The 125754-nt window shown below is 33.6% G+C and overlaps 4 protein-coding genes across 10 annotated transcripts; 2 read left to right on the forward strand and 2 right to left on the reverse strand.

The window, feature by feature from the left end:
• Positions 1 to 4523: 4523 nt before the first annotated feature.
• On the forward strand, positions 4524 to 42413 carry LOC143253380 (carcinine transporter-like). 4 transcript variants are annotated; one of them, XM_076507154.1, is made up of 12 exons: positions 4524 to 4817; positions 17946 to 18138; positions 18564 to 18990; positions 22653 to 22756; positions 24570 to 24724; positions 26219 to 26387; positions 28350 to 28476; positions 30821 to 30927; positions 32842 to 33060; positions 35928 to 36108; positions 37389 to 37564; positions 38487 to 42413. In XM_076507154.1, exons 2-12 carry the CDS (start codon positions 18134 to 18136, stop codon positions 38533 to 38535), a joined length of 1719 nt encoding a protein of 572 aa, XP_076363269.1. In that variant the 5' UTR covers positions 4524 to 4817; positions 17946 to 18133; the 3' UTR covers positions 38536 to 42413. The 4 variants fall into 4 exon arrangements, with proteins under 4 accessions (XP_076363269.1, XP_076363267.1, XP_076363266.1 ...); XM_076507152.1 differs by lacking the exons at positions 37389 to 37564; positions 38487 to 42413 and adding an exon at positions 7240 to 7481 and having other exon boundaries at positions 4536 to 4817; positions 32842 to 33056; positions 35281 to 36025; XM_076507151.1 differs by lacking the exons at positions 37389 to 37564; positions 38487 to 42413 and having other exon boundaries at positions 4536 to 4817; positions 32842 to 33056; positions 35281 to 36025.
• A 4313-nt stretch (positions 42414 to 46726) lies between these two features.
• On the reverse strand, positions 46727 to 47929 carry LOC143251694 (beta-1,4-galactosyltransferase galt-1-like). The gene has a single exon (XM_076502942.1). It carries the CDS (start codon positions 47927 to 47929, stop codon positions 46727 to 46729), a length of 1203 nt encoding a protein of 400 aa, XP_076359057.1.
• LOC143251695 (protocadherin-15-like) lies at positions 47913 to 86453 on the reverse strand. Its single transcript, XM_076502944.1, has 16 exons — positions 86324 to 86453; positions 84646 to 84714; positions 81289 to 81497; positions 80681 to 80773; positions 78019 to 78126; positions 73906 to 74007; positions 71255 to 71380; positions 69663 to 69753; positions 68531 to 68811; positions 67599 to 67654; positions 67278 to 67362; positions 65527 to 65658; positions 65017 to 65075; positions 62937 to 63206; positions 61608 to 62005; positions 47913 to 48095 (listed from the first exon to the last, which is right to left on the reverse strand). Exons 1-15 carry the CDS (start codon positions 86451 to 86453, stop codon positions 61651 to 61653), a joined length of 2166 nt encoding a protein of 721 aa, XP_076359059.1. The 3' UTR covers positions 47913 to 48095; positions 61608 to 61650.
• A 6277-nt stretch (positions 86454 to 92730) lies between these two features.
• Positions 92731 to 112771, forward strand: LOC143253382 (LIM and senescent cell antigen-like-containing domain protein 1). 4 transcript variants are annotated; one of them, XM_076507160.1, is made up of 11 exons: positions 92915 to 92929; positions 93509 to 93569; positions 94470 to 94589; positions 95171 to 95216; positions 95538 to 95725; positions 96870 to 96941; positions 98893 to 98970; positions 100262 to 100412; positions 104114 to 104255; positions 106025 to 106100; positions 106899 to 112771. In XM_076507160.1, the coding sequence occupies exons 3-11, from the start codon at positions 94486 to 94488 to the stop codon at positions 107020 to 107022; spliced, it is 981 nt and encodes a 326-aa protein (XP_076363275.1). In that variant the 5' UTR covers positions 92915 to 92929; positions 93509 to 93569; positions 94470 to 94485; the 3' UTR covers positions 107023 to 112771. The 4 variants fall into 4 exon arrangements, with proteins under 4 accessions (XP_076363274.1, XP_076363273.1, XP_076363275.1 ...); XM_076507159.1 differs by lacking the exons at positions 92915 to 92929; positions 93509 to 93569 and adding an exon at positions 92731 to 92814; XM_076507158.1 differs by lacking the exon at positions 93509 to 93569 and having other exon boundaries at positions 92800 to 92929.
• Positions 112772 to 125754: the final 12983 nt, after the last annotated feature.

Consider the following 125754-nt stretch of genomic DNA (forward strand, 5'->3'; position numbering starts at 1 on the left):
TTAGAGAGGATAATTAGTAATCGTCTGTCAGTATACTTAGAAGAAAATTCAAAATTACCAGAAATTCAAAACGTATTTCGAAAAAACCGCCAAACTACAGACCACCTGATTCGACTTACAGAATCAATTACCGACAGCTTCAACAAAAACGAATGCACTGTAGCTTGCTTTCTCGACATTGAGAAAGCTTTTGACACAGTGTGACATAATGGTTTACGTCATAGATTACTTGAAATGGCATTACCCCAGGAAACTATTCGCTGGCTATCCAACTTCCTGGAAAACAGAATGTGTAAAGTAAATGTGAATGGGGCCCACTCAGGGTCCTTTCCACCCGAAGCAGGAGTCCCGCAGGGAGGGGTTGTTAGCCTATATTATTTATCATGTAAGTGAGTAATATGCCTCTGTCGGACCTAAATTTAGGTTGTGCATCACAGTTCGCTGACGATGTAGCCGTCTGGAAAAGTGCCCCCACTCCGTCAATAGCAGTAACGAACCTACAACCAGTTCTAAATAACATCGAATAATACTGCCAGAAATACAGAATCAAAATCAATATTCCGAAAACACAAGTCATATTATACAGCAGACTGAATAAGCTGAAAAAAGATCCACCAAAGCTCTATCTGAATGGATCACTTTTACTGACTGCTACTTCTGCTAAATTTCTAGAGCAAACTATGCAAGAAGTCTTTCAGGTAAAATCCAAGGAACATCACCAGACAACATACTTAAAATCTACAAAACGTACATTAGACCAACAATAGGATATGCATCACCTGCCTGGATTAACATAGCACCCACACATTTACAGAAACTTCAACGTATACAAAATTCAGTTCTAACTTCGGCATATAAAGTACCACGTAGCACCTCAACCACATTCATGCACAAGTATGCAAACATAGATACAATATCTGAAAGACTCTTGCATAATTCTCTAAAATATTTCAATAAGAATTGGCATAAAAATGACTTAATGTGTGATCTCGACAGATATCACGTACATTATGTAAATAGTCCTAAATACCTCTCCCCTTTTAACATGTATTTAATAAATGTAACACAAGCTGGCCACTATGCACTAGACACTTAATCCTTGTTTCTTTTATTATTATTATTTTTTTTTTGTTCATTTATTGAATTATTATTATTGAATAATAATATTTTTTCTCTCTCTCTCTTTTTTTAATACAAGTAGTAGTAGCATTCTCTCTATGAAGAAAAAGGAGAAAAATACAAAAAAAATATTTATATGAAAATACAAAAAATAAAAAATACAAGAGAAATAATAAAAGGAAAAGAAAAACTTCTTGTTTGTCCATGCATGGACTGAGCCCTCAAATGGGCCTGAGTACGATGTTATACTTTTACTCTGGCCCAAAGTTATAAAAAAAAAATCCCTAAAGACAGACGCTATAATCGTTCGGGAGGGAGGAAGAGGTCTAATGTACCTGACCCTCCTGGGTATTTAACATCAATACCCAGATACCGACACAGTGAAACATCTATTTATGAAAACTGAAGAAAAATAATTTAAACTTGTATTTTGTATAAGATTACAACTTTCGCTTAACTTGCAATGAGCATCTGTACATAAAAATATAATATATTCTGTTCAACTATTTTAAACGATTGTTCATTTGATAAATACAATTTTCTAAAGTTTCATATATTTGATTTTAACATAAATTATTAAATTTACCGCAGACTGGGCGGGAGAGAAACAAAGTTATATATGAATATAGTATACATATATATATGTGTGTGTGTGTGTGTGTGTGTACATATTTGCTAAATATCTAAAATAATTAATAATGTTGCCACCTTTTGCACAGTTACTTAATGTTTGTTTGTTATATTTCGCGCAAAGCTACCCAGTAGATTTCTGCTTTATCCGTAACTAGTTTTGAGTAAGAGACTAGAGGGAATGTCACCCACTGCCACCTCTTGGACTTCTTTTTCTCAAGAGGCCCGGCATGGTCAGGTGGTTAAGGCGCTCGACTCGTAATCTGAGGATCGCGGATTTGAATCTCCAAACATGCTCACTCTTCCAGTCGTAAGTGCGTTATAATGTGAAGGTCAATCCCACTGTTCGTTGGTGATAGAGTAGCTCAAGATTTGTCAATGGGTGGTGATGACTAAGATGCCTTCCCTCCAGTACTACACTGCAAAATTTGGGACGGGCAGCGCAGATAGCCCACGTGTAGCTATGCGCGAAATTGAAATCAGATAAACTTGATCAAGATGCAATGTTGATTACTTGAACATTATAACGCCCTCACAGCTTAAAAGGCAATTTTTTTCGTTGACGGGATTCGAACCCAGCCCATAACCAATAGAATGTGAAGTGGATCACCTGACCACCAGTACATGGTGAGTTGAAGTATTTGTTTTTCTCATGCACGAGATGTTATATTCATCAAAATTAAGCTTTATTGTATTTCATATCACTGTAATTATTATTGTTATTTTAATTGTTAATACTGTATGTGTATACGTGTAAGAGCAATTTGCATTATGTTGATAATGATTTAAAAGTTCAGTTAACTAATTGGGTTGTAATAATGTCCGTGAACTCAAAAATTAATTGGTGTGTTTTTGTGCTCTAATTTTTTATGCAACAGCCAAAAGTTATCATGAAATAGAAATGTAGTGCTGGTAGATGTAACTTAGACTATTCATAAAATAATATAATCATATTAATTTAATTCATCTATTAAATTTAAAGGCAACATGCAAACAAAAATTTCCATGGCTTAGAGGCAAATAGACGTAAAAGCAAATAACAGTCACAATTGACTGGAAAACAAATATAGTGCCCGCTTACATTAAAAGTAGCGCCCAGCATGGCCAAGCGTGTTAAGGCGTTCGACTCGTAATCCGAGGGTTGCTGGTTCGAAACCCGATTGCATCAAACATGCTCGCCTTTTCAGCCGTGGGGGCGTTATAATGTGACGGTCAGTCCCACTATTCGTTGGTAAAAGAGTAGTCCAAGAGTTGGCGGTTGGTAGTGATGGCGAGCTGCATTCCCTCTAGTCTTACACTGATAAATTAGGGACGGCTAGCGCAGAAAGCCCTCGTATAGCTTTGTGCAAAATTAAAAAACAAACAGATTAATCTATAAAATTCTTGCGGTTTGGAGAAAAATAATGTATAGAGGGTAGTTTTGACATCTTCATGTGTTCCAAGCTATTTTCCATCAAGATAGTTCTGCAAACTTCGGAATAGATGATAATCTGATGAAGCAAAATCTGGAGAATAAGGAGAATGTGGAAGTTTCTCCCAGTCTAGCACTTCAATCTTTGCAGATGTGATCCTTACTGTATGAGGCCATGCATTATACTGGTATAACACAACATCTTTACGACTGATCAAAGCACTTCTCTTTTCTTTCAGTGTAACGTTCAAGCGCTCTAACTGTTGACAATAGAAGTCTGACATAATCGTTACATTGAGTGGCAGTAACGCAAAGTGGATCGCACCAACAGTATCCCACCAACGCTTAACAAGACTTTCCTAGGGTGGAGGTCCATTCTGGGCTGTGTCGTAGTCAGTTTACTTGCACTGAGCCACTGTCTGCGGCGCTTAACATTTTTATAAAATATCTGTTTTCATCTCTAGCCACTAACCTGTCCAAAGAAGGTGAGTTACGATCGCAAGAGTGCAGATAAGTTCAAATATACACTCCTCCTCTAAGATTGGCTTCTGTCAAATCATGGGGGACCCTTTTCCCAAGGTCTGACACCTTTCCAAGCTGTTGCAGATGACGGCGAACTGTTGAATGAGTTGAATTACGCTTCTGTGCTTTTTCTTCAACTGTTACAGCACAATCTTTACCAAGTGCAGCCAGTAGCAAGTTATCATTAAACTCCACAAGACGACCTGAACGTGGTGCATCACTTAAGCTGTAATCACCTGATCTAGACCTCTAAAACCGCCTTCAACATTTTATTTCAAATAGAGACTCCGCATTATAAACACCCTGAATGTTGCGTATAGTTTCTGCTGCACTATTACCTTTTTTAAACTCATAAAGCATTTTATGCCTAATGTGCTCCTCAGACACATCCATCTTCATAAGGGTTTCTTTTATTAATGATCTGAAAAAGTGGAGTTAGGTTAGATTCTTTTATTTGTCTGAACATTTTTATATACGTCCTACTACATATTTTAGTCATTAAGCCCTTTTACAACAACAGAAATGATGATCAACTTTCTGTATTAAATTTTCGGATATTATTATGGGATGGCCTAATATTTTTTACTTTTCCACTGCAGCATTCTAGAAAATAATCTCATTCTAATTATTTCGTAAGATATAACGAAGATGGCGTTGTCGGGAAAAATCGAAAGCATTATCTCAGACATATAATGTCTGTATCAGTACTTATGATATCATATCGTAATATATGATATTTGGATAAAAATTAAACCAACGTGTTAATTGGTTTACACGTCTTTTACGACCAATTTTAATATATTTATTTTCTGTTAGCGATGTGGATACTTTTAACAGTACAATGTATTTTATTTCTATACATATTCTTGATAACATAACAAAAAAGACACCTTTTTTTTTTTTAACTGCATGGAAGTTGCGTCATAATCATATGTTTCTAATTGCAGCGGTATTCGGTATTATATGTGTGTATGATGAGACTGAAGCTTGGTAACTAATTAGTATTTATTCCGTTTACTAAACTATTTTTCACTTAAATGCAACAACTTTTTTATAAAATTTATGTTAATATAACATAAAAAATTCTTTATCGTATCCAGAATTTTTGCGAGAGCATCTTTACGATTACTTCATCGTAAGTAAAGAAACGTTAAATTACATTTTATATTTAAGTAACGTGTGAAAGTGCAAAGCTTATATGATGTTTTCTATAAATACTGAGTAGAGATGACCATGAAGGTCAGTGTTAGTGTTATTTATGTTTGGGTGAATATAAGAATTGATGGAAATAAATTGTTATTTTTGGAATATTTATTATTTGTTCTATTAAATCTAAAATGGGTGTCGAGAAGGCTCCTAATAGGTATTTTTGAATTTTTAAAACATTTTGTTGGAATTTCATTACAACTAATTCTTCTTATACATAAATATCAAAGTTTAATTATAATGCTGATGGTGTTTGGACCATACATGATGAATGCATGTAATAGCGATAGTGCGGCAATGTCTACGATGACATCAACTTTTTTAAAACTATTTTAAATAGTATCAAAGAAAATACATTGTGTAAAACAAGTGAAACAAAATTTCTGATTACTGAAATAATCTTATACAATTCTCCATTTATTCTAATCAAAACTGGTTACACAAGAATGCTATATTGATATAACTTGCTGATTAACATATCCTTAGACATATGGACTTTATTAACAAATAGAATATATTGTGAAATATACATGTATTAACTTGGAAACTACTCCATGTTCAATCTGTCAGGGTGTACTGTAAGGGTCATTAAAGTTTATTTACCATACTAATGACAGTAATGTGTATGCATCTTAATTTAAGGGCAATTTTGCATATCATGTTTGATAACATACATTATGCCTTCCCCCTTTTCTTTTGAAAATTTTCACATTGAAACTGTGATTATGTTTTTCAAATAAAAATATTAATATATCTGAGTTTTAAAAATACTTTTGAATGAGATTTGTTTAAATGTCTGTTCAAAATTTGTTATCTAATGGAATGTGTCAAACAACCACAGTTTGCATGTTCTCTTAGCTGTTTTGATTGTTTATTTCCCTTTTAAAATAATAATTTAACAGTTGCATAGAACTAAATCTGTGGTAATGGAGCATCTAGGGACTGTACATGTGAAAAGGCATAAGCATCAAATAACATGTGAGTGGAGGTAGAATTATCATATAGTAATCAGTTAACTGAGTTATGGTGTATTTCATACATCTTGTTAGGAATGGCATCTTTGTGATGGTTAGGCATATGATGTGTGTGATTTTGTAGTTGGTCAGAACTATCTAGTGAAAAATAATGTAATACACGTTTTTATCTCAAGACGGTTGGTATGGGTATTGACACTTTAATTAAAATAAAGTACTGAACAATGTTTCAACCTTCTTAGGTGAACTTCAGGATAACAAAGAGAGTTTGCAGTTAGATGACCTAAGAAGGTCAAAATGTTGTTCTGTACTTTACCTTAATTAAAGTTTCTGTACCCATACCAGCTGTCTTGAAAATAAATTTTTACTTCATATGGGTTTCCCATTATCACAAAATTCATTTTTTATATGTGCTTTATCACACAAGTACTGATACACTAGTTAACAAATTAGTGAGCAGAATGAAACAAAATAATTTGGCCCTACCCCTAGAGGTTATGAAATGCTTTATCAAATTTACCCAGAGAAACCAATCTGAAAGTTGTAAATGGTCATTAAGTATGTTTACTCTATATATTATATGTTCTAGTGTTTTCATGTTAATATTGTTCTCATAATTATTATTCAGTGGGGTTAGTATAACATTTGCTTAATAGAAAATCGATTAATCTTTATGTTTGTACAAAATGGTACAGTGTAGCTTATAAATATTAGTAGGTGTCTTCCTTGTCCCATTTTCTAACTGTGTTTATTAAACTGTCAAAAATATCATTAACTCAATAGGGTCTAGACAGTTTTGACCATTTAGAAATAAGTTTAATTTTTAGAAGAGTAATTTGTGTTTTTGCAATTAAAAAAAACAACAGGATTATAGTATGTAGTGCAAGTGTGAGAACAAATTAATTATTGAATCACCTCCAGAGATGTGAGTTTTGTTGAATAGCAAAAAGGTGAAACTGCTGAACAGATGTTAGAATTGTAAGATTGTAGAAGTTAGTACTGTATTTATATTTAAGAATGCACTATTATGAAGTTAGTTTATCAGGAGAATAAAATTCTATTCCTAAAAATAATTCAGAGATGGCTATTTACTAGAGCAATTCCTGAGTTGAAACAGTTCAGCTAATATGTGAATTGACAGTTAAGAATATATAAAAATTGTCTATTCAGAATGAGGAAAAATTAAAAGTGATGTTTCTTAATTGTTGAAAAGGTAGGAAGAAAAAATTATTTGACCAAAAAGTTTCATAATGGAATCAAGACTATCATAAACATCAGGGTTTTATTAAGATATATTATTAATTCAAATCTTGGGTAAAAAAAATCTAATTTCATTTTCAAATCTTACACTTGGTTTGGTTTGAATTTTGTGCAAAGCTACAAGAGGGCTATCTTTGCTAGCCATCCCTAAGTTAGCAATATAAGACTAGAGGGAATGCAGCTAGTCATCACCATCTTCCACCAGTTCTTGGGCTACTCTCTTTCCAATGAATAGTGGGATTGACCATCACATTATGATGCTCCCATGGCTGAAAGGGTGAACGTTTGGTGTGGCAAGGATTCGAACCCGCAACACTCGGATTAAGAGTTGAGTGCCTCTCGGAGATATGTTGTTATAAGTTAGTATTATCTTTTTTTCTTTTTCTTTTTGTACTGTTAGTTTGAATTAGAGTTGAACAGTTTCTGTTGAGTTTCATGCTCTTGTTTTAATGGAAATTTGGGTACAATATGCTTGGAAAACTCAAGCAACATGCAGTATCTGTGAGAACTAAGTGCACATGACTTTGAAAGCTCATATGCACCACTGGTAAATAACAGAATAATTGTAATTGTTGTAAGAAATTTTGAAGGTTTTAATATCATTAAAAGTATTTTCAAATATAAATGTTAACATTAATAATATGTGTGTATATGTTTGTAAACATTTCAAATTTTATGTTGTTTTATCGGTTACAAGCAATGTTATGTTTGCCATGTATGTAATGGAAATTTGTGTATTTTCCCAGCAGTTGCCCCTAGATGTGAATTTCTGTACGTGGTGAGGGGACCTCCCAGGGAAGGTTCTGTTCTGTCTGGTTACCTTCTCTGGGATTTAAACATCCACCCATGTGTTTGCCGTGTGTGGCGACTCGTGAAGGGGAGGAGAGGATCCTGGTGATTGAGGGGTCCAACCTTAACACACCACTTTGGCCTTGAATTCCTGTAGACGGGTGGCCTTTGGGTGGCCCCCCTTGGGTCAATTGGCTCGTCCACTTGGGCTAGAGTCAACCAATAACCAGTGTTGGAAGTTCTCAGTGGGTGTTGTGGACATTGTGCCTGATGCTGGTGTTTGGGTATAGTGCTCACGAAACCCTGGCATTGCTGCATTGTCCTTGCATGACATTGTAGTGCGTCCCCTCGTAGGGCTCCATGGTGGGAGTGGGTACCAAAATTTTTCTTTTTTCCTATGGATCCTCATTCAAAAAATTTAAATAAAATAGTGAAAAAACAGTCAATAGGTAAATGACCACATCTTGAAGACTTTGAGCAGCAATCTTCAACATGTGTAACACACGTACCTCATTTTTTTATATTACATTCTCTTTCAGAAAAACCTTTAGGGAAATGTCCCTCATTTTTATTCAGAAGGGACTAGAGGGTCTTGCTGGCTCTCCAAAGTCAGTAAAGAAGCTTCGATCTGGAGACATATTAGTTGAAACATCCACAACCCAACATAGTGAACTCCTCTTGAATTCAACGGCAATTGGAGATATACCTATTGAGGTTACCCCTCATGCTACCTTGAATTCATCACGAGGAGTTATTGTTGAGAGGGATTTGAAGAATGTCCCTGAGTCAGAGATTCTCGCTGGTCTCTTCACTCAAGGAGTTTCTGCAGTGAGGTGCATCTCCACTGCAAAGATGGAGTTACACTGCCAACAGATACCCTCGTTTTGACATTTACATCATCACGTGCACCTGCCACCATCAAGGCAGGTTATCTAATTTGCAGGGTACGGCCATACATTCCAAACCCTCTCCAATGTTTCCAGTGTCAGAGGTTCGCCACTCAAAGACATCATGTTGTGGTTCCCTGACATGTGCTCGTTGTGGTGGCAAGGATCACGATGCCAATGAATGTGACATGGACCCACATTACCTCAACTGCAATGGTTCTCACCCTTCCTACTTTCGTTCTTGCCCAAAATGGTTGGAGGAAAAAGAGGTGCAGTGTTTGAAAACAATTCATAACATAAGTTATCCTGAGGCTTGGAAATTGCTGCTCGCCACTCCATCTCGGACATATGCTGCTGCACTTCTTTTCACAACTACAGTGGGAGTGCAGACAGATCTCTCTGTGCCTTCAAGAGAATCATTTTCAAAACAAATGAAAAGCCTTTTGACCTCCATGGTTAAAAAGGTTGATGAATCGACTTTCACACCCATCTCTGTTCCTCCCATACATTCCAACAAACCTCAAGATCCACATCCTTCATTTTCAAATACAGGCATTTCTTCTGATACATTTTTTTCTCCCACCCCAAGAGGCAAAACAATCATTCGTTCGCGTCCTCAGTCACTGGAATCCCCTTCCAATAACAAAGACCTGCCAAATCGACCCAGGGCAGGATCCATGGAGGTTGATAGACCTCCTCCGACTAAGGACAGTAAGGAAAAAAGACATGGTCATAAACAGAAGGGTTCTCCAGCCACTTCACCTACCCGTCATTAAAAATGGCCATCTTGATACAATGGAACTGTCGAGGTTTACGTTCTAATCTTAATGATATCAAAACACTGATTGCTTCCTACCATCCTGTATGTCTTTCCTTACAAGAAACATTTCCAAAACCTGCTGATACAGTCACCATTCAGCAGTTTTCTCTGTACAGAAATGACAGGCTGTGTGATGGATGAGTACATGGAGGGGGTGGCACTATTGGTTGATCAGCACGTGTCCACCCTGTCTTTGTCACTCAACACACCCTTGGAGGCTGTAGCCATCCGTGTTTCCTTGGGTCATGCCATCACTGTTTGTTCTCTCTACCTGTCCCCTGGAGAGACATATGATCAATCAGACCTTGATGCTCTCGTTAAACAGTTGCTGTCTCCCTTTCTACTCTTGGGGGACTTTAATGGACGTCATCCCCTCTGGGGAAGTGCTGTTATTGATGGGAGGGGTCGCTCTGTAGAGCGTATGCTCTCTGATCACAACCTTTCTCTTTTCAGTACTGGTTCTTCCACTTATTTTCATGTACCTAGTCAGTCCTTTACCACTATTGATCTCTCAGTTTGCTCTCCTTCATTATTCTCCCATTTTTCATGGAGGGTTGACAATAATCCACTAGGCAGTGATCATTTTCCTATACTTTTGAGAGAGACTGGCCATGGTCAATGCCACCCTACCTGTGTGCCCCGGTGGAAGCTGGATCAGGCAGACTGGTCCACTTTCACTGCTCTCGCAAAACTTGATCCTGCCATCATGAATCAGCTATCAATAGACGACTGTGTGGCAACGTTAACTGGCTGTATTATACAAGCAGCTGCTCAGTGTATTCCTAAAACCTCTACATGTTTTCCACGATATCCTCATCCGTGGTGGAATCCTACTTGCTACTTAGCATGGAAGGCTCAAAAACGGGCCTGGGATACATTCCATAGATATTCCACACTTTTGAACAGCGTCGCTTTCCAACGGGCCTGTGCACATGCTAGGTGGGTAAGACGTCAAAGCCAGAGGGAATCTTGGATTAAGTTCACAACTAGCATATCTTCTGCCACCAGTTCCAAGGTTATATGGGACAGGATTCGAAAGGTCAGTGGGCACTACAATTCTGTCCCCCTCTCAATCTTACTGTCTGATGGTCAGGAGGTAGCTGATGTCCGGAGCATCGCTGATACTCTAGATGAAAGCTTTTGCTGGGTAGGTAGCACTTCTGCTTGTTCCTCCACCTTCTTGGCTATCAAGACTCAGGCAGAGCGTTCACCTCTTTCCTTTCGAACTGACTGTCTCTTTGACTATAATTGTCCCTTTACACTGGTGGAACTGAAAATGGCCCTTCATCGGCAGTACATCTGTTGGACATGATGATGTACACTATGACATGCTGCATCATCTATCTCCTGCTTCTCTTGATGTCCTTCTAATTGTCTTTAACCAGATCTGGCAGGAGAAAGTTTTTCCTGATGCCTGGCACCAGGCTATTATTTTACCTTTCTATAAGCCAGGGAAAGATCCCAAGATTCCTTCAAACTACCATCCAATTGCTTTGACGAGCTCTCTCTGTAAGACATTAGAAAGGATGGTTAATGCTCGTCTTGTTTGGTTTCTCGAATCAAACAACTTCCTCTCGCCCATTCAGTGTGGGTTCCGACAACAGCATTCCACCATGGACCACCTAATTCAACTTGAAACATCAATCAGAGAAGCCTTTCTCAAATGCCAACATCTTGTATCAATATTCTTTGACATTGAGAATGCTTATGACACAATATGGAAGTATGGCATTTTGCGAGACCTCCATACTTATGGGTTAAGTGGCCATTTACCCATGTTTATTAAAAATTTTTTAATGGACAGGAGATTCCAAGTTCGTGTGGGTTCAACACTTTCCCGTTCTTTTGTACAGGAACTTGGAGTCCCTCAGGGCTGTGTTTTGAGTGTCACACTTTTCAGTATAAAGATAAATGCCATCACTGAACAACTCCCTCTCACTGTTGCGAATGGGCTGTATGTCGACGACTTTCACATCTCATGTCAGTCGTCAAACATGAGACATATTGAGTGGCAACTACAAACTGCCCTCAATCGTGTACTGAAGTGAACTATGGCAAACGGCTTTAATTTTTCTCTCTCTAAAACCATTTGCATGCACTTTTGCCGCCAATGGGGTATTCACCCTGATCCTGAACTTCATATTGGTGAAGTTTCGCTGCCAGTGGTCTCTGAGACCAAGTTCTTGGGGCTTATCTTTGACCGTAAGCTGACCTTTATACCACACTTAAAGCAGCTACAGGTCAAATGCACAAGAGCACTAAACATCCTCCGTGTCTTTTCTACTGCCAGTTGAGGAGCATATCGATGTTCTATGTTAAAGGTATATTGTGCTCTTATTCGCTCAAAACTCGACTATGGATCAATGGTCTATGGCTCTGCCAGACCCTCGGCCTTAAAGATGGTGGACCCCATTCATCACCAAGGACTTTGACTCTGCACTGGGGCTTTTTGCCAAAGTTCAAAGCTTATACGTTGAATCTCATGAACCTTCTCTGCACCTTCGCAGTTTGCAACTATCTTTACTATATTCTTTGAAACTATGTTCCTTTCCAAAGCATCCCACCTGGGGTTCTGTTTTCCTTCCTCAGTGGGCCGTACTTTTTCAGAACAGACGATCTGCCATTGCTCCTTTTGGCCTTCACATCCAGGCACAATTGGATGAATTGGGTCTGTCCTTGGATAACATTGCAGAATCCACAGGTGCCATTGTGTATGTGTTGCATGGTAGCATGGTTGCAGGTGAAATGTGACCTTTCTTTCAGTCAGCTGATAAAGGCAGATACTCCAGATTGGAAGTACTGTCTTTTATTTAATGAACATCTTTAAACAATCATTCTGTTCCAAGTTATACAGATGGTTCCAAATCAGGTAATTCAGTGGACTCTGCCATGGTTTGCTGCAGTTCAGTGGTTGCACACAGAATCCCCTCTACAGCTTCTGTGTTCACTGCTGAATTGTATGCTATATCTCTTGCCCTGGATCATGTTGAAGCTGAGCAGTACTTCAACTGCACTATTTATACTGACTTGCTTACTTTTCTACTGGCCCTGGAACTCGCTGATATTCAAAACCGACTGGCCCATTTCTCATTAACATCTACTTCTATCCAGTTTTTCTGGATACCAGGCCATGTTGGTATTCGCGGGAACGAGCTTGCAAACACGGCAGCTAAATCTATCTGCTCTGGCACTATCAGCACTGTGCCTGTTCCGTACATGGACTATGGACCTGTATTTGAGGCTCAGCTCCGTGCCAGCTGGCAGTCCACTTGGAGTGAGCAATGCGACAACAGGCTTTTTCAAATAAAACCCTATATTGGGCTTTGGCCATCTAGCTTCCGTAAGGTTCGGAAGGAGGAAGCTGTTTTAACTAGACCACACGTTGGTCACAGTTTTTTAACTCATCGTCTTCTTTTATTTGGAACTGTTGCACCAGTGTGCAGTTTGTGTAACACTCAAATCACTGTAAGCCACATTTTACTTTCTTGCCATCATTACGACTCTCAACGACGGCACTATTTTAAACATGTTTTTTCCCAGGGTTTATCTGTAACATTGGATAGTGATATTGGTGATGATGACACTGTCCACCTTGATAAAGTTTTTAGTTTTTTAATGGCCATTAATCTTTTTAATCTCATTTAAGTGTTGGATATTTATTCATTACACCTTTTAATTGTGGTTCCCGTTTCAAAGTTTCAATCTCTCTAGTTCAATTTGAAATTGGAAAATGGCCAGAACATTAAATAACTCGACACCAGGACTGGAAAGGCCAACTTCAGGTGACTAACGCTGCTGTTTGAACTACTCGTTAGTCGTCCTGGCGAGTCGTTATTCCAATTTTGCTGCATGTCTTTTAAACTTTTATTACTTTACCCTTTTGTACTGGCCATAATGACACATAACCCAGAACCAGGACTGGAAAGACCAACTTCAGGTGACTGACGGTGGTTCTGGTACTTGCCTGTTAGTCTTCCTGGCAGGTTATGATCATTACCATTTTGTTAGAGAAAGTACTTTACAACTTCTTTTACTCTGCTTTCTCTCTTAACATTGCAGACTAGGTGTCAACATTGGTTTTATGCTTTTTCTGTTTTTCAATGATGTCTTGTTTTACCTTCATTTCCTTTTCTGTATTTTACTGCATTTAATTTGATTTTACCTTTTTACCGGATGTTTGGCACAGATAGCCTAGCTGCTTTGTGCTATAAAACACTAAATCAATCAATCAATCCCAGCAGTTGTGTGTTATCTTCACTCTTTTTTGCTTTTAACAGTGAGAGCAGACTATTTTAAAGAACATCCATGCTAATATGGTATCAGTATTTTTAGCCAGTTTTTTTTCATGAAAATGTTTTATTTTGAAATGTGACTATTAAGATCTTTGAAACTATTTTCTCTTGAAAATCAAAAGGGTTAGAGGGGATCTGATTAAGGTGTATAAGATTGTTACAGACACTGGTAGCATTACTATTTCAACTTTTTTTTTCTCACTTACAGGTGAGTATTGGTAGGACTGGTTTGACACAAATAACTTGTGGCAGGATAGAAGCCATCTCCAGTTAGAAAAGTTTTATTTTATAACAATGTATTTGAACTTTGGAATGTATTGCCTCCATAAATGGTGGTAGCAGCATATTTTAGGGTGTATAAAAGAAGGCATGATAAATTTGGGAATGACAAGAGCTGGCAGTTTGCATATATCCATAGTTTAGCTTAGTGGATAGGGTAGCCTAGATGTACCAACAGGTCCATTGTTATCCATAAATGTTGTGCTATTTAAACTTGTGACCTATTTAAACTTTGTTTTGCTTTAAACATTTTTTTGTTAAATATTTTTTCTTTCCATGGAGAACTTTGAACATTCTTCTCTTAGAAATGTCCTGTGGCCTTTTATTGCTTAACAGTCTGCTTCATAACAATTTCTGTTAGACTGTCTAGACAGATATGTCTGTTATGTGAACAGTTTGGTAACTATCTCAACATCCACAAAGACACAATAGCTAACTTACAGTACACTCTCTGACAACCTGTAAATAACCTTCTCTATTTACTATTCTTGATATGCACCTGCTTCATAAATTGAGTTTAATATATAATTTCTCTTCTTTTGATGATTTTAAGAAAGACAGCATTTTTTAAAATAATTGGAAGAAGATTTGTCTACTTGTAAGCTGTTAGGTTATTTGGAAGATCATTGATGCCAGCTAGACCTCTAAACTTGTAAGTTTGAAATTTTTAAGTTCAAGCACTGGTTATGACAAATATCTGAATGTTTTGTTCATCCAGGGATACAAAAACAACAGTATTTGTTCACTTTGGATGGCTGGCTTGAGATGATTGAAGAGTAAATCAGACCTTCTGTGTTGCATGGTAGCCTGTTTGGTATTGTGTATGTGTTGCATGGTAGCCTGTTTGGTATTGTGTATTAAATAATCATTAGTCAACAGATGGCCAGAGTTCATTGTGGACCTGAACCTGATGGATTATATTTTGCATTATTGGTTTCATGTTTTGGCCCATGTGCTGTAGATTCTAGAACGAGTGTGGTACAGGGTAAGGAACACACAGAGATATTCAGAATAAGATTCAAACTCTGTTAGAGAAGACTGATTTGTGAGACACCATTCTCTAAACATGGGTGTTGCAAAGTGTCTTAGTTCAAAACTTGGCCAGGGCAGATATCTCAATATTATTAAGAAAATGAGAATATCCAATATGAGAATATCCAGGGAACAGAAAGCCAACCATTTGGCTTGTCAAATGCTACTTCTCTACCAACCATTGCATCAAAACTAAAACTTAATGTAATTTTTCATATCAGTCCATCAAACACTTAACACTATACTTCACATATTCAGATAAACTTTTCCATTAGTTTATAACACAAAAAGGGGAATAATTTTTTCAAATAAAAAGTTTTTTGTGTAGACATTTAAAATCATTACCCCTAATTAATATTTAAATTTGTGTTTCCAACCATTTTAGTCCACATGAAATAGAACATCCATAGGAAGTTATCCTAAAAAGAAAACTATCAATTCCATACAGCTACATCCATAAATTCCTGGTTTTTATGTGCTCTAAATACAGTATACCCAAAATTTTAAATATCTACTCATAGGTCTAACATTTAAACCAGTTATTCTGGTATTCTGTCTCTGGAGACTTTCCAGCACTTTGATATTGTCCATGTTTAAAGGATACACATTTCGTGTAGTGCCTTAAAGAATGCCTCACCAAAGTGTTGTACAAGATTAAAATAACTCTTCTATTCTTATGCTGAAAGTTTCTATAAATATCTCTCAGAACCATATAAAGTTTTATTTACCCTAGCTTACAGGCTCAAGCATGTTTTACTACCTCATGTATATTGTGCTTTAGTTTAAATAACATTAGTCCCCCTTTGCTCTGAAATGACAATTATGCTTTAATTGCATTACTGTACATTTGCAAACATTAAAACTCATTTTTCCATAGTCTGGAACAATCATTTACTCTTCATGTCTTCTGAATGATGGAAACACTCAATGCTCATAATAGCTATGAGTTTTTACTGTTATGATGCTTGTTCATACTGCTTGTACATTTTTGCTGTTACCATGGTGGTTCATACTGGTTGTGAGTTTTTACTACTACTGTACCAGTTCATAATAGCTTCAACTTTTTACTGCTACCATGCTGGTTCATACTGGTTCTAGGTTTTTTCCATAACCATGTTGGTTTATACTGACCACTGATCAGTCACTGCTGCTTATAAAATCATCTGCCTGTATTGTTTAGTTATAGTTTGAAGGTGTGTATTATATCAAAGTTATATAATCACAAATGTATATTAATTGTAACTTTTAAGAATGTGTTCTGTAAATGTAAATACATCTCGCTGAGAGAGGTTGAAAATAAGATAAATCTCTTTAAAATGTAAACCAAAACACAAGTTTTCATTTTGACATGAGAATAAGTATTTGTACTCTAAGTGGAGTTGAGAGGTGTACTCAAGGATATGGTTTAAAAATAACCCTGAGCTGGGTGTATATATATTCTTTGAATGCATACAAAATAAAATTAATTTATACATGATTAAACATACATTGCATACTGTACACATTTGTAACACAAATTAGAAACATAAACTTGTGCTAATTTTCTAAAGCCAGAAATAATATAAACACTTCATGAGAAGGGGCAACACTACATATTTATAAAATGTTAAAACAAAGGGTCTGCAGAGTATAGCATTTAATGAAATGGAAAGATTTTGTATTGATAAACCATAAATAAAGAAACCCTAACATTATAATATTTCTGTGACATCCAAGTATTTTGTTCTTGAACATTTCTCAATAATCTTAGTGGGAGTAAAGAAAATTTAACATTTTGTCTTTCTAGAATTTCTGCTATAAATAACTGCCTACTTTTATTATATCTGGTAAATGTGTCACTAATGAATATAGTTTGCAATTCCTTACTTTTGTAATAATCTTTCACTTTTTAACCCCTTTTTTACTGTAAAATGTACCTGCTATGCTCATGATATCTATTCCAATTAACCATCTGGAGACATATTTTCATAAAAGTCTTATGCTTACAATCCAGTGATATACACCGTGTTTCTCCGATAATAAGACCTACCCATAAAATAAGACCTAGTGTGATTTTTGGGGATAGTTTTAATATAAGCCCTACCCTTAAAATAAGCCCTAGTTAAGAGTGGCAGGAAGAGGAAAGAAATAAAAAAAAAAAAAATTAATTTATTAATTAGTAGTTAAGTTTGTTTAGTATTTAGTTTATAGTTAGTTAATTAGTTTGTTTAAGTATTAATCAGTTAGTTTAATAGTTAGTTAATTAGTTTGTTTAAGTATTAATCAGTTAGTTTAATAGTTTAATAATAGTTTATTTTAAATGGTTAGTTTAATAGTTTTACTTTGTAACTTCATTTTTTTAATATATCAAAATAAGATATCCCCCAAAAGTAAGCCCTAGTGTCATATTTTGGAGTGAAAATTAATATAAGCCCTGTCTTATTTTCGGAGAAACATGGTAATATGTAGGGATTTTCCTTAAGATAATCAATCAAGTAAAATAATTCATCAAATTTTCCCTGGTTCCTGGAATTACAAAATGTCTGTTCATGTAATAAGGGTTATTATTTTTCTAAGAATTGTATATAACCTTAAAATAAATTTCCACTTCATTTTCTATTTTATATTTTTAACAGATACATTTTTACCATTTATTTTTAAGATAATGCTACAATATGTTTAATATTATAGTAATGTTATATTTGGTTGTTTTTACTTTATTCTTTTATGTATTTTCAAACATAGGTGTTCCCCAGTGGCACAGTGGTATATCTGCAGACTCACAGCACTAGAAATCAGGTTTTGATAGCCCATTGTATAGCTTAGTGCTTAACTAACTACGAACAAACAAAAAGTATGCTTCCTCTCCAATGTGTGTTTTTTTCACATAACTGATTCATCTTACTGATCATGTTTCGAACATATCTAATTTCATGACGTAAGTCTTCCTACTTGAGTCAGATGCTTTAATAGATTCTTAATATTGTTTCTAATAAGTTTATCTTTTGTGAATTAGTAGAAGAGAAATTTCTAAAGAGAATCCATTGGTCATTAACTATAATCAGTTGTAGAAAACCCATGTAAACTGAACATTTGAAATTCTAGATTTGTAAGTGTTCATGCAACTATCTAAGTTGTTGAAAGATAGGTAACTCAAGTTCCTCTGAGTACAGATATATTTCTGTTGATCCTGTCATCAAACTCAGTGAAGCTTATCACAAGGTCCTACATGTACTCCAGTTGGAGGCTGTGTTATAATGTGAAAATAACAAGAATACTGAATGAATTAAAACCAGATTTTAATATTCAACAAAGAACTTTGTAAAGATTCTCAAGTTTTTTTGTTTTTTATCCTGTGTTAAGATACAGAAGTAAGAACATTCAACTACCAGTCATGAATTTTAATGAAGCACTAAAACAGGTTGGAGATTTTGGAATATACCAGAAGCTTCTCTGCATTCTCATGATTTTCCCATCAGCAGCATTATGTGCACTGGTATACTTTACCCAGTTTTTTATTATAATGGTGCCAAACCATTGGTGTTATGTTGAACAACCTGGTAGTTCCAGTTTCACTCTAGAAGAGTGGAAGAACATTACTTTACCAAAAGAAACAGCTGATGCACAACATACTTACCAGCAATGTAAGCAGTATGATATAAACATAACAGATATTCAACATAATCAGTCAGTTGGATATCCATTGTTATTAGAAGATGTGGACATAGTTCCATGTAAGAATGGATGGGAGTATGATTTTTCATCCTTGTATCCAACATTTGCCACAGAGGTATGTTTCTATCACATAAAAAATATCCATAGTTTAATCTGAAAATAATTTAATTTATTATTTTTAAGGATAAATTACTTGTAGATTCAAATGTCCTGTTATCATCTGTATTTTCTTTGACTTTACTGTAGCACCGTAGTAAATAGAAATATGGGTGTAGTAATGAAACAGTAATACCATAAAATTGATCTTTCAATTAAAGAGTCGTTACAGTGACAGAAAATTTTGAAGTTGTTGAATTTCATTCTGAACTGTTTTAAAATATAAATCTGTATTTATCAAAGGTGAAAATGTTTAATACCTTTTTTATCTTCTGAATTTTGTTGAACATTCTTTCTTTTTCATTTGGAAATATTTTTAATGGTACAAAATTATGCACATGTAGTTTAATCTGTTACAGTAAGGGTAAAAAGTTTGCCAGAAATGTTATTTTGAATATTACACTATGGCAGAAGATATTGAAATATGTTATGGTAGAGGATGCCCTTTAATGTGTGTGTGTGAACAAAGTTTAAACATAAGTACTGTGACTTACCACACAACTTGATAAAAGTTAACAAGGTGGAATAAGATACATGTATCTAGGTGCAACACTGAAGTGAAACCTATTACACTGTAACAAAAAGTGAATAATTTTAAAGTGCCTTATCAGGTTTTCAGTTAGAGTTCTCAGGGCTCAAGAATGTTTTGTTTTGATAAAATATTTTAAAAATAGAAACTTCTCTGTTGTTAGAATATTATATTAGTGCTGAATGAAGATTGTGTATGTATCACTTCTGAAGGTTTAAGGTTTTCTCTGTAGGTAAAAGAACGTGGGGGGGGGTAATCTTATTTTTCAGGTATGACTAAACCCAGGTGTGATATCATGGAACTTGGTTGTCTGTTTATGGTTCATTAAAGAAATAATTCATTTTGTGATTTCAGTTATCTGTTTTTTACTCCATTTACAAAATATGTAGACTCAAGTTAGTTGCACTACAAATTAAAAATAGTAGTATGATTATTATTAACAGGAGACTTCACCTTCCATGTGTAACACTACATTGTTTCAAGGTACAATTGGAGAAGTTTGTCATTCAGCACAGAGAGCAGATCCTAGTATTATTATAACTGAGAACGATATGGTTAAGAATTACACGAGTGCATTATCTTTGATGTTTATAGTTAGTTCTAGAGGATGTAGCTTGCATACCTATTAAACAACAGCAAATTATTATTATTATTATATCATAATAATTAAGTACTTTAGATAAAAGTAAAGTGTGGGACTTACTTTATAGATTTAAAGAAACAGGGACAAAATACTTCGGAGAAATATTGTTCAAATTTTTGTTTTGTTGACTTTTTTTAGCACAAGTTCGTGACATATTCTCAAGATCTTTCTTAGATCTATGAGATTTTCAGTAGAAGATTCCACACATTTCAGCAGGTACCCATGCTGAGAATAATGTATACTTAAATGCCCCTCTACAGTATTCCATTCTTACATTGTGTCACCCATTCTGTTGTTATAATCGATTGTTCTTTTGCACTGTTTTATTTGTTAGGTAGATTGCTTAAGTTTTAATTCTTGAAGTTGTAGTTGTATGTACACCCATTCTTATTGTTGTACCTTATTTAACTTTTATTCACTTATAAGGAATTTTCTGATTGTAACTTTTTAATCTGTAATATCACATTCTGTGTATACATATGTGAACTTTCAGTTGAAATTTCTGTGTGTGCTTATTGTAATATTTCAAATACTGTGATAAAAGTTAATGCCAGGATGAAACTTTCTGTTCTAAGAGCTTCTTTATATCTGAAGTTGTTTTATGAGATATTTGTTTCTCTTTCTGTTAGAGTTCAATTTTTTCACCTTTGCTTTCATGGTAGGGTTTGTCTCTTGCCTTCTTCTATATCTTTCTTCCTGGTTAGCTTATAAATTTAAACTTGCTGACTATTCAAAATTTTAGTTACCTATTTCAGATTTATGCTTTCAGAGTTAAAAGAGCACCTACCTCTGAATGGGCATGTTTTATACTATCTCTCCAAATCTAAGTCAGATTGATGTCTCATTCAGATTAGGAAATGGCTATCTAAATGTGTATAAATTATCCTTGATGGAGGGAAAATCTTTTAGTTTTTATAAGTGTTAACTCATGGCTATTTCAGCTATACCCATTGCTAACAGATGCATAAAATCAAGCATGCAGCCATGCATCCTCCATAGACAAGCATTGGCAGTAGAATGGGTCGTACTGAAGAGCTCAGCGACTTTCGATGTGACATTCTCATAGGATGCTACCTTTCCAACTAGTCAATTTATCAAATTTCTGCCCTGCTAGAGCTACCTCGGTCAACTGTATGTGCTGTTATTGTGAAGTGGAAATGTCTAGGAATACCACCAACTCAGTCATGAAGCAGTAAGCCACCCAAGCTCACAGAACAGGACTGCTGAGTGCTGAAACACATAGCACATAAAAAGCATCTGTTCACAGTTGCAGCACTCACTACCAAGTTCCAAACTACATCTAGAAGCAATGTCAGCTCAAGAACTGTTCATCCGGAGCTTCGTGAAATGGGTTTCAATGGCTGAGCAGTCATGCACAAGCTTAAGATCACCATGTGCTATGCAAAGCATTGGTTGGAGTGGTGTAAAGCACACTACCATTGACTATGGAGGAGTGAAAATGCTTTCTCTAGAGTGATGAATCACGGTTCACTATCTGGTAGTGTGACGGATGAATCTGGGTTTGGCAGATGCCAGGAGAATGCTACCTGCCTGAATGCATAGTGCCAATTATAAGGTTTTGTGGAGGAGGAATAGTGGTCTGGGGCTATTTTTCATGGTTTGGGCTAGGCTCTTTAGTTCCAGTGAAGGAAAATATTAATGCTACAGCATACAATGACATTCAAGAGAATTGTTTGCTTCCAACTTTGTGGTAACAGTTTAGGGAAGGGCCTATTTTGTTTCAGCATGACAATGCCCCCATGCACAAAGCAAGGTCCATAAAGACATGGTTTGCTGAGGTTGGTGTGGAAAAACGTGACTGGCCTGCACAGAGCCCTGACCTCAACCCCATCCAACACTTTTAAGATGAATTGAAACACTGACTGCGAGCCAAGCCTTCTCACTTGATCTTACTGATGCTATTGTGGCTGAATAGAAGCAAATCTCCACAGCCACATTCCAAAATGTAATGAAAAGCTTTCCCAGAAGAGTGGAGGCTCTTATAACAGCAAAGGAAGAACCAACTCCATATTAATGCCCATGGTTTTGGAATGAAATGTTCAACAAGCACATATGGATGTGTTGGTTAGGTGTCCACATACTTTTGACCATGCAGTGTAGATCTTATTTTCATTAGAGAAATTGAAGTTTTTTTAGCTTGGTTAACACAAAACTTAAATCAGTGATTATGTAATGATAGTGCTCACGTGCAACTGTAGTCTTCACATTAATAAACATGTCTAATCTGAAATGGTTATATTTAAACCATTTTTAACAAGTTTTGCAACTTAAAAATGTTGTTTTTTGTGAATATTTTTTGAAAATGTGTAAAGATAATATACTTCATACTATTACAGCATGGACTACATTAAAATATAGACTGTTAAACTGCAATATCTTTTGCCATTGCTCTGCTGCTTATAGTTTCTTTGTTCTTTTATTTTTGCAGTTAAACTGGGTATGTGTAAACGATCGGCTTCCTTACTGGACTCAGACGGTGTTCTATGTGGGAACAAGTATTGGAAGTATCGTGTTTGGATTTATTTCTGACAGGCATGTATTATACTCAAAACATTATCTCTTTATTAAATTAGAAACATGATAATAAGTTGTTTTTTGTGTATGAATTATTAATACACTTATCTTCCTTTTTTTTTATTATCTTTTTCATAAACATACTGAAACATGTTCCTGGAAGTGTTGTGTGATCCTTTTTTCCCTTATTAAAGGTAATGTGGGACAGTTATACTAGACATTTCTTTTGTCTAATGGTGAAACTGAATAAATCAATGAAACAAGTCAAGACATGTCTGTATTACTTGTTTTTGATATAATTTGACAGACTTTTGAACAAGTAGCCATACCTTTATCAATAACTTATTTAATTTGATCTGGATTGTTTAGCATGTTGTTATTTCTTAAAAGTTGATTTAGAAGTGTTTATAAGAAGACATGTTGTAAATATTAAGTTACATGTGCGAGTAGCATCTTTTAACATTATGCCCAACAAGACTGTAAGGGAAACAACTATTAGAATTAGTCCTTTCACTAATGGAAAGATTGGGCTTCAAAAAGACCTTAACAGACTGTGTGTCTTTTGTTATTTTTTACAGTAGTAAGACAAATATGTACTTATTTCTTAAAGGAAACTGTTTAAAGATTAGAAATAGTTCAAAGGTTTTTGTATAAATGCATATCAATAGCTTTATTATTTTCAACAATGTATTAAAAGCATTTACTTATGTTGTATAGTAAATTTCAGTTAGTTTGAGGAGACTTAACTTTTATCATAAAGTGTAATGTATACCATGTAAGGGTACATGATTGGAAGAGCACAGATAGGTCACTGTTACTGGAAATTTATATTTACTAATGTTACTAGAATTCTACAAGAGGACCTATCAAATATCCAGCTTATTTGTTTGATTTAACCCCTTTAGTTTTTCACCTCTGGAGCTTTTTGAAAACAAAACTCTACTATAATGAACCAAAATATCTTGAAGAACTGAAGTATTAGAGTCACAATGTTATCTTATCCATCCCTACTGCTGTGTTGGAAAATTTTTTTCTAGCATGCATGCACATGCATAGCAGGCTGCTTACCAAAGACAAAAGCAGGTCTGATATGTGTTTGAGAAACATGTGCTATATCAAAAGCAAATGAATTGAAGAGCAACTGGAAAACAGTATGCAAAAACCAAAGCATTGCTACTCTAACTGAAGCTACAGACAAACATTCACCACTGAAGCAATCTGGGCTTTTGAGTGATTATAAAGTTATTGAGAAGCTGAAATAGTGTGACTTGCAGAGTTTCTTGAACACTTAAGCCACAACCAGCCCAGATTGTTTTCATAAGGAACTGGAAACTTGTGCTTTATCATAAATATGTTGTTGTACTGTTTGGTTGTGAAAAAAATTATGTAGCTGCCACAAGTTGTCTTGTCGAAAAACTGAAATGTCTACATCTGAATCATACTGTCATGTTACATGACAAGAAAGCATACTGTGGCAATAAGACATTATCATGCTAATCAACTGGAAAACATGCTGTGGCAGAATTGGGTTAATTAAATACCAATAAAAATAAGCAATATGCAGTTGTTGAATTAGACGTACTTATTTTATGGTTGGATATTTTTTGCATAGATTTACTGTTTATTTTACAGTAAACACTTGTAACAATAAATACTTGCAATTTGGTCATTAAATGTCATGTTAATTCTATTATGTAAAAATTTTTTTTAGAAATAACGTGATTTTACGTATATGATGTACCTGTAGCAAAACATATTTTAAATGAAAACTTTAGTCTTAAAAAAAAATCCATGTGTATTTTCTAACAACGTATACATCATTATTTTTCAGATATGGTCGAAGAGCATCCATTATTAGTAGTTATGCAGTAGCTTTAGTTGCTGGGTTTGGTTCATCATTTGCAAATTCATTTGGCATTTTTGCAGCCTTGAGGTTTCTTGTAGGTGCATGTATTATCCCACTCTCAGAAGATCCATATATTTTAGGTTTGTTGTTTACCATATATTTCTTTATTACTTATGTTAATGAGACTTACAAATATATATTTAACAGCCTCCCTGCCTCCCTCTCAGTTTTGATACCCGTGATTGGCAGAGCACACGTCACTGTATAGCTTTGTGCTTAATTAAAAATATTCAAGAAATATTTAGTTTTATTTTTTTAAATAATGACAGTAGCAGTTAGTACATGAACCACATGCTAAAACATGTAAATTGTTTTTGTTTTGTAATTCATTACATGATGTAGAAGTGCTTATAGTGTAAAACTTGATGTAGTTTATATACCTTTTATTATTCATGAAACCAGTCACCATTAGGACAATTCAGAGTATAACTTCCCAAAATCATATTGATTTCCAATTTCACAACTAAAATTTAACTTACTAGCAATGGGTTCAGTTTTTAACTCAGTTGATAAAACTCTTGCATGAAGTTCTGCATTGTAAAAATATAAATTATTGTATTAATGCTCTTGGTAAGGCTGTACCATGATATTAAAATTAGGCATGAAGGTAAGTCTTGTGTGTGAGAAGGGGAGAATGTAGTGGTTTGAGCTGGTAAAAAAGTGACTTTTTATGAAATGCTAGATGGTCAACTATTTAAATCAGCTGGCAGATCACTTGCCTAGCATGAGACAAGTCTTGGGTTCAAATATATGGCAAGAAAATATTGTGAAGTAAAGTTACTACAATGTACTTAACGTACACATTTGTAGAAATTTTATAAACAGATTTATTATAGTATTTAGTTATCTTAGACACTTGTCACTGGAACATATATGCACATTTTTCATTCAAACCATATAAATTTACAAAAGCATCACAACATTAGGAATTAGAACATTGGCATAATTTCATATTTGTTTTTCCGTTTTATCATAAATCATGACTATAACTGGTTGTCAACATCCTAACTGAAATTTAATGAAATCCGATAATGTGTGATACCTAGTACAAAGTTTATGTACACTTTCACTTTACTTTATAATTTACACTATCTACGTTAATCGACTTCATGCTTGTATTTTATCAATACTGTTTTTCACACTAATATTCCAGTAACTTGCAGAATAAACACAAATATATATCTTAAACCACAGGAAACTCAAATTAGTTGTTCAAGCATAAAATTAGATTTCCTACTAATGATATTAATGGTAAGAATAAACATCTTTTTCCTAACAAAATACAAGTAAATGTTTAACAGATAAATGCTAATTGTAATGGACTAGGTTATTGAACTAGGAAACATTATTGTTATTATTAGTATTTTATTTGTGAAGAAATTATTGTACAATTATTGTATGTGTGTGTGTGTGTTTATTATTATATCAAATTAGAGTAAATGAAAGCATATTTGCTATATTTTGTTATAATTACAGATTTAGCATTGAATATTAAAAACAAAAAGTAACTCCTATCATTAGTTATCTAGTTCTTTATACTGTCTCATCAACTGTAACTATTATTCCTCTGATAGGCCTAGAGTATATTGGAGTTGAGAAAAGAACACTTGGGATTATCTGTTGGACAACGGGTTATATTATATTCTCGGTCATCTGTCCATGGATAGCTTACGGCTTAAGAGATTGGCAACTACTAAGCATCATCACTATAGCACCACTCTCTTTATTTGTTTTATTTGGAAAGTAAGTATTGTAGTTGTATTACTGTTCATTTGATAGTCACTCTTGTTACTTCAGAACACTGCTTGTTGCTCTATATAAACTTTAGGTTTTAACTGAAAAACATTGTAAATTAGATGTGCAAAAAGAGAATTTGGAATGGAATTTGGGAATTACGGCTAAGCATGTCCTCTACATTCCTACACTCAATTATACAATCAAACATGTGGTTAACTATCGATCAGTTACCTTTTTTTTTTTTCTTTGTGGACCTGACGATGTCCGAAGAAGGTCAAAACGTTGTTCACTCCTCTACATAAAAAATTTTCTTAACCCATACCAGCCATTTTTACATATATATTTTTCTCTACAAGTGGGTTTTCTCATCATCACGGATTAACATTAAATTAGTTTCACATTTTAAATATGAAGTTTTGGTGAATGATATGTAAATGCTTATCTCATAATACAGCTTGTATTAATACTGTGTAGACTGCATTAACATATTTTTTTATTGAGAAATGCAGAATTCTTAACTGTATAAGACAGTATTCTAACAGGTATTTTCATCTTTGTCAAACATTTGGACTGCTAACTGTGAACCTACCTGATAATATACAAATTTTGTTCATGGTGGTTATATAACATTAAGTTTGAGAATGGCCATTAGACATCTTCACCTAACCTTTTTAGGCAAATTATATTGATAATTCCAGTTCATCAGAACTAAAAAGCATATAAGTTTCATCTCTTTTGTATTATTTTTCTATGTACACACAGAAAACATTCAAACCTACAATTATTTCTCTGCATGTATGCTGAAAACACAATCCAAACTAAAACATTAATATAATTTTCTGGGGCATAACCTGTTTATATGGCCTTTTTTTTCATTTTGTTGAACAGAAATTAAAGTGAACAGGAAAAAAAATAATATTTAAACTGATTCTTTAACATTAGAATAACTTATTCTTCTAAAAATAGAATATAGAAATTATAATAATTCATAAGTGGGACATAATGGTTTGCAATTTGTACAGCATAGTTAATTAAACGTAATTGTAACTACAAGTTTTTATGTTTGATATCTGAATGGTTTCTGGTCCTACTTTATAGAAACTTAGTTCAGTAGTAGTATATATGTATAAGATACAGTTAAAGAATGTTATAAGAGCAAATATTAAAATTCAGTATAAGTTATAGGTGATTGTTAAAATCAAATTAACAGCAATATTTGTGGTTACAAGAAACCTGCTTGAAGTAAAAATGTATCTCATCATGGCTGGTATGGGTATTAACACTTTTACTAATAAAGCAGAGAACAACAGTGTGTGTCACCCCTGCACAGGGGCCAAGCAATATCGTGAAGCATTTCACATTTTTGTTCTCTGCTTTATTAGTAAAAGTGTTAATACCCATACCAGCTGTTCCGAGATACATTTTTAACAGCAGTATATAGTTCTGTGTTTATCAAAGATAGTGTTGTTAATGAAGAGAATGAATCATGCTATAAGAAGTAATTTTATTAAATATTGAAAATATTAATGCAGTTAAAAACTGTGATATTTACAATTCTTCAATATTAGAAATAAATTTTTGTATATGTGTTTGTGTGTTCAAGGATTGTGGAATACATGGATTTTTAAGTTCCTTTACCCTTATTAGGGTGCATTCCAAAATTTATTTTTATCATTTTCTAAAAGAAGGACAATAACCCTCATTCAATGTGAGCCAAAATTTGATTAATTGTTAAGCAACCCACATATTTAAGGGTCACAAGTTCTAGCATATGCAGTTTTTATTGAGGTAATGCTGTATTTACCTGTCATTCACAAATAATATCACTAGTTTTTTTTCTGTTTTTTTAATATAAACAAACATTACTGACACAGTTGTCAGTCAGGTGGAACTGTCAGTGCATGTATTTAATGATCAAGGGTCTTTGAACTGAAAATAATTAAAACAATTATTAATGCTAATTCTCAGATGGATCCCCGAATCAGCAAGTTGGTTATTGACTCGTGGCAGGAAAGAAGATGCTGTTCATATGTTAAAAACTGTTGCAAAAGTGAACGGAAATCACTTCACAGATAACATTTCCCAAGATTTACACGTAAGTTATTGAAACTAATTGGCAATCAATACAGTAAGAAGCTTATTTATCAGGATGTTCCAGGTAATTGAATAATCGATTGCTATACAAAATTATGTACAATATATACTCTCATCTCTAACTTTCACATATCATTAAACTTTCATATACTGTACATGAAACTGTGACATGGATTAAGATTTATAGATAAATTCTTCTAAGGATTGAATTCAGTTTTTTTGTAATTTTAGATTTCAAACATAATTATTATTTTGTATTTTTGTTGGAAATGAAAAAGTGAAATGTGCGAGCAAGTACAAATAATCAACTGAATATGGAAAGTAAAATTATTTATTTATTTCTGTAATGCATTTTATCAAATACGTTTTAGTTGTGTTGATAAAAGTATAATGTATTTCAAGCTTCCTCCTGTGGAGTGGTTGAAGTTTAATGTTTTTTGAAAAATGTATGTGGTGTTATTAAGAAAAGCTTGGTTTAGCTTGGATTTAATTTTGTGAAATGTTACACAAAGTATATCTGCCCTAGCTAGCCCTAAGTTAGCAGGAATAAACTGGAAGGAAGGCAGCTAGTCATAAAAACCTACCATCAATATTTGGGTTACTCTTTTACCAATGAATACTGTGATTGGTTATCACATTAAAATGCTCCCATGGATGAAAGGGCCACCATGATAGGTGGTGGGGATTTGAACGGTGATAAAACAGTATTGTATGTAGCAGTTACTGAAAAATCCCAATAAATAGAACAAACCATCAGAAGTCTTGATGTCGAAGAAATTAGTTCCAGCACATTTGTAACTTCTTTTCACACTCAATCTACACAAAGGTGAAGTCAAAGTGCATATGCTACAACCTTTTACTGAGTTCATTCAACATGGTATTATATATTTAATGCCAAAATTTGATAATTTTTTTACCTCACCATGGTGACGTAATGACAAATGTAGCAGAAAGAGAATACCAGGTATAAAAAAAATGGTAGACATACATTTTAAGAGGTTCTTGAGGTTATAAAAATGCAATATTCAAACTGTACAATAAACAAAAGTGTTTTTCTTCACATGAGTTTCACCTTGCACTCCAAATTCTCAGAGTCTTGAGTCAGACTGATATCATCAATTTACAGATATATCTTGAGCAGAGATATTTTCGTAACTAATCTACTTTACGTGTACGACTGACTTGTATGTTTTATTAAAGGCTTGCCACATTTTGTGCAGATAAATGTAGTAAATTTAGGATTATAGTTAAAGTATGTGAATGGTCCAATAGACTGATACTATGGATATTCATTTAACTGGCTTTTAGATATTACTATGTACTCATATAATCACCTCTTTTGAAATTTAAAGCTATACAGTATGTATACTTTGAATTTGAAACAGTAAAAGTTCAGTTGTGTGGAAACATATTTCCAATGGAAATTCTGTATCATTTCATCTGACCTAAATATTTTAGTTCTTAACTTGTTAATACTTATTGGGAAAAATTTATGAACTACAATGTATTAGGCATTGTTTTGAATAATGGGAAACAGTAGGAAAACAATGTTCAATGTAGTTAATGAGCACTCATTATAACTAGATCACCTGGGGTATAAACCTGTACTGTTAAAACAGAATGATACAGAAGGTGTAATTTCAAGATGCTCATCTGAAAGAAACTTTTAGAGATTTAATTTATTGTGGTTCAAGAACATTTCAAAATCCATATGTTTTTCATAATTCTGCAAATATTCTTAACAGTTACAGTACTCAATAGATGAAAAGTGCATTCCAACTTCATAAGTAAAAATGTAACAACTTAAATTAGTATATTATTTATTTCTAAGTTGTTTTAGTTTTTCTATAAATATGTAGCTTGCTCTGTTCAAAAGTTAATTTTAATTAAATCAGTTACAAAAAATTTTTGGTATTATTAATAATTCTTGCATATGATTGTCTGAAATTAACAAACTGGATATTTTTTGAAACCCAGAAATGACAGAGAAACTAAACAAAAAGACCAAAGTTTTTATTTTAAAGTTGTAAATTTTCTAGCACTTTTGATGTCAGAATTTTACCAGTTTAGACTTGCTGTTAGTATTAGGTTGTTATAGAATAAACATATGAATAATTATTGTGGTTAAGATTATGTGTTAAGAAGTATACATGGTCTGCTGACTTCCTTTTGTCACTTATCTTTTGAATTTTCTCAGAGAATTTTGAATTTTGAAAAACACACAAAATTAATGAATATGTTTATACACTGTGGTTTTTTTTGTTATACTTATAACAGTGTTTTAAGAGAGACTGCACATTGTACTTATTTAGAAAACTTGATTATTGTTCATTAATTTTGTGCAGGAAGATAAGGATGGTGACATTGATATGGATGAAAGACATCTCACGATATTAGACCTATTTCGTACTCCACGTCTTCGAAAACACTCATTCATTATGGCAGTAGCATGGTAAATATTGGTAATAATTTGTGACAGCTAAAAATAAATGAAGTGCATATGCATTTTTAAGGACTTAAAGAAATCTACTATTTTAATGTATTTGATACATGTGTACAGTACTGTGCAAAAGTGTTAGGACAAGAGAATATTTTGTCATTCTTTCCATTTTCTGTTGTTAATTCTTCTATACCATTACAGAATGTAAATTTCAACACTATTGTAATGCTTCACTGATTGAATGAGTCAGGGTGAGAATAGCTATCATTATTTAGAATTCCCATATACTTGTATCAAGGACATGTCATAAGGGTTCTGCTTGAATGAACACACTGATCAAATTTATGGTCTGAAATAAATGTCATGGTACCCAGTACAGTGTCTTAACAATATAGAATGAAGCTAGCAAGGAGCTACTAACACAGTACCAGTGTATGCTAGAAGAAATCAATTTAATTGCACTCCACAAATCAACTCTAACAAAAAGTTTTTAACACCATATAATATGTTTTGTTGTTATTCAACGGCCCTAAAAGTGTAGAGAATTGCCAGTAAAGCAGAGAGTTTGCATAAAAGCTTTATTTGATGCTGATTGGACTCTGACAAATTGTTACAGATTTGAAATGCTCCCCAAACACTGTCAACTATACCCTGGGTCATGAGACTGAGACAGATAAATTTGAAATTAGAAAAGGAAGAGGCAGAACACCTAAACTCAGTGATACTAATGTTAAGTATCTTTATTTATGCAGCCTTGAAAACAGAAGTGAGATTGTAACTGATCTCAAACATGAGATAACTGACTATGTACCAAATGACAGAAAAGTGTTCAGATCTCCAGTATCAAAAAAACTGAATGAGAATGGAACATTCGGTTATGTATCAGTTAAGAAACCTTTACTTTGATTTCAAAATATTGTTAAGAGACTGAAATTTTTAAATACAAAAACTGAACTGTTGATGATTGTAAAAGGCTGTCATTGGATGGATGAGTTCAAGTTTCAAATACTTTGTTGAAAGTGTAAATTGTACCTATCTTGGGAAACATAAAAGGTGAAAGACACCTCAGTGCATAAACCTACCAGAAAGCATGAGGGAGGCAGTGTGATGATTTGGGAGTGTTTTTCTGTTTGGAAACAGAAATGTTTCCAAAATAATTGGAATAATGGACCAGCAGAAGTACCATTAGATACTGATCCATCATGGCATACTCAGTGGTTTGTGTGTTATTGGTAACAAGTTCTACTTCCAAGAACATAATGATCTCAAACACTCACCCAAACTACTCAGAAATTACTTAATTAGAAAAGAAGCTGTTGGAGTTATTCAAGTGATCCAATGGCCCTCACAGAGCCCTGATTTTTACCAAACTGAGAAGATTTGGGATTAAACAGATGAAAAACTTAGCAAGTTGAACGTTACTTCCTAAGAAACTTTATGGGGGTGTACTAGAAACATATGGAGTAAAATTCCAAATTAAATATGTTGCAACAACACCTGAAAGACTGTCTGCATTTATTAAAGCAAAAGGTGGACTTATAAAATGCTAACTGTTTGCTGAGCCTGAGCACTTACACTGAGTTTTTTTGTACTAAATACAAAGATAAAACACTTTGATATTTCTCCTGTGAATTACCTTTCATTGTCCTTTTGAAAGTAGCATGAAATCTAATTTTTGCCTTTGTCCAAAAACTTTTACACACTACTGTATGTCACACAGAACTTTGTAGACATGAACATTCTACATGTAAATTTGTATGCTTTACAAAAATGGTTGACAATCTGATGTTACAAATTTATTTAAATGTTTTATTATGAATTGATATGATTCAAGGTAAATTGCTCTTTGCTTCATTGTTTAATAAAGGTTTTCTTTGTTCTTTAAGAAGATATGTATGAAGTTTAAGCTTTTTCTTTTTTGCTCAGGTTTGTCACCTACTGCTGCTATCACACAAATACTCAAAACACTTCCAATTTAGGAACTGATATTTATGATTCTTTTACATATGGTGCTCTTGTTGAAGTACCTGCAATGTTGTTGATATTGTTTGGTCTTGACTTTTTGGGACGTCGTTGGCCTATGATTCTAGCAACGGCTTTAGCTGGACTATTTGGACTACTCATCATGGGTATGCCTGAAAGTAAGTAAATGTAATTAATGGTAGTTAAATGTTAATTATAGGCAAGTCAATTAGCCATTTACCTCTAACTATTTTAAAATAATTATGTAGACAAAATTTTCACAACAAACACTTGTCCACAAAAACAATAAACATGTAAAGTTTTCTTTTTTTGTAAGTGCTTTTACAGGCATAAATTGAGAAAATGAATCTCATAGTTTTATCTGTGCTTGTATGGTTGTTGTTACTGAAACCACATTTTCTTATTATAAGTTCTCAGCCTTTCTGCTGAGCCACTTGGGAACTATACCATTGACTATGTACTCAAAACACTTTTCAGAATGTAAAGATGCCCTTCTAGGGCCTGGCCTGTTTATTTAATGTTATTTTATTTATCTAAAGAGAGCATGAAGAATTATTGAAATGATTATTTTGTAACAGGAAAATAAATTATTATTTTGAAAATAAAATCTGGAAGTTAGGGTAACACATGCATAGAACATAATTTGAGGTTTCTGCAGCTAGGTGGATAAGTATAATGTCAAAATTAAATATAATTTCAACCACGTGTTTCCATGTTTTGATGTCTGAAGGGTTCTACTCCTACTATGTATAAACTTAGTTCAACAATATACTTACATGGGATACAATTAAAAGTGTAATAAGAGTAAACATTAAAATTCACTTTAGTTATTCATAGTACTTAATATCGGTTAATATTGTGATACAAATTCTGTGTTGGTTGGAGATATTATTTCTGATTGAAGAGAATTGAACTTACGATAAGCTTTGGCCTTAATTTCTAGAAATTAAGTTAAAGCTTTCATAAACGTTTTACTACATATTTAATTCTAGTGGACCAGCAGTAAGTCTGAAAGCTCATAACGTTAAACTCTGATGAGGCACAGTACACATAAGTCATTCTGTAGTCTTGTGCTTAAGTATAAACAAATTAGGTATTTTATAACGTTTTGTACTTAAGTTTCAGTGACCTTCAAAATTAATAGAATGCAAAGCCTGAAACTGACATACATTTGTTTATGTATATAATAAATGTACACACATATTTACCCTATCTCTGAGTTGCATTATGTAGAACCCATGGACATTTAATAAATATGTCATTTTGTTGTTGTTGTCAGAAGCACATATCTTCACATCGTAGGATTGTTATGTTATCTGCATCATTTATTCAAAATTTGACACAAATATACACTGCAAAATTAAGATATATTTGATAAAATTATTAATAATCATAGAATATTGTCTCTTAAGTCTTTGTAAAAAAACAACAAAAGTTTGAAGCAACACATCCAAGTTTAAATATCCATTCTTTATTTACCTTTCTTAAGTTTGTGAATTACTTTAACTTTGAAACTTCATATATCTCCTTAATTTTCACCTATGAAATAGACAGACAGTATGTTTTGGTATACACACCTTGTGTCAAACACTCAAAGAATACATCATATATAATAAAATTATTTTTATTGTCTTTAGGCTCTTTCTTTTCAAATTTCTTGTCATTGTTTTATGTTTATCTAGGGTTCCTTAGTTTTTGTTCAAGTCTTATATTCATAATATTTTCCTTTTCAGGATGTTCTGTTGAACTGTACTTAATAACTTCAGACTTTTTTATTTGTATCAAAAGATCCTTTGTGTACATTTTTGTTATACATAACTTCAAATCAAAATCTATTCCCACAGGAACAATTTTTACCAGAGTCAGTAATGGTCTGTCAGTATAATATTAGAAATTTTAGTTGATTTAATATATATTTGTTTAATTACTCTTCTAATTGTGCATTCAGCTCACTCAACAATTTTAAACTATGACTGATCATAATTTGTGGAAAATTTTGAGTTTTCCAACTTAACTTAATAAGATGGTACAGTTATTCCATTGGTCAAAATTGCATTGTATCTCTTATTAGGTAAGTTAAACATTTGCAAAGATTAGAAAATACTGTTTTCACACAAAAAGAAATGGAGAAAGTGTTTATATTTTAAGAACCTCTTTATCGGGTTTATTTTCAACTCCCATGTACAGTTATCTATATGCAAACAGAAGCACTGTAGGAAACATAATAATACATTTTAACCCCAAAAGTTTCATACATGGTAAAGAAATACACAGTTTAATTGTATTTCAGTGAGGTATTGTAGATTTTTTTTTGTGTGTGTTATCCATAATGCTTGAAACACTAATCAAAACTTCAGTAAAAATTTGCTTTTCTCATTTCAGCTAGCACATACTCACAACAGACTTCCACCAATACCACCATGAGCCATCATGTTAACCCACATTTATCTCTCATTATGGTTGTGAAGCATATGTAACCCACAAGCTTCCACCATAACTGTTGTGAAGTGTAATGTCAACCACCAAACTTTCACCATTGCTGTTGTGAAGTGTAAACTTAACCCACAAATCTCCACCATTACTATTGTGAAGCATAATCTTAACCCACAAATCTCCACAATTACAATTGTGAAGTTTCTTTCTCAAAGACATATTGTCTGCAGCTCCTGGTAACGTCTCCTATTATGTTGAATTAAAAGCTTATCCATCCTATAACTTAGATTATGTGATAATGCACATTTATAATGCATATAGAAATTACTAACAATCCTGAGTAATAAAATTCAAAATCATTTTTAGCTGTTTATAACAAATGATATTAAAGATGCTCACATAAGAAAGCATATCTTTTTAATATTTCTAGTATTTGAGTGCCTAAACAGTATTGTGTATTTGTCACAACTCTAAAAATTTCCTGCATTAAGAATTAGCTCCTGAATTAGTGTATGTATTCAGAATATGGATGTAAATCATGTAAAACCAATAGCAAATGGATAATTAATAAGGGGATTTTATTGCTCTTCTAAAAGGTTCCCAGGATCATTCCTTGCCCTAGCCCTCATTATGCGTGTAACTATAACTACAGAATACAACATCATAATGCAGTATTCAGCAGAAATCTACCCCACTTCTCTCCGAGGACGAGGCCTGGCTGTTCTTCGAGTTATGGGAACTTTGGGTCTTTATCTAAGTCCTACAATTGTTTACTTGGTAAATTATCTTTTGCATTATATGACATTTTTTTCAAGACTTCTTTCTGATAATACAATTTCATTACAAATATAATTTGAATAAAAAATATACTCTCATTGCAAATAGAAAGATAATTTCTCAGATCCGTTTGTTTTTCTAGTTGTCGATAATTTGATTATTAATGGTAAAATATTATAACAAAAAGTTTTTTATTAGAATGTTGATATTTAATTCATTCTTTATTACAGTTTAATATACTTTTTATTCAATTCAAGATTAGTTGTATAGGGTGGGGCAAAGGTGACTGTGCAGTTGTTTAATTTATAATTATTACTCTAAAACAAACAATAATTACATTAGTTTCATTTGTTCTTTTTTATACTTTCATTGATATCAACCATATAATATTAACTGTACCAACTGTGTAGTGACTTTAGCCCTAGCTAAATGAATGTCACATATAGTAGTTATAACTGAATAAAAGTTTCTTTCTTAAAGGTATCTTGGCTGCAGTCCCTGACAACATATCCTGTTATGTTGAATTAAAACCTTATCTGTCCTTTAACTTTCTTCTTTCAGTCTGTGTGAATAGAAGTAATAATTGGTTTGAATATCACGCAAAGCTATATGAGGGATATCTGCACTTAGCTGTCCCTAATTTAGCAGTGAAAGAATAGAGGGAAGGCAGCTTGTTAATGTCACCTGCTATTAACTATTGGGCTACCCTTGTACCAAGGAGTAATGGAATTGACCATCACATTATAACACTCTTATGGCTGAAAAGGCAAGTGTGTCCAGTGTGATTTGAACCTGTCACCCACAGATTGTAAGTTGAGCACTCTAACCAACCAGTAGTCTGCTTAGTTCTGTGAGAGAGAGTTGACATTTCAATGCTGCTTGATCTGACGTCATAACTTCTGGATAATTTTTTCAGTTATCAGAAACTTTAATTGATTCAAATTCTGTTTATAACTATCTATATTCATTTAAAGATGTACCCCTAATTTACTTTAGTCCAGTGGCATTTCAAACTGACTAAAGATTCCATAATGGTTTGCCAGGTTTGTATAGGAATGCTTATTTATTTGTGTTATTACTGATACTTCATTTATAATGAAGGAGAAATGGTAAAACATTTTTAAGGTTTTAAATAAATCTGCTTGTAGTTATGAAACGTCCCACAAGTGTGGATGCATAACAAAAAAAAAAGCAACTTTGGAAAAATTAATTGAATCAGTTAATTAAATTAGATGACATATTAAATAATACTATATGTATCCTCCATACTTCTCTTTTAGGCCTTACAAAATCCAGCTCTTCCTCTCCTTGTATCAGGCATTATGATGCTGATTGTCACAGTGTTGTCTTTGTTCTTACCCGAAACTTTACATAAGGACTTGCCCCACACATTGGAGGAAGGTGAAAAGTTTGGTAGAGACCAGAAGATTTGGAAGTGTCCTTGTTTGGATCATAAGTAAATTAATTTTTAGTTATTTACAATAAAGTACAGCTATGTAATAAACATGACTTCTAACTCTTTAACCACCAGTTTTCTGTTCTGGCAACATTGTTTATTTTTTGAAACAAATTGCTTGACTTTTGCATTTATTCAGCATTCAAAATATTATACATATATCTGTGTGTTTTGTATGATGTTCTGTGATTTTGACTGTATGATGTAGTTTCCATAAGAACATCATTTACATGTTCTTCTCCCTCAGTTTACCAACAGTTAAAGCCATTTTTGGGTATTTTAAATTTCAAAGCAATGTTTGTCAAGCAGTGACATATTACCTTTTCATTTTCTTATTTTCAGGACTACTTTTATTTACAGTGTTTCTAAAATTCTTTTTTATGGTTGGAAAAATCTAAATAGAAATATCTCACAAGAGCTGGTACAGCTTCTAGTTGAAATTTTAAGTGTTACTGACACGTGCTGCTGTACATGTGTAGTCATGTAATAGCATATAAATTGGTAAGTTCAATTGGTAATTCAAAACTGCACAATCATAAAAATCTTCTAGGCTTCAAAAGTAAGGGGTTAATTCAGGATGAGATTTAATTGATTACATTAATTTCACAAAGATACATGTGTGTTGAGATATAATTATACTGGTTTTCCTTGTGGCAAATATCATCAGCTTTAACCTAGATACAGTTGATATTTAGTTTTCTTGTAATGTTCTTTATTGCCAAATGTTAATTTTCATTGATTATTAACTTATCAGTGAGGTGGTTAAATTTACAGTGTATTTATAAATATGAGTTAAAATGTAATTTACACTTCTTCCATTGTATTTATATAGTTCTATTTGATAACTAATAATAGTTCGAGCACTTCTGGTTTCTCTCATCCAAACAGTATCACATAATTACAGCTGTTTATCTTTTGTTAGATGGGAAACCAAAGAGAAAAACAAGATTTTTGTTTGTTTCAATTTATAGGAAGAACAAACAAGAAGTTCCTTCAATGGAAGTTTTCTCTTAGTAACATTCGAAAATGTAGTCAAACAGTGAAGGAAGATGAGGAATCTTGACAGAAGAATGACCTCCTATCAGTGTAGTAATGTTGTGGAGTCAAATGTTGAGTGCTTTTTTAAGCATATAAACTGACATAATTTTAATAGGTAAAAACAACAGAAGTGATTTCTACAATATTCATAGTTTAAACTATAGTCTTTTGTGTTTCTTTAAACAAATTTTATCATTTAATTTAAACCATGAAGGATTTTTTATAATCCATGATAAATGTTTTGAGTAAATATTTTTGTTACACAACATTTTTTTTTAGTATAGATGAACCTCATGTATGAACAATAGCATAACTAGGTCTTGGAGGTTCTTGGCTCAGAATTTTATTTTTATGTTTTGGAATATTTTCCCTTCAATATTTCAAATTTAAAATACCAATGATGTGGAGCCCTAAATGACCTTGAGGCAGCTACCCCACCTCTTGTTGTTCCACATTGTATGGTTGAAGTGATTTATTGTAGTTAGTCAGCATTATAAGAATGCTGTTGTAACTGACATGAAATACCTGCAGTTCACTAAAGGGTTCAAGGGATTTTCTTCATGATTCACAGAAGTCCATTGTACTGGTCAGGTCAAGCTCGTCCACTACCTCTAATTACTTTTATAACAGCCTCAAGGGGGGATCTGTACCCGAAAAACAAATTATTTTAGTACATATCCATGTGATATTGAGCATGTATTACATAGGCTCTTGTTACCTTGTGAGTGTAGATACATAAACACATTTTCAGAAATGAAAGATCCCAAGGAGGGCCAAAACACTATATCTCAGGCTACATTCAGGCCACCCAGAGTACTCTTGCTTAGTTTGGTTCTGCTAGCTACAAAACGTTAGAAAGAGCATACAAACAAATTCCAAAACATGCACTTTCTCTAAAAATGGTACTTTTCCTTTAAGTTAGTGTTGGACTCTCTTTAGCTTGAACTGTGTTTTATATGGAAACAAGTAGGGTTACTTCCTCAGTATAGTTTTAAAATAAATAATTTTTTTGGTGTCTTATAATTTTCAATATTTTCATCAATGATGTTCCCTTAAGCAAAAAGTAAGAGTTTCATTCTTACCTGGTGTGGAAAGTTGTATTCTACTGCTGGAAGAGAAATGGTTATTTTAAATACACACCAGATGGCAGTGCTAGGAACAGGAGCCCATTAGCAAAACATTTATAGTTACAGATGTACTGGTATATTGACGTACATTGATGACAACCTCTGTAGCTGATTTTAAATTATTCCTCTCTTCTTAATTTAATAATTATTTAGCCTTGTTTTCTCTATCTGTTTACTATTCATCTTATTTTAAAGGGTACTGTCATTAATGAAACAATATCCTTTCACTTTCACAGTTAAAAAAAAAGTGACAAAAAACACAAATTTTATTGCCACAGTCCAGCTGAAAGCTGTTGATCCCTTGTGTAAAAGATTCGTAGTTATAACAAGAAAGTCGCAGATAGTTACATACAGCATAACATATGCTATGACTTGCTGTTATCATCTCAGCTGTGTTATATTAATAATGATACTGTGGAAATGCTGTAATAGAAGTTAATGATGTACCCCAGAAATAAATTATTCTCAGACTTTGGGCTTATTCTCTTGAAAAGAAAAGTTGAACTTTCCAACTCATGTTTGCTCATACTTACTTACCAGGCTCCAGAATTTAAATGACTAAGACTCTAGTTATACTATGGCTCATATTTTCAGATACATGTTTTCCATTTCAAATATTTGTTTTTTGAATAGCTGATTCCAACATTTTTTCTATGTTTTTGTCATTTTTAAAAAATAAATGACAACTTTAAAAGCATTAATAAAGCTTATAATAAAATTGTATTATTTATAGCAGCACTTACTTTATGTACAGTAGTGTTTCTCATTTTGTAAAATGATGCAAGCAAAAATGGCCTTGTGGCATCAGATATTAAATTACAAAATGTAGTCGAATGAATGGCAACTGCCTGTTGTAGAAACATGAGTGTAGAGCACAACGTTTCAAAAGTCTCCTACCTTTTGTCTTCATCTAAAGCCTGACTCTTGTTGGTGTAATGGTTAATGAATCATCAAAAAAAAAAAGAATTCATTGGTATACAGTAAGTCTAGATATGTTTTGAAACGAACAATACATTTCCCAGTATTACTCTACACCTGCAGTACGTGTAGTTGGTTCCTATTAAGATAAACTAGTTTGACTATTTTTCCACTATATATATATATATATATATCATTGATAATAGTGTTTGAGTTTTATTTTATATTATTTGGTGTTATATTTTAGTTTTTTGTTTTATTGTGTTGTATTAGTTTTAAAATTTCAAAGTACAATTTTTAAATATAATAAAGAATGTCTTAGTTGTTCAAAGGCTACATGAATTCCTAAAGTAATATGGAAGTGGATTTGGGGACCAGTAACTATTTGGCATGTGTCCCACTGCTCCAGGACCTTTCTACGTAAATTACCACATATATTGTGTAAAACATCTCTTTATTTTTATGGAAATAAATTACTTTGAACACCAGGAGACTGATCTACTATCATTTATTGTTCATAGTTTAATCTAACCTCCAATACTGAGGAAATCTCTCTTGTCAATAATGATTTAGTCCTAAGGCCTAATGTACTAAATTAATGCCTTTTAAATAAGTGTGGCATTATTGTTTGGCTTCTGATAGTAATGGCTGCAAGAATTTTACTATCCTGTAAAAGGATTTCTGTAAAATAACTTATGTTATTTTGTATTTAATCAGTGCAGAGCTCCTCATGCACTCTGTTTATTACCTTGAAACTAACCCCAGGTTTCAGTGTTCAAGGTCTGTAAACTCACCACTAGCTCAAGGGGGATACTTTTTCAACATTGCTGTTCTAAAACACCATCTTAGTTTAGTAAGGTTTGGTGTGACATATAATATTAGTTGTATAATGGAGAGACATAATGTGTCATGATTTAAAATTTTTGTTGGTAGGATACAGCATGAAATGATTTAACTTGATGTGAGTGTGTAAAATACAGCATGAAGTGATTTGACTTGGCATGGACATGTAGAATACAGCATGACGCTATTTGACTTGGCGTGGGCATGTAGAATACAGTGTGAGGTGACTTGACTTGGCATGCAGAACATAGTGTGAAAAAAAGTAAAATATTGTGGCATGTATTTTACTGAAATAAATTTATAGTATGGCACAAAATCTTTGATTTCATTTTAAGTAACTTGTATTATAGTATATAGTTAAGTAAAAGGGAGAAAATGTCTATTTCTACGACAGTGAAATATAAAGATTTTACTCTTACTTAAGCCATTAAAGTTTTATATTTCATTGTCTCAAAAATCATCATTTTTCATCATTTTTAATTAGCTACATCTTGTTTTTACTTGGTTTAATTTTAAGGTATTAACTTTACATAATGAAGACATTTCTTTCCTTTAATAGCCTGAGACACTGGTAACATTACTCAGCTTATGTTAAAACTATGCTTAGTAGTTGTTCCCTAAAAAAATAACTTGGTAAATCCACCCCATGTTACAAGAGACTAGCCATTAGTACAAACTTTTTAGTTTGAGTGTGCATAAACACTGATGTATAAATATTGCTCTATCTAGTGGTGTAAATTTTAAAAAATAATAATAGGTAATATAATAGAATTTATGGGACATGTAGCTGATGAGGATATATCTCATTGTGATATACCAAAAGATATTTAAACAAATATTTTGACATTTTATTCTTATAGTTTGTTTTTTGCTTTTAATTATTTTGTAGTGAACCAAATAAATATTCCAATTACCAAATCTTTTTCCTGTTGTCTGTCAGGTTATTGATGAATTGAACAAATTAAATATTTGTGTATCTCAGAATGGCTAGTATTTGTGTTAACACTTTTATTGATAAGGAGAGGACAACATTTTGAACTTCCAAGGCTATCTCTAGGTTAAGGTCGAAATGTTGTTCTCCTCTTATCAATAAAAGTGTTAATACTCGTACCAGCCATACTGAGATAACATTTTTGTTTCAATGAGTTTCTTGTCATCAAAAATTAAATATTTGTTTTAAAGATATACAGAACAAAGATGGCTCTATTTTCATCATTATTTTTTATTTTATAACTTCAAGGTGACTAAATATAAACATTTTACATAAGTTTATGCATTTATGTACAACCTCACCATCATTTCCTCTTTCACTTCTACATGTAATTATATCAATTCTCACGATAAGCATTTGCAAAATCTGATTTTTAGCATTCAAGTAGGTTTATTTAGCTTTAAAACGTTGAATAGATTAATAGAATGTTAGTAAATAATGTAGGCTTGTGTTCTAGTGTGCTATTATGATTTTATCCTAATCTGATTACTTATCTTTAGTTCTGTATTTCAACAGCCCTAGAAATTTTCTGTAAAAAAGTCCTGTCTAGAGAACGTAGGTGAAAAAATTGTAAATCCAAGCCTTATTACACACAAAAAACATTATATGTTCATAGCAAATGTATAATGCTTTATAACAACTTTTAAATTGAATTTTTATTTATTTGACTTTTTTATAGAACTGAAGGCCTAAAGTTCGAGCCTGTATTCTGTTGCTGAACATTCTCCACATTTTCATTTGTATGCAAGTTGCACGAAAAGTTGATTTCACTATTGAATTAATAATGTGTTGGATAACAAAATTCAGTCCTTGGCTTCTGCAGGTGAGAAATTATAGTAAAGAAGGAAAACAAAAGGGTTATAGACATAGGTGATTCCTTGACAAGGCATGCAGACAGGATAGTCTGTGGGGTAAATATGAAAAAAAACACAATAAAATTATGCTACCCAGGGGCATTGGTTAAGGATATGACTGACAGAGGAGGAGATATACTAAAGGGGGTTAGCAGAAATGTAGTTTTTGTAGTATGTGTAGGGGTTAATGATGTAGGGAAAGGTAGGTTAAAGGAGTTAAGTATTGAGGTTTGATAAAGGCATTTAAAGAAAAAATATTTTGAAGTATATGGAGATGAGGAATAATGATATTTTGGTTACAGATTTACAAAAAATCAAATTTTGAAGGGATTTTTATAGGAATAGAACTTTTAAATATTCAGAAACAAAAGAATAGCTGCAAGTGAAAAAAAGAAAAAGTAGGTTGGCTTACAAAGAGTTTAAGAGATAAAATTAAAGACAAACATCAGAAATTTAAGAAATTTAAATTGCTATGATAGGAGACTTAGAAGATTATATAATATCAAGACAGTTAGTGAAACAGGGAATTAGGACATCAAAAAAGATGTATGAGAAAAAGTTGGCTGAAAATGTAAAAATTAACAGAAAGGATTTCTTTAAGTACATTAAAGGTAAACAAAATGTTGGGATGATAAAATAAGGGATGGTAATAATCTGATACTAAAGAGATGGCTGATTTATTAAACCTTGCTTTTCTCCTGTTTTTACTGACAAATAATTAAATGGTATTCCACATCTTAAAGACTTGATAGCTGGAAGCAAGATTAAACAAAATTACTGCATTAATTCTGAGGTGTTTAAGAACAAATTGAGAAGTTTAAAAAATGACAAGGAACCCATATCAGATAATATTATCCCAAGTGTTTTGAATGAGGTAAAGGATTGGGTATGTGAGCTACTTACTAGTGTTTTTTGTCGGTCTTTGAATAGTGGACAGGTACCAGAGGATTAGAAGTTAACTGTTGTAACTCCTGCTTTCAAGGGAGGTGATAAAATTTGTCCCACTAATTATAGTCCTATTAATCTTACATCAGCTGTGGAAAAGGTAGAGAATTGATACCAAACCATTGACTTTACGGTAAGACCCAAAAACCCTTGTTCTTGAGAAAGGTAAGATGTGGCACTATGAGTTGCAAGCAAAAAAAGTAGGTCACTCTTTGATTTATTTGGTTGTGGACTGTCTTGACATGCGAGTTGTTTTGTTTGTTTTGAATTTCACGCAAAGCTACATGAGGGCTATCTACACTAGCCGTCCCTAATTTTGCAGTGTAAGACTAGAGGGAAAGCAGCTAGTCATCACTACCAACTCTTGGAACAGTGTTTTACAAAGAAATAGTGGGATTGACCATCACATTATAACATCACCATGGCTGAAAGGTATAACATGTTCGGTATGACAGGGATTCGAACCCACGACCCTCAGATTATGAGTCAAGTGCCTTAACCACCTGGCCATGCTAGGCCTATGCAAGCTGCCTCAGATTCAAATACTGCATGTGGGAGACAAGAACTGAAATTACAACATTACTTGTAATTGTTAACTGCTACTTCTGCTAACGTATTAGGTATAAAAGCTTTTCCGCTGGGTATTTTTTTACGCTTTTTATGGTCTTCCACTGATTTGCCGTCTTTCTTTTCATCTCATGCCATCAGACTAATGTTTTCAGAGTTTGTAAATAAGTACTAATTCCATAATTATTAATGGATTCCAATAATTAATTATATTAGTATTTATTTTCATTCCTCCTACTCATATATGGTATTTCTTAGTTTAATTTTTTCCCTTTGTTAGTTTTTTTCTGTCTTTCTTTATTTGCCTTTATTATTTTCCGAAACTCTTGCGAGGTTCCTGCTTGTGCTATATTTATAACAGTTTACCCACTACAGAATACCAAACATGCTCGCCGTTTCAGCCATGGGGTCATTATAATGTGATGGTCAATCCCACTATTCGTTGGTAAAAGAGTAGCCCAAAAGTTGGTGGTGGGTAATGATGGCTAGCTGCTTCCCATCTAAATTAGAGATGGCTAGTGCAGATAGCCCTCATGTAACTTCAAGCAAACTTCCACACCAACCATACCGGTACACCTGTAACTGTGTTTGTGAGATCTCTCTCGAACGTGCTACTTAGAGGTGTGAAGTTACACAGGATTCATGGTTTGTTGGATGTTTGTGAAGATCAGTTAAAGTAGATAATTATCGCACATGTCGTATATGAAACATGCAGGTGTAAACTTAGTCTTTCATTATTAATTATTGTTTTGCAAATGGATTGAACTAAATTATTTTTTGTTGCAGTGTACAACTACATTAATAATGATGTATCCATTTTTACATGAAATTGCTATATATTTTAACCGAAAGGAAATAGCTCAAATCTTTTGGCATGGTTAAAGCAGTTTGTAAATATTTATTTCTTCTAAGTAGTAAACAAATTGTGTTATCTTTACAAGTTTTATTCTAGTAGAAATAACTTAAACATATCGTCTTCATCTTGAACATTTACTTAAAACAACTCATGTCTACTGAAAACTTGAACACATCGAATGGAGATAGAAACAATGAGCATAAGTTAAATTATATATTTATTGAATTTAAAATAATGACCGGTACACCTAAAAGTAAAACATTTCTGTAAAAGATTTGATATTTGGTTGAGCTGCATTTCAAAATATGTTTTAAGTTCCTGATTATCAAATCAGTTCATTCTCATCTAACATAAAAATAGAGACAAACTTGTGTTCCACACGCAAGCATATAATATGTTATTGTGTTTTATTTTGCGAGTCAGTAAACTCAGCCACTGGGTTACAGCTGTATCATCAATTATTTGTTTGTTTTGAATTTCGGCAAAGCTACTCTACGGCTATCTGCGCTAGCCGTCCCTAATTTAGCAGTGTAAGACTAGAGGGAAGGCAGCTAGTCATCACCACCCACCGCCAACTCTTGGGCTACTCTTTTACCAACGAATAGTGGGATTGGCCGTAACATTATAACCCCCCCACGGCTGAAAGGGCGAGCATGATTGGTGCGACGGGATTCGAACCCGCGACCCTCGGATTACGAGTCGAACGCCTTAACGCACTTGGCCATGCCGGGCCCTCAATTACTAACTAATGAAATTGGCAATTGAAAGCTGACTTTTAAACGATAGCTATGTCATTGCAATAATTATCTGATGAAATTGTATGGTTAAAGTCATATCGACATCTGTTCTCCTGGTTGTCTATGAGCTTTTACGGAAGACTGTTTATGAGCCTGAAAACAAGTGACTTAACTCATTTTTCAGCTCAATATATGTGTTACGTTGTTAACCTGTATACAATTTCGATTAATAATTAAACAAATGGCAGTGTTGCTGTGAAATAAGACATCTTAACTTCAGCGTTCGTTAGGGAAACATGTTTCTTTTGTTTATAGTCATCCACATCTTTATTGCGTTAGCTTTCAATAATTTATCTTTAAACTTCAAGATTGTTTTATCTTCCACTCCGCTCTTATAAGAAGCTTCAGAACAGATACCAGATCGGTAATGATGCAGCAAACATTCACTAGGTGGCACTACGAATGGTTGCCAATTTGCAAAATGTTGCCAAACAAAATGAATACCACCAGTGACAACTCTAGTTGGTTGAACCATGGGCTTGGATCTAAAGTAAGCCCTCGACACGTGCTTCACACGTGTCAAATATCTCAGTGTTGTGAAAGGCAAATTTTGTTTCGAATATTTAACTTTCACTGGGTGTTTTGTACAAAAAAACGAATTATGAAACACTAAACTACCCCAGGTGGTGTTTTTAAAAGACTTTATCATTTCTAGAATCGTTTGGTGATTCCGTGGAACAATATACTCATCAATGTCAACTAAAGCCACGTATTTACTTAGAAACATGTGTCTATAAATACAGTCTTCAGTGCTAGCCATTTGACCATATGCCCAGGTTTTCTGAGCCACAGTTCTGGGCAAGTTCCAATGAAGAAGTTCAACAGGTAATCCTTGGTTCTGTAGAGAAAATAAAAAATCCTTCACCTGCTTTGTTGTTTTATAATTATAGAACGTAAAGTGGCTGACACCCAAAATTTGGTAAAATGCTACAAATTCGGCCAAAGCAAAGGAATTTTTAAAGGGTCCAAAGAGAGGGCGGACACATACTGCGAGTTTGTCTTGACTTTTGGTGGAATTTTGGCTTTCTCTTCGATGAATCGGAAGTTTCACTAATTCCAGTGGGGTTGAAGCTTGGCGAAGAACCACTTCTCGTGGGGTGGGTTCCCCTGATGAGAAGGGACAGAAAAAATACATAGCGGAATAATTTTTAGAGTGGTTATCCCGAATTATTTCATAAGTAATAGCTAAGTCGATTAACGTTTCGGAGCTTTGGTCGTAAATGCTGCAGATAACGTTTCTCTGCTCATCTTCAAGCCGGGGTCCAACAGCTATAATTCGAATAAAGTTTTTCAAAGAATTATTCCTGTCGTCCCAAAACGCTGAATAAACGTAAATGTTATTGGTCACTTGCTTCCAGGTGTCCTTCCATGCTGAAGAAGTGGAAATAAACTCGTTGTTAAAGTTAACGGTTTTAACCCTTGTTCCCATTGTGACACTTCTTGATTTCCGTAATATCGTTTCATAGGATGAATATAATATGACAACAAAGAGCACTAAAGAGCCCCAATTCAACAGGACAAAGAACCTTTTCTGTTTGTTAATTCCCCAAACCATCTTCTGTTGGAATCTCCAGCGAACGTAATACAGAAAATATCTAGATTAAAAAAAAAAGATCGTTTGGAATAATTTTATGATAAATTTTAAGTCTTAAATGTCAATGAAAAAAATTGTTATAACTTATGACGAACACCAGCAAATATCAAACAAGGCATCACACATTTAAACTCAAAATACATTTTCTGGCACAGTTGTATAATCTACCAATAAAACGTAAATATTATTATTTAAGAAAACAAATTGAAAGCTGTTTGCGAAATTTTTTATTTAAAAATCTTACTTTTTCTTTTATTTTTGAGCTTAAAATATATACACGTTTCAAAACACATCCGTAACACTGTATAATTACATCAATATTCATGTGGGTTAAAATAATATCATATTAGTTAGTTACTCCAAGTGAATACAACTCCTGAAAAATCATTTAATTAACGTAACGATCCTTATTTCTGATGACGTAGAGGAATTCGAATTTTGTAGAATTTTCAATTTACATTTTGATGTTATCTACTACTGATTTAAAAAAAAAAATCATGTAATACATAATATAACAAAAGAAAGAAACCAACATCAAACAGTTCTTTAGTTTACGACTAACATAATGGCTATGAATCAGCTGTTTTTTCTTTATAGACATATAATCTACAACAAAAACAACAGATCTTACATTGAAATAATAATGAACTTATTCACGTTGAACCATTCAGTGGAAACCAAAACTAGAACATTCTACGATTTGTTGAAAACATGTACCACCGTCTTAAACAGTTACGAAATTTGTTGGTGTAACTTATAAACATAATAAAATAAAAAAGATATTAACACTATATTTAACCTGCTTATTATTAAAGCCAACAATATAACACAACACTGTACTTAACCTGCTTATTATTAAAGTCAATAATATAATATAACACTACACTTAAACTGTTTATTATTAAAGCCAATATAACATAACAAAATAATTAAATTGCTTATAAACAATATAACACAACACTGTACTTAAACCTGCTTATTATTAATTCTTCTCATCACTGAATGTGTTCACCTTTCAACCGTGGGAAGTATCTTAATGTGAAGGTCCACCTCATTGTTTATTGATAAAAGAGCAGTCCCCAATTTATGGCTGGTGGTATTGGCTGGTTACTTTCTCTCTATATCTATGACTGCTAAATTAGGAACGTCTAACTACAGGGTGGCCCGTAAGTTCCTACCCATCCATATGTTGTTATGTCATATTCAATTACGCATGTATTATAAATTTGTTTCTTTTCTTTCAGAGAAATATGGCCGATGTAAGCCCATTTACACTTGAAGAACGTGTTGTGCATAATATTGTTATGGGGACAGCACACAGTTACACTGGATACACAGATATATGTATAGGTAGAGACTTACGGGCCACCCTGTATAAGATTGCCCTATAGTAGCTTTGCGGGAAATTCACAATAAATCCAATGAAACAAATTATTTGTAAAATTGGAGATTGCATTGTTTATTTGCCTTCCATCTGTTGTATTAGTTCAAGATTATGTGCTTTTTGTGCGCCTCTATGTGAAAAAAAGGCCCAATGTCGAAATGTCAGACATCATTTCGTGAGCACACAGAGTAATGCGGAAGACTACAATTCAGAATCTTAATGCATCTAAATGTCAGTAGTTTAGAAACTGCAACAAGTTCCATTCCTTGGCAAAAGATCAAATGTTAATGATAATAATGGATACAGAAATAGATCGAGTTTCCGATACTGCATGTCAGTTAAATATACTAGCTTTCTGGCTCTTCAGTAAGTACGTCTGTAGCCTTACAACACTAAAACCCGGATTTTTATTCCAGTAGCGGACATAGCACACATATTCATTTGCGTAGCTTTGCGCTTAACAACGAACGAACAAACAGAAGCATTCCTATTCCCCATTGGCTCAGCGGTAAGTCTGTGGGCGTTTTACGGTAAAAACCAAGTTTCGGTATCCGTAGTTGGTACAACACAGATAGCCTATTGCATAATTTTGCAAACAAACAAGGAGAAGTATTCCAGATTTCACACTCACTTTCAAACTATACTATGTACATGTACGAGATAAGATTATTGTAGTGTTATACCCACAATGCCCCTGAAGCACACGTGAGTTGAGAAAATTATGAATTGACTCGCATTTCTTCAAAGAAAGTTCGTCTTCAAATTATTTTTTTAATGTTCCCCTGGCTGGACATTTTTTGTTGAAGTGACACAGATCTCATATTACGATGACCAAGAAAAAAACAACAAAATAATGACAATATAATAATTATGATGAATATAAACTGATGTCAGTTGTTGTCTACAGATTTCATAATATAGGATTAAGAGCATGAAAAAACCCATAAAAAAAACAGAGGTTCCTCCAATGAGTAATATGTCCTTGGACTTCCACACCAAAATCCAGGGTTCGATTCTCCGCGCTCGACACGTAATATAGCCCAATGTGACTTTAACATAAACAGAAATCAACAAAGTGCTGGTAGCTGAACCTGAATATTAAAAGCAGGAAAAATTGGTATTGTATATGAAATATGGATAAAAAACACTTGGAGGTTTCAGATGACTCACACATTTACCTGTATTCTTTCTTCATGACGTAACAGAAAACGTAAAAGGTAGCCATGGAAACCACGCACAAAATACGTATTGCTTGAACTTTTAATACCAATTATTGTGGATATTTTAAGTAAGTCTAGATACAAATATGACAATCTGATATCAGTTAATCTTCCGGCCCGGCATGGTCAGGTAAGTTAAGGCGTTCGACTCCTAATCCGAGGGTTGCTGGTTCGAATTCCCGTCACATCAAACATGCTCACCCTTTCAGCTGTGGGGCGTTAAAAAGTGACGATCAATCCCACTATTCGCTGATAAAAGAGTAGCCCAAGAGTTGGCGGTGAGTGGTGATAACTAGCTGCCTTCCCTCTAGTCTTACATTGCTAAATTAGGGACGGCTAGCGCAGATAGCCATCGTGTAACTGCGCGAAATTTAAAAACAAACAAACAGTTAATCTTCCTGGTTATTTGTGGAAAATATTTCACAAATTATTGTTATTTTTTAAAGATAGTTAACCCTTCGGCTTAGACGACAAAACGTTTAGACGACAGTATTAGATTTATATGTAGAATACATAAATGGTTGTGGGTTTTTAAATGAAAACTAAACTATTTTCACAACAGGGACTGAATTTCCATGAATTTTAGCAGAACGAGCCTTCTCGATTAGCGCTGAGCAACGATTGGAAAGGAGAGATTTACACTAATCAATGTTCACTGCAGTTAACCTTCTTCAGTACACCTTACAATATCTACCTTTCAGTACACCTGGGGTCCATACGGACCCTGCATATATCTAATGATCATAATGTTGAAAAGTTAGCATACTGGATCTCATTGCATTGTGCAGATAATTGACATTTCACAATTAAAACTAATAAAATATTGAATGAAGAAACAGATTTCTCGAATCTGTAACAAAAAAACACTAAACTGTACGAAAATGTGCTTGGGGTCTGAACGGATTCCAAGGGGGTCGAACTACATCAAACTTTGTTGCAGAGCCAAATTAATGACACATTTTGGACAACATGTAAGCAAAACTTATTCTGAGTGAACATAAAGTGTTTCTCACATCTCTTACCGGTCATTTTACAAACACTCATCACACCATACACTGGGTGTGGAGTGATCAGCGCAGACATGGTTTCCACATGCTGTACAGGTTTGACGAACTTTCCTGTCCGCGATTCTTGGGCAAAGATAACGTCGTTTCTTGTTTTTCTTTTTTGTTTCTGGAACACCTTGCTCAGCATGCTGTCTTGTGTCAAGCAATCCCAGATCTACAAAGGCAAATATGACACCTTTCTGCATTGCACGGGGATTTTGGAGACGTCTTTCAAGTACGTTGTGCGCATTACTTCACTTCAAGAGAGATATAAATACCTAATCACTGTTTATCACAATGGATAACCTCTGTAAGTCCATACACACAATGCCTGATGAAGACACAGAGCTCTAAATCTGTATGTTACTTGGGGTCCACACGGACCTCCTGCAACTTTTATTCACAACAATTATTCGACTGCAAAAATCTAAAGTTTCATTATTTTTTGTATCAGACGAAGATAATATAATAATTACATACAAATATGACTGGTCAATGAAAAAATATAAAAAAAAACAATTATCGTCGGGATCCATATGGACCACGGCTTTGTGCACTATTTGCTTAACTTTCATCAGTACACCTGGGGTCCATATGGATCCCGACGAAAAGTGTATCTCAGAACGGCTGTTATGGGTATTAACACTTTTAGTTCACAAAGCGTTGTGTTCGCCTACATCTGGCAAACTGCTTGTCGATTATCACCAGACTTAGCATATACCATTAAGGTTCTATGAAAAGTGACTATGAGGTGTTGGCATATATACGGAGAGGTGACGGAAACCAGTTTTGTATACGGAGAGGTGACGGAAACCAGTCTTGTATACGGAGAGGTGACGGAAACCAGTCTTGTATACGGAGAGGTGACGGAAACCAGTCTTGTTTCTGTATGTTGCGCTTGTGTGATTAAACATTTGTTTATTTGGCAGAAGGAAAAGTGTGTTATGGGCATTGCATTTGACATGGTTTAACGTGAACAACATTGTTTTCATTTTGATCCATCAGATCAGTTGTGAGGATGTATGATAGAACTTAAGACCACCATTACAAAAGAAACAGGCACGTTTATGAAGGAAAATAATGTTTGTTTGTTTTGAATTTCACGTAAAGTGTTTGTAATTTATATACTGTTTGATAAATGAAATATAAACTTAAAAATACAGGCCTTGGTTTTTGAGAATCCATAGATAATGGCGTACATTATCAAAGCCTTCTCAAGTTCTCAATTTTACATTTGCATATGATAACCATATCAACATGAACAGTTGTTGTAACACTAACAAATACACGAATAACATATGCTGTATTATTAATTAAATTTAACTGAATAAAATTAAATCTGTTGCATGGTGTTTATTTCGAACGTTCTATGTTTGATGATCTTCGTAATGTCAAACATTTTGTTCTGCTAGAGTCGCGGGTTTGAATCTCCGTCACACCAAATATGCTCGCTCTTTCAGCCATTTGGACGTTATAATGTTACGGCCAATCCAACTATTCATTGGTAAAAGAGTAGTCCCAGAGTTGGCGATGGGTGGACATGACTAGTTACCTTCCCTCTAGTCTTACACTGCTAAGTTAGGGATAGCTAGAGCTAAATCACAAAACAAAGAAACCGTTAGAATTTATAATCACCAGGAGATTGTTTTGGTATTAAGCACAAAGACGAAGCTTCACAACGGTCTATCTGCGCTATGTTCCCCGCGGGTATCGAAACGTGGATGCTAGCGGTGTGAATCCACAGACGTACCGCTATGCCACTAGGGGGCATTACCAGAGGAAGGAGGTCCTAGCTTAAAATGTTATGAATAATAAACCATCTATTTAACATTAGCCATTTTTCGTGGTATCCAATGTATTACAGTGGTGGTTTTAGCCTATTTTAGTCTTGTCTATGGCATATTGCTATGAAACCTCTTCTTGTCCAGTCTAAACGATTCTAACAACCTAAAAGTTCCATATTTTTGAGATATCTTGCACATATGTTCTCTCTATTTTATAATAATAGATATTACTAGAGATATAATATTTAAAATAAAAACACCTTTGTTGAAACCCTTACACGATAATTACATTACATGATAATTACGTGAATTAATCCTGTTAAGTAATATACATAAATCCTTTTTATTACTGCTTATTGCATAAACAAGTAATGCTTACATGAATTTTTAAAATACTCCTGATCATATGAAGTATTTATTTGAAAAACAATACATTACTTACATATCTCTTTCAGACTATATTCTGTATAGTTCTTGTAATAGCCAACAAAATGTATCTAAATAGCAATAGTTGGTGCTTAGAATAAGAAAAACCTTATCTCGTATTTACTAAAAAGCAAAGACTGATTTATTCATATGCAATGGTACCTATGCGTGTTTCTGCTTGTGGTTCAAGTGTCTAGTTGAAGTTTAATCATGATACTAAGTGATTAGATAAGGAAGTAGATGTGTACAACAAGAGATGGTTCATCCCCATTGACTAAAGCTGTTTCAACTCGTTCGTGGGCGGTATTAGTACACTTTATTTAAATAAACATTAATTGTTGTCTGGTTCAAAAAGTAAATTCGTTTTGACCAAAATTAAGTTTATAATATTCAAAGTAATAACTTAGAACAAACGCAAAATCAAAGAAGCCTTACTTATACAAGAAATCAAACCAAAATTGAACTAATATAAAGGAACACCTTTATGTCTAGATTAATAAATAACCTAACATCTAACTGTAACGCCACCTACAATCACATATCCGTTTACATCCTCCTCCCTGAGACATATGCCCAGCAATGGTCAACTACAAACTCTTTGTTAACTTGAAGATGACCAAAAAAGGCCAAAACGTTGTTCTGTACTTTATTTTAATTAAAGTTTCAATACCCATACCAGTTGTCTCATGAATGCGATTTAGAACTATGAGTTTGAATAACACAAAAAATAATAATTAGTTTTCAATAAAGAATATTATTTCTATGATATAAATAGTTATTACACAGGGTGTCCATAAATTATGCAACCCATCTTAAAAATTAATAACTTCAAAAGTACTATAGATAGAACATCCCCTGGGTTAATTGAACCTGACGAACGAGTTTGTTTGTAGTTAATCACAAAGTTACATAAAGGGGTATCTGTGATCTGCCCACTAAAGGTATCGAAACTCGGTTTCTAGTAATGTGAGCCTGCAGACCTATCGCTGTGTCTTTGGGAGGCGTGAAATCAACGAACAACTAGTAGCGTTTTTTTTTCACTTATTTCTGTTGTAGATTCATTGCTAGGAAATAGTTCGTGAATAAAATATTCCAGAACAGATGGATTTGTGAAGATAAACCAAAACGATGGACCCCCACTTTCCTCTGATATAACCCCATTGGATTTTGTTATTTTGTAGGGCTTAAAAAGATCATGTATATTCAACACCTTATCTCAACACACATGCTCGTCCTTTCAGTCGTGAGGGCATTACAATGTGACGGTTAATCCCATTATTTGTTGGTAAAAGTGTAGCCCAAGAGTTAGCGGTGGATGGTGACGACTAGCTAGCTCCCCTCTAGTCTTATACTGCTAAATTATGGACGGCTAGTGCAGGTAGTTCTCGTGTAGCTTTGCGTGAAATTCATAAACAGGCAAACAAATAAAAATATGTCTTACACATAGTATTTTTAAAGTTATAAATGTTCAACATTAGTCTATGGGCATCCTGTATATTCATGCGCCTGTGTGATATCCCTTAAACGGAGGTCAACATCAACAGATGATGTTACCTTCAACATTCCCGCTGTTTAAGGGTTAAAGAACGTGATTCTATACATATAACTACAATGTTCTGTGCAACTCGCATTGTTATTCGACACGAACTGTGCAATTTCATCGATTTTCAGCCACCTTACACTTCCTTACTTATTTATCAATAATTAATTTGTAGAATTTTGCAACCATTTATAAGAGTTTATCATGTCGAAATATAAACTTCAGATTTTAACACTATGCAAAACTATTATAATGTTTATTCTCCCTGAAGTGTTCCTGTAATTTAGGGTTTGTCTCACAAACTAAAGTAATAACAACATTTCATTTGGCAGCTTAATTTATTGTTATAATATTAATAAGGAAAGGTTGTGATTTTTCTTATAGCAAAGTCCCATCGGGGCTATCTGCTGAGTCCACCGAAAGTAATCAAACACCCTGGTTTTAACATTGTATATCCGTAGACTTACCATTGTACTAGCAATGGACAACAAGAAAACGCTACTTAAATAAAACTTTAAATGTTACAATGTTAAAATATAAGAATGAAAAACGCAAACACGTTTTTTAATAACCCATTTATGGTGGTTTACAAGTATTATAAAGGAACACGTTTTTACTGAAGCTACTGTAAACCAAATATTTGTAACTAATCATTTACTTTTTTGTCTTTTTTTAAATTGTATACGTGTAACAATGGACTGAACACAAAAGGAGAAATATAGTACTTGGTTAAACACGTTGTACTTTATCCATATCCATGTATTATATCTCAAAAGACATTCTTGGTTGATAGAATCGAAAACCGACAAAAAGAAACAAAAAGGGGAAAAGTTGAGAGGTTGTAGAGAAACTGAAGTTTGAGATCAAATGTACTTTAAGAACTAACATAGTATAAGAGTATAAGTAAAACACAAAGATCAGGTGTACTTTAAGGACTAACATGGCACAACAGTATAGGTAAATGACAGGAATCACGTTTACTTAAAGGACTAACACGGCACAACAGTATAGGTAAATGACAGGAATCACATGTACTTTAAGGACTATCACTGCACAACATCATGAATATTAATACTAGAACCACAAAAACTACAAGAACAGTAATGATATTTTGATACAGACCCAACCAACCCCATCTAAAACAATACTCTATCCCAGTCCACGGTTATTATTATAAATATATATATATATAGGCTAGAATGTGAAATATAGTATTATTACACAAACGCTTGTTATTGTGCGAACTACTGATAATTTAATAACCATGTTAGTCCTATTGTTTTTACCATTTTATTGTCAAACAGGATCAGTAGTTGATTAACATGATAATATAACTTTTGTTGTAAATTGCCACTATTGAGTCATTTCAACACATTGATTACATATATATCATCAACACATTATATTATCTCGGAAATTGTAAATATATTTAGTAGCTTATAGGTAGTGCTTTTTCATTACAAATGTGAATATTTGGATAAAATCATGCATTAAAACTTTACTTGTATATGGTCTATAAAATATAAATGTACATTTAGCGTAACTTTAGAATCCAAGCGTTGTGTCGATAAACAATTAGATTCTAGGCTTAATATTAATACATTTGGTAAACGTTAGTAAACAACCTTACAAACAAGTCGATTTTCGTTACATTTAAAAGAATATAAATCATCAACATACATGAAATACTGCTAAGCATATGAAGATGATTAAATAGAATTCCTCTGGGTCCAGTTTAACAGTTATTTACCTTCAACTAACTAGATCACAAAAACTAGTCACTTTGCACCCATTTGGTTACGAGGCAATTAAACTTTGTATTCCTTCAATATGAGGTATTGAAACGAAACTCGGGTAACTGAAAATATCGAGGTATACCATATGTGTATACTATGTGTCTATAACTATGTCTCTGTCAAAAGACTGACATTTGACCTTGTACCAATGGTTCGTCTAAATTATCGGTCAAAGCGGTAAACACAAAGTTTTCCTGCACACAATAAACGTTACAGAAAATTGTCACGTTTACATCCAAAATGGAAGATAGTAAAATTACTTCTGCTTTCAGTCACTTCACTTCTATAGCTTTCAGTCTGACTACTGCGACATCGATTTGGTGCGAGTTTCGTACAAACGGTATTATTATAGTACTTCATAGTAAACACCCTCTTCAACAAAATTGTATAGAATTAAATGTTGAGTAAATCCCCTAGAGCAGGGGTCACCAAACTACGCTACGGCCCTCGAGGTCAATTTGTCCGGCTCGCCAGCAGCTAGCCGCTTGGAAATAAAAAGTGACATTTCATCAAATGTCCGACTGTCGTAACAAAATAAATCACACTGATGGTCGCTTTAAGCTGGCAAACACAAGACGTTATGATAAAAAGAAACAAGTCTGTCACGCGCATTTTTAACCAATAGGAAAATTATTCTTTCGTCCTTGCTGCCCGTCTATTCATATCGAGGCACGTATCTATGAGAGTATTAGGATTTCGAAAACAAGAACAGACTTAACCCTCGTCCTATCGACTCGTCTTGTAAATTCAGCGGACTAGGGTTATCGCTTCAGCAAGCTCATTTCTCTTAGTAGTCGGGTTATGCGCTTTTCGTAGCTCGTTCTTAGGTAAGTGTCGTGGCAAACGTACATTTCAATATATTTTGTTTGTGCATTCTTGGCCCAGTACAATACGTTTCTCACAGCGTTCTGTGTTTTTCATTTTCAGATCCTGTTTTTGTTTTTTTTTCACCCATTGTTATGGCTGCTTTTAAAAGAAGAAAAGTGGACTCTGAGTGTCGTGCTTTCAATGAAGAATGGGGAGAAAAGCACTTCTTTGTGGAAACAAAAAACCAGAAAGCTACTTATGTGATATGCACCGAAAGTGTCGCCGTTTTGAAAGAGTACAATCTTCGGCGTCACTAGGAAACAAAACATCTATTTGAAATTTTCAGGAAAGTTCCGTTCTGAGAAATTTGAATCCATGAAACGTGTTTTTGAATCTCAAAAGAATCTCTTCACGAGAAAGTTTGCTGAAAATGAATCTGTCACTCGTGCAAGTTACAAAATAGTGCATAGGATGGCAGAGCGAGAAAAACCTTTTACTGACGGCAACTTCATCAAAGAGTGTATGATGGAAGTAGCAAATGAGATGTGTCCTGAAAAAACCAATTTCTTTGAAAGTATCAGCCTTTCAGCAACTTCAGTTGTACGGAGAGCAGAAGAACTTGGAGAGAACATCGCATTACAGATACGCCAAAAAGCTAGAAACTTCCTGTGGTATTCTCTGGCACTGGATGAGTCTACTGATCTCTCGAGTACGTCACAACTTCTCGTGTTCATTCGTGGAGTTAATTTGAAAGAGTTGGCATCAGTTTACAGCATGCACGGAAGAACAACTGGAGAAGACATTTTCATGGAAGTGCATAAAACTTTGCAAGACTATAACCTTCAGTGGAATCAGGTTAGAGGTGTAACAGTTGATGGAGGAAAAAAACATGGCTGGAGTAAAGAAGGGTCTGGTGGGACTGATCAGGAAACAGTTGGAAGATCTTCAGCTCCCAAGCGCTCTGTTCATGCACTGCATCATACATCAGCAAGCACTCTGTGGAAAAGACTTAGATATTTCTTGCGTACTGAAACCAGTCATTTCTGCAGTGAACTTCATTCGGGGTCATGCACTTAATCATCGCCAGTTCAAGGCGTTTGTTGAAGAAATTGATTCGGATTTCTGTGCCTTGCGGTGAGGTGGCTCAGCTGCGGTAAAGTCTTGTCTCGTTTTTATAAGCTGAGAAGAGAAATAGATATATTTATTATTGAGAAATATAAAGCCAATCCACTTCTGTCGGATCCAACCGGGTTGTCAAAGTTGTCATTTTTGGTTGACATCACATCCCACATGAATGAATTGAACTTGAAACTTTAGGGAAAGAATAGCCTTGTCTGTGATCTCTATAGAATCATTAAAGAATTTCGGAGAAAGCTGTCATTGTTTGAAGCACATTTGGAAGGAGGAAACCTCTCTCATTTTCAGTGTTTCAATGAGTTTCATGCTGGAATCACAGAAGATGTCAACCTGGAGTTTCAGAAAAAGATTATTGGTGATTTAAATAAGTATTTTTAGAGAGATTTTCCGATCTCGACAGAATCGAAAATGACATTCTCCTTTTTCAGAATCCTATTGATTGTGTCATTGATGACGTGCCCGTGGAACTTCAACTGGAGATCATCGATTTGCAAGGAAATAACTTGTTGAAAGCAAAACACAGAGAGGAGCAACTTATTGAATTATACAGCTGCATACCTGAAGATGATTTTCCAAAGCTGAAGCAGTTCGCATCTGGTATGACATCAGTGTTCGAAACAACTTACGTCTGTGAACAAGCATTTTCAAAAACGAAGTATGTGAAGTCGGTACATCGATCAAGGTTGACTGATGAACATTTGAAAGCAATTCTAATGATTGGATACAACAATTCAAAACCGAACATTGAATATATTTTGAAAGCCAAACGCAAAGTTTCATAAATTTCACTAACTTGTTTGCGGCTTAGTGAAATTCAGATATGTACTCACTATGTGCGATGTGACCATTGTTTTTGCTAATGTCACCTTCTTTGATAACCTTTCGGTAAATAAAAATGTTGGTTGTATTTCTGTTTGTTTTTTATTATATGTGTGTATTGCATGCTACTCCCACATGGCTAATGTGGCTAATATATTTAATGGCTAATTAACTTAGTGTTAAGTCTTTTACAGAAAGCTTTCGTTCTAGCTTATGAGTATAATGATCATGGGGCCCGCGGTTTCCATTCCCCAAGTAATCTGGCCCCCTGTGAAAAAAGTTTGGTGGCCCCTGCCTTAGAGAATAAGGCGTACCAGCAAAATTGTGTTAAGTGGTTTGGTTTAGATCGAATTTCGCTCAAAGCTACATGATGATTACCTACGCTAGCCGTCTCTAATTTAGCAGTGTAAGACTAGAGGGAAGGCAGCTAGTCATCACCACCCACCGCCAACTCTTGAGCTATTCTTTTACCAACGAAACGTGGGATTGACCGTCACATTATAATGCCCCCACGGCTAAACGAGCGAGCATGTTTGGTGCGACAGGGATTCGAACCTGCGGCCCTCAGATTACGAGTGGAGTGTCTTAACCACCTGGTCATGCCAGGCCAACTGTTTATGTACCAAACTGCTTATGGGTCTACGAAAATAAGTGATTTCACTAAATTATTTCAGCCACTTGTTTATAGTGAGTGTTCTAACAAAAAATTATCCAATACGATGCGGTAATAACAGACCCAACCAATATTGAACATTACACAAACAAGTCAATAATCTGAGGATTATATCATTAATAAAATGTTTTCATAGATTAAAAGAGCCTTAAATATGACCATATTAAAGATGTACACCAAACAACGAACTAAATTAATCTTGTTTGTAATACGGTAGACACAACAGTGATAAAAAAACAAAATATCCGGAATGTTCCAGAAGATTATTTACATAATTGTTCAGAATAGTAGGTTTATATTTTCAGTTATTTAACTTGTAGTATTTCTAATCCTGTCAAGTGTTTCAAGACTTTGTTTCTTTTCTTCTAAGCCACAGTAACAGGCGTTAGGAATATATTTATTGGGACTGTCTGAGTGCAAACTTTGTGAATGTGCTTAATGGGCGATATATGAACACTTTAGGAATATGTTTACAAAAATTGTTTGCACACTATGAATATGTTTACTGGGCTACGTGAACACTTTAGAAATGTGTCTACAGGAATTGTTTGCACACTATGTGTTTGCTGAGGCTACATGAACACTTTAGAAGTGTGTCTATGGGAACTGTACACACTTAATGTGTTTGCTGAGGCTACATGAACACTTTAGAAATGTGTCTACAAGGACTGCCTTTAGAGACTTACTATAAGAAGCTAGTGTATTATATTGCTTCGCCTACTAGTAGGTTTGATACATTTTATTATTCCATTTTACAGACTTAAAAATAATCGAACTTTTTAAAATTCTTATATGTACTATATTGATGAGTATCATACAAAACTTGACCATAATATGAAGGTTACCATCACATGTAGTAAATTCTAACACATATAACTTACCGTCTTTTTTTGGGGTTTTTTTCATCTTCTCAATGTACTTCATCTAATCTGAGAGGACAATGTTGGTTTTGTGCTCTTCACATTCATTAACTGCTTGGTCGTTACAACTTTGTTCAAGCGGACTTTTTTGTGGTTGATCTGCTTGAGCAAGAGAGATTCCTGTTTCCTGGCTATGAAGAGAATGCAACATCACTGAAACTGGTTCGTTAAAAGAAGTCTTGGAGCTTCTAACGTCTGCTTCAGTGCGATCAACCATTTGAAGTATGGACTCTTTCTTTCCAACAGGATCTGTGTGAGACTGATTGTTGGCTGGATAGACATAGTCAGTGTAAGTGGTAATCTTTTGGATTGAAGGATAGTCCTCAGTGGCCGTCGAGTGATGGTCAAGGTACTGCTTTCTATAAAATCAAACATATGTAAATATTTATGAAAATTAAATTATATGTGATGGATAGGATTGGATTACGTAGTATTGGCAAAATGAGCTGTATGAGTAATGTATGAGCAGTAAGAATAAAATGGGCAGGCATTTTGGCAGAATGGAAGACAAGAAATTGCCCAGGACAACAAGGTAGAGAGGACCATTACGAAGAATGAGAAGAGGATAGCGAGATGCTATTACCGAGAACACTTTTGATGTTGTTATAGAAACTGAAATACTGTCAGAGGTTGCACAGGACAGTGAGAGATGGACCGATCTTGAGGTCGAAAGACCTAGGTGCTAGAAGAGTGAAGGGTCTGTGTGAAAGAACCATAGAACGTGTTATTAGTGAAGATTCAAGCAAGAAAAAATACAATGATAAAAACAGTGCTTCCCAAACGTTTTGCAGCACATTAAAATAATTCCGTATGACAGGTCTAGTGTCACCTCCGACTAAGACAAACAGAAGTTACAATCGTACTTTGTATCAAGGAGAAATTAAATCAAATTTGAAATTTTAAAAAATCATTAAATGTATAATAAAGTTACACTGATAAATAAAAATGAATTAATAAATTTCATGTCACACAATTCGGAAGCACTATTTTAGATCGCCCCCCAGTGGCTCAGCGGTGGGTTTGCGGACTTACAACGCTAAAAACCGGGTTTCGATACCTGTGGTGGGCAGAGTACAGATAGCCCATTGTGTAGCTTTGTGCTTAATTAAAAACAAAAAAACAACTGCTTTAGATATTACATAATATATATATATATATCACAGTATTCACCTATATATTCCAACTTCTACTGTCAAAGTGCATGTTTCTTGCGTGTATTATAACCAAATATAGTGCTATAATATAAAACATTGTTGTGGAAAACGAGTACTTGCATTACACTAGACGTACCTTTTTAGTATATAGATGGTTAGAGTGGTAACCACCAGAAGAAATAATCCGAAGAGAACTCCAAAGACAACCATTATCACGAGGAAGCCCTCTTTAGTCTCAGACTGTAGCTTATTCTCCAATATAGGAAAGTGAATGATCAGGGGGACACTGGTTTGTCGGGGAGGATCTCCACTGTCTGTCGCAACCACAAATACGTGACATACACTGGTATTAAGTAACTCCAAGTTATCGATTCTTATTTCACCATCACTCGACACTTCAAACACCCTGGTTAAGAAAAAAATAATGCACTAATGAATTCTAATTATTTTAGTTTGGAAACTAAACATCGTGAGAACTATCAATAACAATTTATATTTCATTAAAAATACTATTGACTATCAAATTGGACTCTTAATCGCATGTTAAAAAGCTCTATCACTTTACCAAATTTGAAAAAACCCCATAAAACTCAAGTACTTTTTTATATTAAATAAAGTTTCCGTACTTTGGATACGAAAGAAAGAAAATAAAGCAAAAAGAAACACAATTAAAAGTGGAGATGTTATATCTCAGGTAATTCTTAATGAAGTCTCTTCAAATTTAGTATGTAAGGTATGAGTCCAATATAGCACATCCATTCAAAATATGTAACAGTTTGAGTTACTAAAGTCCAAACTACGGAAGGTAAAATATCGTAAACCATCTTTCTTGTTAATATCACACTCTATTCTACAGGGTTTCCCCCACCTCCCACAAAACACACATTATGTATCTTCATGAAAATCTACAAATGTTATAATTTCATTGTATAGGTCACTGGTTAGGCCACATTTAGAGTACTAAGGAAGAACATTGAACTTTTGAAAATAGTTCAGATGAGTGTTACTAAAGTGGTACCTGGAATGGGGCGTTGTCATATGAGGAGAGGTTGAAATCTCTCAAATTGTTTTCTCTTGAAAAATGGAAAGTTAAAGGGAATCTACTTTAAGTGTGTAACATTGTAAAGGGAATTGATTATCTTCAGGCATCATCATTTTTGATAATTAATGATGAAAATGGTGGGACTAGGAGACACAAGCGTAACCTTTGGCAGGATAGGAGTCGTCTTCGGTTAAGACATTATTATTCTGACAGGGTGATTGGCTTTTGGAATGATTTGTCTTCAGAAGTTTTGTAGGTATTAAACTTAATTGAGATTAAAATAACGTGATAAATATATGAATATTAAATCATGGATTTCAAGTTTTTTTAAATTTATTTAGTGTTTTTAGTTTGGGATGGGGCAGCAGAGATGGACCAATAGATCCCTTGTTCCTAAACAGTGTGTTATGTTGAACCACCTAAACATACCATAGAGAGCAAAAACATCACTTATGATACCTTTAGATTTCAGGAACAAGATAGTTTGATATATAAAAGAGACCAGACAATAATATTGAACATGAGCCACACAGAAGGAAAATAAAGTTAAAAGCAGCTGTTTTCATCCATCTAACTGATTATACACCCAGTCAACCGAGCAACAAAATCAGTTAAACCTTGATAATCTGTTTTGAAAGTACCCATATAGTTAGTTAGTTCAAGTCCTAAAAACGAGATACCTCTGTTTAGAGGATAACACACTAGCCTGTCTATAAGGAAGATCCAAGATCGAATCTGTCCACCACAAGCACAGTCTATTTTGGAACTTTTCTGATAATGGAAGAAAATTAGTAGTTGTAATATATCTAGTAAGTAATAATAAAATCAGACCAATAACTAATTACTAGTAAGAGTTATGTGATGGTATAGGCCACTTACAACGACAACCTTCACTGTTCTAATCTTTCATGAACGTGGAATTAGTTTTTCAATAAACACAATCTTTTATTGCGTTCAATCAATTTGAGTTTTTCAAAAAATAGAAAACAATAATATTTTGTATTTACGTATACATATTCAAATTTAGATATATTGATAACACAGTGGTTAGGTAAATAGTCTTAGCAAACTTAAGTCAAATGCATCACACTCAACTGGTAATGAAGTTAAAGAATGTTTTTCCAATCATACGTTCCTAAAAGTAGTTAAGTGCTTTATAAGAACAAATGCTTACTTGGAAAACTTCCCTTTGATCTTCAAGTCTACAATGTCATCGACGTCTTCGTCAGTTACCTAACCGCAGACAACGTAATTTTTCAACCTTTCATATGTAAACAAGATACGTAAGAGCTGTTAAAATGCATCGGACTTTAAAAGGTTTAGTAAACATTAGTGCCAACAGATAACAATACATATATGTTTGTTCTTCTCAGTAGCTTCAGTCTAGTTTGTGTTATATTGTTATACTTGGTTTAAGCGTTAAAAATAAACAATTTCTAATATCCAACATTCTTTTATTGATTAATAAAATAAAAGATTTTTGTGTAAGTGTTTTTAGTTTTTAAAATAATATTTTATTATTATTCAAATATTTTTAAATTAATTCTTTTATGACTGACTATGCAAATTTTTTATAGGAGGCTATAACAAGGTTAAAAAATTTAGATTAGGAAGTTGTAATTAATAATGGCAAAACAGATCATAATTTGTAGGTATATACAATGTTCTTGTTAGAACTACTTACTTCAACTTTACCTATTAACATTCCAGTTTGTATCTCCGATTCTTTTACTACGAACGTGTAATGTGTCTCAGTGAATACTGGATCGTTGTCGTTAACATTCGTTACGGTGATGTTTATATGGGCAGTGTCACTCTGAATAAAAGATATATGGCAAAAGTCAAACCAAGTAGCGAGGGTTCATAAAATAATAAAATATTTCTAGTGTGACAAAAAAAAAAAGAGTTGCTGACGACTGAATTTGAATATTTAAACCTAGCACAATACGTGAGATTCAAACACCATAAGCTATAATACACATATTTCTTTGGTTAAATAACAAATAATTTCTTTCTGTGAACACACGACTCCATTACTGGAACCTCTTACAAGCAAAATATTAAATTAAGCCGATAGTTAGTAGAAATAAAATATAAACAGTTTCTATAGGTAGAATACTACTAAACCATGGCCGGATTGTTAGGGCACTCGAATTGCAATCTGAGGGTCGCGAGTTTGTAACCCAGTCACACTGAGCATGCTTGTCCTTTCAGGTGTTATAATGTTACGGTCATTCCTACAATTCGTTGGTAAAAGAGTAGACTAAGAGATAGCGGTGGGTGGTGATGGTTTGGTTTGTTTTGAATTTCGCGCAAAACTACTCGAGGGCTATCTGCGCTAGTCGTCCCTAATTTAGCAGTGTGAGACTAGAGAGAAGACAGCTAGTCATTCCCACCCACCGCCAATTCTTGGAGTACTCTTTTACCAACGAATAGTGGGATTGACTGTCACATTGTAACGCCCCCACGACTGAAAGGGCGAGCATGTTTGGTGTGACGGGGTTTCGAACCCGTGACCGTTGAATTACGAGTCGAGTGCGTTAATCACCTGGCCATGTTGGGCCAGGGTGGTGATGACTGTCTGCCTTCGCTCTAGTCTTTCACTCCTAAATTAGGGACGGCCAGCGCGTATTTCAAAAACAAGCAATTGTTAAACAGCATCTTTACGTCTATTAACTTTAAACACGTTGTATACGTTGAATATGGTCCTAACTTTTTTAAAATAATGTTTAAATAATGTCATTTTAACAGTCTCATATCATATTCGTTGGTAAAAGAGTAGCCAAAGAGTTGGCGGTGGGTGGTGATAACTAGCTGCCTTCCCTCTAGTCTTGCATTGCTACATTAGGGACGGCTAGCGAAGATGGCCCTCGTGTAGCTTTGCGCGAAATTCAAACCAAACCATATCATACACGATGCTTCGTTTGAAAGGTATTCGTTTACTGTTTTAACTCTTCCTTTAAATACCTGCAAATATTTAAATAAACCTGTTATTATAGTAAACACAGAAGAACGTTCTACTAGTCTGGCCGAGAACAATGTTTAGCGTATGCAATTCTGAGCTGTATTAGTGAGTCATCTTGTCTGTTTATTATTTTATGATAGAACAAATCCGGACACTTGTAATGTTGAGATTGTCAAAAGGAGTCACTGATTTATTACTGATAAGTTTTGACATTTGCCCTTAAGATGTTTTAATGAATCATCTGCTTGATTATTAGTTCAAAATGTAGGGAAGTCAGACATCTCGTAAATGTTTAAAAAATTCATAGTGAACCGATATACCTAATCCACCACATATAAATATTTTATTTTTATGAAGTTAAATACAAACTACCACTTACTCTAAAAAGACTAACTTTTACGAATTACAAGCAATAACTTCAAAAATACGAATGATGAGAAAACCTGGAACAAAAATAAAACCAAACTTACCTGGTTACCGTCAGACACAATTACACCAAGGAGAAGTTGCTGTTGACGTTCAAAGTCCAAAGGCTTAGCAACGACGATTTCTCCTCTACAATAAAGGTAAGGGGTATGCTAGTTAAACTTTACACCTCTTAGTGCAATAAAGCAAGAACCTTCGTGTATAATCCCAACTTCACAAAAGTATAGAAACACAAAACTTCGTTGCTCAAAGATTGTAAAAAATAGATGGCGCTCTCAGACTTGGAAAAATAAAATACCAGTACAAAAAAAAGTTTTAGAGATTACATATAATAAATGGCAGCAAAAAATAATAATTTAACTCACGTGTTTCTCACAGAAAAATGGTTAGCTGGATCATCAAAAAGCGTGAACTGAACATCCTAAGCAATAAGAATAATATTTAGTAAGCTTCGTTAGAAAATGTACAGTTTAAGTATAAACGAATAATCCTACTTTCACCTACCTAATGTCCAAGCTTAGAACTGTTTTTACCAATGAATTCAACAACCAAAGGCTGCTTAAAACAGATTTGTAAGTATTTAATATTGACTTCCGAGTATCTAATACTGAATTGTACGTATTTAATATTGACTTCCGAGTACCTAATACTGATTTGTAAGTACTTATTGTATTAATATAGATTTGTGAGTACTTGATCAGATAATTCTGAAATGTATTGTATTATATACTAAAACAAAAGAAATCAAACTGCAATTCCTTTCCTCTGTCAAATTCATATAAATAATTTAACTAAACAAAATAAATAATCAGAGAATGGTTAAATTTAGTCACAAAAGTCGAATTTTGTTATAAATGCGACTTTTAAATTATGTTCATTTACTAAATCACCTATCAATTACAAGTTTATAAATTGTTACGAATATAATTTTCTTACATATGCTTTTCATTTTTGTACAACTGGTTATTAAAGTGTTTTATGTGATTATTTCATTTAAAAGTGAGCAGACGAAGCAAGTGACGTCAGACAGATATATCACGTGATTACTCTTACGTCAAGACTATGTGTAAGCTGTCCAATTTGTGGATAGTTGTAATAAAAATGGTGCTTCTGTGAACGTAGGTTTACTCCAAATCAACTTGAATTTATTCAGATATTCAATAATTTCCGTTTCAAACATATTTTTATATAAAATCTTTAATGATATCCGCCAAGATATGGCCTAGTGTTTAATTAAGACTTACTGTCTTATAACAATCAAATTATATAAGAGAAGAGAAATATATATATATATTACCTTTGAATATTTTGATGTTTGGACACTCATAATTTGGGCACCGATTGGAGTATCTTCCGACACGGTCGTGACATAATGGGTCTGCAAAAACCTGAGGACACTAAGTACTTTCTGGTCAGTGAAAACTGTTAATGTAGTTATAGAATATCGGTCTTTATTGTCCACTTGTGTGGCTTTAATAACCAGGATCAGGGGAAGAGGTAGGTTCTGAGGTATGGCCTTTAAAATGGTGATATTTCCAGAAAGTCCATCAAGCTCAAAGTATGAATATTCTCTGGAATCTGACAGAGGGTAAAACGAATGTGAAAATAAATACAGTTTGGTTTAACTTCCATGGCGTTTAAGAATTTAGAAACTTAAGAATATTATAGGATATGCAGTAGTTGATATAAGATTTATTGATGTAAAGTGTGGTATAAATAATTTAAAATTCTAATGAAAAAAATATTATCACAATTATACGTAAAACTAAATTTTATTTACCGGTAGCTGAAAAGTCCAAAAAACATAACGATTTATAATTCTTATAAAAATATGTTTTTTAAAATTTAAAAACAAATAATCAGTAATATGATAAATCTAAACGGATTAAATATTACATGTTGTAGCCCTGAAACAATTTCATTATTTTATCTGACTGGCGATTTTTGTTTGTTTGTCTGTCTGTTATAGAATTTCGCGCAAAGTTACACAAGGGCTATCTGTGCTAGCCGTCCCTAACTTAGCAGTGTAAGACTAGAGGGAAGGCAGCTGGTCATCACCACCCACCGCCAACTCTTGGGCTACTTTTTTACCAGTGAATAGTGGGATTGACCGTCACATTATAATGTCCTCACGGCTGAAAGCGAAAGCATGTTTGGTGTGACGGGGATACGTAGCTGCAACCCTCGGATTACGAGTCGAGTGCCTTAACCACCTGGCTATGATGAGCCTCAGGAGTGACTGAAGCTTGAACGTTTGAAAAGGAAGAAATGGAAACTTCATACATTAGATTACACAAAGCTTGAACGATAAAAAGGAAGGAAAACTTTTTACACTTAATTGGCTAACAGTTGGAATATTGAAAAAGGAAGAAATGGTGACTGTTTAACTTAATTCGCTAGTAGCTAGAATGTTGGAAAACATAACTTACTTGAGCTAAAAGAATACTTAATAGTAGCTTTAATATCCACATCCGGGTCTTCGGCTTGTATAGGACTTGGTGCTATTTCTAATTGCATTCCCTAAGCGTTACAAATACGATAATTTTAAACAGTATGAAAACTTTATTACAAGAGGAAAGGTTATCAAGGTTGTGTTACCTAAAGATACAACTTCTTGTATACAGCTTATAGTTACTCTATATCTGTTTTCCGCGTGGAATCTAACCTCGGATTTTATTGTTGTAAATCCATAAACTTACTGCTGTCCCATAAGAGAACTTTATTTTTCAATAGAAAAGCTCCATTGGACTGTCTTCTGTGTTCGCCGCAGAGAATCGAACCTCAGTGTTGCAAGTCTGTAGAATAACCGATGTCCCAGCGGGGACAATAAGTGTGTCCATTTTAAGTTTGAGCTCTTTTTTTTACCACAAGAACAAATTCTTACTGATCAGAACTCGATACATGTATAATGTAATCAAATGTTTAGCTGCAGTTGCTATAGTTAAGCAAAATTTTTAGCCACAGAAAAGCGGCTCATAGAACGTTTCTGAGTTTTTTAAGTGTTTGTTTCTTTCAAGCTCCATCATCCATTGACTGATTTGAAAGTCCCCCGCTGGTACAGCGGTGAGTCTACGGATGTGCAATGCTAAAAGCAGGGGCTAGATTACCCTTGGTGGACTCAGCAGATAGTCCAATGTGGCTTTGCTATAATTAAAACACACACACACACATTGATCTGAGATCTAATTACAGTTTTAAAATTAGGAACCCTTTCGATTGGTGTATTTGAGCGTGCCCAGAGCCTCATAGATTAATTTACTCTAATCAAGCCTAGAAGAATTTCCATTTGAGGGTAAGATAGTAGAGATCCTGATGAGTAATAAAATGAAATCAGACGTATGCGCACCCCACTCTTGGCATTTCTGGAGCACAAGTTATAGTGAATGAAAATGAAGGAGAAGATCTCACAGATTAATTTCTTCTAATCCTGCCTTAAAGAATTTCAAGTGCCGAGACTATTGATGATTCCCTTTTGTTTAATTTTTTTACATTATTGCCTATTTGCAATATTATATTGTGCAAGCTGTATTTACTAGACAATGATTTCGATTATACGTTAAATCAAGCACTGTCTTGTATATTCTTTATCTTTTATGAACAACACAAGTTAAGGTTTCAGTGAGAATGGTCATTAAACTTAGCACAATGATACAGAATGGGTTTGTTTAGGTACCATCTCTAAATATCAAACAAACTGGAAGATGCAAGACATTCAGTTTTATAATTGTTCTGCTTTGCTATAAGAAAAACACACACACTTATAATTGTTCTACTATAGTGTGTTTAATGATATATTCATTCAGTTAATTAGTAATTAACGTGAATTACAGAGAACCGTTTATTTAAAACAAAAGCCAACTGATTATGACAAAGAATGATTAAAAATATACCTCAAAACCCTCTTATGGTAGTTGAGTATGTGAAATACAGCAGAACTGACAACATCACCATTAGCTAAACGATCAAATATATCTGTTGAATAACACGAAGCAACTCCAAAGAAATATAAGAAAAAGCTTACAGCACTCGGGTTTTCAGGTATTAAAGCTGTGTATTTATCGGCTTGGAATTTCGGATTTTGGTCGTCAGCATCCACAACGTGAACTGTCAAGGTCGTGAAGGCCCTTTTTGGGGGGTCCCCTTGATCCTAAATAATAATAATTTAGTAAATAAAGAACAGATGTCACATTGTTGTTTAGAATGAAGACATATTTAGGCTTTTTAACCTCCCCCACTGGAAGGTTGTTTGCTGTTATTTTTATTAAATTTGCGAAAGGCTATACAAGGGTTATCTACGCTAGCCTTCCCTAATTTAGCAGTGAAGAACTAGAGGGAAGGTAGCTAGTCGTCACAAGCCAGTGTCAAATCTTAGGCTAATCTGAAAGGACGGTCATATTTGGTGGAAAGAGGATTCCAATCCGCGGATCTTAGTTTGCGAGTCAAGCGCCTTCCCTCACCGAAAGTAAACACAGACTTTGATTTCACCCCATGTATGTGTGTTTGTGTTTGTAAAATTTAAAAAAAACAACAATAAAACTTGAATGGATTTGGAAGAAAGTAGTTATACATTTGTAACATGACCCAACTTAGAAGTGATTAGTTTTTGAAGGTCAAAGTCACAACAAGGTCATGAACATCCAATGTTACGTATTATAATTAATCCCGGACGAATCTCCAATTTATTGTGTTACGTGCGTTACTTAATGCGAGTTGAAATAACCGAGAATTTAAATTTAGAAGTTGTTTAAATGATATTTGCCAATAAGATTTATATTCACAATTTTCTTTCTTAACACAAATATATTTTAATAAGCAAACAACGATACAATTCATATTAACGGTTATTACAAATATTGATTTACATATAAGAGTTTTACAAACTTACAAATTATGCTGATTCTTTTATCTGGTCCAGAACTAAATATTTTATCGATGGTCCAGGTCCACGACGAGCAAATTAACCTTGAGTTGATATTGTTACACCTCGCCTAAGCTAAAGCTGTCTTTTTTTGACTGGTCTCACATCGCTTGCAAGCTGAGTTTATACTGAAGAGGATATATAATGTCCTCATAGAAAAACCAACGTTCAAAGCAATGCACTAAAGTTGAATGGTTTGTAATGTTTGAACTTAATAAATGATCCTGGTCAAATTCTATAGTTTTCCGACTTATAAGCGATAATTGCAATTATAGCTTCCAAGGATTATAGTATAGTGACTGTGGCGATCAACAGTATTCTGTCTCTTGGCGAGTTGGTTTATACAGTTTGAGGCGAGATTCTCGAACGTTCAACAATGTTCGAAAACACGTAAACCCCAAATTGCTTATTCTTGCTCTCGAGAATTTTCTACAAATTCAGAGAACAGACGGGATTTGCAAAATATATAAACAACACTATACGTGACATGCATAAAAACTATACTGAAGGAAATGTAGGTATTAAAAATAAACGTAAAACGATAAATCCGTCACACTAAAAAACTCCAACCTGTCAACATAGGAACCAATTTTTCAAACTGTTTGTGCTTTATAATTCAATTTTGATGAAACTTGGTGGATATATGTAGAATATTATTCCCCATTGTCCTACCTAAAACCTATTTTATTAAGAGTCAAATATGACCCATGCTACCTGGCGGAGGTATCCACTTTACTAAGGGCGCTTTTAGTTACCATACGTGTAAGCTAGCCAATCTCTCTCTTTATGTGTTTTGAATGACTGTTTCAGCAACAACTGAGTACGCGAAGAAAAAACAAACATGAAAGTCCGTTCAAATACAGTAACTTTATTGCAGTTTGAAAATAAATTTTAGATCGAAATACTTCATATTAATTCTCTCCATGACTAAAACACAATAATTTGAACAAAGAGAAAAAAACACTCTCCAGATACAAAAAAGTGAAAGCTTACAAAGAATTTACTAGCGTCTACTGTGTGATAAAATAAGAAAACGTTTCGTACCTAACTATTTATATTTACAATCAATAAAATCAGTGTTATATTCAATGATAAAGGACACATATAACAAAATGTCATCCATCAAGTGTCTGACAATTCTTTCAGACTTAAAAATATTTAAGACAAGCTACATAATGAGCTGTTTGTACTATGCCCACCACTATCATCAAAAACCGGTTTCTGGCGTTGTATTGTTATAATAAGGATGTTTGTTTGTTTTTGAATTTCGCGCAAAGCTACACGAGGGCTATCTACAAGGGCTACACGAGGGCTACTCCTTTGCCAACTAATAGTGGGATTGACCGTAATATCATAACACCCTCACGGCTGAAAGGGCGAGCATGTTTGATATGGCGGAGATTCGAAGCCACGACCCTCACATTACGAGTCGAGCGCCCTATCCACCTGGACATGTAGCATAACGAACATTATACTTTGTTAAACTGTGTTCTACTATACACAGCTATCAGAACATGGAACATTAGAATTTCATATGTTTTGATAGATATGACAAACAAGAAATAAGTTGACAATATTCCTGTACGGTCTGCGTAAGACATTAAAAAAGATCATTATTTAAATTTTTTTAAAAAAACAAGTTCACTAAAAATTCAGTTGCAGCTGTAGGTGTCGCTGTACCCTTACTGCCAAAGACTTAAAACTAGAAAATGCTTACAAAAAATCTGATATTACAAAACATGAGGCCATTTTACCTGGGTTATTATGGTTACTGTAAATCTGCGTAGAGTCTCGAAGTTTAGTGGAGAATTTAAGACGAGAAAGCCTCCAAGTCGACTTTCAAACCTCAAAAGATCCTACGAATGTATTGGTCATTTACAATTAGAAACATTATTAGGTTTCTTACTAAGGATAGAACAATCATCAATCTGATAATAAATGTCCTACATGCTAACATGTAAAAACCGCGATATTTCAATAGAGAAATAATTAACTTAAAACTGCACGAATATTTATATTATTCAAATATGTTTCTTACCCATGAAGTATATAAGAATTATAAGTACCATTTGTTGAAAGTTTTTTGTTTAAAAGAATGGTTGATTAGAGCGAAATAAACGAAAAAAAAAACACAAGAAAAAACAATAATATTGCAAGAATTAGGGTCGACCCTTCTGTTGGAAGATTTAGCTTTAAATTTAATATATTTGGGACAATCACATGACGTCTTCATAACCATTTGTTTTACCGAGAGATAATGATAGGATGTGAAAAAATAGAATTTATAGAAATGTCGATCATTTGACGAAAACATAAATCAGTATTCTAATTTACGAAATGGAAACTGGTTTGTTTGTTTGACTTCCAAGCGCGTAAAGCGTGTGACTCGTAATCCGAGGGTCGCGGGTTCGTGCCCGCGTCGCGCTAAACATGCTCGCCCTCTCAGCCGTGGGGGTGTATAATGTGACGGTCAATCCCACTATTCGTTGGTAAAAGAGTAGCCCAAGAGCAGAAATTTTATGCAAAGTTAAACAAAGTGCTCTCTGCGCATAGCCGTCCCTAATTTTGAACTGATAGACCAATAGTAATTCTGATAACCCTTGATTGAAGGCTGATAGACCAATAGGAATTCTAGTAACCCTCCATTGAATGCTGATAGACTAATAGTAATTGTAATAACCTTTCATTGAAGGCTGATAGAGTAACGGGAATTCTAACAACCCTTTACTAAAGGCTAATAGATCAAAAGTAATTATAATAACCTTTGATTGAAGGCTGTTAGACCAACAGGAATTCTAATAACCTTTCATTGAATGCTGATAGACTAATGGGAATTTTAATAACCCGAGACTGAAGGCAAAACGAAAAACAATTACTGTTATTCATAAAAAGATGAAAATGCGGTAAGCTGTTCTTGTTCCTGGGGCGTTAGCGTAGTGTTTAAGGCAGTTGAGTGGCAATGAGAAGATAGTGGGTTCAAATCTCCGTTGCCGAACATGTCCGTCCTTACAGCTGTGGGAGCGTTATGATGTTCTGGATCAATCTTACTCTTCGCTGATGAAACTGTAACCCAAGAGTTAACGGTGAGTGGTGTTGACTAGCTGCCTTCCCTCTACTATTACACTGCTAAATTAGGGACGGCCAGCGCTCATAGCCCTCGTGGAGCTTTGCACAAAATATAGGTTGTCTTTAGGGGATCATGTCTACTGCGACTGGGATTCGAACCCGCGACCCTCACTGGGGTTCTTGATCCATTACTTGCCCGTATTCCGATTGATTTACACGGAATTTGTTACAAAGATACTTTTTCAAATGGTCACAATTAAAGATATAGACAGTTTTGAATTTTTTGTCTTTTGGTCAATTTTTCAGTGAGGGAAGCACAACTTTTGGTATTCATGAGTCAATCAGATTACAAGGAAGTTTATACAAAAATACCTTCTACTAGTTCCAGATACTAACGTAGTAATTTACGATTTTTTGGCTATGCTAGGAATATCGTAGTAGAGGCAGATTACATTACATTATATTACATTCGCTCACGCATCTTTAATCTTACACTACTTTTGTTTGACCGAGAAATGGAGTTTGCCTGTTACTTTTATATACTCGTTGTCACGTATATAACATCCGATAACCATGTGCTACTGATGCTATATTTAGCAACTTACTTCCTCAGTGCTACTGATGCTGTATTTAGTAACTGAGTTCCTCAAAGCTAGTGATGCTATATTTAGTAACGAACTTCCTCAGTGCTAGTGATACTATATTTAGTTACTTCCTCAGTTCCAGTACAGTAACGTGTCATAGACGTATCGATTCTTTGAAGATCAAATCAATATTTTCCAAGATCTAATAAAGTAATCCGTGATGACGAGAAAACCCACTTGTAGAGAAAATTATATGTTTGAAAACGGCTGATATGGATAGAGAAAGCACTATCTAAAGAAGCGAACAACGTTTCGACTTTCTTCGGCTATCGTCCTAAACTTCTTAATTACAAGATAATTTATCCTTATTCCTTGTCCTTCGGTCACTCTGTGGGATGCTTTAGATATTACAACACTAACATTTGGGGTTAGATCTTCGCGGATTATCTAACAGCAAAAGATCAACCTTTCCCTGTTTAGTGATAAAAGTTATTTCTTATTTAGGATATTTCTTTTAAAAAAAATAACTTTATTGAAACATAATTAGATTCACAAAAATGTTTGAAAATATTAACATGTTAACATTGTTAAACAGTAGTTACTTCTACAACGTGAAAACTAGTTAATTATTATAACTTAAACTATCCAGCTATTTTATATTATGACAAGTTTCAATGGTCAAGCATTATCTACTTATATATCTAAAAACATTATAGAGATGGTCGAAAGCATTATGTCAAAAGTATCTTAGACCTCAACACGTCGTTACAGTCCATGTCGCCATATACCTTTGTGCTCCATCTGACGACCGTACCTCTTAAAAATAACCTTGCAATGTAGTGTTTACTGTAAAAGTTCCATCATGAGGCCGTTATACGGAAAGCACACCAATACGTTCTTTAGGCTTTCCATTATCCATCTAGTTAACTAGGATTATGGTGTCCCAGCGCCCACTTAAACAGTACGATCCCATGGAAATGCATAGATGCTGCATTCGACAACTTTACCAATATATTTTCATATGGAACACGTGCTCGCTTCGATGTCCACCTGCTTTTGGTTTGTTTTTTGTTTTTGAATTGTGTGCAATGCTACATGAGGGTTATCTGCGCTAGCTTTCCCTAATTTAGCAGTGTAAGACTAGAGGAAAGGCAACTAGTCATCACCACCCACCGCCAACTCTTGAACTACTCTTTTACCAACGAATGGTAGGAATTACCGTAACATCTAACGTCCCCACGGCTGAATGGGCGAGCATGTTTAGTGCGACGAGGAACCCGCGACCCTCAGATTATGAGACGGGCGCCATTATTATCTTCTTTTGATACGCGACGGTTAAACAGTAATGTCATGGAAGCGACTTGCATCCCTTTTCCAGGTGAGAGATCTTCTTGGCTATGTTGGTACCTATTACCTGTAATACATGGACGGCTTTTGCCATTGACTTCTGTGTTCATGAATTCCACCTGTTACGATACCTTACACTTTGCTTACCACGAGTGAGAAAAGACTTGTAATTCTTTCTCCGAGTAATCTTGGTGCTCTGTGTTGGACAACAATCATTTATTTTCCAATACCTTTAAGTACAAACGCTTTTCCCGTTTCAGTAATTCTAGATAACCAATCAAAATTCATGATTATAAGTCGAGTATAGTAAATGTTATGTCCAAAAGGGCTGTTGCATGCCATTCCCAAAAGCGATCGATTTCTAGTGACATCCTGATTCTTACGTAACGCCAAGCAATGTCCAAACATAATTCTGACTCACGCCTTTCTACTCCGGCTTAAAAAACGGTTATGGTTGTCACGTGACTTGTCGAATTAAATATTAAAACTCGTATTAATATAATAAACTCATCTCTCTGTATAAGTTATCAGTAAAAGAAGATATACTGCCCACCTCGTTGTACTGAAGTTGTGTTTGATTTAACATTCATAGTTATCAGTGAAGAAAAACGTTATCTAGTTCTTTATTACTGAAGTTGTATTTGTTTTAAAGATATAAGTTATCAGTAAAGAAACAAACATTATCCACTTTTTTATTACTGGAATTGTGTTTAGTCTAACAATATAATTTATTAGTAAAGAAACTGTTTGTTTTACAATATATTTAATCAGTAAAAAAACTGTTGACCACTCAAAGTAAACCTTCTCGATCATCACAAAAACTTCAACACTCTACAACATTTCACTACAAATTAAAGTAGGATTACTCACCGAATGAGGACCATCTTCAATAAAGTATTCCACAGTACTGAAAGGACCTGCTTGGTCATCATCAACAGCTTTAATAGACTGCATTACCACTGTTCCAACAACAGTAGCCTATCAGACACAAGGTCATGAAACAGTATTTAGTAGTTAAACAACTTTAAGACATATAAATTTGAAGTTAAATTTGCCCTCTAACTTTCACCGTCTAGTTTGAAAACTAAAAACACCTGCTTTAAATATCACATATATTTGTGGAAATGGTAGACCAACCTAAGATATCACACATATTTTTTGGAAGTGGTAGACCAAACTTTGATAATTACATACATTTATGGAAGTGGTAGATCAACCTTTGATGACTATGTATATTTTTGGAATTGATAGACCAAGCTCTGATGACTATGTATATTTTTGAAGTGGTAGACTAATCTCTGATGACTATGTATATTTTTGAAGTGGTAGACCAACCTCTAATCACTATGTATATTTTTTGAAGCAGTAGACCAACCTCTGATGACTATGTATATTCTTGGAAGTGGTAGACCAACCTAAGATAATTATATACATTTCAGGAATTTGTAGGTCAGTCTATGATATTACACATATTTACGGAAGTGGGAGGCCAAACTTTCATAATTACATATATTTATGGAAGTGGTAGACCAATCTCTGATGATTATGTATACTTTTGGAATTGGTAGACTAAGCTCTGATAACTATGTATATCGTTGAAAGAGGCAGACCAACCTCTGATGACTATGTATATTTTTGTAATTAGTAGACCAACCTTTGATGACTATGTATATTTCTGAAAGTTGTAGACCAATCTCTGATGATTATGTATATTTTTGTAATTGGTAGACCAACTTCTGACAACTATGTATATTTCTAGAAGTGGTAGACCAACCTATGATGACTATGTATATTTTTAGCAGTGGCAGATTAACCTCTGATGACTGTATAATTTTGGAAGTGGTAGACCAACCTCTGATGACTGTATATTTTTGGAATTGGTAGATCAACGCCTGATGACTATGTATATTTTTGTAATTGATAGACCAACCTTTGATGACTATGTATATTTCTGGAAGTAGTAGACCAATCTTTGATGATTATGTATATTTTTGGAATTGGTAGACCAACCTCTGATGATTATGTATATTTTTAGAAGTGGTAAACCAACTTTTGATGACTATGTATATTTTTAGCAGTGGTAGATTAACCTCTAATGACTATGTATATTTTTGAAGTGGTAAACTAACCTCTAATGACTATATATATTTTTGAAAGTGGTAGACCAACCTCTGATGACTAGGTATATTTTTGGAATTGGTAGACCAACCTATTATGACTATATACATTTTTGGAAGTGGTAGACCAACCTAAGATAATTACATATATTTCTGGAAATGATAGACCAACCTGTGATAATTACATACATTTTTGGAGTTTGTATGTTAATCTATGATATTACACACATTTATGGAAGTTATAGGCCAAACTTTTATAATTACATACATTTATGGAAGTGGTAGACCAATCTCTGATGATTATGTATATTTTTGGAATTGATAGACCAACCTCTGATGACTATGTATATTTTTGTAATTGATAGACCAATCTCTGATGACTATGTATACTTTTGGAAGTGGTAGACCAACCTCTGATGACCATGTATATTGTTGGAAGTGATAATTAGGTACACTTCTGGAGGCGGTAGGCCAATGATTACATATAATTCTCTAATTATTACGGAACCCATTCAGTAGGTAATCCTTCTATTAAGTCGACAAATGTTCTTTAAATCATGAAGTATACTAGAGATCCAAACATACTATGACTTTTGCAGAACACTGACATTGAAAGCTGTTTATTTTCAATGTGAACATATGAAGTTATTACATAGGAACAAAAGTAGGAAACGTCCCAGACATTGTTAAATATATCATACATTAAAGGTCGCTTGTTTTCGAAGTGATGTCATTGCATTATTAAATAGAAAGGATACACAGGAACCTTTCCTAACATTGTGAAACAATATATAAACTGAAAGTTGCTACATCTTAGAATGGTGCAGTGGAACTTAAAAATTAAACACGTAAAATCAGGTGACGTCATTCCTTTCCTAGAAACCATGATGTGCACTGAAAGTGTTAAATTTCAGTAATTCATTAGAAATTTCATTTTTACTCGCAAATGGATTATTTTCTAATCAGATTCAACTAAGTAATTACAAGCCAGACACTAACTGCAACACAATGTCTCATAATTAAGTGATCTAAAATGGTTAAGATGTGGCTAATGGATTATTTACCACTTACTAAAAGAGTAACTGGATCGTTTATGACTTCTTTGGAATACAAAAGAAAACTTAGTATATTTAAGGAAATCTCTTGAGGAAATGATAGTAAAGAGCAACCTTCGTTGAAACACCTATCTTACTTATGTTACGAGTGTAGGGAATTCAACTGTTCTAACGTCCCCTGCTGGTACACAGGTAAGTCTACGGATTTACAACGCTAAAATAAGGGACTCGATTCCCCTAGGTGGACTCAGCAGATAGCCCGATGTGGCTTCGCTATAAGAAAACACACACATACACCTGTTCTAACCATACACCTGTTCTAACATTGACAGTAACTATAAGATATGTTGAAATACCTACCTCACTGATGTCAACAGTGTAGGGAGTTCCTATAAATCTGGGGGCATTATCGTTGGCATCCGTCACTATAATACGAACTGGGATAATAATACTCTGAAAAAAAGATAAAACATGTTCTATACAACACATTTCATGACATTGTAGAATATTAGTAATGAAGTTTTAATTATTGTATTGTTTAAAACATTTATCAAGCACCAAAATTGGCTTTCAAAGCAATCCTACTATATAAGCTATTGTCAATCACTAATAGCAACTATCCTGGCTATCAAAGCAGTATTGTAGTAATGAACGTTTGTTTAATATTTCTGAAGTGTGTCTGTAGGTTCCAAATAGACCTAAATTTTATTTTCAAAACCTGAAACTGTAGGTTTTTGCTTTATTTCACTTTACTCTTATTTTATCCATTTCAAATTAAAATCAGAGATGTGTAAAAGCAGGATTTCGGATCTGTCTTTTATCTTCTACAAATCACTGCCCAAGAGGCCTTTTCTTCACCACTAGAACTCGTTAGTTGGGCTGTACGATGAGAGAATTTTTTTTTCAAGTGACGAATCATGTGAAACAAACATATTTGTGTGAATATAGTTAGTTACCAAGTGTCTTACCGGATCAGACGTCTTCTTTTTGGAGCAGCTTATGTCCACCATAACGCTTTGAATTCCTTCCAATCCTTCTTTGTCCAGTGGTTTTTTGAGAATGAGATTCGTAGAATAAGGTTCTATAGAAATGGGATGATTATCCCCTTTCAGAGACAGCACTATGTCGCCATCTTTATTAGGGTTCCCATCAACTTCTAATCTACCAAGTACGGAGTCTGTAGAATATTACAAAATGATGTGTATTAGTATTGGTTGGTTTATTGCATATTAACTTGGTAGATTAGAAGTTGATGGGAACCCTTATAGTCTTGTGCTATAAAATCAGTATGGATGCATTAAACACTTATAAGACAGAAACAAGAACTTAATAAGAATAGACGAGAAGTGTATTATTTTTGTTAGTGGAAATGGTTCTAGGAGTTCCTTTTGTTAGTGGAAGTACATCTAGCGGTTTATTTTGTTAGCGGAAGCGTGTATAGGATTTTTTTATGTTAGTGGGTCTATGGGTTCCTTTTATTAATATAAATGGGTCTGGAGGTCAACATTAGTGTTACCCCATCGCCTTCAACATCTTAACAATGGTATTAGTACCTCATCACGCAACATCCAGAAATCGTCTGAAACTTTGTGTTGTAATGTTTAACATTATTGTCACGACTCAGCAACCATTCTTCAACTGAAGAATGCCACAGTGACAGAGGTTCGGTTGATTTATGAGGAAATGTTACGTGTTATCATGTTTAATAATATCGTTACCATGAACGCGGTAGCCGAAAGAGTCAAATGAACACGTAATATAATGACACATTCAAATGTCATTTCTGAAAACGAGTGGAATATATTCTTCGTAATTACTTATGTTTGTGTTTTACTTGGTTTAACTCCAGAAACATCCACACTGATATTTTAACCACCCTTTAGCATGGAAATATGTTTTACTTTAGCTTACTCATTCCATTCTCTTTGATCTATCCACATTCATGATAAAACTCGCCATATAAATATTTAGGTCAAAGTCTGTTTGGTTAGTTTGATTTTATTTTCGCACAAAACTACTCAAAGACTATGTGTGCTAAGTCGTCCTAAATGTAATGTAACAGACTAAAAGGAAGGCAGCTAGTTAACGCAACCCACTGTTAACTCTTGTGCTACTCTTTAATAATTTGGCTTAGGATTTCGATCTTCCAACCCACAATTTGCGAATCAAGTTCTCTAACCTTCAGGGTGTGCTAGGCCTAAGTCAAAATGAACATGAATTTACAATTTCTGATGTTTATCGAACGCATAAAGTTAAATCGCTCAATAAAGGGCAACAGTTTAAATATTACAATTGAAAGTAAATTATTGCCAAAAATTATAATAATGTAAATATTTATAATTTTATAAATTCGTAAATATCTGTTGTAAATACATGTGAAATTATTTGTTTTATAACAACAATACAGTACAATTCAATTATGTATACAATATTTACCAATATATTAACTATACACAGGCATACATTAGGGAGCTTAAACCTAACGACATTATAGAAATAGAATTCCTATTTAAAAACTAATTTTATATTAACATAGAATAAATTGCTTTAGCCCTACCCACATGGTGACTCAGAATGCATTATTTGTAAAACAGCCGCTACTTCATATCTCTTCAGAGTAAATGTTTGCTTTCACTGGTTGGTCTTAGGCTTAGTGGCAGCACGCAAAACGTTTCTTATTTACCACTTGTACATTATGTTTACCATTCTTATTTCTACCCTTTAACTGTGTGAAACAGAGCAATTGTCATCAAGTCAGTCAGGAAAAGTTTGTTCGTTTGTTTTTTGAATTTCGCGCAAAGCTACACCAGGGCTATCTGCACTAGCCGTCTCTAATTTAGCAGTGTAAGACTAGAGGGAAGGCAGCTAGTCATCACCACCTACCGCCAACTCTTGGGTTACTCTTTTACCAACGAATAGTGGGATTGACCGTCATAATATAACGCCCCCACAGCTGAAAGGGCGAGCATGTTTGGTGTGAGCGGGTTTCGAACCCGCGACCCTAGGATTACGAGTGGAACGCCTTAACACACTTGGCCATGCTGGGCGCGTTAGGAAGAGAATTTGAGTGAATCTCTATAAATAATAATACCCTTGCATTTGTCTGCCCAATCGTTTTCTCTCAAATTTCTCGATCAAACATTACAAATATCATATTATTATATAGCATTTGGCCGAGGAATTCATATTGTTTTTTCCAATCGTAATCACCGTGCCTCCTTCTTAATTAGTGAAATATTTTTGATGCAACGATTATAATATACGATAATACAATGCCATTGTCATCACGTGACTATTGCCTTCGATTTCATCTTTAGTTTCTTTTATTTGAAAAGTATTTTATACATACAAACACTTAACTCACATGTACGTTTCTTACAGTTGCTTTGGGCTTTTAGACTTATTTAGATCTAAAAGACACGTGCGAAATTCGTTCAAAACCATATATTAATCCGTTTGAGGACAGGCATTCAAACGTTTCTGCATAATCAGCTAAGTTTGCCTTTATTACAACTGTACATTTACTTTGCAATAATTTAGCTTCAGTTCATTTCTTAGACTGCTATAAACACCTTTCAGCTAGGTTTTCCTTTACTACAGGTTTTATTCTTCGTTTCTATAAGTTTGTTAGTTTCAGTTCGTAAAACCGTGTCATACACTGAATGTTCATAACTGTTTCATACTTTGTACATTATAAATATCATTACTTTAACGTTTACTTCAAAGCTAGTTTTCTTACATAAAGTTTCGTACTGTAGTTTTATTAAATAAAGTCATATCTATGAGTTTGTTTGTCTGACCGAATAATGTTTTTCCTCAAGCAGACCAATATTTACTGATCTAACACATCATGTCTGCAAGAAAGCGCAATTTAAATGACACGCGCAAAAATGGTAAAATAAAGAAAATTGAAGTGAAGGAACGTAAAAAATACTCCAAATGTTTTGTGGGTCACGACTAATAAATAAATAAGTGATTACACTTAAAAACGAATTGGGCCCGGCATGGCCAGGTGGTTAAGGCAGTTGATTTGTAACCTGAGGGTCATGGGTTCGAATCCCTGTCACATTAAACATGCTCGCCCTTTCAGCCGTGGGGGCGTTATAATGGTACGGTCAATCCCACTATTCGTTAGTGAAAGAGTAGCCCAAGAGTTGGCGGTGGGTGATGATGACTAGCTCTCTTCCCTTTAGTCTTACACTGCTAAATTAAGGACGGCTAGTGCAGATAGCCCTCGTGTAGCTTTGTGCGAAATTCAAACAAACAAACGAATTATCTGCTAACCCTAAAACAACTGCAGTTTTATATCAAGTTACTGTCCTTACCAACAGGCAGAGCTTCATTTACGATGAATGTTTCAGAGGAACCGCCATTTGTTAGGTAACAACGATTATCTGTAGAAGTTGAAAATATCGTAATCAAAAAACACTTTAAAATTGTACTCCTTATGATTTATCTAATAAAACTAATTTCTTTAACATAAAAAAGGCCTGGTAGGAATAAATGTATACCCCAGTTAAACATATAAACAAAACCTCTGTAAATTGTAATTATGAGATGATTTATGCAATGGCTCAGAAATAAGACCCTTTATTTACAAACACAAACATATCTTGTGTAATTATTTTGTTTAGAACATGCGACACACTGCTGATTTAACATATAATGTTTCGTTTCGTCTTTTCAAAAAGTGCATTTATTGCTTATAGCTTAGCAACATGTAAGATGTTTTAAAGAGATCTATTGAGCTTTTTCTCAGACCGCACAATCTGAGCTAGAATTATCAGAACACACAAGGTGAGCAAAAAGTATAAAAGCACAAAATATGAGCAAAAATTATTAGAGCACATATGTTGAACAACTATTATCAGATCACACAAACTGAACGACAACTATCAGACCACAAAAGCTGAGGTGGAAGAGATATTACTACAGCTATATTCACCGTAGAACGTAAAAAGATTATTAAATACAAGAAAAGTTAGTATAAACAGCTTGAATGGTATTAAGTAGTTTTTGTACCAAAACTAAAACATTCAACTCTACTGTTATTTCTTAACCCATCAAACTTATGTTGATTAAGTGTATAACAGTGCTAAGTTTCAAGTCAATCTGCCAAGAAATAAAAGGATAATGACCGATTGAAAAGTATTTCGAAGAGAAGAAAGAAACAGTGGAGAAGAAACAACAGACAAACAGCACATAAGTATGTGTTATCCTGGTATTGGTTGGATTTGTACTAAGAAGTGTGTTATTTCCTGGTATTGGTTGGTTTTGTACTAAGAAGTGTGTTATTTCCTGGTGTTTATTGGTTTAGTACTAAAACAAATGTTGAGTTTTACTCAATTTGGACATCTGTTTCACACATTTTTCAGATCTTGGCTTTTTACATGAGTTCTGAAAATCCAAATTCCGATATTTATGTTATACGAGTGAGCAACTGGTTAAAAAGATCTTATTAACTGAGAGAAATATAAACACGACGTGAAGAAAATACAAGCAACACTTACAATCAGATCTGGAGGTTTCAATGTGTTTGTGTGCTTTTCTTGTAGTAAAGCCACATCGAGCTATCTGCTGTGTCCACCGAGGAGAATTGAACCCCTGATTTTAGCTTTGTAAATCCGAAGACTTACTACTGACGGATATTTTAATATTTTCGATTTATTGCACATGTAATTAGATGAGGCACGAAAAAAAAAAAATTATTTTTCGAGATATCCTACCAACGACTTAAGAAAACACGACCTGTCTGGAATTGAAGGCATATAACTGAAGTCTCTTAAACGATGGTTCTATTAACTGAAGTTAACCTTAATGAAAGTCAACTAGAGGCCATAAAAGGTATCAAATGAAAGTAATGGAATTACAAAAATCGTTAAGTAGTAATATTAAACTGTAAATTTACTATAAAATATCTGGTTTAACTATCATCATATATTTCAATTACCAAGATAAAATGTTTATATGTAATCTCCAAAGATATGATATTTACACACTAACCTTCTCCTTCGGATACGACTCCAACACTAACTAGTAGAACACTCAGCAGGTGGGCTATGAAAAGGTGTGAAATAACACCTGAACCATTGGATAAGGAATGGTTAATCCTTGATACAACTTTTCCTGGCATTTAGTCCAACTTCAAGGTCACCGGGTGGTGGCGCTGCGCCCAGTTTTTATCTTCTCATTTCAAAAACGAAAGTCAATAATTAATAGAAAGTGATACCCGTAAATGTGACTTACAAATACAACGACTTCTTTTTGTTGTTGTTGTTAAATTGAAGATTAACTTGGAAAGTGAAACGTTGTTCTCTGCTTTATTAGTGAAAGTGTTAATACCAATACCAGCCGTCCTGAAATACATTTTCACTTAAATAGTGTAACACATCAAACCAGACACACGGAGTATAATATATTGTAACACATCAAACCAGAAACATAGAGTATAATATGGTGTAACACATTAAGCCAGACACATGAACATAGTACATACTTTATCTATACAATAATATATTTAAATGTTTAAAATATATATAGTTATGATTATCGAATATATGGCCTTTAAGTTTTATGAATAGTTTAAGCATATTTGTGATAAAAACCTTCATGAACGGTAAATGTTTCCCATCCATCTGAATGTATCCATTTCACATTTCAAAGGAAAGGTGTACATGAAAATAATATTTGATATACATCTTTTGGCTTCCATGAGTTACTGCACAGGAGGCCTTTCATTCATTACCAGAGCTCGTCAGGTGTTCCATGAGTTACTGCACAGGAGGCCTTTCATTCATTACCAGAGCTCGTCAGATGTTCCATGAGTTACTGCACAGGAGGCCTTTCATTCATTACCAGAGCTCGTCAGATGTTCCATGAGTTACTGCACAGGAGGCCTTTCATTCATTACCAGAGCTCGTCAGATGTTCTAAAGGATGTGAGACTCAAGAGCTCGTCAGATGTTCTAAAGGATGTGAGACTCAAATTTATTTTAAAGCATGATTTCTATATACAATATAAGAATTTCATATGCTATTTTTTACAACTTTGATTTAAAATCCAAAATGGAAAAATTAAAATTAATATAAAAAAGCCATTTAGCTCATGTGAGTTTTTCTCCAAATGTTAAGTTTAATAATTCCTAATGGTTTACCATTTTTCGACGCTTGAACTATAACTTAGAATACGAATCTCGACCTTGCAATACGTTTTCAGTAGCACACGTTCAAATTAACCACACAGTCACTACTATGGTGTTAAACCCTATACCCTGTCATATTGTCTGTTCGAAGTCGATGATTTTCACCCTATACACTTTAATATTTTCTATATTAAGTCGAAAAACTTTTTTTTTCAGCGTTTGTACGAAGGTTTGTCGTTAGTAAGGTTACATATCTTCTTTGACTTTGAAAATACACATTTGACCAAAATAGACATTTGAATACAGTTACGAAAATCCAAGATTATTTCTACAAGACAAATATTCGATCCTTGAAAAAAACCCTCTAAAAAACCTGAATCCTAAGAAAACCCTCTGAAATAAATTTAACTGTCAGAATGGACAGGACAAAACTTTTTTTCTTCTGAAACCACTAGTCTAATCTCCACTAAAAAAATCCTGACCTGTGATTATGTTTATCCGTGCTCGAGCTTTCACACGCTAATTCCGTTTTCATTATAAAATCTATACATTCGGACAGCAAACCAGAAACATAGAGTAACTATTCATATTCGGACAGAAAATGTTTACATTAAATGATCACGAGAAGACACGTTTATTTACTACAATCAAAGCACTTGATCTGCTATTTAATCTTCGCGAAAAACTTACAGGTTTAAGCAAAGAACTGCCTTAGCTACAGTTCAACGTCTTACACCCACTCCTAGAGAACAATGCCCTTTCGACTCTCATACAGAACTTTCAACTGGACACCTTCAGGACGTACGAGAGCAGCTAAACACGAGGGCTGGCCACGCCTGTTTTTCCCTGCAATCATAACTAGTTAATATGCAGTGATGTGATTTATTAAAAACACAAAAAACTTTATCATTTCTCAGCTGTGTTTTCTACTTGGAGTGTTCATAGAGAAACTAGGTCACATTTTAAGGAAAGATTAAAGCTGGAGGGTGAAGAAAAAGTTTGTTTTAACAAGACAAAATTAAATACAACAGCTTGTGTCCATGTTAAGCACGAGCAAGATTGTAAAAGTACTGATATACGTGAAACAGACATAAAACGGTTCAGTAATTTTAATACACCAACTTGTACATTCCAAGGTTAATCTCCAAGAGTTATATTTAATAGAGAAAGTAGAAATGAGAAATTCCTTGGTTTGTAAAATTACAAACAAACAGTTACAAATAAACCGTAGATATTATAACAATAACAAGTGAACCGTAATTACTATAACAATTACAAGTACACCGTACATACTAACAAGTAATTTTCCCCCTCTCCATCCCACTGCGACCCTGGCCAACATAAACAAGTGGTAAATCTCCCCTGTATTATATTGTAAACATTATTAATATAGCAGACTAAACTGAAATCTGAATTCGAAATGGACGCATAATGTTGAACGTAAATCTATCCAATTGGCAAATAAAGTTAAAAGTAAATCAGCTAAACCCATACTCGCTTCTGGTCAGTAAAAACAAGATGAGACAAGTAGAACCGGGATGCTGCATTAATCTTAATGAACCGTGATAGATGTTATCTTTCAAATACGTTTAGCTTTACACGAATTAGCCAGTATTAGCTTTAACTGCTGTTCGTCAGCTTTTCTTCTTAATATTACCCGTGATAGAAAAGCTTTAGTTTTGAATATACAATATTATTTAAGGAAAGTAATATCCGGAAATTAAAATAAATACGAAATTAAAGAAACAACTTTTTTGTTGTTCATATCCGAATGTTATTGACAAGAAATTAGCGAGGTCAATGTTCTTCAGTCCTATCAATGGTGTTGGTGTGAACGAAATGGTAATCTTAAATCCTACAGCTAGCAAAAAGTCATTCAACTTCACCTACATTGTTTCTGCAGTGATAGTTAACATATTCATTAAAACACTTGTCGCACTCTTAAATATACATCAGTAAATGCCACCTAACGGAGATCCATAAAAACAGTGGGAGCAAATGCATGTAGGCCTAATAACATTTGTGTGTGTGAGCGAATGACCACATAATATTTACAACATTTCAATACATTTATGGTTTAGTTTGGTTTATACTTCGCGAAAAGCTACACAAGGGCTATCTGCGCTAGCCGTCCCTAATTTAGCAGTGTAATACTAGAGGGTAGACAGCTAGTCATCACACCCACCGCCAACTCTTGGACTACTCTTTTACCAATGAATTATGGAATTGACTGTGACATAATAACACCCCTACGGCTGAAAGGGCGAGTATGTTTGGTGTGACGGGGATTCAAAACCGCGACCCTCGGATTACGAGTCGAGTGTCTTAACTATCTGGCCATGTTGGGCTGTACATTTATGAAACAATAAATAAATAAATGTTTTTTGAATTTCGAGCAGAGCTACACGAGGGATATCTGCGCTAGCCGTCCCTAATTTAGTAGTTCAAGATTAGAGGGAAAGCAGCTAATTATCACCACACACCACCTCTTGGGCTACTTTTTTACCAACGAATAGTGAGATTGACTGTCACAATATAACGCCCCACGGCTAAGAGGGAGAGCATGTTTGGTGTGACGGGGATCCAAACCCATGACCTTCAGGTTACGAATCAAGTATCTTAACTACCTGGCCATGTCGGACCGTATATTTATCCAAAAATAAATAAATAAATGTGTTTTTTGTTTTGTTTGTTTGATTAAGTATGTTGTCAAGTGCTCATATCAGTTTCTAGTTCAGTTTACTTGCAATAAAATAATGTTTTATAAACTATTCTTAAAACGCCCCCACAGCTGAAAGGGCGAGCATGTTTGGTGTGACGGGGATTTGAATCCGCGGTCCTCAGATTACGAGTCGAATGCCTTAACCACCTGGTTATGCCGAGCCTTTTTAGCAGTGTAAAACTAGAAGGAAGGCTATTGGTCATCATCATTAATGGCCAACTCTTGAGCTACTCTTTTTGGAACGAATAGTAGGATTGATCAAAACATTATGACGCCCCCATAGCTTGAAATGACTACCATTTTTGGTAAGACCGGAGTTCTAATCCGTAACCCTCAGATAGTAAATCAAATGTCCTAATCATCTGGTTATGTGATACGTGTGTAGAAAAATAACTATAGCAAATTATACGAGTGCGAGGTGTTAATTTGTTGCCATACGTTTTCTCAAACAGCTTATTCATCTTGTCCAGTGGGAAGAAGACCACCTTAGTTAAAAAAAAATAAGTTTCAACTGGTGGCAAGTGTTGAACAATGCCATTTGAGTTTCGAAAAGGGCCGGACTTAGCCTAATGGTTAACGAACCCATCCTCTGAAGACGAGAGTTCATGGTTTTCACTGACTGCCACATAAACGTAATGCAAAATTTGGACCTGTGGTTGTATTATAAGGGCCCGGCATGGCCAAGCGTGTTAAGGCGTGCGACCTCGTAATCTGAGGGTCCCCCTCAGATCCCCGTCGCGCCAAACATGCTCGCCCTTTCAGCCGTGGGGGCGTTATAATGTGACGGTCAATCCCACTATTCGTTGGTAAAAGAGTAGCCCAAGAGTTGGCGGTGGGTGGTGATGACTAGCTGCCTTCCCTCTAGTTTTACACTGTTAAATTAGGGACGGCTAGCACAGATAGCCCTCGAGTAGCTTTGTGCGAAATTCAAAAACAAACAAACAAACGTTGTATTATAAGAGTGACGTCAATTCTCACGGCCAGAAAAACATCAGTTCTGGAGTTCGTGGTGAGCGCTGCTTATTAACAGCGTTTTTTCTAGTCTTAGTGGTTCAAAATAAATGAAGGCTGTGCACAGGAAGTTGCTGTATTGCATTGCTCAAATTCTCAAAAATAAATAAACAGCATAGAAATAACATACACTGCTGGCCAAAATCTTAAGGCCAATAAACATAAAGAAAAAATATGCATTTTGCGTTGTTAGACTCAACCACTTATTTGAGTAGAGCTTTGCTAAAAAAGTTTTTATTTTTATTTTCCCTTTTCCTGTTTTCATCTTTCGAAGCTCTACTCAAATAAGTGGGTGAATCTAACAACGCAAAATGCATATTTTTTCTTTATGTTCATTGGCCTTAAGAGTTTGGTCAGCAGTGTACAAGTGTGACTATCAACATCAGAACGTGTATAATACGCATGTTTAGAAAATAAACAGTGAAATGTGTAAATCAGAATCGAAAGATTTCAAGTATTCTGTATATATATCTTCATAAACATAAACACAAAATTCAGTCACTAAACCTTATATAAAAGATACAATTCTAAGTTTACGTTAGTTGATGTCTTATCACAACAAAGTGATAACCGAAGAGCAACTTTTAATGAATCTACATACTTTTATATTTGCATATACAGTTTATTAAGTATTGTACTGATAGATATATTATCATGCTCAAAAATGTCTTTACACATAAAATTGCTTTCGAGAGCATTCAAGGTTCTGGGAAATTAATTTAACAAGGCTCTGAAGATATGACTGAAGTTAAGTCATTTACAATTGTCCCACCTTTTTGGCCAAAACCAGATTTTAATATTTTCGTCAAACTAATTTCTGTTAACATAAGCTCCCTAGTGGCACATCTGTAGATCTGCGGACTAATGATGTATTTAGGTAGGGGCTAGAAGGGGTTCAGCCCCATGGTATTAGTGGGAATCAACCGATAATTTTATTTTATGTAAAATTATATGGAATGTAAGGCCTTCAGCCCCATGGTATTAGTGGGAATCAACCGATAATTTTATTTTATGTAAAATTATATGGAATGTAAGGCCCACAAAAATTATTAGCCCCTGTGCCCACACAACCTTAAATCCGCCACTGCTGCAGATTCACAGGGTTGGGCAGATCACATATAGCTTACCGTAGAGCTATATGCTTAATTCTAAACAAACAAACAATCCACTAACATAAAATAAGTGGTGTCGCCACGTAATGTTTTAAATTAGAGAGATGTCTTTAAAATCTGGAACATTAAAAGACACGTACATAACAATTCACGAATTGAAATACTAGTTTATGTGATTTTTAAATTAATATTAGAAATACGATCTGCAACGATGCTATAAGGAAGCCCCTAATAGTATCTAAAGTTGCAGAATGTTTAATTAATAAACGTTTACTCTTTCATATGTCCTTTTCTTTTCTACATTTCCTGATTATTTTTAAACGTTATGTGCTTCATTTTAAAATTTTATTTCTTAGTTTCCAAATTATCAAAGTTTTTAAAATCAAGGCTGCGCTTTTTTAACTGCCACTCATATGACGTATAGGAAATAGACCCCTCCCTTGTTTACAATTTTGTGGTCACTTCGGTCTTTCAACTACCAAAAGATGTAGGAGTGATAACACTAAAAGTAAGTAGGTCTCTTCATATGTTACCTTATACGTACATGGTAGGCGGTGTTATGTAAATCTTTTATATATTTTGTATGTCGTGAAAGTTAATCCGTGTTTGAGATAGAGAAAGGTGTAAGTCGATCGATTTTTTTCAAGTATTTCTTTAATAACATTCATTCATACTTTAGGCTATAGTTGCACGTAGTAATTAAATAGTTTCGAATAATGGCTTACTAACTTATTTATATTCCGTATTTGTAGAATGTTTTGGGAGTGGTATGATAACAGCTTCAAATCCGAAATGAACTCGTGCGCGTACGTCAGTACGTGGGTTTTGAATAGGCTAATTCTGTATTGCAAATATTATTAGGCTGTTGAAACACCTGAAAACAATTTAGCCTGTTAAAATGTAGTGTTTAAGATTATCTAGGCTCAGTAATATGCATTAAATTAACCATATTTAAACATTTAGTTGCGTGTTTATTACAAAACAAACCAGATGTTAATACATAATAAATAACATTGGCGTATGCGTATGTTTCTATATACTGACGAATTTTTTTTTCCCTTTTATTTCTTTTGAGAAAGATTAATGAAGAAGAACGAATGAAAATATTTCGTCAATTGAAATAGCTTTTGTATCAGGCATGTAAGAAGTTAGATAGACAAGTTTGGTCCTAGTATCTGCATGTGATCTTATTTTTCTTTTAGTTATCTGGATGAGGTAGGTGTAGAAATGAACAAAAAGAATTCCCAGAACGTGAATTTTGAGGTAGTTCATATATATATATGTACAAATTTAAAGAGGAAATTCCAAATAGTTTTTAACTAGGTCGTAAGTAAAAATTCCGTTTTTCGAATAAAATGGAATAACGAACAAAAAGCTACAGCTTTGTTAAAAATTACTGCTATTATACACCATCCACTACTTATAAAATATCTGTTTTTTATTAATTTAATTATTGTAGTGTTATATTTTTCATAACACTATATTACATTATTTAAAATGATTATGTAATTTACATCCTAGTGTAATATATTACAATATTTGAGTTTAAAAGTATTATGTAGTTGTATATTCATTTTAAATTGAAGTTGCAATGAAATGTTAATTTTCCAAACAAGCATTTTATTTTCTTAAAGGTAATTAATTTGTAGCAGGCACCTATAATTTACCATATCCAGACAATAGAAATATATGTTGTTTTTATGTTGAAAATAACACATTTTTTAGTTGAAATATAAACTTTTTGGTTTTTCTAAAGAACTATAAGTGCCATTTCATCAATATAAAAATAAATATTTGACATATAATTAAATTAATATAATTTAGCTGCTTTTATTATTATACACTTCATTCAAGCCAGAAACCTTTCTGATATATTTTATGCATTGGACTTTTATAATAAGCATATCCATATTTCTGATGGTGAGAAACCAATTTGAAGTAAAAATGAATTCTCTAGATGGCTGGTATGGATATTAGCAGTCTAATCAAAGTACAGTACACAACAATATTTCAACCTTCTTAGGTCATCTTCAGGTTAACAAAGAGAGAGTTGTTAGCCACTTTGTTAATCTAAAGATGACACAATCAGGTTAAGTAAGAGAAAGTAAATAATTCATTTTTGTTAGAATATAACTGTACATAATGACTGTAACTGTATTTCAGAATACTTTTGTAAGTCATGTCTCTTGGATCTATGTTTTGTTCCCGTTGTGGAGATGGATTTGAGGCTCATGAAAAAGTGGTTAATTCTCATGGAGAAGTGTGGCACCAAGCTTGCTTTGTGTAAGTATTTGTACAGTTCATCTATGGCTAATTCTAATGATGAAGTATGATAGCAATAATACTTTGTGTAATTATGTGATGTGTGCTTAGTGCAGTTGTCATGGAGAAATATGGCACCAAGAATGCTTTGTAAACATATTAAGAGTGTCTGTTCTGTTTAGTTCTGGGTAAGTCTACATTTCTTTCAAATAGTGTGTGTACACACACACACACACACACACACACACACACACACATCTATACAAAGGCAAAATAAAAATATTTAGGTTAATTATAAATGTAAAGGAACTTTTTGGGTGTCTAAAGCCACTAATCAAACTCTTGGGTAGATTCTACTCACCTAACAGTTTAACTGTCTACATTTCTTATCTGATAGACAAAACAAAGAACCAAAATTTCATCACTAATTGTAATGATTGGAAATGTAAATCAGAACCACTTGTGATATAAGGTGACCTAATTCTGCCACCTTACAGTCAAGTCAGTAAGTCTATTTGAAACAGTAAGTCTGTTTAATAATATATATTATATCTATATATAAGTAGCAAGTAAATCATTCATTTTTTTTGTAATATTTACAGTTGTGCCCAGTGTTTCAGACCTTTTCCAGAAGGAATATTTTATGAGGTAGGTAGAAACTTGTGTTGATTATGGTATGGTAATTTTTAAAATTGTTATATCCCTTGGATTAATATATTCAACTGTTTTGTTTTGTTGTTTTTTTTCCAACAAAAACATTGTGTCTTTATGAAGTAACTTGTCAGTAATATACACTTCTAGATGCCTTGTATATTAAAAGATATAACTAAGATTTTAAAGAAACATTTGTATACATTATATTAAGTAAAATCCCCCTCATTTATTATTCTTTACTTAGTCTCCAGGAATATTTTGTATATGTGTGTTTGTTTAATGTTCAAAAATTATAACATTAGTTGGGATTTACAGTTTGAAGGCAGAAAATATTGCGAGCATGATTTTCACATTTTGTTTGCTCCGTCCTGTGGAAAGTGCAAGGAGTTCATTATTGGTCGAGTAATCAAGGCAATGAACAATAACTGGCACCCTAACTGCTTCCGATGTGAGATGTGTCAGACAGTGTTAGCTGACCAGGGATTTATTATTAATGCAAAAAGGTAAGAAGATTGTGATTGTATTAATAGTTTTGATGTTTTCTGATTAGTATGTTCTTAATGTAATTATATAGGTCATTTTATTGCTGTGTAGATTATTCATTGAAATGTATAAGTTGTGTTTTCTGATGCAGCATCAATAAAATATGTGAGTGCTTTTACTTAAAAGTGCACAAAATCACACTGTAAAGAATGTTTGTCTAACAAATATAATTCTGGTTGAATAACATTACATATATTGTAAAAAAATGGTTCTACAATTACAGTAGAATATTTAAAGTGGATTGTGTAGGAGATATTTGTATGTGCACAGTTTTCTTTTAAGGTGGACTGTATAGGAGATACTTGTACATGCACAGCATTCTTCTAGGATGGACTGTGTATAAGAGACTTGTGTACTTACAGCAAGTCCAGATAGCCCTTGAGTAGCTGTGCATGAAATTCAAAACAAATTATATGTACAGCATTCTTCTCAGGTGGACTGTGCAGAAGATACTTTTCTATGTACTGCCACTTTATTAGGTGGACTGTACAGGAGATATTTGTATGTGCAGCTTTCTTTTTAGGTGGACTGTGTAGGAGATATTTGTGTGTGCACAGTTTTATTTTAAAGTGGACTGTGTAGGAGATATTTGTATGTGCAGTTTTACTTTATAGTGTCCTATGTGAAAGTAATGAGAAGAAATAAAAACATGAGGTATGTAAAAATGTGTATGTACAGCCAATTTCTGAGGCAGGCTGTATAGGAGATAATTGTTCATGTACAGCCTTCTTAGGCAGAAAGTAAAGGAGATAGCTGTATTTTTATATTAATTTACAAATAATTACTAATGTATAAAGTTCATTGGTTGAAAAAAGTTTGTTACTAGAAAGACTATTAATTCCTTATACAAACTAATGAGAAACAAACAACACATTAAATGATTTATTGTGAAATTCAGTGGTAATTTTTACACTTCATACCTTTGGTGGTGTTTTTATTTTTCTTCTGGGTTGGAAGAGTGTTACTTAGAGATGCATATATCTGTAAAGAATTACCTATGTGTGTTTTCTTTTTAATTTTTATTCATACTTATTATGTTGAATGGAATTAATCAGGCAATATTTAAATAATATAATATTTTCTCTCTCCTTTTTTAATCCACAGGGCATTATGTCATGACTGTAATGCCAAAGTGAAGGCTGCTGCTATTGGCAAATATATCTGCTACAAGTGCCAGTAAGTACAAGGTTATAAATACTCATCCAAGTGATAATGTATAAGATAGACTTGACCTGAGAGACCCATTGAATTTCTAAAACAAAAATAAAAGACAGTTTATTCAATCTGTTAATCCATTCTTTTAGCTGATACTCAAGACCATATGAAATACTAACCCATGACCCATGTAAACTGTTCAAGGCTTGTTGATAGAATGTTGCATACATGTATTTATGGAATTTTATTTCACTTTTGAAAATAAAATAGTAATGCTTTTTCAGCTCAAGAATTAATATTTTTAAACTATTTTAATGCCCTCTATGTTAAAATAATTTTTAAACATAACAGATCAGTCTATGTATGTAACTTATTTGCACTCTTTCTAACTTTACATGCTTGCCATTTGTATGATGTGACAATATTCCTTCAAACTTGCACTGATGTCAGGTATGAATTGAATTATTTAAAGATAGATAAAAAATAGTAAAATAAATTTGCCAACAAAACATCTATCTACATTGGGCATTGGAAAGCATGTAGTTTAAGACTAAGGAAAATAGGCAAATTAAGATATGACTTGGTGACTGACCACAAATAGTGACCAAACCTCATTGACAGTTTACCTCGAAGTATAGAAATAGTCACAGTGATAAAAGAATAAAGTAATATGGTTTATCTCATTTATTTGATTAATTATTTATATAACGTGGAAGTACTGTTGAATAACTTTCATTATTTTTGGACTTGGTGTGGCCCAGTGATTAACATGCCTCAAACTATAGACCTTTGGTTCCATTACTTTCAATCCTGTTACAACATAAACTAAACCTCTGAACTTTAGAACTATGGGCACTCAGTAAGAGTAAGGGTAAAGTCCTTCTATTTGACCAGTCACAAGTAGCCCAATAGTGGCCAGACAGTTCCCTATTTAACATTTCGTTCCCAGTCTTTTCCATACTAGGGCATTTTGCAGCCTGATAATTTTGTCATAGTTTCACTTACATATTTTATATCATATTATAAAATATAAATATTTTATTAGTATTAGTTCATTAGACAAACACTCCTTCCAAATAAAAACAGGATCTTATGTTGTAAAACATTTTACTTAAAATGATGGAAATTATGAATGTTTTAAGAATGATTCAGGTTGTGAACAATTTCATGAATAGTTTATTTACTGGATCATAAGCCTATAGTCTAACCACTGCCCCAAAATAGATTTCATGTCATAACAAGTCATTTATACATAGCTGGAACAGGCAGTGAAATATTCTAGTAATGAAATGACCAGTAGCAAACTGTCCTAGAATCTTGCTCAATAGTTGGAGGCAGGTGGTGTTGACTAGCTGCCTTCCTTCTAGTCTGTCAGTTTTCAAGATTAGGGATGGCTGGAGTCAAGAACCTTGAATAACTTTGCTTGAATATTCAAGACAGACAGATTCATTACTTCTCGACCATGTCATTATACTTTATCAAACAGTTAACTAAAATATGGTCTAATGTTTAATTAAATAAGTAGTAGGAATAAATCATAAGTATGCTTTCTTATATAATTAATGTTATTTTTTGCACATTTTAAACAGGGATCAGTGTAGTTTGGTTTTTAAGAGCAATGCCTAAACATTTATTTTCTGTTTTTAAGGAAATTGTCACAAAATTAGTGATGTAGTGTATATTAAGTTTGTTTTGTATACACCACTTCACTAATAGACAATGTATATTACTGGAAATTTAGTTGATTGGCCTTCATATATATTGTATTATTGTCTCTGTTTCTAACTGTACATGAATTTATATTGCAATTTGTTTTTGCTTACATATAACAAATCATACCATTACCAATGAATATATGATTGATTCATTTATGGAAAATTTGTGCAGATGTGTAATTTGTTAAAGAAATATTTTGCCCAAAGTGTTATATTTTTCTCTGTGACATTAAGTAACCATATATCCTTTGTTACAGTGCCATAATAGATGACAGTCCATTAAAGTTTCGTGGAGAGCCTTATCATCCTTATCACTTCAACTGCACAACTTGTGGGTAAGCCCTAAAGAAACTGTTACAAAAACAATTTGTTCTGGTTATAAGGTGTGACAAACACCATGTATTCTGTTAATAAGTTATCATAAGAATCATCTTCTGATTGAAGTATGTTTTAAATCGATGTGTTCTGATTATAAGATCTAATAACAAGAAGCAATAAGTTGTCACAAGACCTATGTGTGTTGGTTGTACACTGTTGTAGAAACCATGTGTTTTGATTAAAAATGTTATATAAACCACATCTTTTAGCTGTAAGTTGTTACAAAAATCATAGTTCTGTGTACAAGCTGCTTTAAAAACTGTGTTCTGGTTATAATCTGTGATTAAAAAAGCACATGTTCAGGTTCATTATTATACCAGTTCATGTTGATAAACAATGTTAAAATTATTTTATTTTAATAACATCTTTCTTTTAGGTAGAGTATGTTAGTTTTGAGTCATAGAAACTTTAGATCTTATAACAACAAAAAATGGCTTTAAAACTGACCAGTAGTTTTTATTGTTAACTGTGTAATAACATTTTGAGCAACCATTCTTTGATCATTATTAAAGTGCAAAGCTCTTGATGACAAGAAACTCACTTGAAGCAAAAATGTATTGCAGAATATCTGGTATTGGTATTAACACTTTTACTAATAAAGCAGAGAACAACTTTTGGCCTTCCTAGGTCATCTTTAGGTTCACCAATTGCAATATAAATTCATGTACAGTTATAAACTGGGACAATAATACAATATATGAGGCAAATCAACTAAATTTTCAGTAATATACATTACCTGAAGATGACCTAGGAAGGTCAAAATGTTCTCTGTTTTATTAATAAAAGTGTTAATACAAATGCAAAGCTATTAGAAGTAACAAGAAGAAATAAAAAGAAGAGGGGTGTGAAAGAAAATGTATGTGTAACATGAGAGGTCAAAACTGTTGAAAGAATACAGTAAATAGAATTAATGATGTAAGGTACTGTAGTGAAATGAAACATTAAAACTACATTATTCACAAAATGTTGAAAGAAATAATAAATGTAAGTGAAATTACATCTTATTACAAAATCTGTCTTTAGTTACTATTTATATATGTTTTAAAAACAAAATTAGGAAGTTTATGGTGAAAAAAAAGTTGATTGATCTCCTTTTCATAAGTAGGCCTAGAGGAATAGTAATTTTTTATTCCATAATTTTAATTAGCAGAGTTTTGGTAAAAAACAGCAAAACCTTGTGTGAAAGTAGTTGGAAATGCATTGGTTCTTTAATGTTATAAAATGACAAACTTTTTTTTGTCTATGCAGCATTGAATTGACAGCGGAAGCTCGAGAGGTAAAAGGTGACCTCTACTGTTTGCGCTGCCATGACAAGATGGGAATCCCAATCTGTGGTGCCTGTCGCCGACCTATTGAAGAGAGAGTGGTGACAGCTTTGGGCAAACATTGGCATGTAGAGGTGAGTCAAAGTAATAATGCAACTTTTAACTGGATTAATTCAGAAGACCCACATGGCATTATATAGGGCACTGGTTTCTAAATACAAAACAATGTGTTTTGTTTAACCCTTTTGCAACAGGCTTGGTATAATATACATGAGTTCATCTACATATTTGCACAAGTTAAATATTTGTACTATAACTTTTTATACAGTACGTGTACCCTTATAAAATTTCGTAGACTTTTAGTAAAGGTTGCAAGTTTTTTTGTACACAAAAATATTACATGTTTTAATGAAATATTTTTACTGAAGATTTATTTGTGAAAATAGTCTTTTGTTACTAGTTTGAGTGCAAAGTGACTTTATGTTATAATTGAAATAACTATTCAGTCTCAAAAATCTTAAATATTATTTGTGCAAACTTTAGAACCTTCTAAATACATTTCAAATGTTTGTTTTTAGTAAAACTTTATATTTTGTTTTTCTATACTCTAACTATGTGAGGTTTGTCATTTGACCAACCTTGTAACCATCATACAAAAATTAGGAAATAAATATAAATTGTAATTTTAGCACTAAAATGATTACACATTATAACATGAAAATACAAATGTTTAGTTTGTCTCATAACACTATATATGAACATGTATATTTATTATTTTTTATTATATTGATCTTCCAGTCATACCTAGATAACATTACATAACTTGTACTGATGCAGTGCATGTGCACTCATGTTTCCTGTAATACAAGACTGACCTTTAGTCTTCCCTGTCTTGGCTGTGTTTTAATGGAATAGTATTTTGTAATATACAGTCACATTTCAATTATTATACATTGTGTGTGTGTGTAGATTATTACTATTTAGAAATAAATTATTAAACTTTTTTTAAATATAGAACAACAAATCTTGAAATAAAGCAAACAATTATCTTTTCTCACTGCAACTTTTGTACTCAGTTGCTGCTGGACATAGGTTGCTAAGCCTTTTGAAATTTCGCACATGAAGATATCAAAAACAATTTTTTTTTGTCCTATATATAACTTGAATAACCAAATATCATAAATAACTACACTGATACCATAGAATTCCACTATAATCTCTTAAGGTTAGTAACTAAGATTTATTTAGATTTAAAAAATATGAAACTATGAGCAGACTAAAGACAACACTTACCTCATTGAAATCTTGGATTGAAAGAATATTGTAGCATTCTCAAAGACTAACATGGTAGGGAAAACTACACTAGGAATATTCTGAGCTGTTGATTGGTAATTCATATGTCAAATATTGAAGTAAATGTATATAGGGAACCTTTTCAAAAAGTGGAAAGAGCTGAACAGGGTCACTATGTATGGTACAGTACATAAGCCATGTCTTGACAAAATAAAAAGATATGAGGCTCTAATTTTAGATTCTAGCTTGATAATACTAGTAATCTGAGTTCCTAATTTGCACAAAACTGTATACTTAGTATCTTGACATTGCAAACATTTAATTGTAAACAGTGCTACAGTCAACATCCTTGCTGAATTCCATATTTAAATGTGTTCTTTAAATGTTTACTTTTAAATTAAGAAATTAACTCGTATAATATTAAAGTTTGAATTATGATCTACAGTATGATTCCAAACTTACTGACATAAATTCATAAAATAGTAGTTCAATAAAATTTTGAATGCAAGTTAACAAATGCAATGTCATGGCCTTTGAATCCTGACTCATTGTAAAAGGGTTAATTAAGTTTAGTAGCTTTATAAGGCCTTAACAATTATAATTTTGTTTGTCAATAAATATGTTAAATATCCTATCAGTTTTTAAATCAGGAAAAGTAGATTGTACTTCCTTCTGCAATTTATGGCAAGAAAAGATATACTGACAATTTTTCATTTTTCAGAAATGATGCCTTAATTTTAATATACTAGTACTGAAGATTAATGTATCACAGATGTTGTTCTTTAGTTGTCTTTTCTGCTTCTTAACCCTATCACTGTGGGTGAAATGTATATTTTCCAGTGCTGCCTTCCTCTCACACTACAACTTGGGCAAATGTTTCCCATTATCGTTCAGAATTGCCGCACATGGTGTATGGGAGTAAAATGAGTGCTTATTGTCATCCTACCTAATGTTGATATAGATTTCCTCTCAGTTCTTCAATAACTACCAAGATACTTAAGCAGAATGTGCACTACTGAATGCCAACCTTGTCTGCATTGCTTGAACAGTGAGTACTAACCCCAACTACTATGTAAATATGTGTGATGCACATTACTCTGATAGATTAGAAGACAGTGAAAGTAAGACAAGTGGTATTCATATGTATGATGATGATGAGGCAATGAGACAAAAGGATGCTAGCTCTCCATCTAGTGATGATAGTCAAGATGACCCTGGACCTAGCAGAGGAAGATGTAAACAGCATTGACAACATTTGTCCAAATCATAATGTGAAAGGTTGGGAGCACTGGCAAACATATGTCCCAGCAGTAGTTTATGGATTAAATATGGCTCTACATCAACGTCTTCGTGGGATCAGTGTTGTTTTTCAGAGAGCATGCAGTTATGTCAGTGTTTCTTTAGACCTTTTCTAGAACTAACCACTGGCTAATGCCATATTTTTGAATATACAACTTCCAAATGCATTCTTAATCAGACTAAAGGCACATGGTTGCATTGGATCTGTATTAATTGGATTAAGTGAAGAATTTTATACAGCACTATACAGAATGCTAGTATATAAATACAGAATGGTGTATTTTGTTTAATTAAGAAAAAAAAAGTTTAGTAACTTTCTGAGGTTTGAAAAACAAACAATTATAATTTTGATCATGTCAATAAATATGTAGATATCTTAAATATCACTTTTTAAGTTGGGAAAAATAGATGTTAGTTTCTTATGGTGAGAAAAGTTATATTGACAATAATTTACACTTTTCAGAAATGATAACTTAAGTTCAATATATTAGTATTGAACACTAATTTACCCCAGATTTCATTCTTAGTCTGCCTTTCCAACTTCTTAAAAATGGCTGTGTTATGTGGATTTTTATGGAAGCAATCTCTTAAGAGAGCTTTCAGCCATGTCAATGTTTCTCCAATATTTCTGTAAAGCTTACTACTGGTTAATGCTTTATTTCTGAATATACAACATCCAAATGCATTCTAAGTCAGACCAAAGGCACAGAAGTTCATTTTATTTGTATTAGGCACTTGACAGATGCATAACTGAATGGGATTGCTGTATGTCTTTTTTTTTCTCATGGAGAAGATAAGAAAAAGAGTATTGGTTTCAAAGTGTCACTGGAAGTTTCCAAGTTTTTTTTACCATCAAATGGCTGTTTATTATCTGGTGCCAGGATACATACCTGCTTTATGGCAATGGTTTTAATTGAACCAGAAAGTTTGTTTTACAACAATATCTCTCTGTAGATGATGGCACTGATTCAGATTGGCTTGGAGTCTATCGTCTAATATGGTTCTATGAAGAATACTGAAGTTTTCATTCTTGGATATATTATATTCTTTGGCTGTACATTCTTTAGCAATGTTACTGTTCAAATAATCTTTCTTAGCCTTGTGGGTATTTTTATGCTGTGATAACTTTTGAAGTCCTATTTATAATAAAGCTGTTTTGAACTTTGAAATCTTGATACATCATTTATAGTTTTATTAAGATGTTGGTAAATTATTTTTTTTCATTTTTTTACTGTTTTTATAGCACTTTGTTTGTGCCAAGTGTGAGAAACCCTTCCTGGGACATCGCCATTATGAAAAGAAAGGACTGGCATACTGTGAAACTCATTATCACCAGTTGTTTGGTAATCTGTGCTTTGTCTGCAACAACGTTATTGCTGGAGATGGTAATGTTGTTACATCTTGATTTGTGTGTCTTAATAGGTTTTATCTATTCCTTATTTTCAGTGAAAGAGAGAGAAAAACTTTCCAAAAACATTTTGAGTAACATTTATAAATAAGCATTTGCATTATTTTCAAAGCTTCAGTTTTCTTTTTTAAGTGTAATAATATTTCAAAGACTATGTGTGTGTGTGTGTGTGTGTGTGTGTGTGTGTGTGTGTGTGTGTGTGTGTGTGAACATGATATCATGTTTATAAAAATTTATTCAATTTAGTTAGCAATTTTAAAGAACCATTTTACTCTGAGAGCCAAAAAAATCTAAAAGAGTATGTTATTAATTATAAAAATAAGCTCACGATGATGAGGAACCTAATTTATGTGTGTCTTAAGTAAAGGTTTTTAATTCCCATATCAGCTTCTTAATCATACAGATACATATAAATAGGCTTATTTTTAAAGTTCTGATAAGCATTGAACATACAAGTTCATTCCAGAGTGACATTTACTTTGGAATTAGATTTATTCTCTATATGTATATGTACATGTAATGTTAGAGTTAACCATAAATTGTTTGTGTATTATATATAATGTTTTGAATACTGATAAAAGACCTTTAAAAATATTAGTCTTCACGATTGAACTTTCTTTACAAGGCCTAACTGATGTCAAGTATTCTAGTTTCACCTCTGACAACCGTGATTAATTTTCTCTGAGAGGGTTGTTGCAAATGGAGTTCAGTCATGGATTAATATTATAAGTTTGGTACCCTAGTGGTCAGTCTTAGAACCTTTGCTCTTTTTTTCATTAACATTAATGACATGGTTGAAGGAATGGTCAATAAATTATTTAAATTTGCAGATAATATATTAAGATCTTGGGTGTTGCTGGCTGTGAAGAGAATGCTACTGATTTAAGAATTTAGATCATTTAGTGAGTTGGCAAATGGGTTTTAATTACAATAAATGTAAGATAATGCATGTGGGTTATAATTTGAATGGGAATAACCTTAACAGTGTCGTAAAAGAAAAGGGATTTTGGTGTTATGGTTGTTCAGTCTCTTCAGCCATAATTTCATTGTACAAATCACTGGTTAGGCTGCATTTACAGTATTGTGTTCAGACTTGGGATTCTTACCTTAGGAAGGACACTAAATTGTTGAAAAGGGTTCAGATGAGGGTTACTACAATGGTTCCTAGGATGGAAGAATGGTCAGATGAGGAGAGACTGAAATCTCTAAAATTGTTTTATCTTCAAAAAATAAGAGCATCAATTTTTTTTCAGAGTTAACAGTAGGACAAGGGAACACATAAATTTTGGCAGGGTAAGAGTAATCTTCAGCTAAGACAGTTTTATTTTCCTAACAAGGTAGTTGGTCTTTGGAATGGGTTGCTTTTGAACATTGTAGAGGCAGTAAATTTAAGTGAGTTTAAGAAAGACTGACAAGAGATACCTTTAAGATTTTTTTAATCTATTTATTTATTAGCAAGCATTCTCCAGATAAGCAATTAAGAAATAACACATAGTGTCCAGGAACAAAGTTTGTGTTGCATAGTGTTATGAATCTACAAGTCATTTGGTGCATAAATAGTGTATAAGAATGTGTCTGATAGATATGTAGGGTTTACTTTCAGTCAAAAACCAAAATCTGTTTCACCAAAAGATGATTAGCATAAATCAGGATGGATTGTGTTTTTTTGTGTGAGTGGATGAAGTTTTTCATACCTGCATGTTTCTGTATTTTGTGCTGTAAATTGACTTGTGTTTTTTTTCCTAGTTTTTTCTGCTTTAAACAAGGCGTGGTGCGTTGACCATTTTGCCTGTGCTATTTGTGACACAAAAATGAGTCAAAAGTGAGTATTTAGTGTTATTATGATGAATAATGCATGAAAATTGTTTGTACAGAAGCAATGTGTACTTGATCAAATAGTTTTATATGTACTTACAACAAAAATACTGTTAGTGCTAAAACAAATCTAATCCCTTGGTAGTTAAGTACTCACTTAGTTACAAAACATGCCTAAATTTATGACTTGTGATAACATTGGTGAATCACAAAGAAAATCAAAATTAATGTAATTAGTAATTTAGACACATACTTGTTTTCTGCTTTCTATACCAACAAAATATATGTTAATAATAACAGCCGAAGGATAGTTTGAGCTGCCAATTAAAACAAAAAAACTCCAACATGTATGTAGCAATTCTTATGGAATAGTACTTTAAGTCTCCCTATTTGTACTTTAGGCAGCTTGATGTACTTACATTTTGTATGAAGAAGTAATTGTCTTTCCAGTCAACATTTTGTGGCTGGGCATAGCCTAGTAATGATTGCTTGCTAGTGTCTTTCTCACTATTACTGTCTCCTAATTAAATATCCCACAAGGAGTAAGTTACATTTTTTTTTTTTTCATTTAATGGTTCTTGTACATATAAATTGAAAAGTATTTATTTCAATATGTTTAATCTTACTTATACAGTCCACAGTTTTGAACTTTTTCTAATAAGTATATATCCTTAGAACCATATTCTAATTTGTGAAATTAATTATTTTAAAAGATTTGTAAGGGAATAAATCTTTATGACAAGAAAAATTTACTTTAATGTAAGCTAAGTAACTTGAAAAGTAATCACAAACATTTGTTTCACAGAACCAAGTTCTTTGAGTTTGACCTGAAACCAGTATGTAAAAGATGCTATGAGAAGTTTCCCGGAGAACTGAGAAAACGACTGAAGAAACAGTATGAAAATTCCCCAAGAAAAACTGTTATTTGAGTGAAAATATCTTTTCAGTTATATTTTTATTTTATTTCTACAGACAAAATTGTATGTAACACATGGCTGCTTTTTTTAATCTAATTAATACCTCAAAATATAACTTAAAAAGCATTTTTGGTCATTTTGGTTTGTGTTTTTGACCTTTCCAAAAAAAAAAAAGAAGGAAAGCACTTTTGTCTTTAAGACACTTTGGTAGTTTAAAACTGTTCATCAGTGGCTCAGCATGAGCCTGAGTGCATATAATGCTAAAGATTTGTTTTTAATACCCTTATCAGGAAAATCACTATTAGCACATAGTGAAGCTCTGTGCTTAACAACAAGAAGTAAGTTTTAAAAATATGCTAAAGCCATTTAGAAAAATAGTTCTACTGTTTGTTTTTACTTATTTTAGAGAAGTAAAAGTGATGGAACTTATTGGTTAATTTAACCTACTTTAAGCTTTCAACATAAACTATTGATACTGATACAGTTCAGTCACTTAACACAATTCTTTGCTAGCTTTGTCAGTATAAAAGTATAATTTAAGTCCATTTTCTTAGAGTGGGAATATATTGATTTACAGTGTTGCTTGGATTTGAGTTTGAATTTCTTAAAAACATTATTCAAAAAGTGTAAAAAAAAGTTTTAAGCTGCTTATAGACAGAAAGGAGTCGAGGTCATTTTATTGAAGTTTCTTCATGATTTTTTCAGCCAAATAACTTGAGCTTTAGTACTCGTGTTTTTTATATAACATATTTTATTATTAACAAGTAACAATTTTCTTTATGAACATCGTATATTAAATATTTTATCCAGCATTTGCTACAGGTAGTTTTAAATGTACAGTGGACTGATACTAGGAATACTTTTCTAAAAACTGTCAATTCTAACATGTCCATAATATTCCCTGGTTCTTAATTACATACATATGAGCCATAGATGATTTAATGAAACCAAAATTGCTCCGATATCTTTCTCTTTTTACCTGATCGTTAATTTGATTTTTTCTCTTATTGAGCCAACATAGACTTTTTAAGATTCCAGCCTTCCTCACTCTCCGATTTGCATCTAACACATTCGTTATCAATAAAATCTGACACCTAAATGATGCATTATGATAAGTTTGGTTTTTTAACTGGTTGTCAGTCTAATCATTTTTCAGCTGAATGATTTTAAAGCATTTGTGATTAAATCTGAAATCCACATTAGACTACTTACAGCCTTGTTGAAAGTTTTTTCTGTGACATTTTACTAAAACGAACAAACATCAGATGGTTAAACACATCATAGATTAATTATTTAATTTCCAGTACCTTCGTTACGTTCACTTTATGAGTAATAGTGCAGTCATACTATATAACGTCAAAATAGCCTTCTGTTATTACTGATGTATTGAAAAGTATAAATGCCTGTTTGTAAATTGATTAAAAAACAACAACAAACCAGTAAAAAATAAATCTAATGGAATTATTTTTTTCTAAACTTGTACACTAATTGAAAACTTTATATAAAAAAAAATATATATATAATCTGCTAAAATTTAGGTTGGTTTCACAGAGATAAAACTTGGAATTGCAAAGTTTTTTTCCATTATCAAACATTAATAGATATTCAGTTTGAGTAACATGTAACTTGTTCTTTTTACTATTAGTTAACTTCACATGTGTGTAGATGCTTTACATTTTACTCTTTCTTTTCCACATTTTTTAACATGTGAAATATTTAAAATTTTTTATGGTGTAACTTTCCAGGAATGTATATTGTTTATAGCGAATCACTTGTTTAAAATGTAATTTCTTCTAATACATTAAATATTGACAGAATTAAATAGGTAGTTTAATTGTTCAAAAAACTAAATTTTATTTATAGGAAAACTACAAATATTGTAAGAAAAATTTCAAGCCTTTGATTCTTGATCACAAGAAACCCACTTGAACTAAATGTGTATCTCAAGATGGCTGATATGGGTATTAACACTTTTACTAGTAAAAGTTTTAATACTCGCACCAGCCATCTTGAGATACATTTTCAAATCCTGTTATACTTTTCTAGCAGTAAATATTTTTGTTTCTAATATTTATTACATATGCTTTGTGATCTGTAATATTCCTCGTACACCAATGCATCCAAAAAAATGGTTAAGTTGCGTTTTCCACAGGTGTGACTGTTTCTAAATTTTAATTACACCTGTATGTTCTCTTTGATGCTAGATTTTTTATTTATACCTTAATATACCTGTTGTTGTTTTTTCATTTCTTATAAGTTTATAAGTTATTTGAGAAATGTTTTATTTCTATTGTTAATGTACATTTAAGGTAATTATTATGTCAACTAATATGTTTAGTGTTGCTTTACTTCATTGAAATAGTTTGTGTACACATGTTGCTGTTTTTATATATATATAGCATACTTAAGTACAATGTAATCTAAAGTTTATTTTCGGAAGTCGTTTTAATTAAAAATAAGGTATATCGTGATTCATATGTTGGATAAAGAACAGTATGTTTATATAATATGCTAGTGGAATATGGAAAGTAAATCATAAAAACAGGTTTTAAGAAAAAATATTAAATCAGATGAATACAGTAGTAAAAAAGTCTATTTTGTTGAGAATAAAGTCTTAAGGTATTGTATAAACAAGTTTTGTACCATTAGTTTAAACTATAAACTATATTTAATTGTGAGATTTCACTGCTAGCAAATGAATGCTTGAATCACAGATGTTAGTCAAAATACTTCATGAAATATGGGAGGTATAATAAGGTATTATATAACTGAAATATTAAAGTTTATTTATCAGGCCTGAAATTGTTGAATTCTCATTACCATGGTTAGTAGCATATACAATCACTTAAACCTAGTTGTTAATTAGTAACTAATTTTTTATAGCCAGTGTTTATTGTATATATTGGCTACTTATTTTCTGTCGTCTTCAGTAAATTCCTGTGGAGGACTATATTCTGTGTTTTAGTGGCTAGGATATAGCACCTGCCCTTATTGGTGGAGGTTAGACTTGACTTATCAATAAGGCTACTAAGAATGACAGCAGTTAACATCTGATTGCTACGTAATTCATCTTTGTCATGATTAGTAGCCAATGTGTAATTGTCTGATTACCAATTAGTTGCTAACTATTACTATTCAATTATTAAATATTACTAATTAGCTTAATCCCACAACTTCACTGCTAATCTGCTGTTGTTTTCAGAGGTGGCGGTATGTGGTTACAAGGGTTAAGTCTTTGAGTTTCATGTTAGAAAGACTGGTGTGATATCCACTCATTCATCTTCTCATGCCATTAGCTAAGATTTGAATCAACAGACTATTTAAATGTCTTCAAGAAGGGTATCAAAATTTTGTTGACTTCTGCAATAGGTTGGCTGAGCAACGTAGTATCAGTTAGAGAGTGTATAAGGCTTCTTTTATAATTTCTTTTACTTGTGTATGTTTTGTAGTCCATTATTCTAATATTAGTACATTTTAGTATATGACTTCATGCAGCCTTGCTAGGACCCTCTCGTCATATAATGTACTTCTCAGAAGTTCCCTGAAGATGGCAATAGTGTAGCAGCTAAAACACAGGATTAATTGTAATTTTAAAAATTAGTAAATAGGCTTAGGAAATTTTATTGGTTAAACCATGATAATGTGTGATATCAGAGTACTGCATTGTTACTGTAACTATATATTAGATTAGTGAATAGGTAGGAATTAACTAATTATGGAAAATAAAATCCTGGACACAAAGTATAAAACTGTAATGACTGGTTATATGCTTTTAAAGTGTATAAACTCAGAGATAATCTATGTGAAACCTTAAATTTCCCCAAAAAATATCAAATTATTCCATAGATTAAGAACTGGTGAAATCAGCCAATGAAGTTTATGCAGAAAAGACGAGAAATTTGTAGTCTATATTATTATCTAAACCAGTGGTAGAAAGTTGTATATTTCTATGTATGTTTTTTGTGGGTTTCTTTGTACTCATTGATGATTCCATAAATTTGTTGTTTTTTTTTGTAATATAACTTGCACTTACATACCAGTATATGTGAAACTTCAGAAAGCTATGTAATCTGCAAGAAACAAAATACGCATAAGTTAAATATTTACTTTTAATGTACCAGAGGTCAAGGTAGATTGCTTGTTTTACTTTATTCTTAAATACCCAAATAAATATATGTTAAGATGTTTGTTTTTAAATAAAGAATTATGCTTTAATTTTTTTTCATTCTTGCACTTTCATGTGGAATCTCACCTTGTGTAGTTTTTTTTTTTTACCCAAGAGTAATTTTTATACTCATTTTACCGTTTATTACTGTCGCTCTCAGGCACTTTACTACTTAGTTTTTGTGGTAAGTTTCGCGATTATTAATGTTAACAACGCATGTGTTATTGTTATTTTTATGCTTATTAAATGTTTATTATAAACACACTTTTGTTGTATATCTTAATAATGAAAGCGTTAGAAAGAAACTGTCTATAGATGTGAGCTACCATGGTAAAGAAAGGTGATAATCATAAATGTAGAAAGAACATGTTAATTAACACGTGAGGAGAAACGTGAAAAAAAATCTAAACTAAGTTATTGATTTTATAGTATTCAATTGCCATCCTTGTATAATAGATATTTTAAAACCAATATTTTTATTTCATACGTGAAACTCGTTGCTCAATGGGATTTTAGCATTACTTACTGGTGCTCTGTTATTTCTAACCTTCCCTCCTACCTGTTTAACCCTTTTGATGCAAGGGCTGTTTATCAAAATGTTTGTGTAAATATTTAGATATTTACTGTTTAATGTTTTTCTAAAAAATAATGTTATGTAATTTAATCTAGAATATATTGTCCATTATAGGACTCCTTTTATGAAGTATTAATAACTATTAATTTTAATATTATCAGAGTCGTATCCAGCGCTGAAAAACGCGGGAATAACAAACTGTCGAAGGGGACTCCTCCTTACTCCAGATGAGGAGGAAGAGGTCTAATGACCTGACCCTCCTGGGTATTTAACATCAATACCCAAATACCGACACAGTAAAACTTGTAAACTTACTCCAGATGAGTTGTTTTGTCATCTCGAAAAACAAATATAACAGAACATTCCATAACTATGAAATTTTATTATAAGGCATAATATAGGCTTCTTTTAATTATTTTAAGTAGGGTTCGAGGGGAGGGGCTGTTTCTACGGGACTGAATTTATGTGCATAACAGTTTTTAAATAATACATAATGTACAGAGAAATTAAAACGTCGATTGAGGCCGTTTTATTGACCGATTCGAGTCGCTTTCCTATTGATTGTTCGTTTGTTTCCAGTGTTAGTTTTTATTATGGGGGCTCCCGAGTTTTGGGAAAATGCAAGGAGGCAGTTACCTGATCTTCCTTAGCCTGGTTACGGCCCTGATTATATCTCTTCAGATGAAAGTAGATTGTGTTATATAAACACACACGAATAATTTACTAATTTAATTGTGATAGTGATATATATATATATATTAGATGTAATAACTTATGTTTTAAAAGTGTGTTATATACTTTAAACGAACAATAATTTGCTTTACGTTTATTATTGTTTTCTAATGACTGCTTAGGTTTTTCGTTCACCCTAACTGAAAATAACAACCAGTGCCGTATCAGTTTACTAATAAAATGATAATTTTGATACATCCACAGTTAAAGTATTTCAATAATATTGTCACGTGTGTGTTTCTTGCTTAGTAAATAGAAGCAAGTGCCAAATAATAAAATTTTTAACCCTACTTCACGTAGTTTTGTTTGTGTTTCTTTTCTTCGAAACTGTGAGATAATGCAGCGTTAACATTTCCAGTTTTCAGTAGTATTTACCCAAATTCGACAAATTTCATACATTGTTGGGTAACAGCGTTTATCATTTTTTACCGAATCTATTTTTATGGACTTAGTTTAATTCATACACACGTTATATACCAGTTAAATAAACTGTATAATGACCCCTCTACTTTTCTAATGGCTTTGACTCATTAGCTAATTCCCATTGTACGTATTGGTGTATAGAAGATACATTAGTACCAGAAATAAATGACCTTATAACACCTAAATGTTTTTATTTAATTAGATGACGTTTCGCTTTACAGCTATTTCAGGAACGTTCATTAAAATATAAACCAAAATTATAGTACAAACATTAAATTTTGATGTTATAAGGTCGTTTATTTTTTAGTATCAATAGCTTTAACTATTTTACAACGAAGTAATAGGTAGATGTCTTACTGTAGTCTATCTATGACTTATTTTCTTGCCAGTATATAAAATAAAGTTATGGAAACTTGGGTGAAAACAAAAAATAGAAAACTATTTTCGAAATGTAAATGTTATATTGAACCTAAATTACTACAGATCTTTCATACGTTCTGTATGTACACAGTTTTTCTGCTTTATAACGTTTCAACATTAAAATATATTTTTAAAATTATGTTTATCTATTTTCGCTTGTTTGCTACACGGTGAGATCTGTGGTGTGCCCATCGCATGAATGGAACTTCGAATTATAATATTATAAGTTCTCAAAGCTTGCTAGTGGAACGCCATAAATACCAGGCCTTAAATCTAATTTTTGCACAATGCTTAAATGTGTTTAGAGATGTTTTGAACTAAGTTATTAAATCAGTTTCAACAGTGCTGCTTTTAGGGCCTAAACCCAATTGCAGTTTGTTTTTTCTTACTTAGTTCGGTTTTGGTTCGTTTGGAAAACAGTGTGAACAACAAAGTTTGATTCGTAAACGAACCGAACCGACATGAGTATACTAGTAGATGAAATCTCGATCCGTTTGGTTAAAAAAAAAAAAGTTTATTTTCTTTGAAAATCTTTAGTAATAAAACTGGAAGATCTCTGAGCGCTCACAAAAAACAGGAAGTGAACCATTAAAACGAACTCCAGTTAATTTCCCTACGAACTCGACACATTGCTGCACAATGTAAGTGTTAACAACTAATCCATTTATCAAAGCAAATGAACTGAATCGAGGTATGCGAACTCAATGTGAATGCTGCCTTGTTTGTTTGCTAGTCAAACAAAGTATGTTTTAAGAGCATTCGAGTGATATTCCATATTTTTTGAAAACAGCAAAAATATATTTCATTTCAAGTCGTATCTGTACTTTAACATAAAATTTACGTAATTTATTACATCAGAGTGTAATATTAGTCTCTCTGTGTAGTTACAAGCAAGAAGTATAAAAAATGATTGGTGGTAATTAAGTGAAAAGTTAAACAATGGACTATGTGGGTTCTGCTCACTCCGAGTATCGAAACCTACCTTCTAAGTCCACAGTCATCCCGCTGTGCTAGTGGAGAGTAGTATTGAAAAAAAAAGACTCCAGGGATAATCAATTTTTGGGGGACGTTTCACTGATCAGTGGTGCGGAAAAGTGTGCAAGATGAGGTAACGTTGTGATTTATACGAATTTGTGATAAGAAATATTATAAGTTTCTTTAAGTGTTTAAAATTTATATATAAGTTAAATTATTAACAACAGTGTGGTTTACTGTGACCACGTGCGAACGAGAAGGATGATACTTCGAGCTATCGCTTTTTGTCAGATCACAGTTTATTGTTTGATCTGACGAAGAGCGCCACCTATAAACGTCATCTTTCTTTAAATAAAAATATAAAAGACACCTTGGCTGTTGTTCAACCTCAAATAAAATTTTAACATTTTCGTCGTCTACGCGGTTTTGACTATATTAGTCTCACACTGAATAAGTATTATCTGTCAAGTCTGCCCAGGAGAATCTTCGTCGAGGTGGTTATTCGTAGATGTGTAAAGTGTGCAAACCATGCATGACTCTCACGAATGTTTGGCACCATTTGCAAAGACTGTAACCACTGAAACCTCGACAAACAGTAGGCCTAACAAATTTTAATAACTTTTGAAAGTCCCTCTGTCAGGTTTTGAAATAATAATCAGCTATAGATCAGAAGGCAAGCAGATGAACAATTCAATCATGTGTTACATTAGTTGTGAATAGTTGTAGTGGTAATATGTTATAAACTAAATTTTGTACAATGAGTGCATGGCTTATACATCTACTCCTTTAAAATACTCGTAAATATCATAAATTACCTTGCTTCAGGATCCTAACAGATTTATTCTGGCAAACATATCAATGCAATATTTCAGCGGGATTTTAATACCTGTTTCAAAGCACGAATGACAAATCATGACACCAATGTTTTAAAATAGATAAATCTTAGTCCTATTGTACAGCTTTAGTACAAATGAGCGAGAATAACCAAAGTTTAGCGTAAAAATAACAACAGCGTCATCTTTAAAAACCTGTACAGAGTCCAGATTTAAACTCGTATGGAACGGTTTTGTTACCATACGCACGACAACGACTCAAGCATTGAATCAAAGGAATAATACTCGCGTCTTAAAATGTTCTGTCCAGATTTCAACTCCATGGAACAGTTTTGATACGACATCGAACCAAGCTTTATATCAAAGTAACAAAATACCAACGTGTTAAAATGGCCTTTCAAGAATACAGATCTTAACCGAATACAGTAGTTTCATGATGTGTAGAGAAATTTATTCATCAAAACTTTAGAGTTTCTAGTCGTCATTTAATGGGTTGAAGGATGTTTTGAAACAACAAAGAAGACCAATTGCCCCAATTACTTCTTGGAACATATTTTATAGATTGTACAGAATAGCGTAAATAGAAGGAATTAATCAGATTCTCTCTTAGTGATTGTATTCCGAGATACTTGTGGGAAGACAATTCGTATTTTCTTATATAAAATAAGCAAAGAAGAACCAAAGGCACCATTAGTAGGATTCAATAATAATTGAATCAAACCTTTTCAGCCTCCAAAATAATAGTAAACAAGCCATCCTTAGTATGCCTCGTAATTTATTTATCTCATTAAAGCTATATTAATGTTGTTTGTTTGTTGTGTCGCGGGTGGATTACTGTGCGTGATTGGTTTGTTTGTTTTGAATTTCGCGCAAAGCTACACTAGCCATCCCTAATTTAGCAGTTTAGGGATAGAAGGAAGGCAGCTAGTCATCACCACCCACCGCCAACTCTTGGGCTACTTTTTTACTAACGAATAGTGGGACTGACCGTAACATTACAACGCGCTCACGGCTGAAAGGACGACCATGTTTAGTGGGAAGGGGATTCAAACCCGCGACTCTTAGATTACGAGTCGAGGGCCTTAACCACCTGACCATGCCGGGCCATGTAGTTAGTTCGTGTAGCTTTGCGTTGGCCTGGCATGGCCAAGCGCGTAAGGCGTGCGACTCGTAATCCGAGGGTCGCGGGTTCGCGCCCGCGTCGCGCTAAACATGCTCGCCCTCCCAGCCGTGGGGGCGTATAATGTTACGGTCAATCCCACTATTCGTTGGTAAAAGAGTAGCCCAAGAGTTGGCGGTGGGTGGTGATGACTAGCTGCCTTCCCTCTAGTCTTACACTGCAAAATTAGGGACGGCTAGCACAGATAGCCCTCGAGTAGCTTTGTGCGAAATTCCAAAAACAAACAAACAAAAACAAAAGCTTTGCGTTAAATACAACACAAACTAAACCAATCCGAGGTTACATAGACCTGGGCTGGTAAAAACTACACTTTAGACATGGTTTCGCTTAATTTTAATAAATTATTTATTAATGGAAATTCCTAAGAAACTATTGAAGAAACATATGCTAAAATTTCATAAATATTTTAAATTTAAAATGTGGTTTCTATTCTACATATGTTGTACTAAAACTCTCATGTACTCTTACTACATATTGCAATTGCGTAAAATAATCATCTAAAACCATTACAAATTGCAGTGATGGCAAAAAAGAAACAAAAAACTGAACATCTGATGGTTTTTATTTTTCTGTAAAAATACGAAACTTGTAGTTAATAATTAGTTGTTTTTGTTTTCTAGTATTCAACAGACGTTTTTGTCGACAAGAACGATTTGTGACATCACTTTTCCCTTCAGATAATTGATGTCAAACGATGTTTTACCATTTCTTTCGGAAAAAAAAACAACAAAACAAACTCGGCTGAAGGTAGCGCTAAGATTAACGACCGGGTGTCGAGAGTGTCGCTATGCCGCACTTCCTGGAGATATGACAACTTAATGTGTTCGCAGAACCTAACGTTAGCTTTATTACACTGACCATTCAGCTTCGACTACAAAAGTAATCTTCACGATGACAAAAAAAAGAGGCCTAACGTAATTTCAGTCTACAATAGCAATCGCGTGCTCTCTCTCTTTACTGATAAAGATTTTTTTTGTCCATTACGAACGAAAGTAGTGGAAATAATAACGCTATCAATAAGACAGTCTGGTGAAATCACAAAAACACTCCAAGTTATCCGTCATTTATTTATGTAGAGACCAACATTTTCAGAAATAAGTACACAACTGAATTGCAAGATCACCCAAAAGGATCCGTAACCCATCGGATCCACATTGCACCACCTAACGATTAGCGTATTGGGCAGTGGATCCGATAATCTGCTGTTAGTTTTCCGCAAAAACAGATGGCGATCCACACTTTGAGGCCGAGATGCATTAGAAGAGTGACGTTCAAATTCCACTATTCGATTGAAGTAACTCAAGAGTTGGCGGTGAATGCTGTTTACTAATTACCTTCCCTCTAGTGTATCAGTTGAAAACTAGGGACAGGTGGAACAAACATGAAGCAAACGTCTCAAATTTATTTGATTTATTCTACAACAGTTAGAAAAGGCAACAAAATCTCAACTGTTGGTGTCTATTCATTACCACAGGCACATGCACACGATTTACAGCATTGAATTTTATTTAAATGAACCATAAAAATAAGAACCAAACTTAAATTTTTTTCAACCTCAACAGCGCCTTAAAAGATCCACAGACTAAGTGGTTTGTTCGTTTTTAATTTCGCGCAAAGCTACATAAGGCTATCCGCGCTACCCGTCCCTAATTTAGCAGTGTAAGACTAGAAGGAAGGCAGCTCGTCATCACTACTCACCGTCAACTCTTAGGCTACTTTTTTTTTAATGAATCACGTTTCGCCATTTTTTTCCTGAGCATCCTTGAGGGTGAAGGGTAGGGAAAGAGCCCTTCACTACAGAATTTCCGTATAACACCAGAAAATAAATTATATGGAACAAATATTATGCTTACGTTGTTACTGAGTTCAATGCAACACGGGGGGATATCTGTCCATACCCCACCATATCATAGTGTTTTTAGGTAAACCACGAGAATATTAATATAACCTCAACGCCATCTTACCATAGTCTTTTCAGGTAAACTCCTTAAATATTAGTATAGCACCTACCCCATCTTACCATAGTGATTTTAGGTTAAACACGTGAATATTAGTATAGATCCTTACCACAGTGTTTTATATATAAATGTTAACGTTTCACCTCGTTACTTTCAAAACAACTATAGTAACTGCTTAAGAATAATTTGGAGACGTTTTTGCTTTTTGTCACTTCAAACAATAATGATTATATACCCTTTATTTTTAACGATCCTCAGTGAAACAGCGGTGATCCTGAAGGTTTATAACTCTGAAATCCGGGTTTGAATACCCCTATTGTGCAGCTTTGTGCTTAACATAAAATAATAATAAAAAATTTAACATGTCATAGAATATTTTAATAATTATTTACAATCCACCCATGTATGTGATGAGAACAGATAGCCCTCGTGTAGCTTTTCACGAATTTCAAAAACAAAACAAAGTAATGAAGTCTTATGACGATAAATATAAATGATATGTTAGAAACTAATGTATTTTCTAAGTCCTCAGATTAATACAGGTACCCTGATTTTTCTTAGTATCCATCGAATACATACGAAGTTTATTTAGGCTTAAAAACTGTAAAATTTATATCAAATCTTTATAGAAATCGGGTGGAAAATGGGAAACTTGAAACAGTAGTTATTAATAGTCTTTATCGTTTAGACTGATTACAAGAGATTTTGATATAGTCACACAGATGTGTAACTAACCTTATGACCATAATTAGGATGTAAGATATTTAAATTACTTTACGTACCATTCATTTTGTTCTCGGATTGACTTGTATTTCGTTCAAGAACAACCAGACAAATAAAACAGACGTTAGGCTTAAGGAGGTTCTTTGTGACTGCGAAGTTATTCAGTCTTAGACATCAACCAAAGAATTTATTTAGCTTACTGAAGATTAAGAGAGATAAAGAACGGTGTGAGTAGAGAAGCGTTTTCAATTTGAAAGAAGTAAGTGGAAAACTTGAGGAAATTGTAGTTGCGAGAAAAGCAGACGAATAATAGATGTAAAAACAGTAGAACTTTGTTCTACATGAAATTTAAATTCAGTTGTGACGCACACAAATGCTGTTTTTTCTTTACATTATGTCATTTACAACAGTTTTCATACATTTGACACGAAAAATACAAGAATAGAATTTGCTCGTGTAAAATCAGAATAGCCAGTCAACTACAGTGTGCAGTCCACTCATATACATATATCAAACAGTTTCGTTTTGGTCATGTTTAAATGAACATAACAAGTTAAAACTTTAAAATTATTTTATGCATTAATTTGATATTTAAAACCTGAACAATGCGTTATGCAACAAATGAGCTAACTGACCAGATCAAAATGACTAAAGTGAAAATATAGTCGTCCCTAATTTTGAGCTACTAACCAAAGGATAGCCAACCAGCAACCTCCACCACCACGAAGACGTTTCTAATATCCTTTAAACGAGCAAAAGGATCGGTTGTCACTTTTTGTGATGAACCGACAGATAAAAGGAAGTAACTTATTTAGGGACATCACGGCTCGAATTTAGGAACCTTTGATCCGCAACTCGATACACTACCCACGAGGCTACGCTCAGCCATTAATTGATCTGAACCAACTTTAAATAGAGATTAACCGACTAATAGAAGGCCGACACTCAACATGTTGACATATGTGGTGAATTGTAAAAGATTGATATCTTGTGATTGGTATAGAGTCGTCTGATTGTGACAGCCCTGGTAAAATTTTGTGAATTATTTTTGCAAGTTTCTTTCGTTTTAATTTTTTATATCCTTTTAAATGATTCATACGTAACTGGTATGTGTATACTGTAATGGACTTACCGTTGTATATTAATTTTAGCTCCTGTGTTTACTTCTGTATAGTTTGTTTGTTTTTTTTCCCTGTAACGCGTATTGTTGACTATATATTACGCAAGTCCTGCCCGTTCTCGAAACTTATAGCGAATTTTTGACACTGACAATCAACAATATTTGTTTACGAAAGCGCCAGTTAAAAATCCTAGATTCTTGCGTGATTGGTATATATATAAAAACCGACGCACCGAGAGACGATAGTAATATATTGTTAAACAGTTATAGGCCTAGGAAGCTATAATTGTCATTAACGTCTATTAACCGGAAAACTATAGAATTTGACCATGAAAGTTATAGGTTTCGAACATTACCAATCATTCAACTTCAGTGAACTACTTCGGACGTTATTATTTCTACTAGGACATTAAATATCTCTTTCGCCGAAGAAGTGAATTTGTAAAGGTGTGAGGCCAGCCAAAAAAGACGTCGTTAGGGTAGTTAACCAAACCAACTTTAAGCAAGGTGTGTGACAATATTAACTCGGAATTAATTTGCTCGCTGTGGACTTGATCGTCGATAAAGTATTCGGTTCTAGACCGGATATAAAAATCAGTACTGTTTGTAAACTGTTGTATATACACTTTTATTTGTAATAACTATTAGTAATAACTGTTATTATAAATTGTATTGTTTTTATAGATTAAAATATATTTGTGCTAAAAAAAGAAATTGTGCGTATCAATCTTGTTGACAAACAACATAAATTTAATACATGAACAATAATAATTTAACACTGAATGAACTGCTAAGCTCAACTTCAAATTTCCGGCTATTTGAAATAGTAATACGTAACGAACGTAACACAATAAGTCGGAGACTCGTCCGAAATAAATTATAATACGTAACAATATCTTTTCCAAGTTTTTGTATTTATTTAAGGTTTTTAGTTTTCGACCTTAGTTTTTAATGTTTCAGCTCAGAACTATACAATGGGCTCCCTACCTACATACGCTGGAAGGATTCAGGATCGGCCCCAAATTAAAAAAAAAAAAAAACAACTGTTTTTGTTTCTTGTTGTCTTACCATTGGCTAGACTGAAAAATGAATTTAATCTAGACTCTGGTACACTTATGTCGTCTTTACGGCAAAGCCATTAACGTTATCTGCCATCGTCCGAAGAGGGAAGGCAGCCAGTCAGCGACACTACAATCCACCAACTAAGGGACTGACTGTCACTTCTACAACGCATCCACAAATGAAACGAAGGGAAATATCTTGGAGTATCGTGCGGATTCGAATCTTATTCGCCAACCTCGAAATCCAGAGCTGCACCACAGAGTCTTCCTTTATCCTCGAAACTGGTGGTGACACACAAGCTCTTTGAGTGTTTTCATATTGTCTTAACAGTATAATAATCTCAGATAAGAGAATTCGTAGCATAATTTGAACAAAAACCAACGTCAATTATTATAGCAATATTTAGATGTTCATTATAAAGTTTCAATACGAATGTCATAATCTTCTAACGTTGCAGATAAAACCTTGACGTAGGCGCCATCTATTCGTTTTCTCTGTACCTTTCTCATTGCTAAGAGTCAGGGATCATGGTTTATGGCATCATAACCTTTTACATGTTCCATGCCCTGTTGGGTCAATGACAAACTGCTCCACTCCTGTCGTCTACGTGAAGAATATCGTTCAATCTTCCCTTGCAAAACGATCGTTGAGAGCTTGTTGGCCCTGGTCATGTAGCCGAAAGATCTAAGATTTCGTTGTCTGATGTCAACGATAGATACCATTTTTCTGCCATTTCTTCTGGTACTAATTTATTAATCAATGATGGGTTGTTCAGCTTATTTCCAGTAGTCTCCAATAGCCGCACCATCTATTGGAATGTCTAAAGAACTAGTTCCATTGTTCGATCGTAACTCTGAGCTCACTATGGAAACTACGGAGAAGTTCATAATAGGGACATGTTCATAAAAAGTTGTGTTTGAGTTCCTTTGCAGAAATTGTAATTTCTCTATAGTATAAGTTTAAAAACAAAGTTAATTAAACTATGAAGAACAGGGAATTAATCATGGAAGAATAATTTGAATCATGGAGTTCTTAATCAAATATTTAAAGAGCATCGTGAACTGGTTTGCGACAGTGCCAGGTCGTCACGAATATTTTGGTGAAAATCAGATAAATTAGATTCTATAGACAGAATCATGCGTATATAACTTTCAACATTTCTTTAATTACGTAATAAATCACATCTCTGATTACCCTCTTAAAATACATTTTATTTCTCCGTAAATATTAATTATAGAAGAGGGACAAATTCCTGATGAATAGCGAGGGCAGTAAAAATATACACGTTGTACAAAATGTGAAAACAGCTCCTAAGTTCACCAATCACATTTTGAGATACACAAGGTTTCAACAAGATGAAAATGTTTACATTACAGAGATATTGAGTAAGATTTGGAGCAGGGCGGGGCGCTCGTTTCTTATATATACATGTATATATGTAGGTGTAATGAAAGTATTGATTATAGACAAACAGGCACGCCCTTTAAAATATTAAGTAATGGTTCACTTAAAGAACAAGGAGCCAATAGTATACTTTAAAATTGTTCTAGCTTCAGTGCGTTTGTGGCCTCAATATAAGTAATGGTTGAGCTAAAGGAAACGAAGCAGGCTAGGACTGTGTTGTAAAATATTAAAGTTTCGTAGCATACTTGATTCCAATCTTATCACAATTTTAGTGTGTGTTTGTGTTTCCTCTGTTTCTACAACATTTCGTATATGTTTCTGTCCTTGAATTGTGACAGAAACATCTGTTGGTCAATACGGAGGACAGTCTTGGAGGGCTTGCTAACTGGGTTTTCTCGATTCTGTCATTTATGTCAAACAAACTTACTGGCTGGCTGACTACCTGAAGGAAATAGGCTATCCCGTCAACAAATACAAACTTTCCAGTACTAACAAAATTTTTGTAACCCCAGTTTTTATTACTTTCAGATATTTTTATTTAGTGATGACGAGAAACCGAAATGAAATAAAAATGTATCTCAGGACTGCTGGTGTGGGTATTAAAACTTATTAATAAAGCAGTGAACATCGTTTCGACCTTCTTTGGTCATCTTCAAGTTAACATTAGGCCAAAACGTTGTTCTCTACTTTATTAATAAGTGTTCATACCCACACCAGCCGTCCTGATATACATTTTAACTTAGTATTTTCTGAAACTATCAGCAAATGTATGCTGTAAATAACCATATATACATATAAGAAACTACTCTTTTAGAGAAAAATCACAATGGTAGTAACTTATTTATTTGTAAAAGAGTAGCCCAAAAATTGGAGGTGGGTGGTGATGACTAGCTGCCTTCCCTCTATTCTTACACTGCTCACTTAGGGATTGCTATCGCAGATAGCCCTCATATAGCTTTGCGCGAAATTCAAAACAAACCAAATCAGAAAACATGGAAGAAGTATCGGTTTAAAATTATCTGATCTCAAGCCGAAGCTTAGGATCAGATATAGCTGGGGGCGTTATTTTCAAGGCAGAAACAAACCAATCGGTTAAACACACGTGTGTGGATGTGTGTGTGAAATAAAACAAGTATTGAAATATCATTTTCTTTCTTACCGCTTTCGCCGCTGTTACAATGGTAAGCCTATGGATTTACAACGTTAAAATTAGTGGTTCGATTCCCCTCAGTGGACTCAGCAGATAGCCCGATGTGGTTTTGCAGTATGAAAACACACATACAGTAACATTATAGACGCTCTTCAAAGTAAAACCATATAAACTACAGAAAGAACACAGATTTACATGAATTAACCCTAAGCAATAAAACGTTATTCTTGACAATGAAGTGAACTTTGTTTATTCCTTTTATGTTTACGGTTGTTGATTCTGTGGTTTTTACAAGGAATACCATTCAGAAATGAGGAACTGAAATAAAAATTAATTGAAGTTTCCATGTTTTTAGTGCTTGTTTTCAATTACTCTCCAAGGAAGTGAATACTAGTATATATATATATATATATATACACACACACAAAACACAGAAATATATCTATATAAATATAACTACTGTCTGTTGTTTATCCATGAAGCTACTTATCTGTATACAATAGTACTGTATGTTTTATGTCTACGTAGTTACTTATCTATATAAATAGAACTACTGTCTGTTGTATGTCCATGTAACTACTTCTCCATATAAATATAATAGTACTGTCTATTGTATATCCAAGTAACTACTTATCTGTATAAATATAATTGTACTGCCTATTGTATGTCAATGTAACTACTTATTTACATAAATGTAATAGTACTGTCTGTTGTATGTCCATGTAACTACTTATCTATATAAATGTAATATTACTGTCTGTTGTATGTCCATGTAACTACTTATCTATATAAGTGTAATAGTACTGTCTATTGTATGTCCATGTAACTATTTATCTATATAAATATAATAGCACTGTGTGTTGTATGTCCATGCAACTACTTATCTATATAAGTATGATAGTACTGTCTATTGTATGTTCATGCAACTATTTATCTATATACATATAATAGTACTACCTGTTTTTCCATGTAACTACTTCACAGGGTGTGGATGGATCTTCTTCAGAATTAGTTTGGGGGTGCAAAACAAAAGTTCAGTTTTGCGGATTTTATGGAAGTTTTTTATCACTACTTCAACGCCCACCAAATTTGCTATAGAGGGTTACTGAGTCTACGGAAAGATACATGTAAAGTTGCGGTTTCATATTTTGGATTTTGCAGTTTTTATTAGCGTTTTGGTTTTGCAATTACATATTAGGAAAGCAACTTTTAATTCCTGAGATAAGCTTTCATAAATCACAAATTTACATAATTTCTGTCGAGAAGACGGGGATTCCAGCTAGTTATAAGTATAATAATATACTGGTTTAAATATTAACACAATTATTCTAGCCTTTACTGTATCGTTGAGATGTTAAGAAACTCGTTTCCTTCGATGTTATTAGACGTACATTTTGTAGAGAGTCGGTCCAGTGACGTTATAAACTTGTCTTCGTTCGCGATGTTTCTATTCCATGGTATCATTCGACTTATCTTTAAAAAAAGATTAAAAGTAGACGTTTCGAAGAACAGGTTTATAAATACACACGTATAACAAAATGTTTCAACCTGTGCTTTATATAGAGTCCTTCCCTCGAAATTTGACAGCGACCATTTTAAACACAAACTATTTTGTTTGTTTTAGAATATTTATTCAAAATTATTCAAGGACTGATAGACTAGACGGAAGAAAGATTGTCAACAGATTCCACTAACAGTTTGATTTGACTGTCACACTTATAATGCACTTACTATCCCAAAGTACGAGCCGGGATTTGTGTGTGTGTATGTGCGTGTGAGGGGTAAGATGATATAACAAATTAAACCTCGTGTCTACAGCCTGTAATGCTACAACCACATCTGACTCGAAAGTAAGGCGATGATCAAGTAGCTAAGATGGGTTCTATCGATAGGTACGCCACTTATGTAATCATTAGTGTAAGTAGTTCTTATTCGCTGTTTCTGTTAATCATGAAAATCGAAGGGAATTGTTTTTACGAGTACTCAGTTATCCAGTCCAAGCAAGTACCGAAAATGTTTAAAATA

This window comes from Tachypleus tridentatus, chromosome 6 (assembly GCF_004210375.1).
Source record: "Tachypleus tridentatus isolate NWPU-2018 chromosome 6, ASM421037v1, whole genome shotgun sequence".
Classification (NCBI taxonomy): domain Eukaryota; kingdom Metazoa; phylum Arthropoda; class Merostomata; order Xiphosura; family Limulidae; genus Tachypleus; species Tachypleus tridentatus.

Excerpts from the sequence above, each read along its gene's own strand:
- LOC143251695 (XM_076502944.1), bottom strand. The coding sequence starts at position 86,453 with ATGCCAGGAAAAGTTGTATCAAGGATTAACCATTCCTTATCCAATGGT. Across the intron at positions 80,774-81,288 it reads AAAAGAAGACGTCTGATCCG|AGTATTATTATCCCAGTTCG; the intron begins GTAAGACACTTG and ends TCTTTTTTTCAG. Across the intron at positions 63,207-65,016 it reads ATCAAAGGGAAGTTTTCCAA|GGTGTTTGAAGTGTCGAGTG; the intron begins GTAAGCATTTGT and ends TTTCTTAACCAG.
- LOC143253380 (XM_076507154.1), top strand. Across the intron at positions 22,757-24,569 it reads TTTGGATTTATTTCTGACAG|ATATGGTCGAAGAGCATCCA; the intron begins GCATGTATTATA and ends ATTATTTTTCAG. Across the intron at positions 30,928-32,841 it reads TTCATTATGGCAGTAGCATG|GTTTGTCACCTACTGCTGCT; the intron begins GTAAATATTGGT and ends TTTTTTGCTCAG.
- LOC143253382 (XM_076507159.1), top strand. The coding sequence starts at position 94,486 with ATGTCTCTTGGATCTATGTTTTGTTCCCGTTGTGGAGATGGATTTGAG. Across the intron at positions 100,413-104,113 it reads GCAAACATTGGCATGTAGAG|CACTTTGTTTGTGCCAAGTG; the intron begins GTGAGTCAAAGT and ends CTGTTTTTATAG. Across the intron at positions 106,101-106,898 it reads GACACAAAAATGAGTCAAAA|AACCAAGTTCTTTGAGTTTG; the intron begins GTGAGTATTTAG and ends TTTGTTTCACAG.
- LOC143251694 (XM_076502942.1), bottom strand. The coding sequence starts at position 47,929 with ATGGGAACAAGGGTTAAAACCGTTAACTTTAACAACGAGTTTATTTCC.